Source organism: Rhinoraja longicauda, chromosome 21, assembly GCF_053455715.1.
Source record: "Rhinoraja longicauda isolate Sanriku21f chromosome 21, sRhiLon1.1, whole genome shotgun sequence".
Taxonomy (NCBI): Eukaryota; Metazoa; Chordata; class Chondrichthyes; order Rajiformes; family Arhynchobatidae; genus Rhinoraja; species Rhinoraja longicauda.
In genome coordinates, this window is record NC_135973.1 from 26,619,266 (window position 1) to 26,763,444 (window position 144,179).

Below are 144,179 nucleotides of genomic sequence, written 5' to 3' on the forward strand. Positions count from 1 at the left end.
GTTTAGGATGAATCTCAACAAATACCTCTGTATCTTTGTAGGAAAACTGCAGATGCAGGGTTTACATCGAAGATAGACACAAAATGCTGGAGCAACTCAGTGGGACAGGCATTATCTCTGGACGGAAGGAATGAGTGACGTTTCGGGTAGAGGCCCTTCTTCAGTCTGATGAATGGTCTCGACCCGAAATATCACCCATTCCTTCTATCCAGAGAAGCTGCCTGTCCTGCTGAGTTACTCCAGCGTTTTGTGTCGATCTCCCCTGGATCTTTTCCAATCTAACAAAAAATTATTGAAGACAGCGTGCGGTATCAATATTCGAACCATACATGAAAAATCAAACAGGGCCTTTCTCGCCATCAGCCAACCACAAGTCTTGCTGCTTGATAAAAGTTTTGTGATGAGGTATCTTGCCAAATGACTGACAGTCTGCAATGGGAACCATCCAACTGATTCATCATCTCTTTTTCCAGCAGAGACCAGATATTTAATGCAGACCACTGCCTAATTAGTTTGTGATCAAGTGGTCTTCTGGATGAAGTATTGTCTGATGCAACATGGCAAGACACTTTCTTTGCATTATTGGGGCAGATATGGCTGGCTTCACAAATGTTAAACACTTTCATACCTGTTAGCCAAGTGAATGAGGTGCATGAAATAGCAGCTGGATTGACTTTTGGCATCGTTTTTCCTGCGATTCACCTAGACCCATGAAGCTAGTTCGACTGTTCACAGATGCAATTAGTTTGCAGAAAAAAAGTGAATCTAAACAGAAGACAGCACTGTTAGCCATGACAGAGAGGCTTTGGTCTGAGTTACTCTGCCAGTTAGGATCAGAAAAAGGCTCTTGCCTAATGCCAGATTTGATTGAGCAGCTTTCTGTTTCTGACCCATTGATTAGGACTGCATCTCTGATGTCCATATGGATCACTTATCCAATTACAGATTTCCCTCACCAAAAAAACATTTTGAAGAGCATATATGTTATATGATATACTGTCAAAGCTGACTGGGCAAATGTCCACCTTCCTGTCTACCGCTTGTTTCAGTGATTAAATTATTTCCCTGCTAAGGAATACTCAGGCCTGAGGAATACTGCCAATGGTTGCTGCTATACAGTAGGCGGAATTGCAAAAATAATAGGACAACCTTGATCTGGGCACGGTAACCTAATGTTACAAAACATTGTGTAGTACGTTTGCCATCTTTAAAGCCATTTTTAACAATGGATAAGCTGTAAATTTATTGGTCAATGAATGAACATGAGCATTTAGAGGGAAAGAACCAAGGTTTACAGCGTGGCAATTGCCAATAGTTGCCAAATATAACTGCCAGTATCGGTGACCCTCATGTAATGGCTGTTTGAGTTGTGGAAATTAGATTTTACAGAGTTCACAAATCGCAAAAATGTGTGATATGGAATAGAATTTACTTTCACGAAATCTGTCTGAAGGAAAATGCATAAACCAACACACTTTGTTTCCACTTCTTTCTCGATGGGTAGACGATATAACTTTGTGTTATGGAAAATTAGGATGGCAGTGTAAAGAGTCAGAGATTAAATATTAGTTGTTTCGAACAAGGGAATTAGAAATGGTCAAAATATCAGAACTGCAGCGTTGGTGTTTTTGGACACATGTGGACAGGGTCAGAGAAGAAAGGATAAAAACATGGTAGGAAGAAATAAGTTTAGGGCAACAACCAGCTGAAACAATAGATCTACCTGGACAATCCTGCTTGTGGATTTTGGGTAGGCGATAGAAGGGGGCTGCATGAGACTCGGATAAGACTGGAAGCTGTGGAGGAAAGATGTACTGAGGAAATTAGGTTTCTGACTGGCTGGGTAGCAACAGCTGGTTGTTGCCAAATGGCCTGATGTCAACGATGGGGGCAATGATGGGGGCTCCCAAAGGGAGGTATCTGAGAGTTGCCAACTGGCCTTAGCAAGATAGAGGTCAGTTCTCCAGACATTAGACCCACCTTTGTCAGCCTGTTTAATATTGGGGTGGTATTTATGAAAGGGAAGTCCTTGTGTCGCTGATGATGTATTTTTGATTCGGGGAAGGTAAGTGTTTGTGGGGATCCCATCATTAGCGTAGGGTATTAATTATTTAAACATGATGAAACAAATCCTTTTATCATTTGAGGAACTGAAATTTTCAATGTTAATGGTTTAGGTCCTCACATTTAATTGAGAATTATGAAAATCTCAGTTTTTGAGAAGCATTTTTACAGTGGGAAATGATTTTGCAGCAATTGTTTGGCAATAAATCAATTTGCAATAAATGACAAAACTCCATTCAGTGATTGTCAAACTCAAATTTGTCTGAATCCAAAGCAAATTAAATTTGAGGCATTTTGATAAGCTAGTAATTTTGATTAACATCTTTTATATCTCATTATTTAAGCAATTTTCTATTTGGTTTCTTTGGCTAATAAAATACGTTGTCACCCTTTTGAACTCTGCTACTTGCCTTGTTGCTGTAGATGCTTTACCAATGTTTTATAACATGGATGAGTAAAAGGAAGCTCACTGTGATCTTTTTCTCCCATTAAAGGCATAAACTGCAGAAGAAGTCGGCGAATGGTGTGTCTCAACCTGGTGACAACATCGTGGTGGCCTACTACTTCTGTGGGGAACCGATTCCATACAGAACATCTGTTAAAGGGCGCGTGGTCACATTAGGACAGTTTAAGGAGCTGTTGACTAAGAAAGGGAATTACAGGTATGTTTTCAAAATCTGAGATTTTTGCAGCATTGCAAAATTGCCGACTAATTATCCCAATGGAAGTACCTTAACAATTTCAGTTAAAGTATGTGGGGAGAAATGAATGGTTACTGAAGAATGACAATTAGCTTTCTCAAAAAAAGGACTTTTGAAAATGATAACTGTAAGAATGTGGGTGTTTTGAATATATCCCTTCAGAAAATTATCTGCCTGGATTTGCAGATTAAGGGTCCTGGTGTAAATGATGTTAGCCGTATCTTTTGTGCACTTGATTTTAAGTAACACCATTACTGCTAATTAGAACATAGACTAGTACAGTCAATTGGTTCCCGACGTCTGTAGTGAATGTGATACCAAATTAATCTCCTTCATGTGCTCCATATCTCTCCATTCCCTGATATTCATGTGTCTAAAAGCCTCTTAAATCTTATTGTATCTGCCTCCACCACTAACCCTGGCAGCTTGGGGGAAATGACTACCCTATCTGTCTCATGCCTTCCTCATCTTCTACTTCAGAGAAAAGAATCCAAGTTTGTCCAACCTCTCCTTATACTTATTACCCTCTGATCCAGGCTGCATCTTGGTAAATTTCTTCTGCACACCTTCTACAAGAGCCTTTACATCCTCCTATCATGGGCAACAAAATCTGCAGGCAATAGTCCAAATGTGACCTAACCAAAGTTTTATAAAGCTGCAACATGACTTCCTCACTCAATGCTTTGAATGAAATGAAGGAAAGCATACCACACGCATTCTTTATCACTCTATCTATTTGTGTTGCTACTTTCAAGGAGCTATAGACTCGGACACCAAGATCCCTCTGTATATCAATGCAGTTAATAGTCTTGCCATTAACCATATACTCTCTCCTTGCATACAACCTTGGAAAGTGCAATGCCACATACTTGTCTGGATTAAGCTCCATCTGCCCTTTCTCCACCCAGATCTGTAACTGATGTATCTTGTTGTATTTGCTTGACAGCCATCTCTGCTGTCAGCAAATCCACTAATCTTTGTATTGTCTGCAAACTTACTAACCAACCCATCTACATTTTAATTTATTCCTAGGCTGCCCAATCCTTTACATGACTCAGGCCCACTGTCCATCCAGCCAAAGCATCTTAGTTGGCTGCTTTATTGTGCTCGAACTTCATGTAACTGGAAGTCTTGAAATTGTTATCGTTAAGTCTATTTCTTCAAGAGATAAATTGCAAATAAAATAACTCAATATGTACAATTGTATGCAAATTTATAAGGACCATTGATTTGTACTTAATGCTTGTCAGGGTCTCTGCCTTCATCAATTGGACTAAGAAAATCAAAAGCTTCGTTATTTTTTATCTGGTCATTAAATATACTTTTTTCAATCTGCAATCTTTCATGTGTTGTCCGTGAACCCACACATCAAAAGTACTTTAGAAGTCTGATGAAGTGTAATATTCTAAGTAGTAAGCTGATGTGAATCAATTAGGCTTGAAAGCTTTTATGATGGTGGCAGCACATGTACCCACTGACAGATTACATTGCGATCGGGAGCATAATCCAGTCTGAAAGTTAGCTGGAATCATGCTGAAACCGCTGCTATTGATTGATTTGACTCCATTTGGTCGAACCTCTTCCACCTCTGCAGAATTTTAACAAACAGATCAAGTGGGCCCTGTAATCTCCAGAGAATGTTTAATTTGTTTTAATAATGTAGTCATGGAGTTGAATAACTTGTCTTCTGTGCATACACCATGATGTGGAAAGTAGCATCGTTTAGAGGAAGAAAATTACAAATGTAAAATCAACCCTTGACATTTTTAAACTGCTGTCTCTTTTAATTCTAGTCTAAGGGTTTGCACTTCAAATTGTCTGATTATAAATTCCTAACCATGGCATTTAATTGATTTGCTTGCTCTGCAGGTATTATTTCAAGAAAGTAAGTGATGAATTTGACTGTGGGGTGGTATTTGAAGAGGTTCGTGACGAGGAAGCAATTCTGCCAATTTTTGAGGAGAAAATTATTGGAAAAGTAGAAAAAATCGACTAAATGCAAGCCAGCCATGAAGAAGAGTATGTAATGGTACAAGAGAACATTCAGCTGCTTGGAGTATTTGAAAATGCATTACTGGAGGTCACAGTGGTTAACTGTGGAAAATGCATCAACCTGATATATTAAGGCTTCCAACTCTCCACAGGGATATTTTACAACTGCTCGTTACAGCAGAAAAATATGGTGCTTTCAACACCAAGGTCTGCCAGTGCAGTCCTTTCAAGGGGAATGTTTGCAGCATTATCAGTATATTTCAAACACTAAGTGTAATGTAGCATTGTAAAATTGTATTAGAAATTGTAATATGAAACTGTTTACTAAAGCTGCATATTTTTGATATAATGTAATCTGAGGAAAATAGCATTTTTAATGTAACAGTGCTCTTATGTTATTTTAAAACATACATACAGGTACTTGAGCTCACCAAATGTGTACAGCCATGTATTAATAGCTATTTTGTCCATATTTCAACCATTGGTAGGTGTTTCTCTACTTGTAGAATTGATGATTATCACTAATTCTACTGGCTTGTCAGGATGATGCCCATCAAGAAAGTTTACATAGTCACCTTTGAAATTACTGCTGTATCGGCCTTTTTCACAGGGGTATAGGTTCTACTGTTTTGTACGACCCAATCGGAATGTGTATGCCAGGGAGCAATTGACTGGGAGCATTTCCTCACTTCCCTTTCTAATGAGTTGCTGGTACCAGGCATTAATAGCTTTGGTACTTTCTAATTTCTGCACATTTTGGCTCGCAGCTGCATTTTGAAAGCAAAAACTGAAATCTAGCTAATTTGTCCCAAATTCTCTCCACAAACAGCTTGAATGAATTAAATTTGTTTTATTTATTGGGTTTCAGCATGAATTAGAAGAACAACTGGTATTGATTTTGTTTGCTGACTCTAGCACGGGTTAAATTGGTTGCAATATTTTGATGTTTATTATTTCATATGTACCAAGATGCAGTGAAAAATGTTGTGTGCTATCCAGGCAAATCATACCATACATGAGTACATCAGGTAGTGCAGAGGGGGAAATAAAATGCAGAGTATAGTGTTACAGCTACATAGAAAACAGATAAATTGCTAGGGCCACAATGAGTTAGATTAGAACATGGGGAATTCATCCTTGGCCTATAAGAGCTCCATTCAAGAGTTTCATAACAGTGGGGAGGAAGCTGTTATTGAATCTGGTGGTACATGCTTTCAAGCTTTTGTATCTTCTGCCTGACAGGAGAGAAGAGAAGAGAGAATGACCTGTGTGTGAATGGTAATTATATTGGCTACTTTCCTGAGGCAATGTGAAATATAAATGGAGTCGGTGGGGTGGGTAGGTGGGTTTGTGTGATGAACTGGGCTGCCTACACAACTCTCTGCAATTTTTGCAGTGTTGGGCATAACAGTTGCCATAGCAACTATGATGCATCTGGAGAAGATGATTTCTATTGAGCCTCTGCAGAAATTCAGAGTCATTGGAGGCATGCCAAATTTCTTTAGCCTTCTGAGGAAGTAGAGGCATTGGTATGGTTTCACAGCCGTAGTGTCAATGTGGTTAGACCAGGTCATATTAATGGTGATATTTACAACTTGGATCTAAGCTCTCAACCATCTCCACTTCAGCACCATTGATACGCTTTAAAAACAGTTCCCAATCTTCATTTCCAGGGTGAAACTGGTAATACATCCTGACAGTCGCCATTTAGTTTTTCTTTAAACCACCTACCAGGCTGTCAGCACTGAATTCACAGATTGCAATGTGATGTGTGGCTTTACTGCCCCTGTTGCCATGCTGACACAAGTGCTTGAAGTTGGCCAAATTAGTACAGCGATCAATTCAAAGTGGTCAAGCTTAAAATATGACATTCTGTAAAAGAAGCCACTGTATTTAATTTATTCTTAGCATACACAATCTTAACAGTTTAGTAAATTGCAAGTTAGTGTCTGGAATATATTTGATTGTCTTTAAACTAGCAACAAACAGCTGTGAAATAACACACATTCTTTTCATCTGGGCTCGCTCTAGTATTGAAAGATTTAAACTGCCCTCAGCCAAAATTTAAGATACTGCTCTTGGGAACAAAATGAAAAACTAGCCAAGCTGTTAATTTTTTGATGCTCAGTAATTATTCTTCTGTAACTTTGGTACTTAAGGAATTACTTTGTTCCCCATAGTAAATATTATGCTATAGTTCATTGGTACCCAATTTCAATTGTGCATTGCCGCTGCCTTTTTTCAAATTGTTTATGAATAAAGTTTGTCCCGGGAAATGAAAAGGCCTATACAGTAAAGGTTACTGTAAATGTGATTTTTATCAGGTTATTGAGACTAGGAATTGTGAGGAAAAATTGTCTTTTCACCTGTCAAGTCTCATTCTGTGTTGGCTGATTTATGACAGAACACCCAGAGGGAGAAATCCCTGTTTCTACTCTCACAATGGTCAAAAGGGCATGAATTATGATTTTAAATGTTTATACTGCAAGTTGGGCTTTTACCACCTATGCTTATTTATAGATGTAATCAATTTGTCATGCTGTTGTCTCGCCCACATCCATTCTGATGGCATCATTCCTCCCCTCAGTACAATTTACTGCCATTTGGCTGTATAAATTTATAGAAACTGCGCTTAAAACTAATGAGGGATATTCATTCTGTTGCACAGAAATGATGATTAGTTACAAATTTTCCCAAAATCCACTAAGTCTAAGGAACAGTCTAAAACATCATACTTGTGTTTCTGCAAGGTATTGTGTAAATAAAAGTACATCACAGAGTGCCTTTTATATTCAATGCTGTTACCTGTCCGACGCTATGTGACCCCACCCCCTCCCCCCAATGACGAGGAATAGCTCTCCTCATCCAGGGATTTGCAGTATGATTTTCTCCTGCATTCGGTGTCCAGCGGGATTTTTAAGTGGCCCTGCATTCACGGGTTTTGCATTTCCCTTTTTTCTAAGGGTTTCCATTGTAAATATGTACATTTTCTAAAGATGTCTTCAAGTAGCAGCACGTCAGAAGATTTAGTTACCTGGTTTCAGTCATCTTTCAGTGTGCTGACTTGTACAATTATCTTTTAAAAGGTACTTGGACAATAAAGAAAAAAATTAAGTGAATTCTGTGTTTGTTATATCTGCATCTTCTCTGTTTGATTGGACCATATTGATCATCATTTTGATTTTTTAAACGCCGATAGATAACATTTGACAAACAATCCAGAAACCTGGATTAATGATCTGAAGCCGCAAGTTCAAATTTCATTGTGGTGGCTAGGAAATTTAAATTTGCCATGAAATGATTCTGGAATAAAAATGATGGCATTGGTAACAGTGATAGTGAAGCTGGGAGAGTAGTGTAAATAGGCATCTAGGTCAAAAGTCATCTTTACCTGGCATAGCCTATGTAACCCCTGTCTGGTCTGACAACAGTTAGCGATGGACAACAAATATTTTTGCCTTGCCTTTGAGCTGGTTAGAGGTAATAAAACATTACGCGACCTGATATGGAAGTATTCCCACAATACAGCTCATAACTTCCTTCCCTTGGGAGATAAAGGGCCTGGATCGGGCACCGCTCATTAGAACTAGAGAGACTGGACTTCGAAAATGGCACCAAATTATGGCGCCTCTTGCATGTGGGCTTAATGGACTATTTCTGTATACTTGCTAATTGAGGATGTGCTTGGGTATGGAATACTATACTGGGCAGTATGCAAGAAAATTTTGCTACGCATTTGCACATGTGAAAATAAACCCATGAATCATTGAGATATAGCCTATTGATCATAACATTATTATTATTGGAGGAATTGAGCCAGTGACTTTTTACTACTTTTAAAGAAAACAAAATGTTAATTTAATGTTGTGGTGTAAATTGCAATAAAATTGGCAAAAAGTAAAGCAGAATATATGGGTGATGTTAGTGCATTATTGCTGATATCACTCTATCGGCATTAGACAAGTTGAAAATTTAAGCACGGAATTTAGTATTTAGATTTTTTCTCCATCACTATGCATTGTCGTTATGAATATTGCTGATATTGTTGACTTTTTTTGATCTCTCATAGGCTTTTCAAATAGTGTAGTGTAACTGAGTGATTTTCACTCTAACCACCTAAGATAAGTTCAGATGCAGCAAACTGGTGTGGAACTGAAATTGCATATACCAGCCCAGGAAATACAGCAGGTTTCTTTCTGAAGCATGTTATAAGGTTGAAGCACATCACAACAAACTACTATGCTGCCTTTAACAACTATTGAATACGTCCATCACTAAGACCTTGCTTTTGACAGTTTTAATAGCAAATATTTGAAGAGTAGTTTAGTTTAGAGATACAGCCGGGAACAGGCCCTTCAGGCCCACCAATTCCATGCCGACTAGCCATCACTACCACTAACTAACACTATACTGCACACTAGGGACAATTTACAATTCTTCCTGATTAATCTACGTCTTTGGAGTGTGCAAGGAAACTGGAGCACCCGGAGAAAACCCACAGTCGTGAGGAGATCATACAAACTCCATACCCAGGATCGAACCCAGGTCTCTGGTGCTGTAAGGCAGCAACTCTACCACTGTGCCATCCTTTGCACTTTACATTAAATGAATACTGGAATCTCAGCAACAAACTAAGTGCAGATATACTATATCCAGGCAATTGTACATTATGTAATTAAATATTTCTACAAATGTCTCATCACTTCCGTTTGGACCTGGATCTAACCAACTGCTTGTCCCTACCAACCTGTTATGGACATGGAAGGCTGAACAAGCTGACATTTCATAACCGCGTTCTATGATTGTGCCACAGGCCCTTTATCCTATGATTGCATTTTGGCCTTTAATTTTTTTGGTTTTGTTCTTGAGATACAAGAAGAAAACAGGACCTTTAGCCCACCAAGTCCATGCCGGCCATCAACCACCTGTTCACATTAATTCTATCTTATCCCACTTTCTCATCCATTCGGAACACCCTAGGGGCAGTTCAGAGGTCAATTAACCCACAAACTCAATATCTTTCAGACGTCGGAGAAAAACGGAGTAAACAGAGGAAACCCATGCGGTCGCAGGGAGAAAGTACGAACTCCACACACACAACTCCATCCAGGATCGATCTCTGGTCTCTGGTGCTATGAGGCAGTGGCTCTACCAGTTGCGCCATTGTGCTGTCCCATTTCTATTTTGTATGTAAAAGTAGGAAGCAATCACTAATCTGAACGCATCAAACATTTATAAAATTAGACGAGAAAAAAAATTAAGTTATATAATTTCCTCTTAAAAACGAGGTTATTTTTTTCACTATCATGGGACCGTCAGCTTGAGACGGTTTTGTATTTCAATATGGTTGAAATTCATTATCCACAAACTTGGGCAGCGTGAATGGATATTAATAGATTGGATGACTGGACAAAGTTGGGCTAATGAATTCACCAGAGGTTATTTCTGTGCTGTAATTTGGTCTGAAAAGGGAAGAAAATCATGTGGTTTCTACATGGAAAAGTAGAGATAGTCAAAGTTCAATGAAGACAGACGTGCCACAGCCATTTCAGAGAATATTTTTTTAAAAACCTAACAATGCTGACCTTTGTAGCCAGAGAACAAGTTACATTCTGCAAATACAGTGAAAAGCTTTTGTGAGTTAACCAGTCAAAGGAAAGACAATACATGATTACAATGGATCCATTTACAGTGTATAGATAACAAAACAAACTGCTACACTGTAGCCTTCAACAAGTCATATTAAGTCATACCTTACATATAAAATTACTTCCTCAGTGTGTCCTGTTGATGTTTGTTAATCAGCATTATATTGGAAAGTGCAAGATAAAATAGAAAAGATTAACATTTAAATTACAGCAAAATGCAGTGCAATTACTGCATTGCCTTTATTCCCAAACCATAGTCATTGGAAGCAGGCAAAAGTAAAAACCACGAAAATCCTCGTGTTTTATCACCAGAACAAGTTCAAAACTAATTGCTATGGTAAGTGAGAGCTACACTATGCTTACCTTTAGGCAGCAGTTTCGGACCTACCACTTCATTGCCAACCCTAGTAGTGGAGCATAGATGTCCTGAGTTGTGGGACCAGTGCATTTTACATCCAGGCCCTCAGGCTAGTGCAAGCATCATGATCCTCTTTGTTTTAATTGGGTTGCCGATGAAGTAAAAAGGTTAAGAACAGGTAAGGTATTTACCTTTTGTTTCTAAATTAATTCCAAAAGTAGTCTGCAGGGTTGTTTTAAAACTTTGTTAATAGGAGATTCAAACAAGGGTGGCACAGTGGAGCCGCTGCCACACAGCGTCAGAGACCCTGGGTCTCCTGACCTCAGGTACTGTCTGTGTGGAGTTTTCACGTTCTCCCTGGGACCATGTGGGCTTGTAGGTTAATTGGCCTGTAAATTGCCGCTAGTGTTTGGAGTGAATGTGAAAGTGGGATAACATAGAACTAGTGTGAATGGGCGATCGATGGTCGGCCTGGACTCGGTGGGCTGAAGGGCCTGTTTCTAACGCAGTCTAAGTACCGTACAAAATGAATAAATAGACCTTTGGCCTTTGCAGTTTTTGCTGCCATTTAACAACTGTCACTGCTTAAAAATGTATTCTTTGCTTTTGCATTCTGCATGCACTATTGGTTGCTACTCTGGAGTGGCTGGATTTTATATTCAGTTACTGAAAGGGATGCCACAAATCATAGTACAATGTTCTTGTATACTTGCAATACTTAATATCTGCCACTGAGTGGCAGGGCATTTCCATCAATGATCCAGAATCTGAAATCAAAATCCTGTGCTACAGCAATTTTTCTGGGTTTGCATGTTTTGATTCCTTAATATGCCGGTGATCCTTTTTAAACGAAAAGATCACAAATCCTAGAACATTTTAAAGGGAAAAAATTACTCTGTTTGTTGGCTTATGTGTTCAGATCAATAAGTACGAGATGCAGTATATACAACAGTACAGAACAGGATAAGCCCTTCGGCCAACAATGACTGCGCCGAACATAATGCCAAGTGCAAGTCCCATTCCAAATGCGATGAACTTGCCCACACTGACCAACATGTCCCATCCATGCTAGATATGGGCCAAACGTAGGCAAGTGGGACTTATCCACATGGGACATATTGGTCGGTGTGGGCAAGTTGGGCAGAAGGGCCTGTTCCCACACTGTATGACTATGAGACAAAGCAACAGCAACGCAAGGAGAGAGAGAAGGGGGATCAACCACTACCAACCACCGGCAGTCTCCCCTGCCCACGTTGCACCAAGGTGTGTGGATCGAGGATCGGCCTCCACAGACATCTGCAGATCCACAAGTAGACGACCCTATGGAGAGGACAGTCATACTCGCTTCTAGTGACCTCCGATGATGACTCTCTGACTCTACATCCTGTCCCAAAGAATTCTCTCCAATAGTTTCCCTACCACTGAAGATGAGGCTCACTGGCCGACAATTCCCTGGATTCTCTCTACTTCCCTTCTGAAATAAAGGAACAAATGTTCTTGAATCCTCCCAATCCTCACCTGTGGTTAGAGATAGTAAATGTACAGATGACGGTCTCCCGGCAAGAGATCCAGCCATCTTAAATTAAGGAGATCAATCTTTCAGGACAAAAATGGAAAGGAATTTCACCGAGAGGATAGCAGATCTTCCTTGTCCAAAAGGTTCAGTTGTGACGGTTCAGTTGCTGGGTATGTTCACGACATCGATAATGTCTAGGTATAGGTCCACCACCAATTTTCCAGCAACTGATGGTCAGGCACCTCCTTTAATCCAGACAAAATTACGAGAACTCACTTGAAATCTCCCCCGGAAGTCCCCCTGAAAATGTTGTGCCTAGGCCGGGTGAGTTGGCCGATTTCAACTTCATTGGAACTTCTACGGCCGATCGGCAGGTCGAATTTGCCCCCTGTAACCGGGATTTTGGAACTCCGGCCCGCCCGGAGCCGGCAGATCTATTCCCATGTGTACGAAGGAACTACAGATACTGGTTTAAACTGAAGATGTAGAGACAAAAAGCTGGACTAACTCAGCGGGACAGGCAGCATCTCTGGAGAAAAGTAATGGGTCACGTTTCGTCGCCAATTCCTTCTCTCCAGTGATGCTGCCTGTCCCGCTGAGTTACTCCAGCATTTGGTGTCTATCTTAGATCTATTATAGACAATAGACAATATTGTCTATTGGAGGAGGCCATTCGGCCCTTCGAGCCAGCATGCCATTGAATGTGATCATGGCTGATCATTCTCAATCAGTACCCCGTTCCTGCCTTCTCCCCATACCCCCTGACTCCACTATCCTTAAGAGCTCTATCTAGCTCTCTCTTGAATGCATTCAGAGAATTGGCCTCCACTGCCTTCTGAGGCAGAGAATTCCACAGATTTACAACTCTCTGACTGAAAAAGTTTTTCCTCATCTCAGTTCTAAATGGCCTACCCCTTATTCTTAAACTGTGGCCCCTGGTTCTGGACTCCCCCATCATTGGGAACATGTTTCCTGCCTCTAACGTGTCCAACCCCTTAATAATCTTGTACGTTTCGATAAGATCCCCTCTCATCCTTCTAAATTCCAGTGTATACAAGCCTAGTCGCTCCAGTCTTTCAACATATGACAGTCCCGCCATTCCGGGAATTAACCTAGTAAACCTACGCTGCACGACCTCAATAGCAAGAATATCCTTCCTCAAATTTGGAGACCAAAACTGCCATAGCCGATGTCCAAGGCCGACTTTGCGGGCCAGTATCTCTGCCCCTTGGCGGCTTAAGCAGATCCTCCTGGTATTGCTGGACTCCTCTCGGAGGCCGTGACCTCTGTAGGTCCAGCAAAACTTTCTGAGGGCTATTAGGGATGGGTAATAAATTTTGGTACTGAGGCTACATTCCAAAAAAGCTATGTAAACGGAAATAAAAAGATTTTCTTTCCTCTGGGAATCTACCTAAGAATTGTTCCTCTGTCTTTAAAGGAAGAAACTAAATAGGGCAAAGATCACAGTGAATATACAGAGTGCAGAATATAGTTCTTTCTGCTCTTGCATTTAATTACAAAGGAAGAGTCACAGCTCTGCTGGGCTGTGTGGGGCAGTGGCTGGTTTCGAGCTGGTCGCTACAGCACTTTGTGTCCTTTTGTGTTGAAACGAGCATCTGCAGTTCCTTCTTGCTACCTCAAGTACAATATAGAAACGTACAAAATAGGTGCAGGAGTAGGCCATTCGGCCCTTCGAGCCAGCACCACCATTCAATATGATCATAGCTGATCATCCAAAAACAGTACCCTGTTCCTGCGTTCTCCCCATATCCCTAAGCCCCAAGAGTTATATCTAACTCTCTATAGAGCAAAGGGAAAGATACAGAGTACAGAATATGAAGTGACAACCAACAACCACTTTCTGAGGGCACTTGGGGATGGGTAATGCATGTTGGTGATGAGGCCAGATCCCCCAAAAGAGCTAAATAAACAAACAAAAAAGTTTTCTTTCCTCTGGGAATCTATAAAAGAATTGTTCATCTGTCTTTAAAGAAAGAAGCTAAATAAGGCAAAGATCACAGTGAAGACACAGAGTGACGACTTTCTGAGGGCAATTAGGGATGGGTGATAAATGTTGGTAATGAGGCCAGATTCCCCCAAAAGTTAACTAAAATAAAATGTTTTCATTCCTCTTGGAGTCTACAAACAAATTGTTCCTGCATCTTTAAAAGAAGCTAAAAAAGAGACACATCATGGCTTATATACAGAGTGCAGAATATAGTTACTTCTGCCCATATTAGTAATTAGAAAGGAAGAGCCACAGTAAAGGGGGAGATACAGAGTGCAGAGCAAAGTTCGTTCTGCCGTTGTTAATTGGGAAGGCAGAGCGAGAGCAAAGGAGAAGATACAATGAGGAATATAGTTCTTTCTGTCCTTGTTATTAATTAGAACTACATTTAATCAGAAAGGAAGTGACACAGCAAAGGGGAAGGTACAGTGCAGAATACATTGCTGTAGTTCTTTCTGCCCTGGTAGTAATTGGGAAAGAAGGGTCGAGGCTGTGCTGTGTGTGTGAGTGTGTGTATGAGTGTGTGTGTGTGAGTGAGTGAGTGGGTGTGTGTGTTTGTGTGAGTGTGTGTGGGGTGTGTGAGTGTGTGAGTGTTTGTGTGAGTGTGCTGTGTGTGTGCGAGTGTGTGTGTGCGTGCGAGTGTGCTGTGTGTGTGCGTGTGTGAGTGAGTGTGTGAGTGTGAGTGGGTGTGTGTGTTTGTGTGAGTGGGTGTGGGGTGTGTGAGTGTTTGTGTGAGTGTGCTGTGTGTGAGCGAGTGTGTGTGTGTGCGTGCGAGTGTGTGAGTGTGCTGTGTGTGTGAGCTGTGTGTGTGTGAGTGTGTGAGTGTGCTGTGTGTGTGTGAGTGTGCAGAGTGTGTGAGTGTGCTGTGTGTGTGTGTGAGTGTGTGTGAGTGTTTGTGTGAGTGTGCTGTGTGTGAGCGAGTGTGTGTGCGTGCGAGTGTGCTGTGTGTGTGTGAGTGTGCTGTGTGTGTGTGTGTGTGTGTGAGTGTGTGGAGCAGAGGTTGGTTTCGAGCTGCGCGCTGCAGCAACGCGGTGCCGGCACTTGCCGTAGAGGGGCCGGGGCGGGGAGAGAGAAGGGGGGAGGGGGGGAAGAGAGTGTTTGAGAGAGAGAGAGAAGGGGAGAGAGAGAGGGGGAGAGAGAGAAGAGGAGAGAGGAGCGAGAGATAAAGAGAGAGTGGGGAGAGAGGGGGGAGGGGAGAGAAAGGAGGGAGGGAGGAGGATAGTGAGGGGAGGTGTGGTCCGGGCCGGGGCCGGGGGGCCGGGGCCGGGCGGCCATGGACGCGGTGGGCGCGCTGCTGGAGGAGGTGTCCCTGGAGGGGTTGGACGGTATCACCGTGTCCACGCTGTGGTTCCGCCTCGACAGCCGCATCCCCGCCTTCCCGCTGCTGCTGGACGCCGCCACCCGCCGCCTGCTGTGGGCCCGCCTGGCCGCCACTACACACGTACACTTCCACCTGCTGCCCGACGCCAGGCCGCCGCTCGTCTTCTACGACAGGTGGGGGAGGGGAGGGCAGAGGTGGGGATGGGGGGGGGCAGAGGTGGGGATGGGGGGGGGCAGAGGTGGGGATGGGGGGGGGCAGAGGTGGGGATGGGGGGGGGCAGAGGTGGGGATGGGGGGGGGCAGAGGTGGGGATGGGGGGGGGCAGAGGTGGGGATGGGGGGGGGCAGAGGTGGGGATGGGGGGGGGCAGAGGTGGGGGAGGGGGGGCAGGGGAGGGGAGGGCAGAGGTGGGGATGGGGGGGGCAGAGGTGGGGGAGGGGGGGCAGAGGTGGGGGAGGGGGGGCAGGGGAGGGGGGGCAGAGGTGGGGGGGGGGCAGGGGAGGGGAGGGCAAAGGTGGGGATGGGGGGGGGCAGAGGTGGGGGAGGGGGGGCAGGGGAGGGGGGGCAGAGGTGGGGATGGGGGGGGCAGAGGTGGGGGGGGGCAGAGGTGGGGGAGGGGGGGCAGGGGAGGGGAGGGCAGAGGTGGGGATGGGGGGGGGGCAGAGGTGGGGGAGGGGGGGCAGGGGAGGGAGGGCAGAGGTGGGGATGGGGGGGCAGAGGTGGGGGAGGGGGGGCAGGGGAGGGGAGGGCAGAGGTGGGGATGGGGGGGGGCAGAGGTGGGGGAGGGGGGCAGGGGAGGGGGGGCAGAGGTGGGGGAGGGGGTGCAGGGGAGGGGAGGGCAGAGGTGGGGGAGGGGGGCAGGGGAGGGGGGGGCAGAGGTGGGGGGCAGAGGTGAGGAGGGGGGGCAGAGGTGGGGGAGGGGAGGGGGGGCAGAGGTGGGGGAGGGGAGGCAGAGGTGGGGGTGGGGGAGGGGAGCTGGGGGGGGCAGAGGTGGGGGAGGGGACAGAGGGGGGGAGGGGAGGCAGAGGTGGGGGAGGGGACAGAGGGGGGAGGGGAGGCAGAGGTGGGGGGACAGTCAGAGGTGGGGGGGAGGGGGGCAGAGGTGGGGAGGAGGGGGGCGGGGAATGGAGGGGACAGAGGGGGGGCAGAGGGAGAACAGGGGGGACGAGGTGAGTGGGGGCATGGGTGGTGGGAGGACGGGTATGGGGTGGAGAGATCAGGGGGTGTGGAGGAAAGGCAGGGGGGAATAGGGGGGACATAGAAAGTAGGTGCAGGAGGAGGCCATTTGGCCCTTTGAGCCAGCACCGCCATTCATTGTGATCATGGCTGTGAGTGGGGGGATGGGGTGGAGATCAGGGGGTGGGGAGGATGGGGGATGGAGGGATCGGGGGCATGATGATGGGAGGGTAAGGGGGTCGGGGAGGGGGTTGGGATGGGCTTGGGGGTATGTGGAGGGGAGGGAGGATTAGGGGCAGAGGGTGAGGATGGGGGGTGGTGGAGTAGGGACAGCGATGGAGTGCAAACAGAGGGTGGGGGGATTATGGAGGAGTGGGTGCAGGGGTTGGGGAAGGGGAGGGTGCAGCGGGACCACGGAGTGGCGGAGGTGGTGTTAGACAGGTGAGGGTGAGGAGTGAGCTGGATAGTGTTTTTTTTTCCACTGCAATAGTCACTAATAAGGAAAACCATTCTAAAATTAATTGTGCTCAGAGTGCTGTTAGGAGTGCCGTGAATGTTAAACTTTCAGTTGACATTTTTATCCTTTGTTTCTGGAAGATATGAAGAAATTGATCCAGAGACAGGAATTCAGGAGACCAGGAGGGATCCCACTCCCCGTGAAGATATCTATCCCATTTGCATCATTTCCGATAACAAAGATGGAATTCAGGGTTCCTGTCAACATTTTTACAAGCGAAAAAACATAACAGCACAGATCAGGAATCAGCAGTATGAACCATGCTGTACGTTGGACGAAGCCACAGAAAGGTCATTCACAAAATATCATAATATAATAACTTACTAATATAATAATGGGGCGGCACGGTGGCACAGCGGTAGAGTTGCTGCCTTACAGGGCCAAAGACCCAGGCTCGATCCCGACTACGGGTGCTGTCTGTACAGAGTTTGTACATTCTCCCCGTGACCACGTGGGTTTTCTCCGATATCTTCGGTGTCCGCCCACACTCCAAAGATGTACGGGATTGTAGGTTAGTTGGCTTGATATAAGTGTAAATTGTCCCTAGGATTGTGTTAATGTGCGCGGATCGCTGGTCGGTGCAGACTGGGTGGGCTGAAGAGCCGGTTTCCGCACTGTATCTCTGTCGAGTTCGACTTCGCGTTCGCGGTCAGTTGGATGACAATAATCAGAGACGGCACAGACTTTACCTGTTAGTTTATTAGAGATCTCGTTGACAGGTTTCTAAAAGCACACACAGAGTTGCGGACTCCGGGGCCAGTGGAAACGTGTCACACCAGCCCCTAGAATTAAGCCCCTTTTATCCCCCAAAACCGCAGAATTCACAGTTATTTACAAGTATCACAACCAATCAATATTGGAATTAAGTCAGTTTTCCCTTATACGGCCGAGTGTTGGAACAAAGTCAGTTTTCCCATATAAGGTCCTAACATGCTATTGTTCAAGGTTTAGTCGGCGTCTGTTTATTGTTTATGTTCTTTATACATTGTGTTTTTCTCCTCTGAAGACGAGCTGGAACATTCTGGGGTTTGGGCTACTGATTACTACTAGTTTTAGCAAGCTCAGCATTTTTGTGATTACGTAGCCTCAAGCAGGTGTGTGAGAAAGAGAGAGCCTCAAGCATGTGCTTTAACCTAGCACACAATGCTGCAAAGCCCATGCGGAGTCTAGTGGCTGAAGCAAAGAAAAAGGACAGATCTCCACATCTCTAAACTAAACTAAACTTGAAGGGTTCAAGATACAAATTTAATTTGATTCACCACTTCAAGATGCTTTCCTGACCATCTATATTTCTTAGGACTTAACCAAGTAAAGTAAACACCATTTTTAAAAACTTTTTTTGACAGAGGTCCTTGTATTTTTACCACTGAAGAAGGTAATAGAAGATTTGTGTCACAGAAGTGCCAGGCAGTAACTATCTCCCACAAGAGAGATACTAGTCAACTGTTGCAATTCATAAAACTACAGAAAACAGGAACAAGTCGTTGTGTCTTTCTTGCCTTTGATCATATATCTGAGGCGAGGATGACAGTGTTAAACAACGTATTCCTGTTTTCTATACTTTTATGAATTGCAAGATTCAAGATTCAAGATACAAGACACACTCCTCACATTGGTGCCTGATGCCTTTTGCGCTAGAAAATTAACTGCTTCCCTATGAAAACATTCAGAAAATTGGCCTCTAATTGGCCCTTGTGTCGGTGAATATCACTGGCTCACCATTCGCTGAGTGGAGAAACTTCCTGCCCTGTAACCTCAGACTGAATCCTCGTTAGGGGGAACACCCGCTCATATCTCTGCGTAGCTCTCGCAGAATTTTTTATGCTTCAGTTGTATTTCTTGTATGGCAGTCCTGGACTGATTGTTAACATTCTTTTTGTAACAACCTTGCACACAATACTCTATAAGTGTGGTTTTACCAATGCCCTTTGTGATGGTAGCGAGATATCCTTGCACCTGCATTCAAAGCATCTTGCTATGCAGTCTTACCATTTGCTTTATGAATTACTTGTTGCACCTACATTACTCACTGACACCACTTAGCAACCACATCACCCTTGCTGAGTGCTATCTCCGTCAATGTTTCAAGGGGTCACAGTTGCCTAGAAACACAACCAGAGAGCCACGTAAATACTAGTGACTCGGAGGCTGGACACAAGTGTGCCGGCACAAGGGACTGTGGATGCTGGAGTTTTGAGTGAAACGCAAAGTGCTGGAGGAAGTCAGTGGGTCAGCAGCATCTCTGGAGGGAATGGACAGGCGAGGTTTCAGTCTGAACTTGCAGTGGTTCAGTCTGAAGAAGGTTCTGTGTCGGTGTGAGGGGATTGCTGGTCAGTATAGACGAGTGGGCCGAAGGGCCTGCTTCTGTGTTGTATCTCTAAACTAAACTAAAGCTAAGGTGCTACAAAACAGTACTGTATGAAGAGGTATGCTAAAACAACCCTATGCTACTTAATTCTAATAATTGCTACTGCATGCTAATAAAACAATGCCCTTCATTAGATAGACGCAAAGTTCCGGAGCAACTCCGCGGTTCAGGCAGCATCTCTGGAGAAAAAGAATGGCCGATGTTTCGGGTCGAGACCCATCTTCAGACTGTCTTTCTGTAGATATAGATTGTGATGTTGTATTTTTGTTACATTAGACATGTACCTCAGACCCTTTTCTATCAACGTTCTACAGTTCTTTACTAATTTCCTGAAGGTTAATAGTTTTGATTTTCTCTGCAGGTGGGGAGAAAAACTGGTGATGGTTGCCGCTCAAATGATGCGTCATCGAGCTCTAATTGGATGGGAAAGTGATCCAGAGATAAGTCTGCCTGACTATTCCTATTGTATATTGGAGAGGTTGGGTAGAGCTCGATGGCAGGGAGAACTCCAGAGAGATCTTCACAGTGGAGCCTTCAAGTGAGGATATTTAACATTAAAAGAAATTGAATTCATTTCATGCAACTTAAATCTTTCTTCTAAGAATGCTATTTTGTGTTGTAGAATTGATGCTCGTAAAATGCATTACCACAGAAGAGTTCTTGACAGAAACTGCTTGATCACTCTGCAATCCCATGTTATTCGGCAGCCTAATGGAAATCAGCAGTATTCCATCCTGCTACTGCTCAAACGCTTTCACGTTGATAGGTAAAATAGTTCACATTGAACATTATTCTACTTTACTCAGTAACATCTGCTTCTAAGTATACAGCACTTTTGGTAAGAGTGACGTTGAGCGGAAATACTGTAAATAGAAAAACAAATGAGGAGGCACTTGGACTGATAACTAGAGGTTTGGTCAAAGTAGTAGATTTTGAGATGTGTCTTCAAAGAGGAGAGGTTTAATAAGTGAATACAAAATCTCAAGGCCGTGGTAACTAAAGGCAGAGTTGCCAGTGGTGGAGCAATTACATTTGGATTACATGGTCCCACAAGTGGAGAAAGAGATATCTCGGCGCGTTCAAGGACAGTTGAAGATCTTTGCTCGGGTCATCTTGATCCGCCTGCAGAAGCTGGCAGAACGTGTGTACCCAGAGTCACAGTGCGGTTTCCGAGCTGGAAGGTCAACAGCCGACGTGGTCTTCTCCCTTCGCCAGCTCCAGGAGAAGTGCAGAGAACAGCGGATGCCCCTGTATGTTGCTTTCATTGACCTCACCAAGGCGTTTGACTTCGTCAGCAGAGATGGCCTATTCAAGGCTCTCCCAAAGATCGGCTGCCCACCAAAACTGCGGAGCATGATAGAATCCTTCCACATCAACACGAAGGGGACAGTGCAGTTCAATGGTAGTTTCTCGGAGCCCTTCGACATCCGCAGTGGCGTCATACAAGGCTGCATCCTCGCTCCCACACTCTTTGGGATTTTCTTCGCTCTGCTCCTGAAACATGCCTTCAGCACTGCAACAGAGGGGATCTACCTGCGTACTAGATCAGACGGCAAGCTCTTCAACCTCACCCGCCTCCGAGCCAAGACAAAAGCACGTGAAGCTCTCATCAGAGACATGTTGTTCGCCGATGATGCAGCAGTTGTGTCCCACACCCAGCAGGAACTACAGTCACTGATGGACCGCTTCTATTGGGCTTGCAAGGACTTTGGGCTGACCATCAGCCTGAAGAAGACGGACGTCCTGGGACAGGATACAGAGGCACCGCCTGTCATCACCATCGACGACTACGAACTCGATGCCGTCCATCAGTTCACATACATCGGCTCCACCATCACCGACAACCTCTCCTTGGACACAGATTGACAAGAGGATCGGGAAGGCAGCTACAACTCTCGCTCGCCTCACAACTCGAGTGTGGACCAATCCAATGCTGACAGTGAAGACAAAGATAGCAGTCTACAACGCCTGTGTCAACAGCACGCTGCTGTACGGCAGTGAGACATGGACTACATATGCCAGACTGGAGAGAAGACTCAATATCTTCCACCTTAGAAGCATCCGCCATATCCTGGGTATATCCTGGCAAGGCAGAGTGTCCAACGCCGAGATTCTGTCTGGCGCTGGCCATCCCAGTATGTACACTCTACTCAGGCAGCGCAGGCTGCAGTGGCTGGGGCATGTCCACCGCATGGAGGATGGCCATATTCAAAAAGACATCCTCTATGGAGAGCTGACATCTGGGAGGAGAACCAATCGGCCGCCCCCAGCTACGTTACAAGGATGTCTGCAAGAGAGATCTGAAGTCGCTCGACATCGATGTGGAGTCCTGGGAGATGTGGAGAGCCTTGCAGCTGACCGCACGAGGAGGAGAGGTACCCTGAACCAACATCTCAAAACGGGGGAAGAGAAACTGATGAACGCAGCGGCAGACAAGCGGGCACGCAGGAAGGAGCGCAGCAACTTCAACAGACCAGAGACCACACACAAATGTGACCTTTGCGAAAGAGACTGTCATTCCCACATTGGTCCCTTCAGCCACAAGCGACGCTGCTCTAGCCGAGGTGTGGAGCAAGCAGCCAACTAGGATGCATCACCCATGGTCAGCCATGACCGAGGGGGCCTAAAGAAAAAAGGACAGTTTGAGACCCTTTCCTGTTATCAATGAAAATGAATAAAGATGAGAGAATTTTAAGACTAGGTATTGCTTATTGTCATTGTCATAAGCATGGAAACAGGCTCTTCAGTCCAACTCATCCATACCGACTTAAATAGCCACCTGCCCGAATTTCTCTTTAAACCTTTCCTATCCATGTACCTATCCGTGTCTTTTAAATGATGTTAAAATACCTGCGTCAACTGCTTCCTCTGGCAGCTCATTCCATATGCCCACCACCGTCTAAGTGAAAAACTTGTCTCCTATTAAATCTCGCCTTAAACCTATGTCCTCTGGTTCTTGATTTTCCAACACTCGGTAAAATACTCTGTGCATTCCTCCTTTCAATTCCCTTCATAATTCTATACAACTTGAAACCAATGTATATCTGTGATAGGAAGGAACTGCAGATGCTGGTTATAACCAAAGATAGACACAAAGTGCTGGAGTAACTCAGCAGGTCAGGTAGCATCTCTGGAGAAAAAGGATGGATGACGTTTTGGGTCCCAACCTGAAACGTCACCTATCTTTTTTGTCCACAGATGCTGCCTGACCTGCTGAGTTACTTTAGCACTTTGTGTCTACCAATGTAGATCTGTTTATTTGGAGGCTGCAGAGAGGTTAGAGTGGGAGAGCTAAGCCTTGTAACCCCAGCCTCTGCCAACTCATGACATCTTGTAAACCATTAGGAAAAGCAGTCAAACCTGAATAATTACTGACATTCTCAGTAACAAATTTACCAAATCAAATCATATTAAAGCTTGTGTAGGAAGGAACTGCAGGTGCAGGTTTATACCGAAGAGGAGGGACACAAAATGTTGAAGTAACTCAGTGGGTCAGGCAACCGCTGGAGAAAAGGAATAGGTGACGTTTTGGGTCAGAACCCTTTTTCAGACTGAAAGATAGAGGCGTGGGGGTGAGGGGAGGGGGGAAACTGCAGGCGAGAAAAGGCTAGAACAAACTAGTGCTGGCAAAGGATGACCTCAGGAAGGGTGGAATCCATAATGGCCCATTGTTGGCAAGGATGCAAGAATGCGAACAGTGGAACTCGTAGGACGACTTGAGGTGGAGTGGGACGGAAGGAATGCAGGAGTTACTTGAATTAGAGAAATCAACGTTCATACCACTGGGTTTTAAGCTGCGCCAGTGAAATATGAGGTATTGTTCCTCCAATGTGCGTGTGGCCTCACTCTGACAGAGTTTTGCTTGGGTTACTCCAGCATTTTGTGTCCATCATGTTAAAGCTTGCTACAGCCATGACTTGTGTCCTCTCTACTTTGTTTGGTTGCACTTCTGCATCATTTTAACCCTGCTCTAGACCATTGAGGAAGTTTTCCAGAAATCGTGCATTTTGTTGCCTTGGCTTACTGCATTTTGTTGACATGAGGGTCTTATCTAATTTACACCATCAGGCGCTAGTTATTTGTATAAGCAGTCAATGCTTCTTAAACTCCGAGGTTAACATGTAATGTGCAAGTGTTCCTCTTTTGTGCCTGCTATAATAGTATTGAGTGTGAAACAAAAACTGATGCTTTAAGTTTACACAGTTGCGATCGGGGGGGGGGGGGGGGGTTTGCTGTATTAATGGTGCGACCACCATTATAAGTGTGAGCCACGTATAAATATAAATTTAATAATATATTCTCAGATTTACATTTTAATAATAGAAAATAATAGTTGCCCACTGATAAACATTCATTGTTAAACTGGTTTGTTTTTGTATCTGACCAACAGGAGAAGTAAGTACGATATTTTAATGGAGAAAATCTCCAATATCCTTGTGAATCGACCCAATCAGCTGGAAGTCATGTTGACCCTGAGAGATGAGCTGGTGAGTGTCCCCGTCATGGAGTGAGCTTAAGGTGTGAGGTGTTGGAGTGCTCACTAACCTTTTTGCTTTCATTAAAGCAGCTTTCTGTTCTGAACTGCATGCGGAAGGCTTCCCTTGATTTGGAGAATGTGGTGCATCTTTCAATCTATTTCTGTTGCCAACACCAACGTTTGCACATCAATATTTCATCTGATGGGATGATTGTTTCCCAAGAAGTGCTGTATTGCCTGTGGAAGCTGCCTCTTTTAAAATGTGTAAGGAAGGAGCTACACAATTCCTGTGCATGCAGACCATTGGCTGTTGTTACACTCTAGGGGGTTGGGGCCAATGTTTGGTCGACTGATTCAGATCTTATTGGATAGAGAGGAGGAATTATCTCAGTCCTGAATGAATGCCCACTTAGATTGAGATTAACCCTGGTTCTAGATACCCTGTCCAATGGAAATGTTCTTGGGGCAATGTTTAAAGGAGATGTTTTTTAACACAGATGTGGTGGGTACCTGGAACAAGGGTGCTGACATGGGTGGTGGTGGCGGCAGATACGATAGGCGGCACAGTGGCGCAGCGGTAGAGTTGCTGCTTTACAGTGCCCGAGACCCGGGTACGATCCTGACTGCAGGTGCTGTCTGTATGGAGTTTGTACGTTCTTCCTGTGACCACAGGCTTTCTCCGGGTGCTGCGGTTTCCTTCCACATTTCAAAGACGTCCAGGTTTGCAGGTTAATTGGCTTTAGTAAGACAATTGTAAATTATTCCTAGTGTATAGGGTAGTGCTACTGTACAGAGCCGGTACGGACTCAGTAGGTCAAAGGGCCTGTATCCATGCTGTTTCTTTGGTCCATAAAGTCTAAAGATTGTGGTGTTTACGAGGCTTTTAGATAGTCAATAGTCAATTTATTTGTCACATACACATAAATGTGCAGTGAAATGACAAATTACCCACAGTCCAATAATAAGACCAATAAAAATAAGCAATAAAAATAAGCAATAACACACACAATCATAAACCAACACCAAACAAAAAGAAACATCCATCACAGTGAGTCTCCTCCAGTCACCTCCTCACTGTGATGGAAGGCCAGAATGTCTTTTCTCTTCCCCTGCTGTCTTCTCCCGCGGTCAGGCATGAATATGCAGAGAATGTAGGGATACGGATCATGTGCAGGCAGATGAGATTAGTGTATCTTGGCATCAGGTGCAGCACAAACATTGTGGGCTGAAGGGCCTGTTCTGGTGCTGTATTTTTCTATGTTCTATAAATATCATCCCTGCATTTACCCTGTCAAGCTCCTTTTGAATGCGATATTTCATTGTGATCTCCCCATTCTTGTAAAGCCTAACATTTATTGGCCCTGTCTGCCTAATCTTTAATCTATTTAATAAGGCATTCCCTCCATTCCAAGAGGCAATCTGGTGTACCTTTGTTACACTCAGTCTATCAAAATATCTATCCTTCTAACACTGGGAAGGACCTCAAAATTCCAGGTGCTGTTTTTCCAGATCCCAATGCAATTGCACTCATTTATTTTATTCGTGTACTCAAATCCTCTCGCATTAAAGGCCAAATGTACCATTTCTCTTCCTAATCCATTGCTATGTCTGTAAGTTAATTTCCTGTGATTTGCGTGTGATGTTGATGTTTGAATCAATAGGTCATTGTTTTTGTTCTACCTAGGGTCTTTGTGAGAGAACTTTCAAAAAACTTTATCAGTATATGGTGACAGCTGGCATTGCCAAAGTGATTTCTATTCCCCTTAAGGAGCTGCATCCTGAGGGTGGACCTTGTATGACAAAAAAAGGTAAACGACGTAGCTTATTTTTCAGAACGGCACTGTTTCGTTTTCCAACATGTGTGTCAAATATTAGTTTGAATAATTATTAGTTAATACTCCAAGTTGGAAAGTATTATGTGACCTTAGCACTGTTGGGCTGCAGTTTAATTTATTGTCGTGTGCCGTGAAATGCTTTTGTCGTGTGCTATCCAGTCAACGAAAAGACAATACATGATTACAATTGAGCCATTTACAGTGTATGGATAAGAGAAGAGAATAACATTTAGTGCAAGGTAAAGCCAGCAAAATTCAATCAAGGATAGTCCGAGGGTCACCGATGAGATATAAGTTCAGGAATGCTTTCTGGTTGTGGTAGGATGATTCAGTTGCCTGATAACAGCTGGGAAGAAACTGTCCCTGACTCTGGAGGTGTGGGTTTTCACGCTTCTATACCTTTTGCGTGATGGGAGAGGGGAGAAGAATGAGGGAGTTACATTGCAATTGGACATCTGTGCAGGTCTGAATTTATTCCGTGTTCATGTGAAATTCAGTCGGATTGGGTGTAATTAATTTGATTAATTCTAATATGATTTGCTGGAGTGATTCCCAAAATGTGTGCATTCAAACGTAGCTTTTAGTACAATAGGTTTTATAGAATAAACATGTAACCTCTTAGGATTGAAGGCAATTCCGTTTTGTAAATCTGATAATGACTAGAATCATCCCATCACTTGAGGATGGAAAACCAAGATGAAATTATTTTAATTATTGCTCTAATTTGGAATGTGATTTTCCCTTTAATAATTAAAGTCAGACTGAGGATGTCCAGGCAAAAATCAGGAAATACTTTTTCTCACTCACGGTGGGGAAAAACATGAGTATTTTCCCACAGAAAACAACAGATGCCAGTTAAATTTTGTTTGGGAGACAAAATGCAAAACAATATTGATAATTATCATGGGATACTTTGCAACTTCAGAGATAATTGAATTTTGAAAAGCCATCAAGTTCCCATTGAAATTTTATTTTGATACTTCTGAAAAGCAGCTATAAAAACGCAGGTACGATCGCAACATTTAAGAAGCATTTAGACAAGGTACAAGGATATGATAGGTTTGGAGGGATATAGGACAAATGTGGGCAGGTGGGACAAGTGTAGATGGGACGTATTGGTCAGTATGGGCAAGTTGGGCTGAAGGACCTGTTTCCACACTGTATGACTAATTCTGGTACAAATGGTGATGGGGTGCTGCCTCTCCAGAGGCTAACTGGCTATTGCTCTTTGCAGGAACTGAGATTATTGTTCGTTGCCTGAAATTAATAAAACCATATGGGAAAAAAATAGATGATGACGACGATATTGATGAAGAGGAAAATAAGGGAGTCGAAACAATGGACGTTGTGTATGAACGAGACATGCTTACTCAGGCTTATGAACTAAGTAAGTTTTCACTGCTCAAATAATAATGTGCCAAGTCTCTGTCCAGTGAAGCCAATCCGATGTTTGTGCTGCATAGAGTGCAATAAAAGTACTGAAATAGTTATTTCTTCCACCAGTTATTAGTGGTAACATGTATTTGCTGTAAGCAAAAAGAACCTCTCTTTACCCAATGAATCTTTTCTAATAGAGGCAATATGGATAATGATAAGTAATGAATCACAGTTCCAATGTAAGAAGATCCAGCTCAGAAAGAACAAAGAGTGTTATAAATATAGTGGATAGAATGGGGATAATTACGGTGTAAACGTGAAATCTCAATTATCCTCAGAATCAACTTTAAAATTAAGTGATAAAGTCGCCGCAGTCGGTGGTAATAAATGGAATTATAAAATAATTTTCAGAAAATAGATTACATTATTGATGGGTCGAGCTGCTGCCATGCAGCTCCAGAGATCCGGGTTTGATCCTGGTACAGTCTATGAGACGTTTGCATGTTCTCCCTGTGACTGGATATTCCCCAGGTGATCTGTTTTTTTCCCCCACTTTCTAAAGACATGCGGATTGGAAGGTGAGTTGACATTGTCACTACTGTGTAGGTGAGTGGTAACGTTTGCAGAGGGGTTGGGGTTGTTGGTGTTCTCGAGGGGGTGACCTATTTTTGAGAATTTATTGGTCATCTCAAAAAGGCACAGTGACGCAGCGGTAATGTTGCTGCCTTACAGCACCAGAGACCCGGCTTCGATCCTGACTACGAATGCTGTCTGTACAGAGTTTGCATGTTCTCCCTGTCACCGCATGGGTTTTCTCCGGGTGCTCCGGTTTCCTCCCACACTCCAAAGATATGCAGGTTTGTAGGTTAATTGGCATCGGTAAAATTGTAAATGGCCCCTAATGTGTAGGATAGTGCTAGTGTACGCGATGCTCGGCGTGGTCTCAGTGGGCCGATGGGGCCTCTTCCCACGTTGTATCTCTAAAGTCTAAAGAAAAATGCTGCATTTTTATCCATCACCTCTCAAACCTTTCTGTCCCAGAAGCATTTCATATCCAGGGAAGTACTTTTAAAACACAAGTATTTTTGTTGTGCCAAAAGAATCATAAAGCATAATCATCTTGAAGGAAGATGCTTTATACACCTTATTTTTGGCATTTCTAGTTGAGAGAAGAGGCACAAAAGGGATTTCACAGACCGAAATCAGACTGGCACTGAACGTTGGGAAACTTGAAGGCAGAATGCTGTGTCGCCTCTTGGAAAGATACAAAGTTATTACGGTAAAGAAATGTACCAACAATTATCCACAAATGTACCCTAATCTGAACATGATGCCACAGCAGTAAATACTGTAGTATGGAACCACAGTGCATGTATTGCACATTTACAACTGCCTTTTAGACCACCTAATTCATTTCATTGTGGATATAAGGAACCGCAGATGCCGGTTTACAAAGACAGTCACAAATTGCTGGAGTAACTCAGCGGGTCAGGCAGCATCCCTGGAACACATGGACAGATGATGTATCGGGTCGGGACACTTCTTCAAAGGGCCCTGCCCTGAAAGGTCACCTTTCCTTGTTTGCCACAGGTACTGCCTGACCCACTGAGTTACTCCAGCACTTTGTGACTTTAATTCATTTCACTGCTTTGTTTCCTTCTTTCCATTCACTGTCACAATTTCATTGAATGATGCGAATCAAAAATAACCATGTTATTACTATCTATATACTAAAACTCTCGTTTGTTTGTTTGTTCCTGAACTACAGCCAAAATAGTACACGATAGTATGACAATTTTAGGCCCACCTTACTCACCGTCATCCCTTTGCTGCTAATGGAAGAAGTTTCATTGAAATCGGTGTTATATTTTTAAAGTTATTCACATTTTAATGTTTAAATCTATCTCCCAGGGAGGGGGGGAGGAGAGAGGATAAGGGGGGGGGGGGTTGAGGGGGATGTATGGGGGAGGGAGGGGGAAGGGGAGGGGGGGAGGAGGGAGGATAAGGGGGGTTGAGGGGGAGAGGGGAGGGGGGGAGGAGAATGTGCTGCACCAATGCAGGAGAGGTTTGGGCCCAACGGGTCCACTTGGTCTAGTAATGTAATAAAAATGAATTGCAGATGCTGGTTTATACCAAAGATGGACACAAAATGCTTGAGTAGCTCAGCAGTGGGTTTGACGGAGAGGGGAGAGGGGAGAGGAGTGTTTATGTAAGCAAAATTTACTAAACACTCCCCTCCTGCCCTCCTTCCTCCACTACGTCGGTTAACCAGCTCCACAGTTTGCAATGATGCGTCCCTCTTGGGATCACACCGTCCCCAACCAACAATTTGCCTATCAGGGAACCACCATGCCTGAAGTCATCTGCAGCTGGCTCTGATTTGTCCTGGTCTTATCCTGCTTCCAGCTTTTTCGAAAGCATTGATATAAAGTAAAATTCCAGTGTAAAATTTCTTTGCAACAGGGCTTCATGGAAGATGAAGGTCGCCAGCGCACAACAAAATATGTAGCTAAGACGTTTGTGAAGCAGAGCGAGCTGAGCAAGAAATTTGAAAAAGAAAAGGCTCGAAATGAGCGGTTGGCAACAACTAACCTCCTGCCGCTTGATGCTGGTGAATCGCACTGTGTTACTCAGCAAGCACGAACTTCCCCGAAGAAATTACCTGAAGATGTGGACAAAAGTGTGGCAAGCAGCTCCTCAGGGGAGTTATCAAAGTCAAATCGTAATAAAAAGGATTCTTCAGCGTCACCAGTAACCTCTGTGCAAATTAAACCACCTTCACTCTTGGAGAACAAAGAAAAAATATGTGCTGGCTCGCAGAAAATAACTAAAGGAAAGAAATTATTTAAAAATACCTTATTAAGAAAACTAAAATTGAAAAAGGGTCTCAAATCCAAATTGGGCAAAGGTCAGTGAAAAATTTACTTATTATATTTTGCATTTTATGTGTGAATTATCTGTTTGCATATCTGTTTGCTAGGAAAAAAGACACAAAGCACTGGAGTAAAACAGCGGGTCAGGCAGCATCTCTGGAGACCATGGATAAGTGACATTTAGGGTCGGGACCCTTAGACTAACAAACCTACCGTCAGTCTATAGAAAGGTCCCAATCGGAAACGTCACCCACCCATTCCCTTCAGTGTTAGCTAACCTTTGTAACAATCTTTTGATTAGGAGGAGTGATGAATGGTCTTCAGCCTGTTCATTTGCAGATATTAAAAACAAAGAACGACCTGTCTATAATGCCATGTTTTGTGTCGGCAAAAGTGTAATTGCTTATTGTTATTTGTAGTTTGAGCTCTGCCTCGTACTTTGGGATAAGCTCAACCAATTAGACATTTTATATTCTCCGTGGCAAGATGTAAATCATTTTTATAATGATTTGTGTTTTATACAGGTAAGAAATCATCTAGTAAACGTAAAGCAGCTGTTAGAAAAGGCCATCCCGAACATACAGGCGGGAGTACAGATGTGTTAACCAGACAGTTGCAAGCAGATGTTCAATTAGATCCCTCCCAACCCCATTCAAGTCTTAACTCTTCTAACGAGTCTGAACATGATCAGAGTGAAGAGAATGTTTTAATCGAAGAGATAAAGATTGAAAAAGCAAAGGTATGAAGATTATTTTACAAACTTCAAACTCCATTAGTATTTTGCCGATTAAATGAAATTTCATGGATCAAAGTCCACCGCCGATTTTTCATCGCTTCCTTTAATCCGGACAAAATCATGAGCGTGCCCTTGAAATCCCCTCTGAAGTGTGTCCGTACCCCGTCCCCCCGAAAATGTGGCGGCCAGACCAGGTAAGGCAGCCGACCTCAACCTCATCGGGAACTGCGTGCCGATCGGCGGGTCGAATTTGCCCCAGCGGCTGGGGATGTGGAACTCCGGTCAGAATCGGCAGTTCAGTTCCCAGAGCCAACTTCCCAGGCCGACTTTGCAGGCCGGTATCTCGGTTCGTGGGCAGCCTGGGTGAACCATTCCGGTTATGTTGGTCTCCCCTCGGAGGCCGTGACCACTGGCCTGGCAAGATGGACAATCCAGAAAGGCTCTGGAACCAAGGGTGCTGGAAAATCGGTGGTGGACCTATACTAAGTGTTTTGTTTCGTAAAGTAACAGAGCAGCACCGGCTCAGAAAACAACTGTCACACACTTGCTGTTTATTTGTTCCATCAGTAGAAATTACCCCAGTTATGGAACATAATATAATTTCACAAAGTTCTCAAAATTAAAATTATTTTCTTAATAGAATATTAACTATGCTTTGGGCTTTCACAAACCTCAGAAATTGTAAGATCAAAACAGTTTACATGTCTATTCCTAGTATTTTAATTCTAAATTATTCAATTGTAACAATTAAGTTGCTCTGAGACTGGAGTCACAGTAATATATTCTCCTTTGCATTTTGTGATTAATGGACCGTTTATATTTTACAACAGTCAGATAGTCACAATTATGGGGTTTTTTGCCAGTCTTATCATTTGGTTTAATCTAATTTTCAAACTTCCTTAGTCCCTGCGCTGTCAGTAACGTAACATGGCACCTGCACTGTGGCTTATGATTTATACAGGTTGCCTTAGATCATTTCACTGTCTGTTCTGTTCTGAAGGGTTTTGTTTTTTATCCGTTTAGGCTGGGTTTGACCCAGCGTTATGTTAGTTCTCTCTGACACTTAGCCTTTGCAGGCCTAAGTTCATAAACACAGATTAATGAGGTAAATACTCTGCATTTAATCTTTTCGTTATAATAAATTTTTTACGCACTTCCCTACTAGATCCCAAGACTGGCATAAAATATGTTAATAATTTCAGAGTGATCTTTTTGCAACCATCGTGAATTTGTTGTGCCGGCTAGCAACACTGTGGCAGGGCTGGCAGAGCTGCTGCCACATAGCACCAGTGACCCAGGTTCAATCCTGACCTCCGGTGCAGTCTCTGTGGATTTTCACGTTCTCCCTGTGACTGCATGGATTTCCTCTGGGTGCTTCAGTCTCCTCCCACGCACCAAAAGCATGCGGTTTCTTTTAGGTTAATTGGCCTTTGTAAAATTGCCTCTAGTTTGTAGGAAGTGGATGAGAAAGTAGGATAACGTAGAAGTAGGGTGATCGATCGTCAGCTTGGACTCGGTGGGCCGAAGGGCTTGTTTCCATGCTGCATTTCTAAACTAAACTAAGCAAATGTAATTATTTTGATGGCATACGCGCCTCATATTAATATTAATTAAATTTTTACTTACTTTCTCAGGAGAAGGGCCAAGGAAGGAAGAGGAGACCATGCAAAAATGTTTACTTGAAGAGACCTCACGAAACATTTCGGTTGCTAAAACGACAAAACCTGATAATAGAAGCTGTGCGGAATTTGAAACTCATTGAAAGCCTATTTACGTAAGTTTTATTCCAAGATGCCAAGGCACAATTATCTTCAGAGGTCTCTACTTTCACAATCTTGCGTTTCATACTCTGACCAGAAATGTTTTCACTAAAATTGTAGGCAATGGACAAACTATTTTCGAGACTGCATGTCCACCATCGATTTTCCGCAACAGATGGTCAGGCACCTCCTTTAATCCGGACAAAATTACCAGAGCGCACTGGAAATCCCTCCCAGAAGTCCCCCCGAAAATGTGGCACCTACACCGGGTGAGGCAGCCAATCTCAAGCTCATCGGGACTTCCGCGCCAATCGGCGGGTCAAATTTGTCCCCTGCGGCCAGGCCTCTGGAACTCCGCCCCAAATAGAGCCGACAGATCCATTCCCATAGCCGACTTCCGAGGCTGACCTTTCTGGTCGGTATCCCGGCCCCACAGCGGACGGTGGACGGTTCTGGTACCAGTGGCAGAGTGCCTGTGGCAGACGGCCCCACAGCATTTTCGGCAAATCTCGGGTCAGCAGGGGTCGGCCCGGTAGTCCAAGAGAAGCAGTGCCTCGGCTCCAAGGACGGCTGCCAACCCAACCCTCATTGGGACTTCCGAGGGCAACTTGTTAACCAGTGCCCTGGTGCCAGTGCAAGAAATGCATGTTTCGCTGTAAATTTAATTTACTTTTAATATCTGTTTTATTTAAGGTTCTAGCAGTCCATGTTGTTTTACAGAGATGGGAGGGGTATAATTAGTGGGTCAGAGGTGTATTGTTGCTTGGTCTGGCAAAATAGATAATTTGGCAAGACTCTGAATCCAAGGGAGGAGGTAAATCGATGGTGGACCTGTATTACATTGTTTCCTTAGTTTCAAAAACATTACATTACTAGGATAAGTAGTTGAAATTCAGGCTTACTATCATGTCGAGCCGATTAAGGAATTCCAGAAATAAATATGTGTTACTATGAATGTCACTTCCACATGGATGATTCGCTACTACTGATTAGAGTTTAACTGCCCAACTTTGAATTGGATCTAATTACGACAAAATATAAAATTATCTGAATCTATTTCAAGTAATACAATTCTGATCCAATGCAATTTGAAGGATATAATGCACCATTTAAATCATGATTTTCATAATTAAGTGAAGTAATATACTCCCATTTGGAGAAAAACAACATTTTGAGTGAATGAAAGATTTCAATGGACCTTAAATTTGATTTTCTCTCCGTGCCTGAATATGTATTTGACATCTTATTTTATTTGAGCTATCTTAAAATTATACCAGTACTTTTCCAGATTTCCTCCTTTTACAAAACTGCATATCTGCCTTGGTTCTTAGATGACTGTGCAGTCAGATAAAGGCCAAGGATGGACGTATTGGTTAGCTGAGATGGAACTTTATATGTCGGAGGAAAAATAAACCACATCGTAGTATCATGTCGAAACAAAGAACTGTAGATGCTGGTTTACAAAAAAAAGACACAAAGTGCTGGAGTAACTCAGCGGTTTAGGCAAGTCTGAAGAATGGTCCCGACTCGAAACTTCACCTATCCAGGTTGTCCGGAGGTGCTACCAGACCCGCTGGGTTACACCAGCATTTTGTGACTTTTTTTTCATAGTATAGTTGTGGGATTACAAGTTTGCAGTTAATTTTACTTGAACGGTGTTGCTGGTTAACTGTAAAGACGTTGACTCTTGATAACAAGCTAGTGACCTGGTTAAGTTATACAAAGTACAATCAGAAGTTTCATCACCAGGCTTCAGAAGATGATCATGGAAGAGGAGAAGCAAGATGGTGTGGTCACCAGATGCTGTAAGAAATCCATAGTAAGAATGGTTCAGAAGCTGGCTCAGGAGGGACTACTTCGACTCTTCCGGACCACTGTAATACAGGATGGCATCAGCAAGAAGGTCAGTGGCAGCTTTTTTAACTTGCAGTGCAATATTAAAAGCTTGCTGAAAACCTTTAACTGGGTGCATAACCCAACTAGTAAGAATGACTATGTAATATCTTCGTGGGTGCTTTAGTGATAATTAAGACAGTACATTTGGTTACAATATTTTTTAGTTCAGTTTAGAGGTTCAGCGCGGAAACAGGCCCATCGGCCCACTGAGTCCACACCGACCAGCGATCCCCGTACACTAGCACTGCCTCACACACTAGGGACAATTTGCACTCTTTACCAAAGCCAATTAACCTACAAACCCGTACATCTTTGGAATGTGTGAGGAAACCGGAGGACCTTGGGAAACCCCACGCGGTCACAGGGAGAATGTACACATTCCACACGGACAGCATCCCCCCCCCCCCCCCCCCCGGCAGTCCGGATCAAACCCGCGTCTCTGACGCTGTAAGGCAGCAACTCTACCGCTGCTCCGCCCCTATGATATAATGACTATATTTCCATTTTTTCAGGTGGAGTTTGTTGCTCATCCTTCTGTGCTTCCCAACGATCCACTGGTAAAAAGTGCCATTGAGCAAGTTCGATTTAGGATCTCCAGTTCTTACACTGTTCATCGGTTAGTAACTTTTGTTCTTTTGTTTTGACTACAAAATCCTTCTCTGTTACGGGGTTAATTAATACTTCCAACCAGTGATCGTGATTACTGCCTTCAGCATCTTGTCAGGGACTAGAGCATATTAGGCAAATACTACCTAAACCTTCAGACCGATAAAGCAAAAAAGAATAACTGTCTCTGAGTTTAGAACGATGTGGCATGATGCTTCGGAGAGTCGTGGGGGAAATAAGACTTTGACCCAGAAGTGTGGTATTATTTATATCTTTTTAATAAAGATCCTAGGACAGTACAACACAAGAACAGGTCCTTCGTCCCACAATGTCTACGCCGAACATGATTTTAGATTTTTTTTAGATTTAGAGATACAGCGCGGAAACAGGCCCTTCGGCCCACCGAGCCCGCGCCGCCCAGCGATTCCCGCACATTAACACTATCCTACACCCACTAGGGACAATTTTTACATTTGCCCAGCCTATTAACCTACATACCTGTACGTCTTTGGAATGTGGGAGGAAACCGAAGATCTCGGAGAAAACCCACGCAGGTCACTGGGAGAACGTACAAACTCCGTACAGACGGCGCCCGTAGTCAGGATCGAACCTGAGTCTCAGGCGCTGCATTCGCTGTAAGGCAGCAACTCTACCGCTGCGCCACCGATGCCAAGACCATCTCTTTTATCTACTTGCACATGATCAATATTCCTCACTTCCCCGATATCCATATGCTCACCAAAGAGTCTCTTAAATGCCACCATTGTATCTGCCTCAAACACTTACCACCCTCTGTGTAAAAAAAAAACTTGTCCCGCACATCTCCTTTAAACTGCGCTCTTCACACCTTAAAAGCTATGCCCTCTAGTATTTGATTTTTCCATCCTGTGGAAAAGGTTCTGACTGTCTACCTTATGTACGTCTCTCATAATCTTACATGCTTCTATCAAGTCTCCCCAGATAGACATCAGGCACTGTTATGCAATCCTAACACCACGGGTGGGCTCCATTTAGAGGAAGGAAATCTGGTATTTTCATCAATGCTCTTTTCACTGCGGACAAGTACATCCTTAAAGGGTCTTTCCTTTCAGTGCGTAGAGCCAGGCAGAGAGAGGTTCGAACTCAGAGTGGCCATCGTGCCTGCTATTTATCCAGATCACCCAAAGAAGGGGACATCTGGATAACAGAAACGTTAAATCTCAGATAGTTTTGATCCTGGTAAGCATTCATCAAAGCTTTTCCATTGGTGGTAATTAGGCAATGCATTGAAAGTTCATAAATTATAGGAGCAGAATTAGGCCATCCGGCCCATCAAGTCTACTCTGCCATTCAATCGTGGCTGATCTATCTTTCCCTTTCAACCCCATTCTCCTGCCTTCTCCCCATAACCCCTGACATCCATACTAATCAAGAATCTTATCAATCATAGCTTTAAAAATATCCATTGACTTCAGCCGGGAACTTGCTTCAGATAACAACGGGGTTGGTGTGCAGACAGCAGAACATCCTGGACAATATGCTAAAGTTAACGTCTTCTGTGGTTCTTATTTTCCAGAATGAAATCAATGCAAGTCCAGGCTCAGAAAGAAAAACAAAAGCAGGCAAAGGAAAGCAGTTCAGTGACTGCATTGTGTGAAACGGAACCAAACAAAAATGCAGAAGTGGCCAACAAATCTTCTACAACCAAAACAGATGAGAAAATGGGTGTCAGTCCCCTGAGGAATTATCATCCCTTAGTAGGTAAAATATATATCAAGGGAGTAACTGGAGCAAAGCCATCCCCAAATGTGTCTCGTCAAACACCTCGCTGGTGGATGTAAAATCACTTTTCAATATTGTCTGCTGGAAATGATGAATATTGAGGCCTGTGGCAAAGGGGTATCCAGGCCTTTCTGTTAAGCAATCCAAAAGTAAACCCATTTTCCTGCTCTTTCCCATAGACCTATCTTCTATTTTGAATATCTAATCTTTTTTCTTCCTCATAGTTTATTGTTTGAATGCATTCTGTTGCAAAAATGTCACGTCATTGGACAATAAGCGATACGTTTTAACATTCTCCAACTGTATGCCTACATCTCCATCAACATCTCCCAAACAGAGGAAGAAGCTTTTCTATTATTGTTTTCACAAGGATCTCCATAGTTATCCATTAATTGCGGAGTGTTCTGATACAGAGAGATCTAGAAGTACAAGTACATAGTTCCCTAAAAGTGGTGTCACAGGTGGTGAAGATGGCTTTTAGCACATTGGTCTTCGTCAGTCAAGGATCTGAGTCTAGAACCTGGTAGATTATGTTATGGTTGTATTGGATGTTGGTGAGGCCGCCCGCACTTGGGATACTGTGTAAGTTTAGTCTCCTTGCTATAGGGAAGATACCATTCAGTTAAAAAAGGTTTAGAGAAGGTTTACGCAGATGTCACCAAGACGAGGACCTAGCTATAGGGTTAGTTGGACAGGCTAGGACGTTATTCCTTGGACGTTATTCCTTGGAGTTCACGAGGCTGTGGAATGATCATATAGAAGGCTATAAAATCATAAGAGAAATACAATACAATACAAACTTTATTGTCATTGTGCAGTGTACAAGTACAGAGACAACGAAATGCAGTTAGCATCTTAACCAGAGTGCATGCGATGGAATAGTAAAACATATAATATATACAGTAATTCAGTAGCGGTAGTGGAAATTCCGGTGAGCGAGATCAGTCACTGATGGGAGGAGTGCCCGTTGGGGGGGGGGGGAGATGGCAGCAATCACCGAAGCGCAGAGTTAAGTAAGGTAACGACCGCAGGAAAGAAGCTGTTCCTGAACCTGCAGGTCCTGGAACGGAGAGACCTGTAGCGCCTCCCAGATGGGAGGAGGGTAAACAATCTGTGGTTGGGGTGAGAGCTGTCCTTGACGATGCAGCGCGCCCTTCGCAGACATCGCCTACTCTGGATAGACTCAATGGAGGGGAGTGAGGATCCGGTGATGCGTTGGGCAGTTTTCACCACCCTCTGCAGTGCTTTCCGGTCGGAGACAGAGCAGTTGCCATACCATACTGTGATACAGTTAGTAAGGATGCTCTCGATAGTGCAGCGGTAGAAGTTCACCAGAATCTGAGGAGACAGATGGACCTTCTTTAGTCTCCTCAGGAAGAAGAGACGCTGGTGAGCCTTCTTGATCAGTGTTGAGGTATTGTGGGTCCAAGAGAGGTCATCAGAAATGTTGACACCCAAGAACCTGAAACTGGAAACACGCTCCACCTCCGTCCCGTTAATATGGATGGGAGCGTGCGTACCACCCCTAGTCCTTCTGTAGTCCACAATGAGCTCCTTGGTCTTCTTGGTGTTAAGGACCAGGTTGTTTTCAAGATTCAAGATAGCTTTATTTGTCATCCAAAAAAACGAATTTTTTGGACGAAATTCAGTCACCCACAGTCCAACAATAAAAGCATTAAATTAGGCAGATTACACAATAAAGCATTAAAATAGGCAAATTACACACCCCAAAAACACACAAAAAAAACCAAAACATCCATCACAGTGAGTCTCCTCCAGTCCTCTCCTCACTGTGATGGAAGGCCACAATGTCTTTTCCCTTCCCCTGCCGTCTTCTCCCGCGGTCAGGTTGTTGTGGTTGCAGGCCGCGCCGGACGGTGAAAGGTCCGCAGCGGGCCGACCCAAGCCCCGCGATCCGGGGCGGGCGAACACGCTGTCGCTGCCGCTGTTGCTGCACGTCGGGGCGGTCGTGGCTCCCGACATTGAAGCCCCCGCCCAGCAGAGAAAAATCCCGCGGCCTATTTTAGGCCGCACCGGAAGGTGAAATGTCCGCGACCCAAGCCCCGCGATCCGGGGCAGGCGAACACGCTGCCGCTGCCGGAGCTCCCGATGTCGGCATCCACGCGGCCCGAGCCTAAGGCGAGTCGCAGCCGCTCCCGCAGCCTCCGCAGACGGCCGGCTCCGCTGATGGTAAGTCCGATCCGCGGCCTCTGCGAACCAGAGCCCTGGAGGCCGCCAGCTCCAGTTGGGCCGATGGTAGGCCGCAGCAGGAACGGAGACACGGCCCAGAAAACAAAGGTCGGGTCTCCGTTCGGAAGGGACACATATTTACAATTTTACAGTTCCCCCCCTCCCCCCCACACCCACACCCACACACACACATAGTACACAAACACAAAAACACGACATCACATCGACAATTAAGACACAAAAAAACAACAAAACACAAAGACAAATGGACCGCAGGTAAGCCGCAGCTGCTATGGCACGTTGCAAGTAGCTGGACCTCCTCCCTATAGGCCGACTCATCGTTGTCGCTGATGAGGCCAATCTCCGTTGTATCATCTGTAAACTTAATAATGGTGTTAGAACCATGTACAGGTGTGCAGTTGTAGGTGAAAAGGGAGTAGAGGAGATGGCTCAGCACACAGCCCTGTGGAACGCCAGTGTTCAGGGTGATGGTTGAGGAGGTGTCGTTGTCTAATCTAACAGACTGGGGTCTGTTGGTTAGAAAGTCCAATATCCAATTGCAGAGGGAGGGGTTGATGCTCAGGTCGTTGAGTTTGGCAATCAATTTGGAAGGGATGATGGTGTTGAATGCTGAGCTCAATAGTCGTTTATTTGTTACATACACATAAATGTGTAGTAAAATGAAACATTACCCGCAGTTGAACAATAAGACCAATAAGATTAATCAATAAAAATGCAATAACACATACAATCACAACTAACACCAAACAAAAAGAAACATCCATCACAGTGAGTCTCCTCCAGTCCCTCCTCACTGTGATGGAAGGCCAAAATGTCTTTTTCTCTTCCCTGCCGTCTTATCCCGCGGTCAGGCTGTTGGAGTTGCCACGTCGGGGCGGTCGGGGCTCCCGATATTGAAGCCCCCGCTGGGCAGTGAAAGGTCAACGGCCTATTTCAGGCCGCGCCGGACGGTGAAAGGTCCGCGACGGGCCGACCCAAGCCCCGCGATTCGGGGCGGGCGAACACGCTGCCTCTGCCGTTGCCGGAGCTCCCGATGTCGGCCCCCACCCAGGGGTCTGCGGGCTTCCGACGTCCACGCGGCCCGCGCCGGAGCCTCCGGAGACGAGTCGCAGCCGCGCCCGCAGCATCCGCAGGCAGCCAGCGCCGCAGGTGGTGAGTCCGCGCCACGGGCTCTGCGAACCAGAGCCCCAGGTGTTCCCAGGTGAATGGCCGGTGGTAGGCCGCAACGGGAACGGAGACACGACACAGAACAAAGGTCACGTCTCCGTTCTGGAGAGAGAATGTTACAGTTCCCGTTCCCTCCCACCCCCCCCCCAAAACATAACATACAACACTACATCATATTAAACTACAATTCAGACAAAAACAACAAAAAACACAAAAGACAGACGGACTGCAGAAATCGATAAACAGCATTCTCACGTAGATGTCTCTGTTGTCAAGGTGGGAGAGGGCGGAGTGAAGTGCCATGGAGATGGTATCCTCCGTACCCCTGTTCTGGCGGTAGGCGAACTGATAGGGGTCCAGTGTGGGAGGTAGGCAGCCTTTAAGGTGTGCCAAGACCAGCCTCTCAAAGCACTTAGTGATGATGGGAGTAAGTGCAACTGGGCGGAAGTCGTTGAGGCTCGCTGCAGTGGAGTGTTTTGGCACAGGCACGATGGAGGTGGTTTTAAGACTCGTAGGGACAGCTGCTTGGGCAAGTGACAAGTTAAAGATGTCAGTCCAAACATCTGTCAGCTGCGCAGCACAGACCCTGAGGACGCGCCCGGGGATACCATCAGGGCCAGCAGCCTTCCGTGCATCAATCCTGCTCACTGCCGTACACATGTCGGTGGGGGTAAGTGTGAGGTGCTGATGATCAGGGAGCACAGCCTTGATGGCCACCTCTTGATTGTCCCTGTCAAAGCGGCCATAAAAGTGATTAAGCTCCTCAAGGAAGGAGGCGTCGCTGGATGTGGGGATCGAGTTGGTGGGTTTGTAATCCGTGATGGCCTGGATGCCTTGCCACACGCGTCGGGAGTCGGAGTTGTTCTGGAAGTGCTCCTCGATCTTTAGCTTGTAGCTGTGCTTGGCCTTCTTGATGCCCCTCTTCAGGTTAGCCCTGGAAGAACTGTAGGCCCGAGCCTCACCTGACCTGAAAGCGGTGTCATGTGCTTTCAGCAGTAGTCTGACCTCACTATTCATCCATGGCTTCTGATTCGGGAATATGGTAATCCGTTTGAGGGTGGTGACACTGTTAATGGTGGAATTGATAAAATCCAGAACGGAGGAGGTATAAGAGTCAATGTCCGTGTGGGAATCAAGGGTGGCCTGAGCTGCAAACACACTCCAGTCAGCGTTTCCAAAACGCTGCTGAAGTGAGAAGTCCGCTTCGTCTGACCAAACTTTAACTGTCCTCACTGTGGGTTTCACACGTCTGATGAGTGGGGAGTACTTAGGGAGCAGGAACAATGAGAGGTGATCAGACAGACCAAGGTGGGGGAGGGGGACAGCTTTGTAGGCCTCAGCCATGTTTGTATAAACTTTGTCCAGTATCTTATCTGCTCTAGTGGCGCAGGAGACATGTTGATGGAATTTGGGGAGTACAGTCTTCAAGTTGGAGTGATTAAAGTCACCTGCAACAATGAAGGCTGCCTCAGGATTGTGAGTCTGTTGTTTACTTATGGCAGTATGCAGGTCTTTCATTGCAAGCTTAGTATTAGCATCCGGAGGAATATAGGCTGCAGTCACAACAGTAGATGTAAACTCTCTGGGCAGATAAAACGGTCTGCATTTGACCATGAGAAACTCTAGGTTAACTGAGCAGTGACTCTCGATGATGGTAGTGTCCGTGCACCAAGTTTACATAGATGTACAGACCCCCGCCTCTGGTCTTATCGGAGTCAGTTGTTCTGTCCGCTCGGAGTATATGACGCCCCGTTAGCTCAATAGCGCTATCAGGAACGTCGTTGTTCAGCCATGTTTCCGTGAAAATCATGATGTTGCAGTCCTTAATCCAATTGTGGGAGGTAATCCGCAGCCGGAGTTCGTCCATTTTGTTCGCCAATGATCGTACGTTGGCAAGGAAAAGGCTAGGAATTGATGGCCTGTGTGGAGTGAGCTCTAGCCTAGCCTTTAAGCCACCTCGGCATCCACGGCGGTGTTTACGTTCGCTGCGCCGTCTATGGGCGCTTCCGGTCGGCCGAGTTGGCTTGGTACGCTCCGCTGACCTGGCCAGTTCAGGAGCGAAATGGAGTTCGCCTAAAAAGTTGTCATAGTTGCAGGAGCCGATGTTTAAAAGCTCCTGTCGGTTGTATGATAAGTGTGCAAGACTATTCCGTGTGAACAGACATGAGACAAATAAGCAAATTACTATAAAATCGCAGATTCTGGTGAGACACAGGGAGTCGCGATGTGCCCGCGCCGCCATAGCCATAACAATAGATAGGGCGAATGCACAAAGTACTTTTCCCAGGGTAGGGGAGTCTAGAACTAGAGGGCATATGTTTAAAGAGAGAGGGGAAAGATTTGAAAAGAACCTGAGAACAAGCTTTTCACACAAGTTGTGGTTATATGGTATGAATGTCCAGAGGATGGAGTTGAGGCAGATGCAATATCAACATTATAAAAACATTTGGTTAGGTATGGTTTGGAGGAATATGGATTGGTTTGGAGGAATATGGCCAAACACAGGTAAATGAGACTAGCTTAGATGGGGCATTTTGGTCGGCATGAATGAGTTGGTCCGTAGGGACTATTTTCATGCTGAATGACTATAACTATGATTCTAAATCTCCCCTGAGTCCTTCAATGATCCAAGGAATAGATTGCTTTCAGTTTAGGCTTCTAAAGATCCCTTTGTTGACATGACCCTACTGGATCCGTATTGTGCCGTATTTCAAAATGCAATACTGTTTCATGCCCCATGAGTGAATAATGTTGGAGCTTCTCTAAATTGGTTTCAGGTATTTATTCTCTGCTCTAATCTCCTCTTTATCTATTATCCACTCCCCATCCATTCAATCCGCCATGCACACTTTAAAAACTAAAAGGGTTAGACTTGCCATTAAGTACGGTTGCCACACAATGAATACACTGGCAGCTTTTCACCTCCAAGAGTCTTTGAATATTTCAGTATACCTGTGTCATCCCAGTGTTTGCTGCCAAATCATATTCCTTCCTCCAGTCCCATTAACCACAGTTAACAGAATGCTTAACCTAAATTAGATTTTAACTTAAACTTCCAGTGGTTGAGTGAAGCTCCCAATTATATTGATAGCCTTACCTCGAGAGCTCATTTTAGACTTTAGATGTACAATGCGGAAACAGGCCCTTCTGCCCACCGTGTGCGTGCCGTTCAACGATCACCCCATATACTTGCACTGTCCTACACACTAGGAACAATTTACAATATTACCGAAGCCAATTAATCTACAAACCTGCACATCTTTGGAATGTGGGAGGAAAACGGAGCGCCCGGAGAAAACCCATACGGTGACAGGGAGAACATACAAACTCCTTGCAGACACCACCTGTAGTCATGATCGAACCCGGGTCTCTGGTGCTGTAAGGCAGCAACTCTACCGCTGCATCGCTGTGCGCCCCATTTTGTTGGTATTGTTTCTGATCTAACACTCGAGTGCTGTGTTGTTATTTTTTTCTTGGATCTTTTGGCAGAAATGGTGGCCAGGTTTTCTACCACTGTATTGGAATTGTGGGACTTGTTTTATCATGACCGCTGCAGATTCCTTCTTCACTGTGGCCTGATTTCTTTTCTTTCATTTTATTGTTACTTTACACCATGCTTTATGTCTGGTACGCCTGTTGTTATGCAGCCATTTAATAATTTTGGCTTGAATTTAACAATCGCGTCTCTTAGTCCGTTACCCGTAATTTAAACGTTCTGCATCTCCTTACAGTTCCTGGGCTGGGTCGCTCGCTTGGGTTCCTTCCAAAGATGCCACGGCTACGCCTAGTCCACATGTTCCTGTGGTACCTCATTTATGGTCATCCACTCCAAAACACTCCAAAGGATTCGTCCACCAATGCCGATGCACCAGACGGTGATAAAAGAGAGGACTCGTCTTCAGAAGCCCCTGGAGATGCTGTTGCATCTACGTCCAGTGACACTGCAGATGCTGTCATAGAAGTGAACAATTCAACTGCCAGTGGAGAGCCAATGGTGTCTTCCAGTGCCATTGAAATTGGTGACGAACACCAGTGGGAGGAAGAACTTGACCAAATGTTTTTGAAAGAGACTGGTAATTCAAGTTTTCATTTTTCTTTTATTTTTTGGATGTGGATGCCATAAGTGTACGTCCCAAACTACTCTTTGAGTACGCTAGGTGTGCAGATGGCCTAGTTTAGTTTAGTGATAAAGCACAGAAACAGGTCCTTCGGCCCACCGAGTCCGTGTCAACCACAAGCAATATTCATCAGAATCAATCTCCCGACCCAAAACGTAACTTATCCGTGTTCTCCAAGGATGCCTGATCCGCTGAGTTACTCCAGCACTTTGTATACTTCGTAAACTAGCCTCTGCAGTTCTTTGTTTCTTGGAAATAATGGATTAAATGTCCTCCCTTGATCCATAGGTCTTCCATGTGCAAGTCAAACTGAAGAAAGTGAGCTTGAACGATCACTATTGGAAAGAAAACTTGTTTTAATGAAACTTATCATAATACATTTTTAGGATTATGACTAACTTTTGTACTCTATTTCTGCAGTTTACGTGGACGAGGCGTCATGGAAGAGATATATCCCTCCTCTCCCCATTCACAGAGAATTTGGATATGGCTGGGGTCTCATTAGTGACATACTGCTATGTATTCCTCTCTCTATTTTTGTTCAGATAGTACAAGTCAGCCATAAGGTAATGCTGTATGAATTTTGTTCTTGAGTCTATTAAACTACGAAAGATGTAGTCATGCAAATGACTGTCGTAGGTGGCTTCAGTTTTATTTTTGAATGAGTGTTTTGGATGAACCTATATAATTCCTTTGTATATTTAATCAATTAATATAGTAGAAACTCTCTTCCCGATTAGGAATCGATGATTTTCATGGGAAAATGCCCAGTATTTTGTGAATTACATTTTCCCATAATCTGCTTTATGACATTGTTTAATTTCCATTTTAGTTTAACTGAAAAAATAGGATGTGAAGCATTGCGTAAAAACAGCAACGTATAATAGTGGCTCAATGTAGCTCTTTTTGGAATGATACACCCAGTCAGGATATTTTTTACATTCCATCTATCCTCTAGTTTTAACCTGTGAAACATATATCCAAAGTGAAGACATTGATTTTAATCTGACTTCTCTGTTGGTTTCGTTTTAGCTACGTTTCCATTATAGTTTAGGATTAGTAATTGTTTCAATTTCTTAGCACAGTATTTTAGTAGAAAAAACCCAGATGTTGACTAAATACATAAGTTGTGATTAACGTTTGCATAGTCTTTCTCTGGAGTTTTTCATGTTGACTATTTTGTTTGCTACCTCATTTTATCTGTCTTTTTATATAGGTTGAAAATCTAGAAGACTTTTTAAGCGATCCTGTCTCGAAACACACTTTGATCAGGAGCCTGCCACAACCAATGAGGCAGCAGCTTCTTTATAAGCGGTGAGAGCTGTCAGTTTTATTTTCAAAATTCGTATGGATCACTAATTGCAAAGGCTTTCTCACAATCAAGAACTGATTGAATTAGCATTTTTTTAAAACTCATCTAATGTATCCATCACTGAAAGGAAAAAACGTCTTTCAGCACAAGATCTTAGTGAAAATTTTCTGTTATGGGATCCAGTATCAGAATAAACCGCACGCCAGTGGTAGGGAAGCTATTGGAGAGGATTCTTAGCAATACGATTTACCTACACTTGGACTAATTAGGCTTGTCTTTGTCCTGGGCACAACATGATTTACAAACTTGATTGAGTTTTTTGAGGATTTGAAGAAGGTGATTTATGACTGGGGCAGTGAAAGTTGTCTGTGTAGATTGTCGTGAAGTATTTGACCAGGTCTCTCATGGTAGGCTGATTCAGGATATTGCAATGCATGCGATCCACAGTGCCAATCTGGGCAAGTGTGAGGTGTTGCACATTGGCAGTTTAATTGTAAGGGAGAAATATATAGTTAATAGTAAGACCCTTAAAAGTCTATCCACGGTGACTTGGTAGTTTAGATTCAGGACTGGCCTACAAGGAACTAAAGGCAGTGGGTAGAGGTGGACGGGTGTCGTTCTGACTGGAGATCTAAGCCTCGTGGTATTCTGCAGGGTTTAGAGCTGGGGCCACTTTTTATGATATATAAAAAAGACTTTGACAAAAGTGTAGATGGGTTTGCAAGAGATTTTGCAGGAAAGATAAAAATTGTCGATTGCAGATAATGAAGAAGGCTATCAACGGATGCAGTCGGAGTATAGATCGATGACAGATGTGGGCAAAGAAATTAAATTCGAGTTTAATCGAGGCAAGTGTATGGTGTTGCACATTGGCAATTTGAATGTAAGGGGGAAATATAGTGTTAATGGCAGGACTCTTACCAGCATTGATGTACAGTGGGATTTTGGGGTCCAAGTATATCTACCTGAGAGTAACAAAGCAAGTAAAAAGAATGTTAATGTATGGAATGCTTGCCTTCATCGGAGGCTTTGGAGAGGTGCAGAAGTGGCTTACCAGGATGCAGCCTGCTTTAGATGGTATTGGCTATAAGGAGAGTTTGGACAAACGTGGTTTGTTTTCTCTGGAGCATTGGAGCATCTGATAGAAATTTATATAATTACTAGACCAAGTGGACTCGTTGGGTCCAAACCTCTCCTGCATTGGTGCAGCACCCCCTCCTCCCCTTCACCCCTCCCCCATCCCCTTCACCCCTCTTCCCCCCACCAACTCCGCCATCCCCTTCAACCCATCCCCCTCCCCTCCTTCCCTCCTTGGCCCAGCGGTGGAGCCGTTGCCGGGCAGGGAGTGCCCCGGGAAGCGTCCACTGCAGCTTGGCTGCAATCTGCGACGGGGAACGCTGGCGACGGCATGGACCCGTTGCGGGGCAGGGAGCACCTCCCGGGGCCGTGGGTGGGCGAGAGTGGACAGGGAGAAGGCACTGACCTCGGCCCCATTTCTCCTTCTGCGATCGGCGGGGAGCGGCAGGGACGGCCATCTTGTTGGACCCTCTGCCACAGCCTCTGCGGCGCGCTGCACCTTGGGAGGAAGGTCAGACGCGGGGCGCGCCGGGACGGGCGCCGGTCCTCCCGCTGGTCCTCCCGGGGGGGTGGGGGGAGCGCATTTATTAAAGTTTATTAGGTTAATTTTTTTTAAAGTAACAAAAGTGGGTTTATTCACACCACAGGGGAATGGTGAGTAGGGTGGGCCTAAAATTGTCGCGTTGTCCTGTACCGTTTTGGCTGGGTAGAGGGCATGGTACACACATAAACACATACACACAAACAAACCGAGAGTTTTAGTAATAGATAGTGTAGGTAAGGTTAGTTAGAATCTTAAATCACATAGTTTTAAGGTGAGAAGGGGAGTGTTTAAAGGAATGTGTGGGGCAAGTTTTTACAGAGTTTGGTAGGTGCCAAGAACTCGTTGCCAGGTCGATAAGTTTAAGAGGCTATTGGATGGACATATGAATGCCCAGGGAATGGCAGGATATGAATCATGTGCAGGCAGATAACATTATTTTAATTTGGCATCATGTTTGGCACAGACGTCTTGGATGAAGGTTCCTAGAAACATAGAAAATAGGTGCAGGAGTAGCCCATTCGGCCCTTCGTGCCAGCACCGCCATTCAATGTGATCATGGCTGATCATCCAATATCAGTACCCCGTTCCTGCTTTCTCCCCATATCCCTTGATTCCATTGGCCCTAAGAGCTATATCTATCTTGAAAACATCCAGTGAATTGGCCTCCACTGCATTCTGTGGCAGAGAATTCCAGAGATTCATAACTCTCTGGGTGAAAAAGCTTTTCCTCATCTCAGTCCTAAATGGTCTGCCCCTTATTTTTAAATATTCCTGTGTGCTGTACTGTTCTGTACTAAATTTGTGTTAGCTGAAAATATTTCCAGCTAAACGCGACAGGTTTGTAAACATGTTTTAGTTCATATAGAGACACGAGGGACTGCAGATGCTGTAATCTTGAGCAAAGCACCAAGTGCTGCCGGAAATCAGTGGGTCAGGCAGCATCTGTGGAGGGAATGGGTGGAGGGAATGGATGGAGCACGTTTTGTGTCGGAAAATCTGAAGAAAGGTCCCATCTCAAAATGTTGTTTGTCCGTTCCTTCCACATTCCTTCCTTGCCTCACCCACTAGAGTTCCTCCAGCATTTTATGTAGGAAAATAACTGCAGATGCTGGTACAAATCGAAGGTAACACAAAATGCTGGAGTAACTCAGGAGGTCAGGCAGCATAGAAACATATAGAAACATAGAAAATAGGTGCAGGAGTAGGCCATTCGGCCCTTCGAGCCTGCACCGCCATTCAATATGATCATGGTTGATCATCCAACTCAGTATCCCGTACCTGCCTTCTCTTCATACCCCCTGATCCCTTTAGCCACAAGGGCCACATCTAACTCCCTCTTAAATATAGCCAATTAACTGGCCTCAACTACCCTCTGTGGCAGTGAATTCCACAGATTCACCACTCTCTGTGTGAAAAAAAACTTTCTCATCTCGGTCCTAAAAGACTTCCCCCTTATCCTTAAACTGTGACCCCTTGTTCTGGACTTCCCCAACATGGGGAACAATCTTCCTGCAATTAGCCTGTCCAACCCCTTAAGAATTTTGTACGTTTCTATAAGATCCCCCCTCAATCTTCTAAATTCCAGCGAGTACAAGCCGAGTCTATCCAGTCTTTCTTCATATGAAAGTCCTGCCATCCCAGGAATCAATCTGGTGAACCTTCTCTGTACTCCCTCTATGGCAAGAATGTCCTTCCTCAGATTAGGAGACCAAAACTGTACGCAATACTCCAGGTGTGGTCTCACCAATGCCCTGTACAACTGCAGCAGAACCTCCCTGCTCCTATACTCAAATCCCCTCGCTATGAATGCCAACATACCATTCGCTTTCTTCACAGCATCTCTGGAGAGAAGGAATGGGTGACGTTTCAGGTTGAGACCCTTCTTCAGACTGATGTCAGGGGGGGCGGGACCATTTTAGTTGCTATGCACTGCATTCTACAATTGGGTTTGATCATATTCTAAATTTTACTGGAAAACCTAATCCTTTGGATGTTGAGTATCTGTTGGATCTATTAAAGTATCTCTTTCATTAAGCAAAAATATTTATCAACATGTTTTGTATAATGAAAAGAACATGGAGTATTTTCTAATTTCTGAAATCCAATAAATATCAATTATATTAGGTGTGGAAATGCTGCGAGATTCCTGAATATTGAATGCTTGTTCATTGGTAATGACCAACAGTATCTTGAATATAATTATTGCTGATTTTTTGGTGTTGACAGGCGATACATATTTTCCTTCTTTGAGAGTCTGCAACGTCTTTGTTACATGGGGTTGTTGCAGTTCGGTCCAACTGAAAAATTTCAAGAGAAAGATCAGGTAGGCTTTCAGTCAAAGGTCACAAAGTCAGACGTTGCATTGCTGACTCTGAATAAAATGTGTGCCACTTTATGCCCCTCTCTGAGAACCTAGTGACTATTCAGTTTCACATTCTCATCATTGTAAAGTCGCCTTGCTCTTTTCCCAAGGTTTTAAATTGATGTTTCTCTGGTTAATGACCATGCACATTAGCTTACACAATGCACAGCCCAAACTTTCGTAATACTGCTGGGCCATAAAAGACTACACTTCTTTCCTCTAAGGTAGAAAAATGAGTTATAAATCACACTTGGTACTTAATGTTGAATAACGTTCCTTGTGGCAGATTGCTCCAATGACTGAGTTTTATCAAAAAATCTTCAGACATTGGTTTGTTATTGCTACATGTACCCAGATACAGTGAAAACCTTTGTTCTAAGTACTGTCCCGGCAAGCCGTACCAGTAGAGGCATTGGGGACCCTAATTGATCGGACCATCAAAATAGTTGGACCATGACAAACTTATTGGTGACAGTAAAACCTAGGAACTTGAAGCTCTTGGGGTGGCACGGTGGCATAACGGTGAAGCTGCTGCTTCACAGCACCAGAGACCCGGGTTTGATCCCGACTACAGGTGCTGTCTGTACGGAGTTTGCACATCCACCCTGTGACTGTGTGGGTTTTCTCCGGGTGCTCTGGTCCCGCATTCCAAAGACGTACTGGTTTATAGGTTAATGGCCCCTGTAAATTGTCACCAGTGCATAGGATACAAAACTGGGATAGCATAGAACCGTTGTGAACGGGTGATCGATGGTCAGCGAGGACTCGGTGGGCTGAAAGGTCTGTTTCCACACTTTATCTCTAAAATAAACCATCTCCACTTCCGCACCATTGATACTGACTGGAGCCTGTACTCCACCCAGTTGGAAGACCAACCAGTTCCTTCACTTTGCTGATATTGAGGGAGAGGTGGTTGTTTTGACACCATGCTCCTAAGCTCTCCATCTCTTTAGAGAAAGATAATTTTGCATGAAATGATAAGCCTATGTCCCATTTAATAGAAAATAGGTGCAGGAGGAGGCCATTTGTCCCTTCGAGCCAGCACCGCCATTCATTGTGATCATGGCTGATCATCCACAATCAGTAACCCGTGCCTGCCTTCTCCCCATATCCCTTGATTCCGCTAGCCCCTCGAGCTCTATCTAACTCTCTTTTAAATTCATCCAGTGAATTGGCTTCTACTGCCTTCTGTGTCAGAGAATTCCACACATTCACAACTCTCTAGGTGAAAAAGTTTTTTCTCATCTCCGTTTTAAATGCCCCCCCCTTTGTTCTTAGACTGTGGCCCCATGTTCTGGACTTCCCCCAGCATTGGGAACATTTTTCCTGCGTCTAGCTTGTCCAGTCCTTTAATAATTTTATATGTTTCTATAAGATCCCCTCTCATCCTTCTAAATTCCAGTGAATACAAGCCCAATCTTTCCTCATATGATGTTCCAGCCATCCCGGGGATTAACCTCGCTGCACTGCCTCAATGGCAAGGATGTCCTTCCTCAATTTAGGAGACCAAAACTCCAGATGTGGTCTCACCAGGGCTCTACAACCGCAGAAGGACCTCTTTATTCCTATACTCAAATCCTCTCGTTATGAAGGCTAACCTGCCATTAGCTTTCTTCACACCCAGACCTCGTTGCATTTCCCCTTTACCTAATCTGACACCATTGAGATAATAATCTGCCTCCTTGTTCTTGCCCCCACAGTGGATAACTTCACATTTATCTACTTTATACTGCATCTGCCATGCATCTACCCACTCACTCAACCTATTCAAGTCACCCTGCAACCTCCTAACATCCTCTTCGCAGTTCACACTGCCATCCAGCTTTGTGTCATCTGCAAATTTGCCAGTGTTACTTTTAATTCCATCATCTAAATCGTTAATATATATTGTATATAGTTGCGGCCCCAGCACCGAGCCTTGCGGCACTCCACTAGCCACTGCCTGCCATTCTGACAGGGACCTGTTTATTCCTACTCTTTGTTTCCTGTCTGCCAACCAATTCTCTATCCATGTCAATACCCTACCCCCAATACCATTGCCCACTCATCTCCTGTGTGGGACCTTATCAAAGGCTTTCTGAAACTCCAGATATACTACATCCACTGGCTCCCCTTCATCCATTTTACTTGTCACATCCTCAAAAAATTCCAGAAGATTAGTCAAGCAGGATTTCCCCTTCGTAAATCCATGCTGACTTGGACCAATCCTTTTCCTGCTATCCAAATGGGCCGTTATTACCTCTTTAATAATTGACTCCAGCATCTTCCCCACCACTGATGTCAGGCTAACTGGTCTATAATTCCCCGTTTTCTCTCTCGCTTCTTTCTTGAAAAGTGGGATAACATTAGATAACCTCCAGTCCACAGGATCCTGAATCTATAGAACATTGGAAAATGACCACCAATGCATCCATGATTGCTAGAGCCACCTCCTTGAGGACCCTGGGATACAGATCATCAGGCCCTGGGGATTTATCAGCCTTCAATCCCATCAGTCTACCCAATACTATTTCTCGCCTAATGCATATTTCTTTCAGTTCCTCTGTCTCCCTAGATCCTCTGTCCTCTAGTACATCTGGGAGATTGATTGTGTCTTCCTTAGTGAAGACAGAACCAAAGTACCTCTTCAACTCTTCTGCCATTTCCTTGTTCCCCATAATAATTTCACCAATGTGTCTTTAAGGGACCCACATTTGTCTTTGCTACTCTTTTTCTCTTAACATACCTAAAGAAGCTTTTACTATCCTTCTTTATGGTCTTGGCCAGCTTATCCTCGTACTTCATCTTGTCACCCCGTATTGCCCGTTTTGTTACCTTCTGTTGTCCTTTGAAAGTTTGCCAATCCTCTGGCTTCCCGCTACTCTTTGCTATGTCATACACCTTTTCTTTTAGTTTTATTCCATCCCTAACTTCCCTTGTCAGCCACGGTTGCCACGTACTCCCGTTAGAATCTTTCTTCCTCTTTGGAATGAAATAATCCTGCATCTTCTGGATTATGCCCAGAAATTCCTGCCATTGCTGTTCCACCGTCATTCCTGCTAGGATCCTTTTCCAGTCGACCTTGGCCAGCTCCTCTCTCATGCCTTCATAGTCCCCTTTGTTCAACTGCAACACTGACACTTCTGATTTAACCTTCTCCTTCTCAAATTGCAGATTAAAACTTATCATATTATGGTCACTACCTCCTCGTGGTTTCTTTACCTTGAGTTCCCTTAATACAATAGAAAAAACATTTACCTGAGAAATGCCCATTACATTGCTCTGGTATTAAATTGGATGAAAGGAAGCTGAATCCCACTTAATGTTTAGTTTAGTTTAGAGATACAGTGCAGAAACAGGCCCTTCGACCCACCGAGTCAACACTGACCAGCGATCCCTGTACACTAACCCTGTCCTACACACGAAGGACAATTTTATTGGTATCGAAGGCAATCAGCCTACAAACCTGTACATCTTTGGAATGTTGGAGGAAACCAGAGAGGGGAAAACCCATGTGGGTTTAACTAAATCTAACTGAGACATCATATTCTTCTCAAGCACGGTGGCTTGTGATAATTATTCATTATTTAGATGAAACATTGAACCAAAAAAGCTATTGTTTTTGGTCCATTGGACAGGCATTTATGCTTGACCACCTCCAGGCCTCCAATGTTACACAGGTCTGCTGTGGCTCACTCCTCTGGCACTAAGGCAGCAACTCTACCACGGCGCCACTGTGCCGCCTTGATATGTGATGATGATCTGTATAAAATGAAACCTGAGTCTGAAAATTGATCACTGATCATTGATTCTTGTTTTTTAATGATTAGATTTTCGTTTATCTAAAAAAGAATGCCATGATTGTTGATACCACGAGTTGTGATCCTCACTATAATTTGGCCAGAAGCAGCAGGCCATTTGATAATCGTTGCTATGCCCTCAATAGTATGCAAGAGGTAGAAAGCTTCTGGTTCGATCTCATGTGCGTCTGTCTGAATACACCACTGGGTACGTTTTTACTGTATTATAAACTTCTTGCAGGTTAAAAATGTTGGTTGGTTTAATCAAAAGTTTGTTTGTATATGCTGAAACAATAATTTCCCTCAATGTGTTCCAAGTGAGCGGATCAGATCTTGGTTGTCCAGTCTGTCATCTGGTGCCTGGAATTAACCAAGGTCTTTCTATGATCGTGGTCCTGGAGCATCCTGGGGCCCTGCAGCACATCGCAGTGGCAGCAGAAGGTCTGGTAAAGTAAAGACACAAGAAAACGCAGGGGCCGGTTTACAAAAAAAAAGAAACAAAGTGCTGGAGTCTGAAGAAGGGTCTCGACCCAAAATGTCACCTATTCCTTCTCTCCAGAGACACTGCCTGTCCCGCTGAGTTACTCCAGTATTTTGTGTTTTATCTGCTGGAGTAAATCAACAGGTCAGGCAGGCAGTCTGAAGAAGGGTCCCGACCCGAAACGTCGCTTATCCATGTCTCCCAGTGATGCTGCCTGACCTGCCGAATTACTCCAGCACTTTGTGTCTTTTTTTTTGTGAACTGGCATCTGCAGCTCCTTGTGTCTACATATAGAAAAGTTATTTGAGCTCTCAACAAAAATTCCTGATACATGAGTGGAAGATAGGGTTGCAGTGGAAATGAATAACACAATGGACAGCATGGGGAGATCATTTGAGTAACCGGATGCATCGTGTCTTTGGTGATCTGACATGTTCCTGAACATTTACGTTTATTGTTACATCTGTTATTCTTTTTTTGACCACACAGTGTCACCATCTGTCAATATAAAGGGGATAAATGAAAAGGTTTAGAATTTATTCATTGCGATTTCTATGGCAAAGTTTCTAAAGGGGAATCTAAAAAGGGAAATATGCGCAAATTATATGAAATAAACTTTCATTGCTTTTTTTATTTAAAAAAAATCTATATTACAAATTTGAACTTTTGACTCGTAATTCTACCCTCTGTTTTCTGAAATTATTTGGACTGTTTGGTGTTTCTGATTTTTATTTCTCTAGAGAGAGTTTATGAAACAGCTACAAATGACATTGTGTATATGGTAAACTCTGCACTTTAACTGTTTCACAAACTCACAGTTAAAGCCCATCTGTGTAGTATTCCTCTAACACTGTCTAGTTTATTAGTTTAGTTTAGAGATACAGCGCGGAAAGAGGCCCTTCGGCCCACCGGGTCCACGCCGACCAGCGATCCCCACACATTAACACTCCTACACCCACTAGGGACAATTTTTACATTTACCAAGCCAATTAACCTACAAACCTGCACGTCTTTGGAGTGTGGGAGGAAACCGAAGTTCTCGGAGAAAACCCAATCAGATTACGGGGAGAATGTACAAACTCAATACAGACAGCACCCGTAGTCAGGATCGAACCCGGGTCTCCGGCGCTGCATTCGCTGTAAGGCAGCAACTCTACCGCTGCGCCACCGTGCCCTGTCCTCGTGCATTAATCTTTGAAGCAGTGATTACGGCGTGACAAGACCTTTTAAACTCTCGTTTCTGCTAATGAGGGAATCGTTTAACAGAATGAATTTGACCCTCTGGTTGATCCCCAAGGAAGTTTCCCCTTTATTTTTAATAGTGCAAAATTTTTGAGCGAGGTGACAAAAAAAACACTCCCCACCCAGATAATGTGCTACTTGTCAACCATTAAAATGTTACACTGGCACCCAGAGTTAATGTGACTTATCAGTTTTGAGAGGAATCCAGGCAAAGTCTCATTAAGCTCAGCAATCCTCGGCCTCAAAGGAAGCTGTGGAGTCGGCAAGGAACAAAAGGATATGTGGTGAGCAGACTGTACGGAGTTTGTACGTTCTCCCCGTGACCTGTGTGGGCCTTCTCCGGGCCCTCCAGTATTCTCTCACACTCCAAAGACGTACAGGTTTGTAGTTTAATTGGCTATGGTAACATTGTAATTTGGCCCGAGTGTGTGTAGGATAATGCGAGTATACAGGGATCGCTGGTCGACGGGCACTTGGTGGGCCGAAGGGCCTGTTTCCACACTGTGTCTCCAAACTAAACTAAAAAAAACTAAACAGGGAGATGAGTTTGGAAAGTGGAGCAACACCACCTTTCAAAGAAAATGTTTGTAACGTTGTATGTTTATTTTCAGGAGTTATACGGGTTCCTCGCTTAAATAAAAGTGGCCATTCAGCACCTGACGGAACACCTGAAGTGTCTGTGCTTCACTCTGAGATGGAACAGGATGCAACTGCTAAGAACACCGTGGAGAACAAGTGTTCCCTGCTGGAATATGCGACGTAATTATGATTCTAATACGTGCAGTCAAGTCGAAAATATGAAATAGTTTTAATTATTTAAATAAGAGCAAGTAACTCTTGTCCTTATTCGAGTCATTGTTATTCGATAATTCACAAACTAAGTAATTGTATTATTCAATTTGCTTGTTGTTCCTTATCCTTAACTGGATAAGGAGTTCCATGTTTCTACCACTACTCCTACTCTTTCCATCTGTATCCCTGGGAAAACTAGGTCACTAAACCAGGCGGTTTAAGCTAGGGGCGACACTGTGGCACAGCGGCAGAGTTGGTGCCTTCCAGTGCCAAACACCCTGGTTCAATCCTGAGTACAGGTGCTATCTGTACGGAGTTTATACAATCTCTCATGGGTTTTCCCCGTGCGCTCCGGTTTCCTGCAACATTCCAAAGTCATACCAGATTGTAGGTCAATTGGCTCCGGTAAAAAAAAATTGTAAATTGTCCCAAGTACGTGTAGGATAGGGCCAGTGTTCAGGGCTCGCCGATCGGCACGGACTCGGTGGGCCGAATGTCCTGTTTCACCACTATATCCCTAAATTAAACTAAATCTCTTAACTATTTAGCTTGTTATGTTCTCCTTGCCCTGCACTTAACTCCATCTCTTGTATGTTCAAGTTTCCTGCTCTCTGAATTTCCTGCTCTGTTACTCAAACAAGTTTATAAGTGATTGGACCAGAATTAGGCCATTCAGCCCATTGACTCTACTCCGCCATTTAATCGTGGCTGATCTATCTTTCCCTTTCAGCCCCATTCTCCTGCCTTCTCCCCATAACACTTGACACCCGCACTAATCAAGTATCTGTCAATGTCCACCTTGAAACTACTTGCACTCCCCTTGCCCACCTTCCCCTCCCCAGCTCTCTATCTTCTCACTTCCTACATTCTCTCTTTTTGCACTCCCGCCAAACCTACTCCGCACTCTCCATTCATTTTCTTGAAGGTAATGTTTCTCAGAATGATTGACCAGTGCCTCCTTTAGTGATTTCTGCCCTCAACTCCTCCAGGGGTAGTCGGAAGTTGATGGAAGATGGGAAACTTCCGGGTGATGGTCTTGGAGCAGCAGGGCTTGATTCAAGTTTCTTTGGCCATCTGAAAAGAAACTGGATCTGGACCAGTTATATTTTGAGCAATGCTAAAAAGGTAAGCTTGGTAAATGTAAACAGAAGTAAATAGTCTATAACTGATAATAGACAATAGGTGCAGGAGGAGGCCATTCGGCCCTTCGAGCCAGCACCGCCATTCAATGTGATCATGGCTGATCATTCTCAATCAGTACCCCGTTCCTGCCTTCTCCCCATACCCCCTGACTCCGCTATCCTTAAGAGCTCTATCTAGCTCTCTCTTGAATGCATTCAGAGAATTGGCTTCCACTGCCTTCTGATGCAGAGAATTCCACAGATTCACAACTCTCTGACTGAAAAAGTTTTTCCTCATCTCTGTTCTAAATGGCCTACCCCTTATTCTTAAACTGTGGCCCCTGGTTCTGGACTCCCCCAACATTGGGAATATGTTTCCTGCCTCTAACGTGTCCAACCCCTTAATAATCTTACATGTTTCGATAAGATCCCCTCTCATCCTTCTAAATTCCAGTGTATACAAGCCTAGTCGCTCCAGTCTTTCAACATACGACAGTCCCGCCATTCTGGGAATTAACCTAATAAACCTATGCTGCATGCCCTCAATAGCAAGAATATCCTTCCTCAAATTTGGAGACTAAAACTGCACACAGTACTCCAGGTGCGGTCTCACTAGGGCCCTGTACAACTGCAGAAGGACCTTGCTGATCTTAACCATTGGCGCAGTGGTAGAGTTGCTGCCTCACAGCGGCTGAGACACTGGTTCGATCCTGACTACGGGTGCTGGCTGTACGGAGTTTAGACATTCTCCTGTGACCACGTGGATTTTTTCTGGGTGCTCCGGTTTCCTCCCACACTCACCAGTTTGTACCAGTTTGTAGATTAATTGGTTTCTGTAAATTGTAAATTATCCCTAGTGTGTAGGATAGTGCTAATGTGTGGATGATCGATGGTCGGCGTGGGCTGAAGGGCCTGTTTCCATGCTGTGTCTAAACTGTACACGGCTTGTATAGTCTTTTCGCTGACAGGACAGCACGCCACAAAAAAGTTTTTCACTGTACCTCACAGCACATAATTATAAACTAAACTAAACCTCCTTGACTGATCTCTTGAACAATTGATATACTATCACTTTTTACTGTATTATTTATCCTTGTCTTTACTTTTATTTATAATGAATGATCTCTTGCTATCCACTTTGCTGCTGTAACACTGTAAATTGCCCTGGTGTGGGACGAATAAAGAAATATATTATTATATTAAATGTGTTCCATAAATGGCATTTGTTGCACTTTGAGTACAAATAAAAATGGAAGATGTGATTGAAAAGGGGGAATAGAATGCTGAGGAGATTAGGATTGAGATGTCCTAGATCATAGTCGGTTTGGGTAAAGTCACAGAGAGAAATATAAAACGTTTCAAGAACCAGGGACTCAGATTCAAAGTGGCATCAAGGTACAAGATGGACGTGAAAGGAAAAACGCTTTATACATTATGCTGATCTGAATTTGTGCAATGTGAAAAAGTATGTAAAATTTACCTCAGTCAAGAAACTATTCATGACTACAGTAAACCACTATGGGGACGTGCATAAAAGTACAACCGATTAATTAAGTTTTTTTTTAAAAATTAGAACTGCAGATACTGAAAATCTGAAATTTAAACAAAAATACTGGAAACACATGACAGGCAGCTTCTGATTTTGTTTTTAATTCCAAGATCCTTTGTCAGACATTCTGTCGAAGGATCTTTCACCTGAAACATGAACTCACTTGTTTTTCCCACAGATACAACTGCCTTGTCTGAGTCTCTCAGCATTTCTGTCTTTATTTCAGATTTATTAAGTAAAATTATATCCAGTACAGAGAATGACGGGCATAAAACCCCTTAAAGCCTCAGGGGTCCACTCTGCAGATTCTCTACCTTCAGGTTGTTCTGTCTCTCAGTACCTCTCTAACTCATCGTACAGCTTTCCACTTTAATCTTGCCCGCCCACAGGTAATTCCCGAAACTATTTCACTCCTACTTCTATCAAAAGTCTATTTTATGTTTCATTTATTACTTGCCAGCTCTTCTACATTTTGAGCATTTTTTATTAGCCTTATTTGATTTTTTTGCATGCGAGCAATTTCCTGAACTGGAATTTTATATTCATTTGATTGATTGATTGAAAGATACAGCATGGAAACAGGCCGTTCAGCCCAACCGAGTCCACGCTGACCATTGATCACCCATTCATGTTTGTTCCATATCATCCCACTTTCACATCCTCTCCCTGCACACTGGGGGCAATTTACAGAAACCAATTAACCTGCAAACTTTGGGACGGAATTATTTGTCACAGAAGTGTTGAGAATTCCTTAGAATTAAGACTTTAACTGTTTCTCTTTCTGCAAATGCTATTTGACTTACTGAGATTTTCAGTATTTTCTGTTTTTACTTCCTTTCTTCTATCTATAAATGAGTCTACTGACTGATTGTGTGTGATAAATTTAATGTCCCAGCCTATCTGTCTGACTCCATAACCCTGGTTTTCATATCTGCAAATTGTAAACATAATCATGTATCAGCACATTCTTTGCAGTCACAATTGTTTTTTACTTAACTGTTAATTATGCTTTCATATCATATCATATATATACAGCCGGAAACAGGCCTTTTCGGCCCTCCAAGTCCGTGCCGCCCAGCGATCCCCGTACATTAACACTATCCTACACCCACTAGGGACAATTTTTACATTTACCCAGCCAATTAACCTACATACCTGTACGCTTTGCTTCTTGAGCTTACACTATTTTTAAACGGTTAATTCCTGTTCGATTTGGATTAACTACCTTCCATTGAAGCAACAATATTAAAAAACTGAGAAATACCAGGAGCACTTTAAAGTGTGCATTTATTTTTTAATTATTTTATTTTTGATTATTATATATTGTTTATTCAACCATGTTTGGTTATATATTATCTATATTTTGCATTTTACGGGCTGTTAAGCTGTAATAAGTAAGAATTTCTATGTTCTATTGTCGGTACATATGACAATTATACACTCTTATACTCTTAAATATTTCATTATTCCTGTAAGCTACACTGGCAGTGTAAGAGGGGCAAGTGGCAGGTGACGATTTGATCAGGGCACCTAAAAGACATTCAGATAGACACCGAACAAAATTTGTTTGTTGAGCTACAGGAAAATATTGGGGAATGGACTGACTGGATAGGTTCACACAAAATGCTGGAGTAACTCAGCAGGTCAGGCAGCATCTCTGGAGAAAGATAATAGGTGACATTTTGGGTTAGAACCCTTCTTCAGACTGAAAGTAGGGTGTAGTGGGGGGAGAATAAACTGGAAGCGAAGAAAGGCCAGAGCAAATCAGGGCTGGCAACAGATGACCTGAGGAAGCCCATAATGGCCCATTAGCTGGGGAAGAGGTGATATCGAGCGATACAAGGATACCAACAGTGGAACTGGTAGGACAACCAAAGGGGGGAAGAGGGAAGGGGAGGGAATTCAGGAGATACTTGAAATTAGAGAAATCAATGTTCATACTGCTGGGTTGTAAGCTGCCCAAGCGAAATATGAGGTGCCCTTCCTGCAATTTGCATGTGGTTGCACTCTGCTAGTGGAGGAGGCCCAGGGCAGAAAGGTCAGCATGGGAATGGAACTGAGAGTTAAAATGTTTGGCAACCGGGAGATCGCGTAGACCAAGGCAGACTGAGCATAAGTGTTCAGCGAAACGATCGCAAAGTCTACGGTTGGTTTCGCCGATATATAGGAGCCAACACTAGGAACACTGGACGCATTAGATGAGGTTGGAGAAGGTGCAAGTAAACATCTGCCTCACCTGAAAGGGCTCCAGAGATGCCGCCTGAGCCGCTGAGATACTCCAGCATTCTGTGTCTATCGGGCATAAACCAGCATTTGCAGTTCCTTCCGACACATTTTGATTGGATAGGTTAACGGACTTGATGGGTAAATGGCTGCTTGCTTGTCTTTATTGGTTACATGAAGTCATTTTAAAAATAATTTCAACCAGTTCAAACTAAACTATAATTCACTTTTGCCTTTGTAGAGTCTCAACATGTCTGAGAGCAGCACAATGCGGTTGCAAAGTTTCCTTAGCAAGCATTCTCTTCCTCGTGGAGTTGCAGGTAAATGTTTAACTTCCAAATGAATCTATATGGTCATGTATTTAATGCTTTGTGTGTCTCTATGGAATGGTCTCCATGTTAACCTCGATTAATATCCTTCATTGGAAGGATGGGTCTCCTGATACGATCAACATTAAATATTGAAGTGAACTTGCAAAATTTCATGTATGTCACAACGTTTTGAACTGTGTTTACCGTTTTATAAATTTATGATAATGAAGTTTAGACATAGATCCATTCAAACCAAACCAAAGTTAACCCAACATCACTCTTGGCAAATATCAAACTAATGCTGACACTGTTCCATTAGAAGCTTGTTTGTTGTTTATTTCTTAATCAGACTCAATTAAGGCAAATTTTACTTGATCTCTTTGCAACAGAATTCCATTTAGCCGATCAAAGGCTCACAGAACAATCTTGTTCTCACTCATTTTTACCTCTAACCTATTCTCCACACATTCTCACCAAACACTCCCCTGCACCCCAGAGTCCACCATTCAACTGCATGTTAAGGGGCAATTTACAGAGGCCATTTCACATACCACCCACATGTCTTTAGCATGTCGAACCCAGGGCCGGGAAAGCCATACCGACAAAGGGACAACATGCAAACTCAGGATACGGGGAACCTGAGATCAAGATTGAACCCAGATCACTGGATCTACTCCTTACATCTTTAGCCTGCAAAGCTGTTGTGTGACTCTGTGTAATGGTCTCCATGTTTTAATATCATTCATGGAAGGATAGGTCTCCTGATACAAGCTGTTCATATACAGTACTTGATTTTCACATGATTTCGATCAAACTAGCCTTCACTGGATTCAAATACAAGATAACCATCTTGAAATGCTGTAACTGCAATGCATTTAAGAAATATGAATTACTGCATTATATATGATTACTGGTCATAATATTGTGAGGGACCATCTGTGACAACTGTCCCTATTAGATAATTTTGTTTTAACCTATGGGTGAGGATAAATGTTGCTTTATACCTACATAAAACAGAGAATACAGCACAGCAGGCCCGACAACCCAAAATATCTCAGCTGAACGTAATAATAATAAAAATAATAATGCATTACATTTATATAGCGCTTTTCATATACTCAAAGACGCTTTACAGAGATTTAGAGAACATAGGGAAATGAATAAATAGATAAATAAGTAAACGAACAGAGAAAGGAGACAGAAGGTGAGGTGACCTTCAGTGGTTGAAGGCAGTACTGAACAGGTAATGCCAAAATAAACCCATCTCACCTGCCTGCACATGATCTATACCCCCCTCACCTTTCCCTCTATTCCCAGTATATCCATATGTCTATCTAAAAGCCTCTTAAATGCACTATCATATCTGCCTTCACCACCCCTGGCAATTCATTCCCTCTCCCCATCAGAACTGCTCCCTCCATCCACTCCTTCAAGTCCAGGCTCAAAACCTTTTTCTACTCCCTAGCGTTTGAGGCCCTCTGAGTGGGCGCTGTGAACTGTTTATGTATGTGCTGTTATGATTGTGTGCCATTGTATGTTCGTTTCTTAGTACCTGAACTGATGTACAGCACTTTGGTCAACGTGGGTTGTTTTTAAATGTGCTATACAAATAAAATTGACTTGACTTGACTTGACTTGACCCTCTATATTTAAAAACAAATTCCCTGCACATCTCCATTAAACTTTGCCGCTCTCACTTTAAACCTACGCCCTCTAATCTTTGACATTTCCACCCTGGGGGGGAAAAGGTTCTGACTGTTTACCCCATCTGCATCTCATAATTGTATATACCGCTATCAAGTTTCTCCCCCCACCAACTTTCAGCATTCTAGGAGAAACCAATCCAAGTGTGTCCATCTCCTTTTAGCTAATCGAGGCAGCATTTTGATAAACCTCCCCTGCACACTCTCCAAAACCTCCACATCCTCCCTGCAATGGGACAATCGGAACTGCACCTAAATGCAGTCTAACCAAAGTTTTACAGAGCTGCATCATGAAAAGACATTTTCATAATTTATTACTGTTTTCCTTGGTTACTTTACACTATTATGGAAGTTAAAAGCATTAGTTTAGTTTACTTTAGAGATACAGCGCGGAAACAGGCCCTTCGGCCCACCGAGTCCGCACGAACCAGCGATCCCCGCACACGAGGGACAATTTACAATTTTACCAAACCAATTAACCTACAAACATGTGTGTCTTTGGAGGCATTAGAGGCAAGGTATTTTGTGGTTTGTAATTTTTTTTCCCAATTTCCGTTTGGGTTTTTTTTTTGATGCAGGAAATAAATTCAAGATGTTAGGGATGCTCAGGTCTATGCACGGATCCCTTGCCAAGGATGAAGAGGACATCCGAATTGAAAAAGAAAGCACCGTTGGCAGAAACATGCGGGTCATTGGTGGAAAAGGACAGAAAAGGAAACGACTGGAAAAGGAGAGTGGGAAAAAAACAAGAAAAAAGAAAAAGATAGGTAAGAGTTTTACCACTGTTTTCTTTTCCCTATTAAGCTTCTCCCTTTAAAGATGGTGGAACAATTCTTTTGTAGACTCCCAGAGGAGAGAAAGCATTTTTGTTTAGTTTATTATTGGTTTATTATTGGTGGCGCAATGGGCAGCACAATGGCGCAGCGGTAGAGTTGCTGTCTTACAGCACCCAGGGTTTTCCAGAGACCCGGGCTCGATCCTGACTATGGTTGCTGTCTGTACGGAGTTTATACGTTCTCCCTGTGACCTGCGTGGGTTTTCTCCGAGATCTTTGGTTTCCTCCCACACTCCAAAGATGTACAGGTTTGTAGTTTAATTAGCTTTGTATAAATGTAAATTGTCCCTAGTGGGTGTAGGGCAGGGTTAATATGCAGGGATGCTGGTCGGTGCAGACTCAATGGGCCTGTTTCCGCGCTGTATCTCTAAACTAAACTATTTTGTTTTTAAGGATCTAGCCTCACTGCTAGACTTTCTTGCCCATCCCTAACTGCCTTCAGAATGTGGTGGTGGGTTGACAAACCATATTCTGCGCTGTGTATCTTCTCCTTAGCTCTATCTATTGTTCTTGAGTTAAACGATTTGTGTGGTATTATCTGATCTGATTGGATAGCATGCAAAACAAAGCTTTTCACTGCATCTCAGTACACGTGACAGTAATAAACCTAAACCTATTTTTGTTTAGTTTAGTTTATTATTGTCACGTGTACCAAGCAAGGTACAATAGACAATAGACAATAGGTGCAGGAGTAGGCCATTCGGCCCTTCGAGCCAGCACCGCCATTCAATGTGATCATGGCTGATCATTCTCAATCAGTACCCCGTTCCTGCTTTCTCCCCATACCCCTGACTCCGCTATCCTTAAGAGCTCTATCTAGCTCTCTCTTGAATGTATTCAGAGAATTGGCCTCCACTGCCCTCTGAGGCAGAGAATTCCACAGATTCACAACTCTCTGACTAAAAAAGTTTTTTCTCATCTCTGTTCTAAATGGCCTACCCCTTATTCTTAAACTGTGGCCCCTGGTTCTGGACTCCCCCAACATTGGGAACATGTTTCCTGCCTCTAACATGTCCAACCCCTTAATAATCTTATACGTTTCGATAAGATCCCCTCTCATCCTTCTAAATTCCAGCGTATACAAGCCTAGTCGCTCCAGTCTTTCAACATATGACAGTCCCGCCATTCCGGGAATTAACCTAGTAAACCTACGCTGCACGCCCTCAATAGCAAGAATATCCTTCCTCAAATTTGGAGACCAAAACTGCACACAGTACTCCAGGTGCGGTCTCACTAGGGCCCTGAACAACTGCAGAAGGACCTCTTTGCTCCTATACTCAACTCCTCTTGTTATGAAGGCCAACATTCCATTGGCTTTCTTCACTGCCTGCTGTACCTGCATGCTTCCTTTCAGTGACTGATGCACTAAGACACCCAGATCAACTTGACACCATTCAAATAATAATCTGCCTTCCTATTCTTACCACCAAAGTGGATAACCTCACACTTATCCACATTAAACTGCATCTGCCATGCATCCGCCCACTCACACAACCTGTCCCAAGTCACCCTGCAACCTCACAGCTCACACTGCCACCTAGCTTTGTATCATCGGCAAATTTGCTAATGGTACTTTTAATAATAATAATAATAATAATAAGCATTTATTTTATATAGCGCCTTACCAGAAGCTCAAAGCGCTTTACAAAAACAATCATAACATAAAAACAAACAGACAAACTATCCTAACGGAGAAGCGGCGAATAAACAGCGCCAGCGTCCTCTCACGTCAGGGTCCGGCAGTATACAACACAAAGCACAGGACACACAGATACAATTTATAACACAAACAGCCATCACAGTGATTGCTCCAGGCACACCCTCACTGTGATGGAAGGCAAAGAAAAATCTTATCTCCTCCTCATTCTTCTCCCGTGGTGCCACGAGGTGATCGAGGCTCCCAACTTTTTGAAGCCCCCACCGGGCGATGGAAAGTCCCAGGGCCGAGCCGAGCAGGCCGATGAAGGTCCTGAGCCCCCACCGGGCGATGGAAAGTGCCGCGGCCAGGCCACGCAGGGCGATGAAGGGCCTACCCCACTACTCACTGCCTGCCATTCTGAAAGGGACCCATTTATCCCCACTCTTTGTTTTCTGTCTGTCAACCAACTTTCTATCCATGTCAGTACCCTACCTCCAATACCATGTGCTCCAATTTTGCCCACCAATTTCCTATGTGGGACCTTGTCGAAGGCTTTCTGAAAGTCGAGGTACACCACAGCCACTGACTCTCCCATGTCAATTTTCCTAGTTACATCCTCAAAAAATTCCAGTAGATTAGTCAAGCACGATTTCCCCTTCGTAAATCCATGCTGACTCGGAACGATCCTGTTACTGCGATCCAAATGCTCCGCAATTTCGTCTTTTATAATTGACCCCAGCATCTTCCCCACCACTGATGTCAGACTAACTGGTCTATAATTTCCCGTTTTCTCTCTCCCTCCTTTCTTGAAAAGTGGGATAACATTAGCTACCCTCCAATCCACAGGAACTGACCCGGAATCTATAGAACATTGGAAAATAAGCACTAATGCGTCCACAATTTCTAGAGCCACCTCCTTAAGCACCCTGGGATGCAGACCATCAGGCCCTGGGGATTTATCAGCCTTGAGTCCCATTAGTCTACCCAAAACTTTTTCCTGCCTAATGTGGATTTCCTCCAATTCCTCTGTCACCCTAGGATCTCTGGCCACTAGAACATCTGGGAGATTGTTTGTATCCTCCTCAGTGAAGACAGATCCAAAGTACCGGTTCAACTCGTCTGCCATTTCCTTGTTCCCCATAATAAATTCCCCTGCTTCTGTCTTCAAGGGACCCACATTTGCCTTGACTATTTTTTTCCTCTTCACATACCTAAAAAAGCTTTTACTATCCTCCTTTATATTATTGGCTAGTTTACCCTCGTACCTCATCTTTTCTCCCCGTATTGCCTTTTTAGTTATCTTCTGTTGCTCTTTAAAAGAGTCCCAATCCTCTGGCTTCCCACTCTTCTTTGCTATGTTATACTTCTTCCATTTTATTTTTATGTTGTCCTTGACATCCCTTGTCAGCCACGGGTGCCTCTTACTCCCCTTAGAATCTTTCCTCCTCTTTGGGATAAATTGATAAACAGTAGCCTTGACATAGGGTGCAAGTTGAATCAGGAGATAAAATTGGCGTGTCAAAAATGTAATGCTACGGTGGTTATGGGAGATTTCAACATGCAGGTATACTGGGAAAATCAGGTTGGAAATGGACCCCAGGAAAGAGAGTTTGTAGAGTGCCTTCGAGATGGATTCTTAGAACAGCTTGTACTGGAGCCTACCAGGGAGAAGGCAATTCTGGATTTAGTGTTGTGTAATGATCCTGATCTGATAAGGGGACTAGAGGTAAAAGAGCCATTAGGAGGCAGTGATCACAACATGATAAGTTTTACTCTGCAAATGGAAAGGCAGAAGGGAAAATCGGAAGTGTCGGTATTACAGTATAGCAAAGGGGATTACAGAGGCATGAGGCAGGAGCTGGCCAAAATTGATTGGAAGGAGGCCCTAGCAGGGAAGACGGTAGAACAGCAATGGCAGGTATTCCTGGGAATAATGCAGAGGTTGCAGGATCAATTTATTCCAAAGAGGTGGAAAGATTCTAAGGGGAGTAAGAGACACCTGTGGCTGACGAGGGAAGTCAGGGACAGCATAAAAATTAAGGAGAGGAAGTATAACATAGCAAAGAAGAGTGGGAAGACAGAGGATTGGGACTCTTTTAAAGAGCAACAAAAGTTAACTAAAAAGGCAATACGGGGAGAAAAGATGAGGTACGAGGGTAAGCTAGCCAATAATATAAAGGAGGATAGCAAAAGTTTTTTTAGGTACGTGAAGAGGAAAAAAATAGTCAAGGCAAATGTGGGGCCCTTGAAGACAGAAGCAGGGGAATTTATTATGGGGAACAAAGAAATGGCAGACGAGTTAAACCGTTACTTTGGATCTGTCTTCACTGAGGAAGATACACACAATCTCCCAAATGTTCTAGGGGCCGGAGAACCTAGGGTGATGGAGGAACTGAAGGAAATCCACATTAGGCAGGAAGTGGTTTTGGGTACACTGATGGGACTGAAGGCTGATAAATCCCCAGGGCCTGATGGTCTGCATCCCAGAGTACTTAAGGAGGTGGCTCTAGAAATAGTGGAAGCATTGGAGATCATTTTTCAATGTTCTATAGATTCAGGATCAGTTCCTGTGGATTGGAGGATAGCAAATGTTATCCCACTTTTTAAGAAAGGAGGGAGAGAGAAAACGGGTAATTATAGACCAGTTAGTCTGACATCAGTGGTGGGGAAGATGCTAGAGTCAATTATAAAAGACGAAATTGCTGAGCATTTGGATAGCAGTAACGGGATCATTCCGAGTCAGCATGGATTTACGAAGGGGAAATCATGCTTGACAAATCTACTGGAATTTTTTGAGGATGTAACTAGGAAAATTGACAAGGGAGAGTCAGTGGATGTGGTGTACCTCGACTTTCAGAAAGCCTTCGACAAGGTCCCACATAGGAGATTAGTGGGCAAAATTAGGGCACATGGTATTGGGGGTAGGGTACTGACATGGATAGAAAATTGGTTGACAGACAGAAAGCAAAGAGTGGGGATAAATGGGTCCCTTTCGGAATGGCAGGCAGTGACCAGTGGGGTACCGCAAGGTTCGGTGCTGGGACCCCAGCTATTTACGATATACATTAATGACTTAGACGAAGGGATTAAAAGTACCATTAGCAAATTTGCAGATGATACTAAGTTGGGGGGTAGTGTGAATTGTGAGGAAGATGCAATAAGGCTGCAGGGTGACTTGGACAGGTTGTGTGAGTGGGCGGATACATGGCAGATGCAGTTTAATGTAGATAAGTGTGAGGTTATTCACTTTGGAAGTAAGAATAGAAAGGCAGATTATTATCTGAATGGTGTCAAGTTAAGAGGAGGGGGAGTTCAACGAGATCTGGGTGTCCTAGTGCATCAGTCAATGAAAGGAAGCATGCAGGTACAGCAGGCAGTGAAGAAAGCCAATGGAATGTTGGCCTTCGTAACAAGAGGAGTTGAGTATAGGAGCAAAGAGGTCCTTCTACAGTTGTACCGGGCCCTGGTGAGACCGCACCTCGAGTACTGTGTGCAGTTTTGGTCTCCAAATTTGAGGAAGGATATTCTTGCTATGGAGGGCGTGCAGCGTAGGTTCACTAGGTTAATTCCCGGAATGGCGGGACTGTCGTATGTTGAAAGGCTGGAGCGATTGGGCTTGTATACACTGGAATTTAGAAGGATGAGGGGGGATCTTATTGAAACATATAAGATAATTAGGGGATTGGACACATTAGAGGCAGATAACATGTTCCCAATGATGGGGGAGTCCAGAACAAGGGGCCACAGTTTAAGAATAAGGGGTAGGCCATTTAGAACGGAGATGAGGAAGAACTTTTTCAGTCAGAGGGTGGTGAAGTTGTGGAATTCTCTGCCTCAGAAGGCAGTGGAGGCCAGTTCGTTAGATGCTTTCAAGAGAGAGCTGGATAGAGCTCTTAAGGATAGCGGAGTGAGGGGATATGGGGAGAAGGCAGGAACGGGGTACTGATTGAGAGTGATCAGCCATGATCGCATTGAATGGCGGTGCTGGCTCGAAGGGCTGAATGGCCTACTCCTGCACCTATTGTCTATTGTCTATTGATCCTGCAACTTCTGCATTATTCCCAGGAATACCTGCCATTGCTGTTCCACAGTCTTCCCTGCTAGGGCCTCCTTCCAGTCAATTTTGGCCAACTCCTGCCTCATGCCTCTGTAATCCCCTTTGCTATACTGTAATACTGACACCTCTGATTTTCCCTTCTCCCTCTCAATTTGTAGAGTAAAACATATCATATTGTGGTCACTGCCTCCTAATGGCTCATTTACCTCGAGTCCCCTTATCAGGTCAGGTTCATTATATAACACTAAATCCAGAATTGCCTTCTCCCTGGTAGGCTCCAGTACAAGCTGTTCTAAGAATCCATCTCGGAGGCACTCCACAAACTCTCTTTCCTGGGGTCCATTACCAACCTGATTTTCCCAGTCTACCTGCATGTTGAAATCTCCCATGACCACCGTGGCATTACATTTGTGACATGCCAATTTTAGCTCCTGATTCAACTTGCACCCTATGTCGAGGCTACTGTTTGGGGGCCTGTAGATGACTCCCATTAGGGTCTTTTTACCCTTACAATTCCTCATCTCTATCCATACTGATTCTACATCTCCTGATTCTATGTCACTCCTTGCAAGGGAGTGAATATCATTCCTTACCAACAGAGCTACCCCGCCCCCTCTCCCCACCTGCCTGTTTTTTCTGTACGTTGTGTACCCCTGAATATTCAGCTCCCAGCCCTGGTCCTCTTGTAGCCATGTCTCAGTGATTCCCACAACATCATACTTGCCAATGTCTAACTGAGCCTCAAGCTCATCCACTTTATTTCTTATACTTCGCGCATTTAAATACAACACTTTAACTTCGGTATTTACCTCCCCTCTCACACCGGTCACAATTGGCCCTGACCTTACTCTCATATCCCTTCTAGAACTTCTCTTCCCATTCATACGAGAGTCCTTTACAGTTTCTCCTGTATTCGCTTCCCCTTTAACTCTATCTCCATATTCCCAATTTGTCAACCCCTCCCCCCCCACTACTTAGTTTAAAGCCACGCTTGTAGCACTAGCAAACCTGCCTGCCAGAATGTTGGTCCCCCTGGTACATTGAAGAGCTTTTGTTTGTGTGCTATCCAGTCAATTAAAAGTATACGTGATTACAATCAAGCCGTCCACAGTGCATAGATAAATTTAGTGCAAGATAAAGTCCAATGAAGGATCGTTTAAAGGTGTCCAATGAGGTAGATGGGAGGTCAGGTCTGCACCTTGGTTGATGAGCAGACCGTTCATTTGCCTGATTACAACTGGGAAGAAACTGTCTCTGAATCTGGATGTATGTGTTTTCAAACTTCTGTATCGCTTGCCTGATGGGAGAGAGGAGAAGATGGAGTGACTGGGTGAGACTAGTCCATCATTATACTGGTGGCCTTGCCAAGGCAGCATGAAGTGTCGACGGGGTCATTGGAAGAGAGTTTGGCTTGTGTGATGATCTGGCTTGTGTCCACAACTCTCTGCCCCTACCATGATACCCCTACCACGCATTCAGGGGAGAGCGTACAAACTCTGTGTGTACATCACCCGTAGTCAGAATCGTACCGGGGGCTCTGGCGCTGTAAGGCAGCAACTCTGCCGCTGCGCCACCGTGCCGCCCCCTTAATAAAGTCTTTCCCGATTGTAATAATATTTCTTCACTGCTATCTGCAGAGGAAGCACCAGCACAGGGGAAGGTTAAGAGACGTTTCACAGACGACGCTGATAGGAGTGCACTGCGTCGTATGACCAAACTTCGTGTAACCTGGACTGCTCAAGAGGACAGTCTTCTTATGCTGTGCCGAGTAGCCAGCCACGTCCTTAACAAAAAGGTATGGGATTGTGTGTATATTTGCATTCCAAAGTTGTAGCGCCGAGAAATGTTTATGATTCAGGAATTTACAGTCCAAATTAGCAGTATAAAGGTTTCCACGGAAATCCTATTAGGTGCCTTTTTGCATGACTTTGAAAATACAATCTGTTTTTACTTTTAGTTGAAAGGACCTTTTGTCCCTTGGCAAACGGTCAGAGATGTCTTGCACGATTATTTTGAAGAGGCTTTGGATAAAACCTCTCTTGCTGTGGGCCGTCGATCTCGTTACATCCTCAAGAACCCCCAGACAATGCTGAATTACAGGTGAGGCCACTGCATACTGGCAAATAACGGGCACCAGAAGTGCTGGAGCACAATGCGGAGCTTAATGAGTACTCCAGCACTTTGTGTCTATCTTTGATCACGTTACAGTGTTGATAAATCGGGTCCGGTGGTGTGAGCAAAATATTTTGAATTGTTGAGGCAAAATGTTTGCTTTGCACCCAGCTTGACCATTTGCACATTATGCAGCAATATCTTTAATTGCAATAAATGCTAACACTTTGAAATTTTGATTGTGCTGTCGAGTTTTGCGGGTGTTTCACATCAGAGGGGAAGGGTAATTACTCACCTGATGGTGGAATACGCATTTCCATCTGTGCAACTTGGGACTTTCTCAGCCTCTCACTTGAGATGTCTCGCATTGCACTTCAGATGTCCCGGGCGGCCTTCCACCCTTGCTAGTCCCTTTTCACCCATCCTTTTGCTCCGGAGATGCTGCCTGGCCCGCTGTTACTCCAGCACTTTGTGTCGATCTTAGGTATAAACCGGCATCTGCAGTTCCTTTCTACGCACCATAAACGTTTTTTGTTGCGGTGAATTCCAGTGGCGAAATCATGCTGCCACCCAGTGCTGCCTTTGTGGGCAGGAGCTACCTAGCTAGCTTGCTGGTGCAAATCCAAGAAAGAAAACTGGAGAAATACTATGTGTTGAAGAGCCACCTTCTTTCCAATTTATCAGAAGATCTTAAGTGATAGAAATAGAATTAGGCCATACAGCCTATCAAGTCTACTCCGCCATTCAATCATGGCTGATCTATCTCTCCCTCCTAACCCCATTCTCCTGCCTTCTCCCCATAACCTCTGACACTCGTACTAATCAAGAATCTATCTCTGCCTTAAATATATCCACATCAATTGATGATTCCCTGATGTAATTGATGTAATCAATTATCTTCTAAAGGATTTGTTAAATGTTAAATCTGATGAATATACCTGTAAGGGAATATAAAAGGCTGTGTTGATATGCAAAGACCAATGGGAACAGGCTTGCAGGCTACATAAACGACAGCACCAAATGGACTGATTTGTTGCTCCACAGTGGTCTTAAACATTCTCACAGCTGCTGAGCCTGGGTCAACAGAATGTGATTTCTTTGCTTCGCCAATGAATCTAATACCTACTGGTGATTCTGCCTCTTAAAAAAATATATATATATATTTCCTATTTTTAAATTTTGGCAGAATTTGTCTGGCTGAAGTCTATGAAGACCATGCCCTAATAGACGAAATCATGAATAAAAAGGACAACTACCAGGACAACCAGGTAATAAAACACTAATATTTGTTTGCAAAGCAAAGCGTTGGGTACTATCTTTCTGTTTTGAGACTCAGTGCACTGAATCACAGGACCATTAGTTTTTTCAAATACTATGGCACGGTGGCTCTGCAGCAGAGTTGCTGCCTTCCAGCGCCACAGACCCGGGTTCAATCCTGACCACGGGTGCTCTGTGTACGGAGTTTGTACATTCTCCCCGTGACCGCCTGGGTTTTCCCCGGGTTTTCTCCCACGCTCCAAAAACGTATAGGTTTGTAGGTTAATTTGGCTTCGGTAAAAATTTGTAAATTGGCCCGAGTGTGCAGGATAGTGCTAGTGTACGGGATTGCTGGTCGGCGCGGACTCAAGGGGCCAAAGGGCCTGTTTCCACGTTGTATCTCTACACTAAAGTAAAATAAACAATGTCTTAAATCTTGCAGAAATGCCACTAAAATCTCTCCAATCATTAAATAAATGATATCAGGTGCATCTGCAAATATTCCCAATGCACGGTTCACTATTCAGTGATACTGCTCAGCATTTCCAGTATTTTCCAGTTTATTTCATATTTCCAACGGGAATATTTTGTCACTGTTTAATGCCCGATGTTTGACCTAACCAAAGCAGTGATAGACTTGATTATTCTGATATTATTTGCTACAAAGTTGACCAAAATAGATTTTGGGGCAATAAATCTGCATATTTGTTTCTGGTAGCAGATCCCAGATCTGGAATGACCAACGCAAGGATTTCACGCTGATTGGGGAAGCTGATGTTGAACTTAGAAATGTTCCTGTTACAGTCTGAAATAAAATACAGAAACATGCTGGACACATTCATCAGGTTAGGCAGCATCTGTGTAAAGAGAAAGAGAATGCCCCATGTCATTTTCCCTAAGAAATGGGGCCTCTCCAACTGTCTGCAACTGAATAATTAGTTGTTTTCTCTCTTGAGCAAAACAACAAACTACTGGAAGAACTCAGCAGGTCAGGCAGCATCCATGAAGGGAGGTCGACAGGAAACATTTCAGGTCGGGACCCTTTTTCTGAATGATGGAGTAGAGGGGAGATAGCCCTCTACTGAATGAAAAGGGTGAGGGAAAGGTGTGGGGCAAGGGTTGGCAAGTGACAGATGGATTGAGGCTATGGAGCAGTTGATCGGCAGATGAGGTAGGAAAATCACGGAGAATGTCTTCTCTCTTTCCCCGTTCTGACAGAGTCTTTGACCTTCAACCTTAACTCTGTTTCTTTTTGCACAGATACTGCCTGCCTGCTGAATGTTGTAAACATTTTCTACTTTATATGCCGTTTGCCATGAGATGTCATGCCTGAAAAGATTGTTTTATGTTGTGCAGGTTTGTACAGAAGAGTTCAAGGAATTTGTCAGAAAACTGAGAGAAAAATTCAGCTCCACGATAGGATCTGGAAACATTGTTATTCCCGATACACTGCAGGAATTGTTTGTCAGGTGCGATGCCCTTCAAAGGCTGATTTTCTGAAATCATGATGTACTAGTATTTTATTTTAATAATCCAGCACTGTCTATGTTATGTTCCTTGCACAACTGCAAGCACCACATTTATAAAGTTTTGAGAGATTGTGAGTGAATGCCTTAGGTTTTAATTGTATATAGAATCATTAATTCTAAACTTAAGAATAGTTTTCTGATCACTTACTAAGTTTAACTTCCATCTACATATAAATAGTTCTCTTAGGGACGGCACAGTGGTGCAGCGGTAGAGTTGGCACCTTGTAGTGCCAGAAACCAGGGTTTGATCCTGATTACAGGTTCTGTCTGTATGGAGTTTGTACGTTCTCCCTGTGATGATGTGGCTTTTTCTCCAGGTACTCCAATAGACAATAGACAATAGGTGCAGGAGGAGGCCATTCGGCCCTTCGAGCCAGCATCGCCATTCAATGTGATCATGGCTGATCATTCTCAATCAGTACCCCTCCAGGTTCCTCCCACACTCCAAAGCCGTACAGGTTTGTAGATTAATGGCTTCAGTAAGATTGCACATTATCCCTAGTGTGTAGGGCAGTGCTAGTGTACGGGTGATTGCTTGTCAGCACGGACTCGGTGGGCCAATGGGCTTGTTTCCGCACTGTAGCTCTAAAGTCTAAAGAAAAGTCTAATATGCAGGGAGTGGAGGTATAAGTGGGATAACTTAGTACTAGCATGAATGGATGTGTAGGAAGGAACTGCAGGTGCTGGTTTAAACCGAAGATAGACACAAAAAGCTGGAGTAATTCAGCGGGACAGGCAGCATCTCTGGAGAGAAAGGAATGGAGAGAGCTGAAATGTCACCCATTCCTTCTCTCCAAAGATGCTGCCTGTCCCGCTGAATTACTCCAGCTTTTTGTGTCTAGCATGAATGGATGGTCCGCTAAAACTTGGTGCGTTGTATATTTTAGTCAATCCATCAATTGACATTTCACATTGGGAACAGATGTCATATTGTACATTTTTGTAACAGTTTAACTTCTTCTTGTTCTAACATTTCAAAATAACGTAACACATTTGGAACATTGCCATTACGTTCATAAATTCACATAAGCAAGTAAATTGCAAAGCACACTCATTGGCAAATATATTAGAAACTGTAATTGGACAGAGTTGACCACATTCCTTCTACACTGAGTTCTTGGCATCAATTAATTCAATCTATGAGACTTGCTCACATGGCATGTGATGGTTTCCATGTTGATCCGAGCAGGGAGACTTACGAACAAGAATTCTACTCTCGGATGAGGACACACCTAAAAATAGTAAGGGAAAGGAATGTGTAAGCCTGGGTGGGGGGGGTGTAAGAGAACAATAAGGACTTTTGTATTCATCTGTCAAATATATACCATGCTTCATTGAAGTTTTATTATTTTGAACAGATTTAAAATACTGGTCGTTGGGGAAGAAGGGAATGAAGACCAAAAGCATGATGTCATAAAAAAGTAACTTATCTATGATTTTTATCTCCGTTTTCACAGATTGGGTTTAGACTTTAAAGTATTGGCAATCAGTCATTGACTGAAAATTATCATGGATAATTGATGAAGGTTAATTTCCCTAATTTCAAGTAATCCCTGCATTCCCTCTCCCTCTTCCCCACCCTAGTCGTCCTACTAGTTCCCCTGTTTGCATCCTTGTATCCCTTTGTTATCACCTCTTCCCCAACCAATTATGGGCTCCACCCTTCCATCGTCATCTGTTGCCGGCCCTGCTTTTTTCTTGCCTCCAGTTCCCTCCCCTCTACTTTCACTCTGAAGAAGGGTCCTGACCCAAAACATCACCAATCTTTTTCCCCCAGAGATACTGCCTGACCAGCTGTGTTATTCGAGCAATTTCCGTCTATTTTATGGATGTGACAAGCTTAGGTGGGTATCTTGGTCAGCAAGGACGAATTGGGCCAAAGGGCCTGTTTCATGTTGTATGACCGTTTGATTCTAAAAGATTCCTGCAATCAATTCACGGGTTTTATTTCCTGGCCCACACAGACAATCAACTTATAAAGCGCAGGGAAAGGTACGGTCAGGGAAGGTGCTTTTGATCTGAAATCCCTCCTCTCTTACAGCTCAAAAACATTGGAATAGATTTATATGTCTGGAGAGAGTCGTAGAACCATAAAGCACCAAAGCAGACCTTTACCCTAACCCGTCCATGCCAACCAAGATGCCCATCTAAACTAATATAATTTGTCGGCATTTGAAGCATATCCCTCTTTTTTCAATCCATGTACCTGTCCAAATGTCTTTTAAATATTGTTATTATACTTGCCTCAACCACTTCCTCTGTCAGCTCGTTCCATAAACATTCCACCTTCCATGTGCAAAACATTGTCCCTCAGGTTCCTATGAAATAATACCCCTCTCACCTTAAACATGCTTTTGAGCTTTTATTTCCCCAACCCTGGGGGGAAAAAAAAGACGTGTCATAAATAGCAAACTTTCTCAGTCCTTCCTACCTACCTTTCATTCTGTAACTTTGTAGCTTGTGATTCAAGTGTTTGCAGAATTTCCTATTAAAATGATGCTTGTTTCTGCTTCCACCACGCTTTTAGGCAGCAGCTTCCAAAGCTGCTTCCCTTTGCGTGGATCTTTCAGAATCATGGTCATACAACATGAAACAAGCCCTTTGGCCCAATTCGTTGATGCTGACCAAGACTAAGCCTGAAATATCCAAAATAGACACAAAATGTTGGAGTGACTCAACTCTTCTGTGGTTTAATATCTTCAAAACAATGCCCCTTGATTGTCCAGCAAAGGAAGTATGTCAACCTCTTCCATCTTGTTTAAGTCTTTTTACTTTATGTTGTTAGCCCCCTCTGAAACAACGTCAGCCTATTCAGTCTGAAGAAGGGTCTCAACTCGAAACGTCACCCATCTATGTTCTCCAGAGATGTTGCCTGACCCGCTGAGTTACTCCAGCACTTTGTGTCCTTCAGCTTAATCAGTCTATACAGAGCTATAATCCACCATCCCTGAGGCAATCACTTTGTAAACATCCTCGGCACCTCTCTAACCAGCTCGACAGTCTTCTCCAACAATCGTAGATCTCCCCCATTTCCCTCTCCCCCATTGACTTCAGCACAAATAAAATCTGTGATCTATGTTTAACAAATTAATAATTCACTCTTGCTCATTTTATTGTCATATAATATTGAGCTATTGCGGTGCAGTGGCAGAACTGCTGCCTCACAGTGACAAACAAACGGGTTGAACTCGGGTGCTGTCTGTACAGAGTTTGCACGTTCTCCCTGCGACTGCATGGATTTTCTCCGGGTGCTCCGGTTTCCTCCCACACTCCAAAGCCACACAGGTTTGTCGGTTAATTGGCTTTAGTAAATAAACAATGTAATTTGTCCCTAGTGTGTATGACAGTGTTAGTGTACGGGGTGATCGCTGGTAGGCGCGGACTCGGTGGGCCGTAGGGCCCGTTTCCGCGCCGTATCTCTAAAGTCTATCATGGTCATGCAGCCCATCAAGCCCGCCCAGTCTTCCAGCAAGGTCATGGTGAATCTTAACCTCATCTATACTTTTTCTGTACCATCCCATTCCCAGCAATTTCTCTGAAAGACCAAAAATCTCATCTCAGCTTTAAATATGTTCAGTGATTCGTTCTCCACAAGAATTTGGTGCAATATTCCATGGATTCACGACTCTGAAAGAAGGAATTCCAACGAATTTCTGTGTTCAACAGGTAGTTCCTGTTCCATTCCCCCAGGCAGGAAACATTTATTTTCCTTTTAGTTGGTCTGAAGTCTCGGAGAAAGCATTTTGCCTTATCTGCATCTTTTAGAGCTGGCGTAATAAGACTAATTGAATTTTAAGAGATGCAGTAGCAGGAAAATTTGGAGAGTTTAGCGGATAGCAATTGATAGGCAAAACCAGCAATCCTTTTCCAGGTCCAACTGATAAATACTTAGTCTGAAGAAGGGTCTCGATCCTAAACGTCACCCATTCCTTCTCTCCTGAGATGCTGCCTGACCCGCTGAGTTACTCCAGCATTTTGTGATACCTTCGATTTGTACCAGCATCTGCAGTTATGTTCCTATAATACTTAGTGTGGATATCATGTCTATCAAAAATCTGAAGTTTTCTTTTTTTTCCTTTTGTAGCATTGACGATATTCATTATATGGTTCTGCAAAATTTTATTCAGAGCACCCTGGCTCTATCCGATACACAGATGAAATCATGCCAGTCCTTTCAGGTATTTATGTATCTCGAGTTACGAAATCCATTGCAATCCATTAGATTAGTGCTTTTTTAATAAACCTTTCAATTAAAAATCTGCCCTTTTGTTTGGCCAGGCCATGATTTTAAGTAAGATGATTTTAAATTAGATTTTAAGTAAGATGTATAAAATCATGAGAGGAATGGATTGGGTAGATGCACAGAATCTCTTGCCCAGAGTAGGGGAATCGAGGACCAGAGGACATAGGTTCAAGGTGAAGGGGAAAAGATTTAAAATAGGAATCTGAGGGGTAACTTTTTCACACAAAGGAACAAAGGTGTGTATGGAACAAGCTGCCAGAGGAGGTAGTTGAGGCTGGGACTATCCCAACATTTAAGAAGCAGTTAGACAGGTACATGGATAGGACAAATATGGAGGGATATGGATCAAGCGCAGGCAGGTGGGACTAGTGTAGCTGGGACATGTTGGCCGGTGTGGGCAATCTGGGCCGAAGGGCCTGTTTCCACACTATCACTTTATGACACTATGAAAAGGAAACCACTCCACCTGCCCTTGTATTGAAATGTGGCCTGATTCTGCAGCAGTAACACAGCAATGTTTCCCGTCCTTGATTCCAAGTTTCTCTACCAGTTTCATTGTCCAAGAAATCTTTTGAACTGTTGTCAATTTCAGCTACTTGAGTCTGCATAAAATATGCTAAATATCTATATTTTCTGGTTTAGTTGATTTTTCTAAGGGTTTATTAATTGCCATTCAGCAAACGCGCTGAACATTTAAAAATAATGATAGGTCTTATAGTAGGGTTGGCACAGTGGCACAGCTGGTAGAGCCACTGCCTCATAGCACCAGAGACACTGAATCGATCCTGACCTCGGGTGCTATCTGTGTGGAGTTTGCACGTTCTCCTGCGACTGTGTGGGTTTTCTCACACATCATGTGCAGAATTGCAGGTTAATTGCCCTCTGAAAATTGCCCCTAATCTGTAGGGAGTGGATGAGAAAGTGGGATAACATAGAACTAGCGTGAATGGCGATCGATGGTCGATGTGGACGGTGGGCTGAAGGGCCTGTTTCCAAGCTGTATCTTTCAATCAGTCAATTTCTTCACAGAAATATTTCGAAGAATGGCTCATTTTAAATGCTTAGTATTTCTACTTTAATTATACATGCATTTGGTTTGATTTTTAAACAGTTACCTAAAACATTTACTGTGCATTTGCCAGCTGGCTCATTGCGCAAATACTTTGATGTGATTACCTGCAAGCAGGAGCAAATAAAGGATGATAAGGCAGAATAAATCTGTCAAAAATCACCCTTCACTAATGCATTCAAGGCAATGATTCTGTTGTAAGTAACTTTAAAATCTGTTTTAGTCAGGAGGGAGTGTGAGTTTTTTTGTAAAATATGCTTTATTTCCCCAGACATTCCATCTTTATAAGCAATACAAGGATGACATCCTCGTGAGGGTGTTCCTCGAGTTCCAACAGCGGAGCTTGGTAAACCGACGCAGAGTCAGTAAAGCATTGGGGCCAAAGAAGAGCAGGGCCTTGCCCTTTGCATCAATGTCCTATCAGTTGTCACAGACATACTACAGGTACGTGGTGGGACTTTTTCAGTTGTGAACATTGTAGCTGCAAAAATCAGTCCGTTTTCAGAGTTTAGTTTAGTGATTTACAGCGTGGAAACGAGCCCTCCGGCCCACCGAGTCCATGCCGACCAGTGATTCATGCACACTAACACTATCCTGCACACACTAAGCACAATTTACAATTTTACCAAGCCAATTAACCTACAAACCTGTATGTCTCTGGAATGTGGAGGAAACCAGAGATCCTGGAGAAAACCCGCGCAGGTCACAGGGAGTACATACAAACATCCAACCTCCGTACAGACAGTAGCCATAGTCAGGATCGAACCTGGGTTTCTGGCGCTGTAAGGCAACAACTACCGCCGTGCCACCCAAGATAGTGTAGACATGCACGGTGCTGATTGTGCGTTTGGCACCTATTCACTAAGCAGCCAGTGGCAATTAGATTTGTCACAACGGCCTAAAGATCTTGTCATGAAGGCACACAACACAGAAACAACTGTTCTCACCAAATCCATGCCGCCTATCAAGTGCCCATTTGCACTATTTTCAGATTAGGAAGAGGGGGAGGTGCAACGAGACCTGGGTGTCCTTGTACATCAGTCACTGCAAGTAAGCATGCAGGTACAGCAGGCAGTGAAGAAAGCAAATAGCATGATGGCCTTCATAGTGAGAGGATGGACACAAAAAGCTGGAGTAACTCAGCGGGACAGGCAGCATTTCTGGAGAGAAGGAATGGGTGACGTTTCGGGTGGAGACACTTCTTCAGACTGGTTAGGGATAAGGGAAACGAGAGATATAGACGGTGATGTGGAGAGATAAAGAATAATGAATGAATGATATGCAAAAAAGTAACGATGATAAAGGAAACAGGCCATTGTTAGCTGTTTGTAGGGTGAAAATGAGAAGCTAGTGCGACTTGGGTGGGGGAGGGATAGAGAGAGAGAGAGGGAATGCTGGGGCTACCTGAAGTGAGAGAAATCAATATTCATACCACTGGGCTGTAAGCTGTTCCTCCAATTTGCATTTAGCCTCACTCGCCTGACAATGGAGGAGACCGAGGACTGAAAGGTCTGTGTAGGAATGGGAAGGAGAATTAAAGTGTCCAGCAACCGGGAGATCAGTTGGTTCAGGCGGGCTGAGTGAAGGTGTTCCGCCAAACGATCACCCAGTCTGCTTTTGGTCTCGTCGGTGTATAAGAGTCCACATCTTGAACAACGGATACAGTAGATGAGGTTGGAGGAGGTTCAAGTGAACCTCTGCCTAACCTGAAAGAACTGTTGCGGTCCCTGGACAGAGTCGAGGGAGGAGGTATAGCGATAGGTGTTGCATCTTCCGCGGTTCCAGGGGAAGGTACCTGGGGAGGGGGTGGTTTGGGTGGGAAGGGATGAGTTAACCAGGGAGTTGCAGAGGGAATGGTCTCTGCGGATGGCGGAAAGGGGTGGAGATGGGAAAATGTGGCTAGTGGTGGGATCCCGTTGGAGATGGTGGAAATTTCGAGAGGATTTGAGTATAGGAGCAAGGAGGTCCCACTGCAGTTGTACAGGGCCCTGGCGAGACCACATCTAGAGTATTGTGTGCAATTTTGGTCTCCTAATTTGAGGAAGGACATTCTTTCTATTGAGGGAGTGCAGTGTAGGTTCACCAGGTTAATTTCCGGGATGGCGGGACTGACATATGATGAAAGAATGGATCGACTGGGCTTATATTCACTGGAATTTAGAAGAATGAGAGGGGATCCTATAGAAACATATTAAATTCTTAGGGATTGGACAGGCTAGATGCAGGAAAAATGTTCCCGATGTTGGGGGAGTCCAGAACCAGGCTTCACAGTTTAAGAATATGGGGTAGGCCATTTAGTACCTAGATGAGGAAAAACCTTTTTCACCCAGAGAGTTGTGACTCTGTGGAATTCTCTGCAACAGAAGGCAGTGGAGGCCCTTCACTGGATCTTTTTAAGAGAGAATTAGATATAGCTCTTAGGGCTAATGGAATCGAGGGATATGGGGAGAAAGCAGGAACGGGGTACTGATTTTGGATGATCAGCCATGATCATATTGAATGGCAGCGCTGGCTCAAAGTTCGAATGTCCTACTCCTGCACCCATTTTCTATGTTTCTATGCACTAACATTATTTAGAAACAAGGAACTGCAGATGCTGGTTTACAGAAAAAGGACACAAAGTGTGGGAGTAACTCTGCGAGTCAGGCACTATCTCTGGTGAACATTGGTAGGTGACATGTGTAGGAAGGAACTGCAGATGCTGGTTTAAACCGAAGATAGACATAAAAAGTTGGAGTAACTCAGCGAGTCAGACAGCATCTCTGAATAGGAGACGTTTCGGGTCAAGACCCCTCTTCAGACTGAGTCGGTGGAAAGGGAAATGAGAAATATAGATGGTGATATAGAGAGATATAGGTGTGTTTTGAAACTGCATTGACCTTTCCTCAGAAGGCTTAGGAGGTTCAGCATGCCACCAACAACTTTCACCAACTTCTACAGATGCGCCATAAAAAGCATTTTATCAGGATGCGTCACAACATGGTTTGGGAACAGCTCCATTCACGACGGCAAGAAATTGCAGGAAATTGTGGATGCATCCCAGACCGTCACACAAACCAGCCTCCCTTCCAGAGTCTCCACGTCTACATAATTTCCATGACGAGTGGGAGAATCTAGGACCTGAGGGCATAGCCTCAGAATAAAAGGACACACCTTTGGAAAGGGGATGAGGAGGAATTTCTTTAGCCAGAGTTTGGTGAATCTGTGGAATTCATTGCCACATACAGTAGAGGCCATCATTACAGGCAGAGATTGACATGTTCTTAATTAGTAAGGGGGTCAAGGGATATGGGGAGAAGGCAGGTGAATGGGGTTGAGAGGGAAAGATTGATCAGCCATGATTGAATGGCGGAGTAGGCGCGATGGGCCGAAGGGCCTACTTTGCTTCTATGACATGAACTTATGAAAGACAGTTTCAGTGTTTTCGTGTGTCAATGATGTGCAGTACTGTTTTTATTCTGCATTCTCAGAACTCTTAAACATGATGTAATATTTCCTGTGGATGATTTATTCCAGGAACTTCGTCTGGCGTTTTCCAAGTAATATATGTTCTGAATCGTATAAGTTTTTACAAAAGCTGAAGACTGCAGGAATGGAGGACCTCCCCAACATCTTCTCCTTCCAGGATAAGGATGCACCAGTTGAGACTGACATGCTCACATACCCTCTGGATGGAAATGGTGGCTGCTGTGTGGCCACAGTGTCTTTGTTTATCCTCGGACTGTTGTCTTTCCACGTCTCAATCCCCGAGCAGATTGTGGTTGTGGACAGTACGCTGGTAGACAATGAAGTTATTAAAAGGTACGGGCGTACGGTTTTCATAAGGTGTAGGAGTAGAATTAGGCCGTTCGGCCCATCAAGTCTACTCCGCCATTCAATCATGGCTGATCTATCAACCCCATTCTCCTGCCTTCTCCCCATAATTCTTGACACCTGTACTAATCAAGAAGCTATCTATATTTGCCTTAAAAATACCCACTGACAGCCTCCACAGCCTTCTGTGGCAAAGAATTCTACAGATTCACCACACTCTGACTAAATTCACCCACTTCATGGATACTTCCCCAAGTTTGTATATCTTTATAAATCCCACTCTCATTTATAGAGCCAGACAGCATTCCATTATATCCACCACCTTGTGTGAAAACGTTTCCTATTAAATCTTTCCCCTCTCACCTTCAAACTGGTAAAAGATTACAATGGAAATATCTTAATCTTTTGCTTTCTATTATTAGTATTGTGCACACTCTTGTTTTCTACCGTGTTGAAAATTTCAGATGAAGGAGGAATGAACTGGTACATCATGCCGTGTACATTGAGTATGTCCAGACCCCACAGCTTATCATCAGTAGAACACTTCTCGTGCTTTAGCTCAGCTGGAATACTTTGAGCTTTCAAATAATTAACCTTGCTTTAATATGTTTTAGGCACAAAGTGCCAGAGTAACTCAGGCAGCATCTCTGGAGAACATGGATAGGTAACGATTCGGGTCGGAACTTTTATTCAAACTGGAATTAGTCTTAACACTGACCAGACTGAAGAAAGGTCCCCACACGAAACGTCAGCTATCCATGTTCATCCAGGGATGCTGCCTGATCCACTTAGTTACTACAGCGCTTTGTGTTTTTACTTTTGTAAACCAACATCTGCAGTTCCTTGCCTCTACATTCTTCATATGTTTTAGGTTGGGGAAGGAAGGTTTAGATGACGATGAGGAAGATGACTTGGAAGATGTTGGAAGTAAGCCCAAATTTGAAGTGAAGGCACCTCAGGCCTCGCATACTAACTACTTACTGATGAGAGGGTACTACGCACCGGGCATTGTGAGCACACGCAACCTTAATCCAAATGACAACATCGTGGTGAACTCCTGTCGGGTGAGGCTAAAAGTCCGTTCAACGCCAGCGCAAGGAAGCTTGAGCACCCGTGGTGGTGAGTCAGTAAGCTTCACAATGCTATTTCTTGTACTACCATAACAATTGAACCTCTCAGTTTGAATTATTTTGCATCCAAGTTTACACATTTTTTTGTAATTGATTATTTGTTGCTTCTGTTACTCTCCGGTCAAACTAGTTCAACTTTTCATCATGTGACACACACACACACAGTCACTGTCCAAACTCACTCTGAAGGAATAGCTGTTGATTGGATTGATTGAAAGACAGCATGAAAACAGGTCCCACGGCCCATCGAGAACACGCCGACCATTTCACCTGTTCTATGTTATCCCTCTTTCGCATCCACTTCCTACACACTAGGAACAATTTGCAATTAACTTACAAACCCATACGTCTTTGGTATGTGGGAGGAAAGCAGAGCAGCCAGAAGAAACCCAGACATGAGACCAATTTTTGTTCATCCTTGTATAAATTGCCAGGGAAGGGCACCAGTGTCTATGGAACCAGATCACAGGGACCTACGGTCGTGGCTTTAATCTTCCTAGTGTTTGGAGGGAGGAAACTTCTCCTTCAGGATGTTGAACGATTAGGGCCGGCACGGTGGAACAGCGGGAGAGTTGCTGCCTGACAGTGCCAGAGACCTGGGTTCGATACTGACTACAGGTGTTGTCTGTGTGGAGTTTATACGTTCTCCCTGTGACCGTGTGGGTTTTCTCCGGGTGCTTCGGTTTCCTCCCACACTCCAAAGATGTGCAGGTTTGTAGGTTAATTAGATTTTGTTGATTTTAAATTGACCCTAGTGTAGCTCCTAGTGTATGAGGTTATCGCTGGTTGGCACGGACCTGTTTGTACGCTGTATCTCTAAAGTCTATAAGATTTGGAAGGTGATTAGCTAGTTTATATAAATTATTGCCACTGATATCGGTAAATCAATCGCATTATACCACAATTTATTAACAAAGATATTTACAGGAAAGATCGTGGTGCTTTTTATTTTGTTGCCGCAGTTTGCAGTGATATTTCTAATTATAATTTAGTCGTTGTTGTCAATACTTCTCTTTCTTTGACTGTTTTGACACATGCAATTATATCTGAAATGTCCAACCTCCTCCTTTCTCCTGATGCAGATCCAGCTGCTTTCTTTGAGGCAGCCTCAGGACCAGATGCTCTTCCTCCGACATTCACAAAGGTGCTGAAGCCCAGCTCTTACGAGTACGGAGGGGAGAACGTTCAAAAGCGCTTTGTGGACGAGCTCGGGTACAGTCCCGAGGATCTGACTGCCGTGCAGGAAATCTCCAGTGCGATCGAAGCCTGTTCCACCTTTGGGATGGAGATAACAAAACTAGTGCAACAATTTGTTCAGTACGAAGAGGTGGTGAATGCAAGGACCAAGACATTGAAGCAATACCTGCAGGTTTGTCAGAGTCAGAGAGTCTTTTTCATTTAGTTTAGAGACACAGCTCGGAAACAGGCACTTCGGCCCATCGAGTCCACGTCGACTAGCGGTCCCTGCACACTATGCTACACGCACTAGGGATAATTTACAATTAAACCAAGCGATTTAGCCTACAAACCTGTACGTTTGGTTTAGTTTAGAGATACAGCACAGAAATAAGCCCTTCTGCCCTCCAAGTCTGCGCCGACCAGTGATCCCTGCACACTAACGTTATCCTACACACACTAGAGACAATTTACAATTGTACCAAGCCATTTGGAGTGTGGGAGAAAACCGAAGATCCTGGAGAAAACTCACGCAGGTCACGGGGAGAACGTACAAACTCCATACAGACAAGCACCTGTAGTCAGGATCCGATCCAGGTTTCTGGTGCTGCAAGGCAACAACTCAACTGCTGCACCACCATGCCACCTTTTTAGAGTCTTACAGTGTGGAAACAGGCCCTTTCACCCAACGTGCCCACACCAGCCAGCACGTCCCATCTTACCTGTCTGCATTTGGCCCATGTGTTTGTCTTTACCACAAAATATTTATAAACAATTCCTGGGTAATCAAATGTAATTTAATTTAAATCGTAATGATCTGTAAATGAGTCCACTAAATGGTTTAGTTAAGATAACCTCTACATTTATTTTAATTTAGTAATATTTGCTATTTGTTAAAAATATATAATACTATTATTTGCTTTCAAGCCATTTGAGTTCGTGGCCACTGTATGCTGATTGTAAGCTATCTTTTCCTGAAAATGAACTGATTTTTGGGACTGAAACTAAACTTGTGGTCCAGTATAAATAAGGACCAGTCTCGCTACCGGCTGACAAACCTTTTGTTGACTCAATTTTAGCACTGTGTTGTGTGCAGATCTGGTAATCCTACCTAAGGAAGGATGAACAAAGGAAGAGAGAGATTGGGTGAAGGGAACCGAAGATAGACACAAAATGCTGAACTAACTCAGCAGGTCAGGCAGCATCTCTCGATAGATGGAATAGGTGACGTTTTGGGTCGGAACCCTTCTTCAGTCTAATGAAGGGTTCCATCCCAAAACGTCACCTATTCCTTTTCTCCAGAGATGCTGCCTGACCTGCTGAGTTACTGCAGTATTTTGCATCTATCTTTGGTCTAACCTGCATCTGCAGTTCCTTCCTACGCATTAGGTGAGCGGAATCCCGAATTCCTAAATGGTAGGGCACTAATGGAGCATTGAAGAACAGATCAAATAATTGCAGAAATTCTTTGCTATTTACAATGTGTTGGAGTTGCTTTTCATTTGTAGTTTGTTAAATGTGAACGGCGATTTTGCAGTTGGCTTGAAGAGGTTTGCTTCTGATTTGCAGGATTTGACGGCGTTGGACCAGATCGTAGTGGTCGGCAGCTCAGCAGCACGGGTGGTGGCGATAACACATGCTCATCCCTGGCTGCTTCATCCATTCCGTGTCTGGAAAAAAAGTGGAGAGAAGTCTGTGTCTCACAGTTCACCTGAGGTGGGGTCCAAAAGCAGCTGTGAAATAAGCCCTTCAGAATCTGACACAAGAGACATTCAGGCCAGTGAGCACACTGACACGCATCAGAAGAGTATAAAGTCTGATTTTAGTTTGATCGTTGCAAAGGACGGTGTTGAAGAGCACAGTTCGGAGTCCACAACTGCAGAGGATGTCTGTGTAAGTCGTGTATGTACAGTGGCTGCAAATAGGAAAAGAACCATTGAGGAAATTGAAGCTGGAAACATTGACCGTGAGCGTCCTTGTAAAAGGTCTTCTCAGGACAGTGACTCTTCTGAACTAAGGAGGGATTCCTCGAATCGGGACAGTCCAGACAGCATATCAGGTGAAACAAGAATGAAACTCTCCCAGCACCAGTTCCCTTCTACCTCGTCACTAGGAGCTAATCTTGTCAAATACCCAGATTTGCAGAGTGAGCCTGGAAGTCCAGGTTCTGAACAAGATGGGAACAGAGATGAAAGTTGTGAGGGGTCTAACTCTTCGCTTGATGTTAACGGTCTGAGGGATAGGGGCCAACAAGGTCCCCAGTTGGTGCAAGAAGATGCACAAGTGGAGAGCACAGTGAGTGAGGGAAACACTGAAGCAACACATCCTGTGCCTGGGCACGTTCTCAAAGGCGATATATCTGTGGTGAATTCAGGGGAGGATTCACAGCATGGTGAAAATCCTCACATGAGCCCGAGGCGGGACAAATCAGAACTTCAGGAGGAAGGTAATTGGAGTCTATAGAATGTGCATCAGGGTAACTATACAGTACATGATCACTTTGCAGCATTAGGTGGTGTTATTTTAAACTCGTCTGATTTTTTAAATTTTAATTAGTTATCCTTTGTACCTCTATTTAGTAGTAAACTGTCCTGTGCAAAGTTTGGCTTGGGAACGCTCTTTAAATATTTACATACACACCACCCTTTGTGTGAAAAAGGAACCTCTCAGGTTCCTATTAAATCTTTCCCCCCTCAGCTTAAACCTATGTCCTCTGGTTCTTGAATCCCCTACTCTGGGCAAGAGACTCTACCCGATCTATTCCTCTCATGATTTTGTACACTTCAAGGATTCAATGATTCTGTAAGATCAGCCCTCATCCCCCTGCGCTCCAAGGAATAGAGTCCTGGTCAGCTCAACCTCTCCCTATAGTTCAGGCCATCGAGTCCTGGCAACATCCTCGTAAATCTTCTCTGCACCCCTTCCAGCTTGAAACCAGAGGTTTGAGATAATGATCTAGAGATGAGTTCAAACCATGCCACAGTGGCTGGTAAATTTAAATGCAATCAGTGCAATAAATCTGCAATTAAAAATAATAAAATATCGGAAACATTTTAAAAGAATAACACATCTGAGAGACAGAGAATCTGAAATGTGAAAAAATTAAACATCTGAAATAAATGCAAAAGAAAAAATAAGCTGGCATTTGTTCAAAATGGCAAAACATTTTCATATCCCTCACCCTTCCTAGCTTTATCACTATTTCCACGCATGGAGTCTTAAGTTGTTTTCTCTCCTCCAGTCTTTTCCAGAGTAATAGGTATGCTTAATACCTGGCTTAATTAATAAAGGTTGTGGAGTTGGGGAAAATCAAAGATGTGATCTTCATGTTGAAAACATTTGATTCTGCTCTGTACAAGTTAAAGTTGCCTTTAACCTTTCACTGCAGGGGATTCAGTCAAGGAGAATGTGAAGATAGAAGGTATCCTGCAAAGCGAATCAGACAAGTAAGTGTTTAACATTATAACACTTCAACACATTAATCGAAGTAGGGAATTTTCAATCTGCAATTTGAGATTATGCAATAATGAAGTCTGTTTTTATGGATTCGTTTAGAGATACAGCGCGGAAATAGGCCCTTCGTCCCACCGAGTCCGCACCAACCAGCCAGTGATCACCATACACTAGCACTATCCTACATACTAGGGACAATTTATAATTTTTACCAAATTCAGTTAACTTACAAACCTGCAAGTCTTTGGAATGTGGGAGGAAACCGGAGCACCCGGGGAAAACCCACGCAGTAATGGGAATAGCGTACCAACACCGTACAGACAGCACCCATAGTCAGGATGAAACCTGGGTCTCTGGTGCTGTAAGGCAGCAACTCTACCGCTGCGCCACTGTGCCGTCTCATTATACACAAGATCACGCAGCATTTTGATTAAATTGCAAAAAACACAAAGAGCTGGAGTAACTCAGCGGGTCTGGTAACATCTCTGGAGAACAGGGATAGGAGACGTTTCGGGTCCAGATATATACAAACTGGTGCTGCAATTTTCATACTGAAGAAGGGATCCGACCCGAAACGTTGCCTTTCCCAGCTCTCCAGAGATGCTGACTGACCTTTGGAGTACTCCAGCACTTTGTTGTTTTTTGCTCATTGTGTTGGCAGTTTGTGTTCCCAGCATCTTCAGTTCCTTGTGTCTACTTGGTTAAATTGCATTTGGTTAGCTGGGACATATACAAGCAGGTCCTGTCATTTGTCAAATGAGGATACTTGCGTGACTGGAATGTGACCTGTTTCAGGAAACTAACATGTTGAAAAGAGTGTTCGCAGTTCCAAACCTGGAAACTGGGCCAATCTTGTCAGTCACACCGTTGATCCCTGGAAGAGGTGGAATCATTGGACATTGGCATTGGCCAGCAAGTTCCAGGTTACAGTACAACTCGATAACAACAACCAAAAGACCAATAGACCATCCACTGAATAGACGTTCAGTCACTCTACATTTCCATCCCCGACTAGGAAAGCCTTGAAGCCCACCATTTCTTCCTCGACCACAGAACCATCGTTCTGTACTTTTTCATACTTCTAGTTTCCCTCTCTCATGACTCTCAGTCTGAAGAAGGGTCTTGACCTAAAACGCCACCCATTCCATTCCTCCAGAGATGCTGCCTGTCCCGCTGAGTTACTCCAGCATTCTGTGTCTACAGCGTAAACAAGCATCTGCAGATCTTTCCTACACAACAGACCATCCAGGTTGGATGGGGATGCTGTGTTTGAAATGCCCTTGTTGAGGATTTAAAGTTCATAAAGCAAAGTGAAGTGGCAAAAGAGATTCCTGATTTTTTTTTTTAATGCCATTTTCATGAAGTAACCTCTTTCCTGGTTGAATCTTGCAGAGAATACGAGCAGATTAGTTTCTTCTGCCATCCCTGGAGAATTGTTGATGGGAGCCTGAATAAACCTGTGTGTAAAGGAATGATAGAAGCTGTGCTGTACCACATCATGGCAAAACCTGGCATCACAGAACAGAAACTAATAAGCTACTACAGTGCTGTTCTGCAGCCTGTGATTGTGATGGAGTTATTACAGGTGAGTTTTCTGTAGTGGTTTTCTGTTAGAGATCCAGCATGGAAACAGGCCCTTCAGCCAATCGAGTCCACGCCAACCATTGATCACCCGTACACTAGTTCTATGTTATCCCAATTTCGCATCCTACAGTCTAGGGACCATTTACAGAAGCCAATTAGCTTACAAACCTGTGGGGGGGGGGGTCAGGACCACACTCTAGCTGGTGAGAGGACGGTTCACTTGCCTGATAACTGCTGGGAAGAAACAGTCCCTGAATCTGAGGTATGGGTTTTCACACTTCTGTACCTCTTGCCTGATGAGAGAGGGGAGAAGAGGGAGTGACCGAGGTGAGACTGGTCCTTGGTAATGCTGGCAACCTTGCCATGGTAGTGCAAAGTGTAAATGTAGTTTCATTGCAAATATGAATATATTTTCTGGAGTTGGCATTCACTGTGTTGTGAGGTGGGAGATCCTCTATTCACTAGAAGATGGTTTGGTGGTTTAACCTGTTAAGCTCAGTGTAATATTGTCACCTCCTCAGTTATTTGATTAATGACAGCTCTGCTCTAGAAATAACACCACCTCTCGATGTTTTCAAGAGAGCGTTAGATATAGCTCTTGGGGCTAACGGCATCAGGTGATATGGGGAGAAGGCAGGAACGGGGTACTGATTATGGATGATCAGCCATGATCATATTGAATGGTGATGCTGGCTTGAAGGGCCAAATGGCCTACTCCGGCACCAATCTTCTATGTTTCTCTCATTACAAATGTTGAGAACATCGCTGTTGAGAGTGTTTTATTGCCATGTGTCCCAGACAGAACAATGAAATATAAATACACACACACACGCACCAATAATTGTACAAAAAGTCAAGACCAATGCCCCCAAGTCAATGTAGTTCAGAGGTTATTTGGAGGTTGTAAGGTGTAATAGCCTTATGGCTGTAGGGAAGAAGCTGTTCCCGAACCTGGACGTTACAGTTTTCAGGCTCCTGTATCTTCCTCCAAATGGCAGGAGTGAAATGAGTGTGTGGCCAGGGAGGTGTGGATCTCTGACGATGCTGCCTGCCTTTTTGAGGCAGCGACTCCTGTAGATTCCTTCGATGGTGGGGAAGTCAGTACCCGTGAGGGACTGGGCACTGTTCACCACTTTTTGCGGTTGTCTTCGCTTCTTGACGTTCAAGTTGCCGAACCAGGCCATGATGCAACCAGTCCCTATCTTCAGTTTACGGCATAGTGTTTACGGTCATATTGCAATAAAGATTTCTGCCTTACGTTACTGATGAGACACTGAACTTAGAATTTAAAAGATGGTGTTTCCCGACCTGAAATGTCTGCTCTCATTCCCAGGGTCTGGAAGCTGTTGGGTGCATCCAAAAACGCTACTTAACCAAAAGCAAGCCGGTGTCCTTGTTTTCCACTCCAACAGTTGTTTCCGAGATACAGGAGCACAAGTTGTCTGAGGCCAACACTATATTTTATGACCCAACCATCGACTGTGTGATAAAACTCAGCAGAGTCTTTCCACACGAATCAAACTGGAACAAGTGGATACAGTAACGTCACTGTTTGCCTTTGGTCTGCACGTGAAGAACGTCTCGGTAAATGCTGTGACTACTCCTGCACACAAGGTTTGCAAACTTGCATAACTATATTTATAGATCAGTTGATGATCCATTTAAGAGGACATTACCCTGGATTACTTCGAGAATGCAGAAATAAATCTTTTTACCAAAACTCTCAGACTGCGTTTTAGTTTGCAATCCACCTCTCAGCTTCCCCCCACCCCACCGAACTATCAATGTGAAGAAGGGTCCCAACCCAAATTGTTGCCTGTCCATGCCCTCCTGAGATGCTGCCTGACCCACGGTTACTCCAGAACTTTGTGTTTCCAGCACAAGATTACAGCATCTGCAGTTCCTTGTGTCTATCATTTTAATCCTATTGTATTCATTACAGAATGTTTGATTTAATGGAGTAAACCCTTGCTATAACAGACCACACGGTGGGGGGGAGATGGTCGATTGTCCACTGTAACCGCGTAAGGGGGTTGATATGTACAATACTATTGGAAAATGGCCAATAAACAGTGAAGGATGCAAAATACACAATAGCTTCGGGCGGCACGGTGGAGCCGCGGTAAAGTCGCTACCTTACACTGCCCGAGACCCGTGTTCGATCCGGACTATGGGTACTCCGTGTGGCCACGTTGGTTTCCCCCGGGTGCTCCGGTGGACTGGTTCTATTCTACACACTGAGTTGTCCCTGGTGTGTGGGGTGGAGGAGGGGGGGAGATCGTGTGTGGGTCTCTGGCGCTGTGGGGTAGCGGTTCTTCCAGCAGTTGAGCAGCAGGTCAGCACGTCTTTGCTGGTGGGGGGGGTGAGGGTAAACCCACACTGTAATAATGTCTTTGCAATGTGAGAAGATAGAACCTGTGCAGTAGATCTAACCTACACACTGAATTGCCCCTCGTGTGTAGGGTAGAACTAGTGTATGGGTGACCGCTGGTTGGCATGGACTCAAAATGGTTCAAAAACACCATTTGCTCCATCCACCTAGTGGTCATTCCGTGAAACAACGAACCCAAGTCTATGATAGATTTGTGTAAGAAAATAACACCAGATGCTGGTACAAATCAACGGTATTTATTCACAAAATGCTGGAGTAACTCAGCAGGTCAGGCAGCATCTCAGGAGAGAAGGAATGGGCGACGTTTCGGGTCGAGACCCTTCTTCGGACTCATGTCAAAATGTGGTCGTAGAGCAGGAGGGCAGGAGAAATCACCGAGGGGGAGCAGCGAGAGAGCATGTTGCTAAACTCTCGTCGAAGAGAGGAGGAGAACTTCTTCAAAGTGGACATACCTTGAGGAGAAATCGCAGTGGAGCAACAGGTAGTGTAAGAAAATAACTGCAGATGCTGGTGCAAATCGAAGGTATTTATTCACAAAATGCTGGAGTAACTCAGCAGGTCGGGCAGCATCTCAGGAGAGAAGGAATGGGTGACGTTTCGGGTCGAGACCCTTCAGACTCGTGTCAGATTTGGTCTGCTATAACCTAAATCCTTTATAAAGAATGTCGGAAGGAACTGTAGATGCTGCTTTACACCGAAGATGGTCAGAAAATGCAGGAGTAACTCAGTGGGACATCTCTGGAGAAAAGGAATGGGTGACGTTTTGGGTCGAGAAAGTCACTCATTCCTTCTCTCATGAGATGCCTCTCCCACTGCGTTCTTCCAGAATTTTGTGTCTATCCATTCTAAAGAAGTCCGTTAAATCAAGAGTTTACTGTAATTATTCATCAAATAAACCATCTTAAGACATGAATGTTTTTTCTAAAGGCCGGTCAGCAATTGGTTCCTTGGGTTTGATCACAGAAGGTACATAATTTCTATTTTAGACAAAATACTTTTGTAAATTGATATTATGACCTCAAGCACAGCCATCTCCAGACAAAAATAGACCCGGAGGCAATAGGTTGTTGACCAAGACAGTTGACCAAGATAAGAGGCTTCAAGAAGCTTCGATAAATGGAGCAGTTTCAGGGGAAAGAAATAAAGATTAGAGCCCACACACCATGTGATGAAGTAAAGGATTGCACAAGAATGCAGAGACTTCACAAGCTGGAGACTCAGGGATAGGTTACACAGAGCAGAAGAGTCACGGGATGGTTTTAAATTCCAAGGTAGGAATTTAAAACCGAAGCCACCGAAGCCTGGTCAGCAAGCACTGGGGGGTGAACGAGACTTCCATATGTGGAGATTAGTAACTGAAGAGAAGTCCGTCTGACATGATGTGCCTCACCATTTGTAAACAGGTAGACTTTGTGGAATAAAGCCCAGTGCCCTTTTCCTAGTATATTATGTATAATTCATGCACAAATTGTGCATGACATTTTATATTGGGGGGGATCTTGCAATTGAACCAAATACCGAACAGGATAAAAATATGTCAAGCCCGTGACACAATTTCTTTCTTGTATGTCATGAGAAAGCACTTAAGTCTCCAGCTATTGCAGTGTTTGGTGCTTGGTCTTGCAGACTGACTCTGGAGTGGGTTCAGTTCTTGTGGTTGCCTTGAATGGAATTAGACAAATAGAGTTTAATGGAGGAAGGATAATAGGGACAAAATGTGTAGGAGGTAACGGCAGATGCTGGTTTACACTGAAGAAAGACACAGATTGCTGGAGTAACAGCGGGTCAGGCAGCATCTCCGGAGAAAAGGAATAGGCAGGAAAGCATTACCTATTCTTTCCAGAGATGCTGCCTGACCCACTGGGTTACTCCAGCATTTGTGTCTATCTTCAGCATACAAGGGTATTGGAATAGAAATGTAGAGTTAATAATTGCTCTTTCCTAGAGCCAGCACACATCATTGCTGGACCTAATGTCCAGCTCATCTAGAAATCTTCTGCTTTCATGGGTCTCGACCCGAAACGTCACCCATTCCTTCTCTCCAGAGATGCTGCCTGACCCGCTGAGTTACTCCAGCACTTTTTGATACCTGAAAATTCCTAAACTCATTTTCAATTGAGAACCAACGAATTGACGAAATACAGGCTAATCAAATATAACTTAGATTTTGCAATGTTGCCTTATCATGTAGCTGCAATGTTGTTGATAGTTCTCTCCTCTGAGACTGTAGGCTGTGGATTTACATCTTGATCTGGAGATTTGTTCAAAGCCATTCCAGTTCAGCATCCTCGCGGCACCCCTCACTGGGATTCCCATCAACTGACCCCATGTGCTGTCTCAGCTGGATGTGAAACATCCCCTGGCTCTGTGTCAGAAGAGTTGATTACTTGTTCTTGGGAGCTGGTGTCCCTCCAGTGAATTCCTCTCAATGCTGACGTGCTCATGAACACTGTCCGCGGAAACTTGCTAAGTGCTAACAACTGCCTCCAAGCTCAGCGGGAGAAAAAATATCATATCTGAAACGGGAAAGACTCAAGAACCTGTTCAAGGTCTCATGAGGAAATGCAACAACCCTACTGATTCATAGTGTGAAACAGCACGGAAACAGGCCCTTCAGCCCAACTCATCCATGCCAACCAAGATGCCCCACCTAAGCTAGTCCCAATTGCTCTTGTTTGGCCTATATCCCACTAAACTTTTCCTATCTGTACCTGTTCAAATGTCTTTTAAATGTTGTTAGACACAAAATGCTGGAGTAACTCAGCGGGTCAAGCAGCATCTCTGGAGAAAAGGCGTTTCGAGTCGAGACCCTTCTTCAGACTGAGAGTCAGGGGAGAGAGAAACTAGAGGTATGAAAAGGTGCAGAACAAATCCGAGCCGGCAGCAATGACTCAGGAGCGTCTGGGTTAAAACATGGAGCCGGAGAGCAGGGGGATTCACAGAGGGGGAGCAGTGAGAGAGAGTGTTGCAGAACTCCCATCAGAGAGAGGAGGAAAACTTCTTCAGAGTAGGCATACCTTGAGAATTGTTTCTGCCTCTGGCAACTCATTCCATATACCCATCACCCTCTGTGTGAAAGTTTCCCCTTAGGTTCCTATTAAATCTTTTCCCTCTTACCTTAAACCAGGGACCTCCAAACTATGGCCTGCGGGCCACATATCGCCTGCCAGGAGATTTTATCTGGCCCGCAGCAAGCTCTTAGGTGGCGGGGACTGGAGGCAGAAGCTGCCGGCAAAGGTTGAGCGGATCGCCGCCGGGACAAGGCGAGAGACGGCAGCGCCCCCTCGCAAACAACAAGCCCAAGGAAACTTCCCTCCTCACCGCCGCCGCTCACCCCAGGGGGAGAGAGAGAGAGAGAGAGAGATTTTAGATATAGAGATACTGCGCAGAAGATACAGGGAGGGGCAGAGGGAGCAGCGGGTGAGAGCGGGGGAGGGGGAGGGTATCAGAGTGAAGGAGCGCCGCCACTTGCGGGTGCTGCTCCCTCCCTCCCTCCCTCCCTCTCTCTCTCTCCCCTCTCTCCCCTCTCCCAGTGCCAGCGTGATCTGCGCCGCTCCTCCACTCCCTTGCTGGGGATGCGGGGCTTCTGAACAACAACTACACTTGTGCTTGTTCTTATTTCGCTGCGTTAGAGGGAGACGGGGCCGGGGAAGGGTGTGGAAGATCGCGCTGGGAGGGGGGAGAGAGATGGGGGGGGGGGAGGGAGAGGGGGGGAGAGAGAGGGGGGGAGAGAGAGGGGGGGGGGGGAGGGAGCAGCACCCACAAGTGGCGGCGCTCCTTCACCAGACCCTCTGAGGGGGTGTCCGGTCTGTGGCAATGAATTCCACAGATTCATGACCCTCAACCTAAAGAAATTCCTCCTCATCTCCATTCTAAAGGTACATCCTTTTATTCTGAGGAGAAATGGCCAAGGACAGACAAATGGGATTACAAATGGGATTACAAATGAGATTCGTAGATGGGGCATCTCGGTCGGCATGGACAAGTTGGGCCGAAGAGCCTGTTTCCACGCTGTATGACTCTCTGACTAAGACTCTAATCAAGCGTTTAGTTTAGTATATTGTCACATGTACCAAGGTGCAGTGAAAAGCTTTTGTTGCGTACTAACCAGTCAGGGGACAAATAACATGTAGGAAGGAACTGCAGACGCTGGTTTAAACCGAAGATAGACACAAAAAGCTCGAGTAACTCAGCGGGACAGGCACCATCTCTGGAGAGAAGGAATGGGTGACGTTTTGGGTCGAGACCCTTCTTCAAATGATACCTGATTATAATCGAGCCATTTACAGTGTTCAGGTACATGATAAAGGGAATAATGTGAATAACATTTAGTGCAAGATAAAGTTGAATCAAAGACAGTCCTAGGTATTTATTCACAAAATGCTGGAGTCTGAAGAAGGGTCTGGACCCGAAACATCACCCATTCCTTCTCTCCTGAGATGCTGCCTGACCTGCTGAGTTACTCCAGCATTTTGTGAATAAATACCATCGATTTGTACCAGCATCTGCAGTTATTTTCTTACAAAGGCAGTCATAGGGTCTCCAATGAGGTAGATAGTAGTCCAGGACTGCTCTTTAGTTGTTGTTAGGATGGTTCAGTGTGGGGATGAAGGAATGACAACCCCAGTGAGTGGAGACCCACCGAGTCCACGACGACTAGCCGACTAGCACTATCCTATACACTAGGGACAATTTACAATTTTACTGAAGCTAATTTACCTACAAACTTGTAAATCTTTGGAGTGTGGGAGAAAACTGGAGCACCTGGAGAAAATCCACGCAGTCACAGGGAGAACGTACAAACTCCGTACTGACAGCACCCATAGTCATGATGGAACCCTGGTCTCTGGCGCTGTAAAGGGTCTGTCCCACTTAGGCAATTTTTTAGGCGACTGCCGCCGACTGTCATTGTTGTAGCAGGTCGCCAAAAAAACGGCGACTGGACCCCCCTACGACAATGTCTACAACAAGCTACAACAACCTACCACCTAGTCGACGTCAAGCTATGGCAAGCTACCGACAACCGGCGACCCAATCGTCACGAGTAGGGCGTTCACCTACGACCGCACCTACGACAACCAAAGTTAACCTACGTCCACCCGCGATAAGCTACGACCCTGTCGGCGACAACTGACGACAATTCACGTCGTTTTGGCCTCCGGTTTTGACGCCGGTACCTGTCGCTGGTTGACATAGGTAGTCGCCAATGGAATTCACCGAAGTCGGCACCGGGGACAACCTACGTCACCTGGCGACCGACCACCTGGCGACGACCTATGACAGGAGACCTGAAGAGTAGGAGGGAGCTTGGGAATGGGTCTGGACAGGGAACAGATGAGCTGATGCTTGGGAATGGGTCTGGCAATAGACAATAGGTGCAGGAGGAGGCCATTCGGCCCTTCGAGCCAGCTCCGCCATTCAATGTGATCATGGCTGATCATTCTCAATCAGTACCCCGTTCCTGCCTTCTCCCCATACCCCCTGACTCTGCTATCCTTAAGAGCTCTATCTAGCTCTCTCTTGAATGCATTCAGAGAATTGGCCTCCACTTCCTTCTGAGGCAGAGAATTCCACAGATTTACAACTCTCTGAGTTTTTCCTCATCTCAGTTCTAAATGGCCTACCCCTTATTCTTAAACTGTCTGGACAGGGAACAGATGAGCTGATGCTTGGATTTCTGAAGATCGGATGGCGGATTATAGTTGTACCAGATTGCGTCAAGAACAGACGGGGCAGAGCACCTCAAACAGCCCCCCTCATCCCCTGGAAACCTCACTGGTTTTTCAGTCTGAAGAAGGGTCTCTGACCCGAAGCGTCGCCCTTTCCTTCTCTCCTCTCCAGAGATGCTGCCTGCGTCACTCCAGCATTTTGTGTCTATCTTCGGTCTGCAGTTCCTTCCTGCGCATCCCCAAGACATTTAATTCTTGTGAGACCAGGTTTGAATGTGAAAGTTTAATGAACTTATGTGGCAATGGGTGGCTGGTTGGTGTTGCAGTTGGGGTTGAGTGCCATCGGGGGCGTTGCACAGAGAATCAGCAGCCACTGCCACAAAGCGAGACGCGTCTTGGACACAAGTTGCATGTCAGGGCTGGGATGGTTCGGCGTCTGACCCTGGGGGCTGGCAGTTACTACACGCGTGTCCCTCTCCCACCCTCAGTCCAAAAGGAAACCTCAGCTGCGTGGGCCTCTGGTTATTTTTGGAAGCAATCTCCATCCCATCTGCATTTGCCATTCCACTCTTCAGAAGGCGAGGAGGTGGACGAAGAGTGTGAGTCTTAACATTTTCTTGCAATTGCATTTGCACCAAAGTGTTTTCACTAATTTCTCTTAAAACTGGAAATAATAATGAACATTAAAATGTTTTTTAAATGCTTGGCTTTATTCCCTACGCAGTTCAAATATCTTTTTCTTTAAAAGCTAAGGGGAAGTAAAACTGAAATAGCCAAGCAGAATAAATGATTTAACACAGTGTTATTTGTAAAGCTATTAATTGAGCTATTATATCCAGCATTTGATGTCTATAATTTCAGATTTCACATTGTTGTCTTTAGCGTGGCGACTCTTGTGTTCTGCCTCAGTATAATCTGCTATTTTTACACTCGTACTTATGTTTGTTCTCGTGAATAGTAAGATTTTACTGAGTTTTATGCAAAAACATAAACAAATTTGCCTGTATCTAAAGTACCTATGACAATAAAGTGCCATTGAACCATTGAAACTGAATCATTGAATCCAGCAATTCAGTTTAGGGTTAAGAAATCTGTCTGAAATTAAATATTGTCACCCTTAAAGATACAGCGTGGAAACTGGACCTTCGGCCCACCGAGTCCGCGTCGCCCACTGAATGATCCTCGCACACTAGAACTATCCGACCAACCAGGGACAATTTACAATTGTTACCAGTGTTAGGAATATGGGTTTTAATCTTTGCAGAACAGAGAGCTGTTGAGGGGTTTCGCATTAAAACACAAATAAATATAAGTGTATATAAGTATAATTTAAGTATAATTTAAATAAATTTATATAAATACTTGTATAAATATAAGTATAATTTAAGTGTGTGGGGAGGATCTACAGATGCTGGCCTAGACAGGAGAGAGAGACAGAGTGCTGCCTGACTGGCAGAGAGTCAAGAATCTGAGGGGGTAGAATCGGGGAGACGGGCAAAAGGAACAAACGAGACCTGAGGGGAGATAATCTTTGCTCCAGGGAGAGTGGCCAGGGTGTGAAATACATTGGCAGAAGGGGAGTAGTGGAAGCTGGCCTGCTGAGTTACTCCAGCATTTTGTGAATCAATCAATTTATAAGGGGAGTAGTGGAGGCGGATTCAATTGCAGCCTGGTCTCGGTGTGAATTGTCCCTGGTGTGTGTGTGTGGTCAGTACGGATTCGATGGGCCGAAGGGCCTGTTTCAGCGCTCTATCTCTACACTAAACTAAATGAAGTCCAAAGAAGTCCTTCTGCGCTGTAGGTATCCTGTCAGACGGAGAGATTGTGCATGGGGAGCGCCAGTGGTGGGTGAGAGGATAGATGATCTAGAGTGCAATTCTGTCACTGACATAACACAGGCAGAGCGCTGATCCCTTCAACAGACTGTTGACAGTCGTTATTGAAAAGCAACAAAAAGTCTCATGGAGTTTGTAGGAAGCAACTGCGGATGCCGGTCTATAACCCGAAGGTAGACACAAGATGCTGGAGTAACTCAGCGGGTCAGGCAGCATCTCTGGAGAGAAGGAATAGGTGACGTTTCAGGTCGAGACCCTTCTTCAGACTGAGGAGAGGGAAACGAGAAATATGAAAAGGAACACAGAACAAATGAATGAAAGGTATGCACGAGGACAAATCAAAAGGCAGCAACGATCAAGGAAATGTGGAGCCCACAATGATCCGTTGTTGGCTGTGGAGAAGTGGATACAAACAGTGAAACTAAGCAGGGTGACAGTGAAACTAGTCTCAAAATGTGTTCCTCTCTATGATCAATGGTCAGGGACATTGTATCTCCACTTGTACATCGGCAATGCCCACCTGTCCAAAACATATCTCGGCAGATCTAGTTTAGTTTAGAGATACAGTATGGAAACAGGCCCTTCAGCCCATTGAGTCCACACCGACCAGCGATCACCCGTTCACACTGGTTCTATCCGACACGCTGGGGACAAATTATAATTTCCAGTAGCCAATTAATCTACAAACCTCCACCTACAAACCTGCTTGGGAACCAGTTAGCAGCAGGTACCTCTAGGATCAGTGCTGGGACCCCTTAGCGTTTGTTATGTAGAATATAGAACATAGAACAGTACAGAACGAGAACAGGCCCTCCAGCCCACAATGTCTGTGCCGAACATGATACCAAGACCATCTATTATCCACCTGCACATGATCCATATCCCTCCATTCCTTGCATATCCATATGCTTATCTAAAAGCCTCTTAAATACCACTAATATATCTGCCTCACTGCCACCCCTAGTAATATGTTCCAGGCACTCACCACCCTCCATGTCATAAACGTTGCCCCACACATCTCCTTTAAACTTTGATTTTTCCATTCTAGGAACAAGGTTCTGACGGTCTACCCTATCTACGCCTCTCATAACTTTATATATATAAACAAAGTGGTTGCGAATGGAAGGGGCGTGGTTAGTAAGATGCAGAACATTGGTGGCCGAGATGGGAGGTATCTGGACAAGCACTTGAATTGTCATCACTTTGAAGGCGATTGACCAAGTAATGGTGAATGAAGTTGATACGGATAGCACTTGAGGTTTTCCATGGGCAATGAGGGCCGCAGGAACTCTTCCTGTCCTCGTGACACGAACACTCTACAGAAACAGAACCCTCCCACAACTCCCAACAGGGAGGCCATCCAAGCGTGACTGTTCCCTGGAGCAAGTGTTGCCACCACCACGCCAATTGCCCCGCTCCATGGTCACTCTCTTATTTCACTCCTGCCATCAGGAAGAAGGTACAGGAACCTGAAAACTAACGTCCAGGTTCAGGAGCAGTTTCTTCCCCACAGCCATCAGGTAGGGCCGAACGGGCCTGTTTCCGTGCTGTAGTTGTTATATGGTTAATAAACACTACCACCTCCAAATAGCCTCTAAACTATGTAGACGTGCAGGCATAGATTTTGACTTTGCACTATTATTGTTTGTTTATTTGTCTGTTAAACAACAAAAAAAGGTTCCTGAGATATATATATATATATATATTACACATAATATATACAAATATACACTGATCAGCCAAAACATTATGACCACTGACAGGCGAAGTGAATAACATTGATTATCTTGCTACAATGGCACCTGTCAAGGGGTGGGATATATTTGGCAGCAAGTGAACAGTCAGTTCTTGAAGTTGATGTGTTGGATGCAGAAGAAATGGGCAGGAGTAAAGACCTGAGCGACTTTGACAAGGGCCAAATTGTTATGGCCAGACGACTGGGTCAGAGTATCTCTGAAACGGCAAGGCTTGTGGGATGCTCCCGGTCAGCAGTGGTGAATACCTACCGACAGTGGTCCGAGGAGGGACAAACCACAAACCGGCGACAGGGTGTTGGGCGCCCAAGGTTCATCGATGCGCGAGGGCAATGAAGGCTATCACATCTGGTCGGAACGGACAGAAGGTCTACTGTGGCACAAGTCACAGAAAATTTTAATGGTGGTCACGGGAGGAATGTGTCACAATACACAGTGCATTGCACCCTGCTGCGTATGGGGCTGCACACGGAGGACCAACAGCATATTAGGCAGGTGGTCATAATGTTTTGGCTGATCGGTGTACACACACACACATAAACACACACACATTGTGTGTTGCTGTAAGAATTCCATTGTTCCGTTCGGGACATATGACAATAAAATACTCTTGACCCTCACCCCCCCCCCCCCCCCCGATTAAATCTCCTCCTCTCCCCGGACTGTCCCACACCCCCATGAGTGAGTCTCACCCCCACTACGATTGTTTCACCGCCCCCTCCCCAAGTGAGTCCCACCCCCTCCCCTCCCTTCCCCTGAGTGTCTCACCCCCCCCCCCCCCCACCCGAAACCCAAGTGGGTCCCCCCTCCCTCCAAGTGTGTCTCTCTGCCCCTCCCTCTAGTAGCTGCCTGTAACCTTCAGTGTGTGTGTGTGTGCATTGAAACCCCTCGTCTGTTGTTACGACTTCTGGCAGTAAATACACACGTTGAGTGGGCGTCAAATAAAGAACACAGTGCATTCAAATTTATATCCCTTTCTTTTGAAATAGAGGTGGGTTAAGCCGTCCACTCAATCCTCCAGCTATGTGAATGAACATCATGCAGAGAGCAATATTATGTTCAGTGCAGGGAGATATGAAGCAAACGGCAGAACAGCGGGAGACTGTGCTCAGACAGATCGGTTCACATTAGCTTTGAAATTTCTCCAGGACTCTGCATCAGAATGCATTTTCAGATATGTAGAACTTGTGCCAAATATTAATGCGTTGGGAAAGTATTTGCCAGCATCAAATACAATCCATTATCTGGAATCTAGGTTTAGTTCAGGGATAGAGTGTGGAAGCAGGCCCTTCAGCCCACCTACAAACCTGCACGGATTTGGAGTGTGGAAGGAAACCCAGAGAAAACCCACGCGGTCACGGGGAGAACGTGCAAACTCCGTACAGACAGCACCTGTTGTCATGATTGAACCCGAGTCTTCAGCACTGTAAGGCAGCAACTCTGCTGTAGTGCCGCCCATTGCTGGGACTGTAGGAGCAGCAAGCTGACAGAAAACATATTCCATGAGTTCAGGTCGCGATGGTCGTATCCAGCCTGACTGAATATGGCATCCCTTTATCACTTTCACAGTGGATAACACTCATGCCCCTGAAACACTCTGTTTGAATTCCCATTCCAGTGCTATGCGGGGGGAGGGGAAAAGGAGATAGAGTTGGCATCCAGATAGGGCACTGGGAGAAGAGGGGGATGGTGGGGGGTGTTATAGGAATTCTAATGTGGGAATGCCAGATTTCCTCCATCTCTTAAGGAAGCAGAGGCATTTGTGTGTCTTGCATCAATGTCGTTGGTCCACAAAAGATTGTTGGTAATATTAATGCCACGTGGAGAGCTGGTGTTCTGAGGGTGTGGGCGATTGGTCGGCTCCTAGGGAATGCCCAGGAGTGAGCCGGGGTGAACATGTCGGGATCTCTCGTCCTTGTTTACCGAGACTACACCGTCAGCTGTTCCAATAAACTGGGGCAAAGCCTCTGGGTGGCCTCCTGACCAAAGGTGGGCTGGCTGTGTTTGTGCAGCTGCCCCCCTGTAAAGTATTTATAGACCCGATTAAACCAGCAATGTTGTGGTAGGATCCCAGTCACTTCTGTGTGTCATCCCCTCAGGACTCCAGCTATGTGATTGACTCGAAGAGATGGGGTATCCGTTACAAAGGACGTTGAGGTGCCAAAGCAGGCAGGAGTTACAATGTAGAGTCGCTGCCTTACAGCGCCAGACACCCAGGTTCGATCCTGACTATGGGTGCTGTCTGTACAGAGTCCTCACTGTGACCCCGTGGGTTTTCTCCGGGTGCTCCGGTTTCCTCCCACACTCCGACGACGTACAGGTTTGTAGGTTAATTGGCTTCTGTAAATTGTAAATTGGCCCCAGTGTGCAGGATAACGCCAGTGTATGAGGTGATCGCTGGTCGGTGCAGACTCGGTGGGCCAAAGGGTCTGTTTCTGTGCTGCATCTCTAAAGCCTTAAAGTAAAGTCTAAAGAGGAGTTCTTGCTCACAATTGAACTATCTGTCTCCATCGCCTGTCAATGAAGTGACATTATTCCCTTGCCCCTCACAGCCTTGGCACTGCATCTCCAAAGCGGAGGTGCTCAGATAGTTGGGATTGTTTGAAGTCAATCCTTCCAACTGCAGGCTCCCAGTGTGGGAGTATAGTTTAGTTGAGTTTACAGATGCAGCATGGAAACAGATACCGAGTCAATAGACAATAGGTGCAGGAGGAGGCCATTTGGCCCTTCGAGCTAGCACCGCCATTCAATGTGATCATGGCTGATCCGTGTTGACCCGTACACTAGTTCTATGTTATCCCACTTTCGCATCCACTCCCTGCACACTAGGGGCAATTTACAGAAGCTAATCAGCCGACACACCCACGTGTCTTTGGAATGTGGGAGGAAACCGGAGCACCCGGAGGAAACCCATGTGGTCACGGGGAGAACGTACAAACTCGGTACAGACAGCGCCCATAGTCAGGATCCAACCCGGGTCTGTGGCGCTGTGAGGCAGCAACTCTACCACCCACTGCTCAGGATTTGTCCTGGTCCCAACCTTCTTCAGCTGCTTCTTCAGCGACCTTCCTTCCTTCCTTCCTTCCTTCCTTCATCACACGCAATAAAATGCTGCACAATTATCAGTGAAAGTCTCCTTTTTAAACCTTGTAATGGATAGATCATTGATGCAGCAACGGAGGAATCTGGCCACGTTGGCCCGAGCGAGGAGCACCTTCGGGGATGTCCTGGGACTGGGATGGTCCGCCTTTGGTGGCCGAGGGGCAGCGATACCGGCCCTAAAGTCGACCTCGTAAAGTCGGCGACAGGAAAGGAACTGAGTCCCGGCCACAGGCGGCAAATGAGACCCGCCGGTCGGCCGTTCAAGTCCCAATGCGGTTGAGATCGGCCGCCTCACCCGGCTTAGGTGCCACTGTAGCGCGTCGATAAAGGCAAGGAGCCAGGTATTTCGGGAAGGTATATTTTATTGTATCACAGGTATCAGACGGGTCTAGTCTGCCGGAATGGCTTGGCGCCCACACCTTGTCCTTATATACCTGAGTCCAGGACCGCCTCCCGGGACTGGTCCATTCCCATGCCGAGGGGTCGGTAGAAGTATGGCCCGACCCTTCGGAGCCGCCACAGTACCCCCCCCCCAGAACCGGAGGCACGAAACGCACTGGTGGTCGCACAACCCGACCGGACCGCGTACGGTAATCGATCGACAGAGGGGCCGGCGGAGGCACAGTTGGAGGGACAGGCGGTGGGACCCGCAAAGGGGGGCAACCTCGTGGCCGAGGCTGGGCAACCCGCACCGGTTGGTCGATGTCTAAGTGGGCCGGCTTCAGGCGGTCAATTGACACGGCCTCCGGCCGGCCCCCCATGTCCGTCGAGTAACGCGACCATCTCCTTCAGGAGGCTAGATGGGCGCCGGTCACCGAGGCCTGGCATGTGGAGGAGCCTTTCGGCCCGCTCCATTCGGGTTAGCCCGTAGGTTTGGAGCAGCAGCTCCTTAAGGGCTTCGTATTTACCGTTGGCCGGGGGGTCCTGGAGGAACTCCGTTACCTCTTCGGCCGTGTCCTGGTCAAGGGCTCCCACCAGGTGGAAAAACTGGGTGTTATCCACTGTGATGCCCTGCAGCTGGAACTGGGCCTCCGCTTGGTAAAACCAAACGCGAGCCCGGGTGGTCCAGAAGGTCGGGAGCTTGATTCCTACCGCGTCGACAGCTGGGGCCTGGTCGGCCTGCGAGCCGGACGGGCGGTCGGATTCTGCTTTTCTGTCCATCCTAATGACTGGATCGTCGAGGTCACCAATGTAGCGCGTCGATAAAGGCAAGGAGCCAGGTATTTCGGGAAGGTATATTTTATTGTATCACAGGTATCAGACGGGTCTAGTCTGCCGGAATGGCTTGGCGCCCACACCTTGTCCTTATATACCTGAGTCCAGGACCGCCTCCCGGGACTGGTCCATTCCCGTGCCGAGGCGTCGGTAGAAGTATGGCCCGACCCTTCGGAGCCGCCACACCACATTCTTGGGGCTCCTCCGGGGTGGGGAGGGGTGGATTTCAAGTGCGCTCTCGTAAATGTGTCCGGATTAAAGATTAAAGGATTATAGAAAAGATTAAAGGATTATAGACTGGAAAATCGGTGTTGGGCCTGTATTTAATTTTCATAACATAATCATCCATTTGAACAGTGCCCTTTGGCAAATTGAAATCTTCTCAAGATGACTTACAGCAGCACTGAAGGGAGGTAAATTGTTGGACAGACAGCTGAAAACTTGTCCAGAGAAATACCTTAAACCTTAGGGGCGGCACAGTGGCTCAGCAGTGCCTTACAGCGCCATAGACCCAGGTTCGGTCCTGACTAAGGGGGCTGTCTATACGGAGTTTGTGCATTCTCCCTGTGACCGTGAGGGTTTTCTCCTCCCACTTTGCAAAGACGTACAGGTTTGTATGTTTCTAGGAAGGAACTGCAGATGTCAATAGTCAATTTATTTGTCACATACACATAAATGTGCAGTGAAATGAAAAATTACCCGCAGTTGAACAATAAGACCAATAAGAATAATCAATAAAAATGCAATAACACATACAATCATAAACCAACACCAAACAAAAGAAACATCCATCACAGTGAGTCTCCTCCAGTCATCTCCTCACTGTGATGGAAGGCCAGAATGTCTTTTCTCTTCCCTGCCGTCTTCTCCCGCGGTCAGGCATGACCGAAGATAGACACAAAAAGCTGGAGTAACTCAGCGGGTCAGACAGCATCTCAGTCTGAAGAAGGGTCTCGCCTATTCCTTTTCTCCAGATATGCTATCTGACCCACCAAGCTGCTCCAGCTTTTTGTGTCCATCTCAGGTTTGTAGGTTAATTGGTTCAGTAACAAAAATGGTCAAATTGTCCCTGGTGTGTAGGTTGGTATTAGTGTGCGAGGTGATCGCTGGTCAGCATGGACTCAGTGGGCCGAAGGGCCTGTCTCCGCGCTGTATCTCTAAAACAAAATCTCTAAAACTAAAACGTTGTTTTTTACAGGGTTCATGGAGGAAGCAGAAGTCATGTCTCACCAAGTCCTTGAGAAAGCGGGCGACTCCAGCACTGGGGGAGTCTACACGGATACACTCGGTTTTGTTGCCATGGATTCCAATGTTCCGGGACTCTCCAAGGTCATCCTTCAGAAATTAAATATGCAAGACTACAGTGACTACAGGTAACGAGTCCCTCACAAGGATCTCACACCTTGCGGATTCATTTTGGGGCAATGCTGCTGATAAGGTCACCTTTCCTTAACCTGTTGACGTTTAGACTTTAGAGATACAGCGTGGAAATGGCCCGCCGAGTCCGCGCCGCCCAGCGATCACCCCACACACTTGCACTATCCTACACATGGTGGACAATTTACATTTTACAGGAGCCAATTGACCGACAAACTTGCACGTCTTTGGAATGTTGGAGGAAACCAGAGCACCCGGAGAAAACCCACGCAGTGACAGGGAGAACGTACCAACTCTGTACAGACAGCACCCGTAGTCAGGATTGAACCCGGTTTTCTGGCACTGTAAGGCAGCAACTCTACTGCTGCACAACTGTGCTACCCAACTTTGTTGATTCACTGGATGTGGATATCACCAACAAATTTCAGTTTTAGTTCAGTTTCAGTTTAGTTTATTGTCACATGTGCCAAGGTACAGTGAAAACCTTTTGTTGCGTGCTAACCAGAAAGTGGAAATACACAAATACAATAATATTGTCTGCCCCTTTGGTTTGTAAAGCTGTGTCAGAGGGCAGTTGTGAGCGACACAGCTAAGAAATCGGCCCTTTCACCTACAAGTCCACGCCAACTATCTACCGCCTGTTCACACGAGATCTATTCTATCCCATTTTCTCATCCACTCCCTACACACAAGGGGCGATTTACAGAGGCCAATTAGTTTAGCTTAGTTTATTGCCACGTGCACCACGGTACAGTGAGAAGCTTTTGTGTTCCATGACGTCCAAGACCGTGCATGATTGCAATCCAGCCGTCCACAGTGTACAGACGCAGGATACAGACGGGACGGCACGGTGGCGCAGCGGTAGAGTTGCTGCCTTACAGCGAATGCAGCGCCGGAGACTCAGGTTCGATCCTGACTACGGGCGCCGTCTGTACGGAGTTTGTACGTTCACCCCATGACCTGCGTGGGTTTTCTCCGAGATCTTCGGTTTCCTCCCACACTCCAAAGACGTACAGGTATGTAGGTTAATTGACTGGGTAAATGTAAAAATGGTCCCTAGTGTGTGTAGGATAGTGTTAATGTGCGGGGATCGCTGGGCGGCGCGGACTCGGTGGGCCGAAGGGGATAAAATGAGGATAAAAGCCTACAAACGCACACATCCGGAGGAAATCCATGTTGGTCACAGGGAGAACGTGCAAACTCCGTACAGACAGCACCCGCAGTCAGGATCGAACCTGGGTCTCTGGCGCTGTGAGGCAGCAACTCTACCGCTGCGCCACCGTGCCAACAGCTGTGTATGGCTGACTGCTGCTTCTCTAGGGGTGCTGCCTGCCCCGCTGAGTTCCCCCAGCACTCGCTGTCTGTCTTTGCCGCTGTCTTTGCTGTGCATTGGCCCTCTGTCGCAATGGGGCTGGGGAGAAGCTTCTCCTCACTGGTATCTGTGATTGTGTGGCTGCAGGGAGGCGCTGGAGGGGAAAAAATCGGCCACAGACTTTGGAATCCGTACTTACCAGGAGATGTTTCAGAGGATGGAGGATACCTACAAGTTCTGTGCAGAGTGCAAGAAGCTTCCGGAAGCTCTACTGGGCCAAAGAGGTCTTCAACGTTGTAAAAGGTAAGGAACAATGGTTGAAGTGGCATCTGTTGAGCAGCTGTGCCATGGATTCTGTCTTGGGCATTATCCTCATTGGTTTGGTCTTGGTTTCATTCAGGACTATCAAGGAACCCTTCTTCAGACTGATTATAGTGGGGGGGGGGGGGGGAGAAAGCTGGAAAAGTCTCCCTGACCCGAAAAGCCTTTATTTAACCTAACGTATGATGAGTGTTTGACGACACTAGACCTATGCTTTAGAGCTTTAGACTTTAGAGATGCAGTGCGGAAACATGCCCTTCGTCCCACCATGTTCACACCAGCCAGCGATCATCCCTCCGTACACTAACACTATCCTGCTCACTAGGGACAGTTTACAATTTTACCAAGGACAATTAACCTGCAAACATGTACATCTTTGGAGTGTGGGAGGAAACCAGAGCACCCGGAGAAAAATAAAACCCACGCAGTCACAGGGAGAACGTACAAACTCCGTACAGACGGCACCCGTGGTCAGGATCAAACCCGGGTCATTGACACTGTAAGGCAGCGACTACCACTGTGCCACTGTGCCACTGTGCCACTGTATGTACTCGCTGGGGTTTAGAAGGATGAGAGGAGATTGAAACATCGAATAGTGAAAGGCCTGGATAGAGTGGATGTTTCCACCAGTGGGAGAGTCTAGGACCAGAGGGCTCAGCATCAGAATGAAAGGACGTATCTTTAGAAAGATGAGGAGAAATTCCTTTAGTCAGAGGGTGGTGAATCTATGGAATTCATTGCCACAGACAGCTGTGGAGGCCAAGTCACAGGGTATTTTTAAAGCGGAGATCGACAGATTCTTGATTAATAAGGATGTCGGGGGTTATGGGGAGAAGACAGAAAAATGGGGTTGAGAGGGAAAGATAGATCAGTCACGAATGAATTGTGGAGCAGACTCGATGGGCCAAATGGCCTAATTCTGCCGCGATGACATGTAAACGCTGCCTGTCCAGGTCCTGCAGAAATGCTGTCCGACCCGTTCAGTTCCTCCAGCACTTTGTGTTCTAGCAAGATTGCAGCACCTGCAGTTTATTGTATCTCTAAAGTATTGGAAGAGTTTGAAAGTACCATGAGAATGTGGTAAAACTGGGTCGCTGGGTCAGTCCTTGTCTCTTGTTCTCGGCGGTCACTTTGGCTGCCGGTCTAGTCCGTGCCCACCGGTCTTGTTCGGCTCTACGAGGGCGGCCGGTTCTGCTCCAGCGCCGCTGCATAGCGCTCACCGGGAGCTACCTTCAGCGCTGGCAAAATTGTGATTCAGCGTTGAGGGGTGCAAGCTTCCAGCTGCATGTGTTGCTTGCCAGATCGTGACTATTACCTGCACCTTGGGAACACGGGTCGGCCTGTACAACGCTCAGTGTTAAGTGGCTGCTTGGTAATCCTTGGTAATCCTTCAGTGATCATGGGGAATTGCAACTGATGTTGGTGGCCGTTTGCATTGACAGGTGCCAGAATGTCTACTACTGTGGGAAGGAGTGCCAACTGTTGAGCTGGCCCCTGCACAAGAAGTTCTGCAAGAAACTGAAATGGGCATCGGTGGACAGGCTGCTGGAGTGGCTGGTGTTTACAGGTACCGACCGACTGCTCAGTCCACATCCGATAGAGTTTTAGCAAACCGACCGGTGACTTTCACCCAACTTATTTATTGTCGGTTTAGTTAAGAGATACGGCGCAGGAACAGGCCCTTCGGCCCACCAAGTCCGCCCTGACCAGCGGGCACCCCGCACACGAGCACCATCCCACACACGAGGGACAATTTACAATTTTTTATTGAAGCCAATTTAAAAACCTGTAGGAGTCGAGGCACTCCAAAGAGTGTGGGTGGAAACCAAAGCACCTGGAGAAAACCCACACAGCCACAAGGAGGACGCACATACTCTGTACAGACAGCACCTGTTGTCAGGATCGAACCCGGGTCTCTGGTGCAGGTTTGTGGGATCATAAGTGATAGGAGCAGAATTAGACCATTTGGCCCATTATTTCTACTCCGCCATTAAATCATAGCTGATCTATCTTTCTCTCTTAACCCCTTGGTCCTGCCATTTCCCCATAAACCGTGACACCCATATTAATGAAGAATCAATCTATCTCTGCCTTAAAAATATCCATTGACTTGGCCTCCACGGGTTAATTGGCTTCTGTAAATAGTAAATTGCCCCTAGTGTGTGGGCGAGTGGTAGTGTACCGGGCGATCACTGGTCGGCGTGGACTCAGTGGGCCGAAGGGCCTGTTTCTGTGCTCTATCTCCAAAACTAAAACAGACCATTCCATGTCATCAATGTTATTGGCGTTTCACACGTTCGCAATGTCACAACATAGCCAGGCTTTGAGCCAAGTGTTCCCTGCCTCGTTTGCCTAGCAACAGCTGTCCTGACCATCCCACTTGGGGACTCTGTTCTGTCCGATTCTATGACCTTATTGAACTTTGTTTAGTTTAGAGATACAGCGCGATCCCCACACATTCTACACACACTAGGGCCAATTTTAACATCTATACCAAGCCAATTAACCTCCAAACCCGTTCTTCATCGTCTGCCTCCCAGGTGACATCCCCTTCCCCACCAAAGACTGGACGAAGGCCGTGGCTGAGGTGAAAGGCTGGGATGACTGGTTCTTGATGCAGGAGGACCTCGATGCCAAGTTGACGACTGTTTTGAGCTGCAAGCACATGGACATCCTGTGGGCGAATGCTGGGAAACTGAGGCCTGGACACGACGAGCTCTTGGAATCCATCAAACGGGTGACCTCTGACTTCCAAGCCAGGCCGGTGACCATTGGGTTTGCTCTTCACAGCTTTGGCATTGACCCGTTAGAAAAGCCCCTCACCATTCACGTCATTGGCGCCTCGCATACGGAGACCCTCAACGCCCGGTCTCAAGACTATGACGAGCTTGCTCGCATGTTCCCAAACAACGAGGGCATGGAGGTGGTCATGATTGGGCCCGAGGTGGTGCAAGGCCCCAATATCAGGCCTCCCTTGCAGACGTTCGCGGGCAGGAGACGGGTGTACCTGAGTGGATGGAAGGGTCTGTACCACGTGTACTGGGAGACCATGGTGGAGGCAGAGCGAACTGCCCGGCCACACTTGGTGATAGGATTTCACCCAGGTAAGCTCAACCTTCATCCAACGTCAGTAAGACACCAAAACAAAGTGCTGAGGATGGATCTCGACCTGCTCTCCTGAACCTTCTTCCCGATTGTAATGGTGAGATGGGAGCATGGCCAGGGTGCTGTGGGCCTTTGATGATATTAGCTGCCTTCACCTCAGCAGGTCACAATACTCAGAAGGTGATTGCGTTCAGTTTTGGGCACCATATCATATCATATCATATATCTACAGCCGGAAACAGGCCTTTTCGGCCCTCCAAGTCCGTGCCGCCCAGTGATCCCCGTACATTAACACTATCCTACACCCACTAGGGACAATTTTTTTACATTTACCCAGCCAATTAACCTACATACCTGTACGTCTTTGGAGTGTGGGAGGAAACCGAAGATCTCGGAGAAATCCCACGCAGGTCACGGGGAGAACGTACAAACTCCTTACAGTGCAGCACCCGTCGTCAGGATCGAACCTGAGTCTCCGGCGCTGCATTCGCTGTAAAGCAGCAACTCTACCGCTGCGCTACCGTGCCACCATGTTACGGGAAAGATGTTGTCAAGCTGGATAGGTTGCAGAGAAGATTTTCGAGGATGTTGCCAGGACTCGAGGGCCTGAACTATAGGAAAGATTGAGCAGGCTACCTTGTTCCTTGGAGCGCAGGAAGGTGAGGGGCGATCTTATAGATGTGTACAAAATCGTGAGAGGAATAGATCGGGTAAATGCACCGAGTCTCTTGCCCAGAGTAGGGGAATCGAGAACCAGAGGACATAGGTTTAAGGTGAGGGGGGAAAGATTTAATAGGAACTGGAAGGGTTACTTTTTTACACAAAGGGTGGTGGGTGTATGGAACGAGCTGCCAGAGCATGTATTATCGCAACATTTAAGAAACATTTAGACAGGTTCTTGGGTAGGACAGGTTTAGAGGGATATGGGCCAAACGCAGGCAGGTGGTACTAGTGTAGATGGGGCATGTTGGTCGATGTGGGCAAGTTGGGCCAAAGGACCTGTTTCCATGCTGTATGACACTAAGTCATGGATAAAGATATATAACAAGGAAACTGGCCCTTCGGCCCATCAGGTCCAGGCCCACTATCAAGCACCGACTTACATTTATCCCATTTTATTCTCCCCACATTCCCATTAACAACACAGCAGATTCTAACTCTCACCTGCACTCCGGGGATGACTTGGGGCTAGTAGAATCAACGGATATGGGGAGAAGTTGGGCACAGGTTACTGATTGTGGATGATCAGCCATGATCACAATGAATGGCGGTGCTGGCTCGAAGGGCCAAATGTTATGTCCCAAATTCTATGTTTCTATGACTTACAGTGGCCAGTGAGTTTACCAAACTGAATGTCTTTGGGACGAGGGAGGAAACTGGAGGACATGGTAGATACCCTCTGGGTCACATGAAGAACGTGCAAACTCCACACAGACAACGGCCGACGTCAGGGTTGAAGCAGGGTGGCTGGAGTTGTGAGGCAGCAACGCTACCATCTGCGTTACGATGTGCCAAACCAAGATGTGCCGCAAGGTGTTGAATTTGTAGTTGAGTCCAGGCACTGTGGAATTAACAACGTGAGGAAGTTATTCATCAAAGAATCGCCCTGTTCTTCATCAGCTGCCTGCCTTACTCCAACAGTAGGAACTGTAGGACTAGCGAAGCTGCTGCCTTGTGCCAGAAAACTATTTCTATCTCAGAGGAAACATGATCCAGTCTTTTGAGTCGAAGATATCAGCTGTTACAGGGAATAGACACAAAAAGGTCAAGTAACTCAGCGGGTCAGGCAGCATCTCTGGACGAAAGGAATGGGGGACGTTTCGGGTCGAGGCCCTTCATCAGACAGGGATCGAGACCAGCTTACAGACACTCATTTCACAATTATGTATGTTTTTTTACGTATCAAAAGTGACAGAAAATGCCTTCCAATAGAGTCAATAGACAATAGGTGCAGGAGTAGGCCATTCGGCCCTTCGAGCCAGCCCCACCATTCAATGTGATCATGGCTGATCATTCTCAATCAGTACCCCGTTCCTGCCTTCTCCCCATACCCCCTGACTCTGCTATCCTTAAGAGCTCTATCTAGCTCTCTCTTGAATGCATTCAGAGAATTGGCCTCCACTGCCTTCTGAGGCAGAGAATTCCACAGATTTACAACTCTCTGACTGAAAAGGTTTTCCTCATCTCCGTTCTAAATGGCCTACCCCTTATTCTTAAACTGTGGCCCCTGGTTCTGGACTCCCCCAACATTGGGAACATGTTTCCTGCCTCTAACGTGTCCAACCCCTTAATAATCTTATATGTTTCGATAAGATCCCCTCTCATCCTTCTAAATTCCAGTGTATACAAGCCTAGTCGCTCCAGTCTTTCAACATACGACAGTCCCGCCATTCCGAGAGTCATAGGTGTCACACAGCACGGAAACAAGCCCTCGGGACCAGCTTTCCACGCCAACCAAACTGTCCCATCTACACTAGTCCCACCTGCCCGCGTTTGGCCCATATTCCTCAAAACCTTTCCTATCCATGTACTTGTCCAAATGTCTTTTAAATGTTGTTACAGTTTCTGCCTCAACTACCTCCTCCGGCAGCTCATTCCATATACCCAGCACCCTCTGTGTGAAAAAGTTACCCCTTAGATTTAATCTAGTAAATCTGTAGATTCAATCTGGTCCCCCTAGTAAACCTTTTCCTTCTTACCATAAATGTATGTTCTCTGGTTTTTGATTCCCCTACTCTGGGTAAAAGACTCATTTACCCAGTCTATTCTGACCTTCCTCTCCTGGACCTCCTCCACTGTCAGAGTGAGGCCCAGTACAAAGTGGAGGAACAGCACCTCATATTTCGCTTGGGCAGCTTACACCCCAATGATATGAATATTGACTTCTCTAACTTCGAGTAACCCTTGCTTTCCCTCTCTCTCCATCCCTCCCCCTTCCTAGTTCTCTGACCAGTCTGATGGTCCCCCGATTAGATTTTATCTCCATCTGCTTCGTTGTCACCTTCTCCGAGCTAAAAATGGTCTATTTTACATTTTCCTTGAACCTCATCCCCTTTGGTGTCTCACAAGATTTCACACCTTACCCTTCGTTATCTCTGTGCCTCCCTCTCCCCTGACTCTCAGTCTGAAGAAGAGTCTCGACCTGAAATGTCACTCATTCCTTCTATCCAGAGATGCGGCCTGTCCTGCTGAGTTACTCCAGCATTTTGTGCCTATCTTGATTGCTGTGAGAGCGGATGATTGAGTTGGCTGGGTCTCTATTCCTTGGAGCGCAGGAGGATGAGGGGTGATCTGATAGAGGTGTGTAAAATCATGAGAGGAATAGATCGGGTAGATGCACAGTCTCATGCCCAGAGTAGGGGAGTCGAGGACCAGAGGACATAGGTTCAAGGTGAAGGGGAAAAGATTTCATAGGAATCTGAGGGGTAACCTTTTCACACAAAGGGTGGTGGGTGTATGGATCAAGCTGCCAGAGGAGGTAGTTGAGGCTGGGACTATCCCAACGTTTAAGAAACAGTTAGACAGGTACATGGATAGGGCAGGTTTGGAGGGATATGGACCAAGCGCAGGCAGGTGGGTCCAGTTTAGCTGGGACATGTTGGCTGGCGTGGGCAAGTTGGGCCGAAGGGCCTGTTTCCACACTATGATTCTCTGATCAAAAGGCCAGGTTTGAGGCAGGGAGTTGGTCAGCGAGACGGAGAAGCTTAGCTGCGGCCACTCTCCACTGACGGCAATAAATGGGGTGGACACAAAATGCTGGAATAACTCAGTGGGTCAGGCAGCATCTCAGGAGAGAAGGAATGGGCGACGTTTCGGGTCTGAAGAAGGGTCTCAACCCGAAACGTCACCCATTCCTTCTCTCCTGAGATGCTGCCTGACCCGCTGAGTTACTCCAGCATTTTGTGTCTACCTTCAATTTGAACCAGCATCTGCAGTTATTTTCCTATGCAATACATGGGGTGCTCAGAGGGCTCTGGCTTATCTCCTGTGTGCTTCTCCACAATAATCCCAATGAGTTGTTTATGTTCAACCAGGAAAGAAGAAGGACCTTTGCCTTTTCAACGTCACCTTTGAATGGTAGCACCTGTGTCTATTAGTCTAGTTTATTATGGTCAAGTGAACCGAGCTTTACATAGAAACATAGAAAATAGGTGCAGGAGTAGGCCATTCGGCCCTTCGAGCCTGCACCGCCATTCAATATGATCATGGCTGATCATCCAGCTCAGTAACCTGTACCTGCCTTCTCTCCATACCCCCTGATCCCTTTAGCCACAAGGGCCACATCTAACTCCCTCTTAAATATAGCCAATGAACTGGCCTCAACTATCTTCTGTGGCAGAGAATTCCACAGACTCACCACTCTCTGTGTGAAGAAATGTTTTCTCATATCGGTCCTAAAAGACTTCCCCCTTATCCTTAAGCTGTGACCCCTGGTTCTGGACTTCCCCAACATCGGGAACAATCTTCCCGCATCTAGCCTGTCCAACCCCTTAAGAATTTTATATGTTTCAATCAAGCCGTCCACAGTGTATAGATACAGGGTAAAGGGAATAACGTTTAGTGCAAGATAAAGTCCAGAAAAGTCCGATTAAAGATAGTCTGATGAGGTGGATAGTAGGTCTGGACCGTGGGGATAGTTGGGGATAGGAGGGTTCAGTTGCCTGATAACAGCTGGGAAGAAACTGTCCCTGAATCTGGAGGTGTGCGTTTTCACACTTCTGTACCTCATGCCTGATGGGAGAGGGGAGACGAGGGAGTGACCGGGCTGAGACCTCGGTGTCACTGTGATGTCGGCACTCTCTCCCCCTCCTGTCTGCAGTGAGTCTCGTACCTGCAACCTCCAGCCTCGGGCCGATAATCCCGGGCAACCCCTTCTCCCCAGATCCCCTGAGGACATTTATCTTGAGGGAGATTCTTTTCGCAAGTAATTGAGCTCGTGTTCATGCCCCAGGCTTATCAAAGGCTGGAACAGATGGCGACTCTTCTAGTTTTACATGTGATGACATGCACATCCACAGCACAGAGCAATTAATGCCACCAAAGTGACAGGCCTTGAATTACTGATGCTGCCAATTATCCAGCATGTTCCCACGGCCTTACCAACTCGCACAGACTGATCTATCAACATTAATGATGAGGCCGTTTCAAAATAGTTGGCATACTTCCAACCCGCTGTGACTAAATGGTTAGTGCTTGTTCCATTAATAACATTGCCAAATGTCAAAAGGGATTGTAATTTGCAAACTAAATCTGAGCAAGCCTTTTGTAACATGTAGGTTTGAAAACTGCAGATGCTGGTGGAAACCAAAGACAGATACAAAAAGCTGGAGTAAATCGGCAGCTCAAGCAGCATCTCTGGAGAAAAGGAATAGGTGACGTTTCGGGTCGAGAAAGTCTGAAGAAGGGTCTTGACCCGAAACGTCACCTGTACCTTTCCTCCAGAGATGCTGCCTGACCCGCTGTGTTACTCCAGCATTTTTGCGTCTGTCTTCAAGCCTTTGTAACTGCAGGACCCACCGTCGATTTTCCAGCAACTGCTAGCCTGGCACCTCCTTTAATCCGGACAAAATTATAAGAGCGCACTTGAAATCCTCCTCCCGGAAATGTGGTGCCTCGACCGGGTGAGGCGGCCAATCTCAACCTGTGGCTGAATTTGTCCCCTGTGGCTGGGGGTCTGGAACTCTGGCCTGGCCAGAGCCTGCAGATCCGTTCCCATAGCCAACCTCCAAGGCCGACTTTGCGGCCCGGAATCAACCCCCCCACAACAACGCCCCCCAGCGGCCCGTGACCTCTGTCGGTCTGGCAAAACAGGTTATACGGCAAGGCTCTGGGACCACAGGGTGCTGGCAATTCGATGGTGAACCTGTATTACAATGAGGCCCAACCATATACTTGAGAAACAATGCCTCGCCTTCCTTCTGAGCAAACTGCAACTCTCCAGGTGGAATAATGATTTCTCCAATTATAGCTCCCTCTCTTTCTATCTGTGTAACAGCTGGATACTTCATAGATCATGAGACACAGGAGCAGAATTAGGCCATTAGACCCATCGAGTCTGCTCCACCATTCGATCATGGCTGATCAGTTTTTCCCTCTCAACCCCATTCTCCTGCCTTCTCCCCGTAACCTCTGACACCCTTACTCATCAAAAAAATTATCAATCTCCGCTTTAAAAATATCCTTTGAATTGGCCTCCACAGCCATGGACACCTCAGATTCACCACCCTCCTCCGGCTGAAGAAATCTCCCCTCATCTCCATTCGCAAGGGACGTCCTTTTATTCCGAGGCCGTGCCCTCTGGTCCTAGACTCTCCCGCTAGTGGAAACATCCTCTCCACATCCACTCTATCCAGGCCTTTCATTATTTAGTAGGTCTCAATCAGGTCTGCCCTTGTCTTTCTAAACTCCAGCGAGTACAGGCCCAGAGCCATCAAACGCTCCTCATACATTAACCCAATCATCCCCGTTGTCCACAACCTATCATGGTGTTCGCTCTAGTTTTGTTTTGCACATTGTACTACAGACTCACTAATTACAACACATTACACAGACAAGCTTAACGTGCTGGTAAACACCCCACATGAAGCCATTTTGGACACACCCTATTAAAGATATTGCCTTTTCCGACCCATTCCTCCTACCCCCCCCCCCCCCCACCTTCTCTCCGACTGAAAACTATATTTTTTCTCCTTGACTCTGATGCTGCTTAAACCTGGCTCTTTGACTGAACTTTCATCACCTGCCCTCATATCAACCCCTCCGTGATAATCTTCCAATAGTCCTGTCCTCGTTTTTCTAGATGGTAGAGGCCAGAAAGTTGGGAGATTATATCAGAGGTGTTGGCGAAGACTAACTAACAGCACAGTTATTTAGGTTTCGGTTTATATATATGGTCACATGTGCCGGGGTACAGTGACAACCTTTGTTTTGCCTGCTATGCGAGCAGACCTGATAACACTATACATGAATGCAATCAAGTCAGACGATTTGGCATATTGTTTCTGAACTTCAGCTGGGGGAAGTGTTTTATCTCCACAGTGGAAGCTAGGCTTGGCTTCCTCTGCCTTAGTTTATAGTCCCACCAACGTTAGCTGTTGGAGAATGTGCTGAAAAGCTCAAAAGGGGTCAAAACCCAGCCAGGATTAGCCTGTCATCAGGCCAGGGGTGTGGGAGACATGTCCTGCAGAGGAATGCTGGGATCCGGCAGTGACAGTAAGTCTTTGTGAGCTGATAAGTCCTGGCACCAATAACCAGGCTCATACGGGTAAGTTCAAGTTCTTGGGTATAAATATCACCAGCAATTTATCCCAGACCAGCCACATCGAAGCAGTGGTCAAGAAAGCACACCAACGTCTCTACTACCTTGGAAGGCTTTGGAAATCCGGCATGAACCCAACAATGTGCGGGTGATGTTTGCTCACGCGCGGCAAAAAGATGTAGGTTCATTTGGCTTCTGTAAACTGTAATTTGCTGCCTGCCCTCAGTCCGGTAGAGGTCAGCGCGCCAGACCACCACGGCGCCAGACCACCACGGCACCTCCCTTGTCGGCGGGTTTGATTGTCAAGTCGGGGTTGCTGCAGAGCGAGCGGATCGCCCCAGCCCTCACCCTTGTCGTGTGTTCACCATCCCCTCTGACCATCCCCCTTTCTGATAGGAACGGTCTGTCCTCAGCAGAGGCCTCACCTTTGTTCGCCTCCGCCCCCAACTCAACGAGTTCCGGGTCCGCCACGATGTAGGGCTCTTCTTCCGTCGCCTCCGCCTCCGAGCCTTTTTCTATGGGAAGGTCCTCACCCCCCAGTGATGACCCCCTTCTCCTTTCTCCAGCGGACCCCCTCCTCTTGGACTTCCGCCAGATGGCCCTCTACCTGCTTTAGACCTTTTCTTTCCAACTGCCTCAACTTTTCCACTCCCCTTATTCATTCTAACCTCTCCCCCACTGAACGTACAGCCCTCCGCTCACTCTGCAGCAACCCCGACAAGTGAGGTGTTGTAGTAGTCTGGCACGCTGACCACTATTGGGCTGAGGCCAGGCGACAACTCTCAGACACCTCCTCCTACTTATCCTTGGACCATGACCCCATAGACGAGCACCAGACCTTAATATCACACACCATTTCTGATTTCATTACTTCCGGCACTCTGCCCTCTAAAGCCTCCAACCATATCGTTCCCCAGCCCTGCACGGCCTGATTTTATCTTCTCCCCAAAATCCACAAACAGAACTGTCCTGGTAGACCCATTGTTTCTGCTTGTTCATGTCCCACCAAATTAATTTCCACATACCTCTGCAGTTGTACAGGGCCCCAGTGAGACCACACCTGGAGTACTGTGTGCAGTTTTGGTCTCCAAATTTGAGGAAGGATATTCTTGCTATTCAAGAGATAGATATCTTTATTTGTCATCCAAAAAACAAGTTTTTTGGACGAAATTTCGTCACCCACAGTCCAACAATAAGAGCAATAAAATAAGCAAATTACACAACCCCAACCAACACAAAACCCCCCAAAAAGAAACATCCATCACAGTGAGTCTCCTCCAGTCCCCTCCTCACTGTGATGGAAGGCCAGAATGTCTTTTTTCTCTTCCCCTGCCGTCTTCTCCTGCGGTCAGGCTGTTGTCGTTGCCATGTTCCAGGCTGCGCCGGACGGTGAAATGTCCGCAACGGGCCGACCCAAGCCCCGCTGTAAGTCGGGGCGGTCGGGGCTCCCGACATTGAAGCCCCCGCCGAGCAGAGAAAATTCCGTGGCCTATTTCAGGCCGCGCCGGACGGTGAAATGTCCGCGGTGGGCCGACCCAAGCCCCGCGATCCGCTGCCGCTGCCGGAGCTCCCGATGTCGGCATCCACGCGGCCCGAGCCTAAGGCGAGTCGCAGCCGCTCCCGCAGCCTCCGAGAACGGCCGGCTCCGCTGATGGTGAGTCTGGTCCGCGGGCTCTGCGAACCAGAGCCCTGGAGGCCGCCAGCTCCAGGAGTTGGGCCGATGGTAGGCCGCAACAGGAACGGAGACACGGCCCAGAACACAAAGGTCGGGTCTCCGTTCGGAAGGGACACATATTACAATTTTACAGTTCCCCCCCTCCCCCCCACATACACACATAGTACACAAACACAAAAACACCACATCACAACTACAATTAAGACAACAAAAACAACAAAAACACAAAGACAAATGGACTGCAGGTAAGCCGCAGCTGCTAGGGCAGCGCCGCCATCTTCCAAGGGCGTGCAGCGTAGGTTTACTAGGTTAATTCCCGGAATGGCGGGACTGTAATATGTTGAAAGACTGGAGCAACTAGGCTTGCAAACACTGGAATTTAGAAGGATGAGAGGGGATCTTATCGAAACATATACAATTATTAAGGGGTTGGACACGTTAGAGGCAGGAAACATGTTCCCAATGTTGGGGGAGTCCAGAACCAGGGGCCACAGTTTAAGAATAAGGGGTAGGCCATTTAGAACGGAGATGAGGAAAAACTTTTTCAGTCAGAGAGTTGTAAATCTGTAGAATTCACTGCCTCAGAAGGCAGTGGAGGCCAATTCTCTGAATGCATTCAAGAGAGAGCTAGATAGAGCTCTTCAGGATAGCGGAGTCAGGAGGTATGGGGAGAAGGCAGGAACGGGGTACTGATTGAGAATGATCAGCCATGATCACATTGAATGGCGGTACTGGCTCGAAGGGCCGAATGGCCTCCTCCTGCACCTATTGTCTATTGTCTACCTCGACTCCATCCTGACCCCCTGGTCCAATTCCTCCCTACCTATGTCCAAGACACCTCACACGCTCTTCGTCTCTTCAACGACTTCCGTTTTCCAGATCCCCACTCCCTCATCTTTACCATGGACGTCCAGTCACTCTACACCTCCATCCCCCACCAGGAAGGTATTAAAGCCCATCCGTTTCTTCACCAACCACAGAACCAGCCAATTTCCGTCTACCAATACTCTACTCCGCCTAGCAGAGCTGATCCTTACCCTCAACAACTTCTTCGAATCCTCCCACTTCCTCCAAATCCAAGGTGTAGCTATGAGGACTCGCATGGGCCCCAGCTATGCCTGCCTCTTTGTAGGGTACGTTGAACAATCACTGTTCCAGGCGTACACTGGCCCTATCCCCGAACTCTACCTCTGCTACATTGATGACTGCAGCGCTGCCACCTCCTGCACCCATGCAGAACTCACTGACTATCAACTTCACGACTAATTTCCATCCTGCACTCAAATTCACTTGGACCATCTCCGACATCTCCCTACCGTTTCTAGATCTCACTGACTTTATCTCAGGAGACAGACCATTGACCGACATCTACCACAAACCCACTGACTCCCATAGCTATCTAGACTACATTTCTTCCCAACCTGCTTCCTGTAAAGACTCAATCCCCTACTCCCAATTCCTCCGTCTACACCTCATCTGTGCCCAGGATGAGGGTTTCTATACCAGGTCATCGGAGATGTCCTCATTCTTTAGGGAACGGTGGTTCCCCTCTTCCATTATAGATGAAGCTCTCACTAGAGTCTCCTCGATATCCCACAGCTCCGCTCTTGCTCCCCCTCCCCCCATTTGTAACAATGACACAGTCCCCCTTGTCCTCACCTTCCACCCCATCAGCCGTCGCATACAACATATAATCCACCAACATTTTTGCGACCTCCAACGGGATCCCACTACTGGCCACATCTTCCCATCTCCACCCCTTTCTGCTTTCCGCAGAGACCGTTCCCTCCACAACTCCCTGGTCAACTCGTCCCTTCCCACCCAAACCACCCCCGCCCCAGCTACTTTCCCCAGCAACCGCAGGAGATGCAACACCTGTCCCTTTACCTCCCCCCTCGACTCCATCCAAGGACCCCAACAGCTTTTCCAGGTGAGGCAGTGGTTCACTTGCACTTCCTCCAACCTCATCTACTGTATCCCCTGTTCCAGGTGTCAACTCCTGTACATCGGCCAGACCAAGCGCAGGCTCGACGATCGTTTCGCTGAGCACCTCCGCTCAGTCCGCCTACCTGATCTCCCGGTTGCTCAGCACTTTAACTCCCTCTACCTTTCCCAATCTGCTCTTTCTGCCCTGGGCCTCCTCCATTGTCACAGTGAGGCTCAACGCAAATTGGAGGAACAGCACCTCATATTTCGCTTGGGTAGCTTACACCCCAGCGGTATGAACATTGACTTCTCTAACTTCAAATAGCCCTTGCTTTCCCTCTCTCTCTCTCTCCATCTCCTCCCCCTTCCCAGTTCTCCCATCAGTCTGAAGAAGGATTTCGAACCGAAACGTCACCCATTCCTTCTCTCCAGCATTTTGTGTCTACCTTTGATGTAAACTTGATCTTTTGCGTTCTATTATTAGTATTGTGCACACTCTTGTTTTCTACCGTGTTGAAAATTTCAGATAAAGGAGGAATGAACTGGTACATCATGCCGTGTACGTTGAGTATGTCCAGACCCCACAGCTTATCATCAGTAGACCACTTCTCGTGCTTTAGCTCAGCTGGAATACTTTGAGCTTTCAAATAATTAGACTTGCTTTGATATGTTTTCGGCACAAAGTGCTGGAGTAACTCAGCGGGTCAGGCAGCATCTCTGGAGAACATGGATAGGTGACGATTCGGATCGGGGTCCTTCTTCAGACTGATTGTTGGTGTGGGGGGGAGAATAACACTGGGAGAGAGGAGGGGCAGGACAAAGCCTGGGGGGAGGCAATGGTCAGACACAGGCAAAGGGGGGTTTCTGATAGGCAGATGGCTGGAACAAAGGCTAGAGATTAACGCCGCAGAACTGAGACAAAGGGATTGCAGAGTTGTGAAGCTAGAGGAAGGAATGGAACACCAGACTTGCGCTCCTTTTTGAGTAACTCTGTACAATCTTCATAGAATATGGAAAAACGTAGAGCAGTACAGCATGGGGACAGGCCCTTCGGCCCACAATGTCTGTGCCGAACATGATGCCAGTTAAACTAACCTCATCTGCCTGCATTTGATCCATATCACTCCATTCCCTGCATATCCATGTGCTTACCTAAAAACTCTTAAATGCCACTCTGCCTCTACCACCATCCCTGTCACTAACTACAGAGCGGTTCTGACCCATCTATTTCATTGAAGACTTTTGAACTATCTTTAATCAGACATTACTGGACTTTATCTTGCACTAAATGTCTTTCCTTTTATTTGTATCTGTACCCTGTGGACGGCTTGATTGTTAGTTTAATTTATTGTCAGCGACAGTGAAAAGCTTTTGTTGCATGCTAACCAGTCAACGGAAAGACAACACATGATTATAATCGAGCCATCCACAGATACACGATAAAGACAATACTGTGATTTAACGTTTAGTGCAAGATAAAGCCAGTAAAGTCCGATCAAAGATAGTCCGAGGGTCTCCAATGAGGTGGATGGTAGTTCAGGACTGCTCTCAAGTTGATGATAGGGATGGTTCGGTTGCCTGATAACAGCAGGGAAGAAACTGTCCCTAAATCTGGAGGTGTGCGTTTTTTACACTTCTCTACCTCCTGCCTGATGGGAGAGGGGAGAAACCTATCCTACACTGACACTGTCGTACACACTAGGGACAATTTACAATTGTTTTACCAAAGCCAATTAACTTACAAAACCTGTATTTGTTTGGAGTGTGGGAATTTAGTATACACTGGAATTTAGAAGGATGAGAGGGGATCTTATCGAAACGTATAAGATTATTAAGGGGTTGGACATGTTAGAGGCAGGAAACATGTTCCCAATGTTGGGGGAGTCCAGAACCAGGGGCCACAGTTTAAGAATAAGGGGTAGGCCATTTAGAACGGAGATGAGGAAAAACTTTTTTAGTCAGAGAGTTGTGAATCTGTGGAATTCTCTGCCTCAGAGGGCAGTGGAGGCCAATTCTCTGAATACATTCAAGAGAGAGCTAGATAGAGCTCTTAAGGATAGCGGAGTCAGGGGGTATGGGGAGAAGGCAGGAACGGGGTACTGATTGAGAATGATCAGCCATGATCACATTGAATGGCGGTGCTGGCTCGAAGGGCCGAATGTCCTACTCCTGCACCTATTGTCTATTGTCTATTGTCTATTGGGAAGAAACCGAAGAACTCCATACAGACAGCACCCGTGGTCAGGATCGAACTCGGGTCTCTGGCGCTGTGAGGCAGCAACTCTACCGCTGCACCACTGTGCTGCCCAAAAGAAGATGTAATACTGATGTTTAAATCTTTACGAGGATGTTGCCAGGACACGTGGGTCTGAGCTGCAGGGAGAGTTTGAACAGGCTGGGACTCTATTCCTTGGAGCGTAGGAAGATGAGGGGCGATCTTAGAGGTGTGTATAAAATCATGAGAGGAATAGATCGGGTAGATGCACCGAGTCTCTTGCCCAGAGTAGTGGAATCGAGAACCAGGGGACATAGGTTTAAGATGGGAAGAAAGATTTAATAGGAATCTGAGGGGCAACGTTTCAGACAAAGGGTGGTGGGTGTATGGAATGAGCTGCCAGAGGAGGTAGTTGAGGCAGGGACTATCGCAACATTTAAGAAATAATTAGACAGGTACTTGGATAGGACAGGTTTAGAGGGATATGGGTCAAACCCAGGCAGGCAGAGTAGATGAGACATGTTGGTCGGTGTGGGCAGGTTGAGCTGAAGAGCCTGTTTCCACGCTGTATGACACTTTGGCTCTAATGATAGTAAACCTCTTTAGATAAGCTTGGAGAGATTATCCATCATGTGGAATTCCTGGAGGGTTTTGTGTGGTCTAAAATTAACGCTGGTCATGTTTTTCTGTCACCTGACCCGACGCGGGCTGACTGTTGCTTGGGCTTTATGGCTTTCCATGCAATGCCTGCAGTTGTTTCAATCAGACATTAGACAAGTTGTGACATTATTCACAAGGTGGCCCATCCACGAGGGTTTTCAAAAAGAGAAAGACCACTCTTTCCCTGCCAAACCTGGCCGTTCCCGCTAAGCTCAACGTCAGCCGCAGTTGCTGGTACGTGGAGAGGCAAGTGTGTTGTGTGACGTTGCAGATTCATAGCGTTCCATTCAGGAATCCTGAGATCCCTGCCCTGTAAATTCTGGTCTGAAACCATCTTTAAGTTTAAGAGATACAGCTCGAAAATAGGCCCTGTGGCCCACCGAGTCCTCGCCAACCAAACATTCCCGCACACTAACACCATCCTACTCACACTGGAGACAATTTACAAATTTATCAAACCAATTAGCCTACAAACCTGTACGTCTTTGGAATGTGGTAGGAAACATAAATAGGTGCAGGATTAGGCCATTCAACCTTTCGAGCCAGCACCACCATTCAATATGATCATGGCTGATCAGCTAAAATCAGTACCCCGTTCCTGTTTTTTCCCCATATCCCTTGATTCCTTTAGCTCTAAGAGCTAAATCAAACTCTCTCTTGAAAACATCCAGGAATTGGCTCCCACTGCCTTCTGTGGCAGAGAATTCCACAGGTTCACAACTCTCTGGGTGAAGACGTTTTTCCTCATCTCAGTCCTAAATGTCTACCCCTTATTCTTAAACTGTGACCCCTGGTTCTGGACTCCCCCAACATCGGGACCATTTTTCCTGCATCCAGCCTAAAATGTAAGAATCTTATATGTTTCTATAAGATCCCCTCTCATCCTTCTAAATTCCTGTGAATACAAGCCCAGTCGACCCATTCTTTCTTCATATGTCAATGCCACCATCCCGGGAATTAACCTGCTGAACCTACGCTGCACTCCCTCATTAGCAAGAATGTCCTTCCTCAAATTAGGAGACCAAAACCGCACACAATACTCCAGGTGCGGTCTCACCAGGGCCCTGTACAACTTCAGTAAACTCCTTGCCCCTCTAAACTCAAATCCTCTCGCAATGAAGGCCAACGCGCCATTAGCTTTCTTCACAGGCTGCTGCACCTGCATGCTTACTTTCAGTGACTGATGTATAAGCACAACCCAGGTCTCGTTGCACCTCCCCTTTTCCCAATCTGACACCATTGAGATAATAATCTGCCTTTCTGTTTTTGCCACCAAAGTGGATAATAAAGTGGTTAACGCACCTGGAGAAAACTCTTTCTGGTCACTGGGAGAGCATACAAACTCCGCACAGACAGCACCCATAGTCAGGATCGATCTCGGACCTCTGGCGATGTAAGGCAGCAACTCTACCACTGTGCCACCCCTAATGGGGTCCATTAACATGAGGGTTTATTTAATTTATGTACGCTATGATTTACCTGGATGACATGTTAAACTATTTTTTTGTACTGTATCTGGCAACACCAGAGTGCTGAACTAGTGTGCTGCTTGTCCAGGACAGTGTGGAGTTTGTTGAGAGTTGTTGGAGAAGGATTCATCTGGCTCCCCTCCAGGTGCTCCGGTTTCCTCCCACACTCCAAACACATGCAGATTTGTAGGCTAATTGGAAAGCTTTGCTCTGCAGCTATCCAATCAGATCAGATAATATGGGTAGGAAGGGACTGCAGATGCTGGTTTAAACCGAAGGTAGACACAAAAATCTGGAGTAACTCTGCGGGTCAGGCAGCATCTCTGGAAAGAAGGAATGGGTTGCATTTCGGGTCAAGACCCTTCTTCTGAAGAATGGTCTCGACCCGAATCGTCACCCATTCCTTCTCACCAGAAATGTTGCCTGTCCCGCTGAGTTACTCCAGCTGTTTTGTGTCTATCTTCAGATCAGACAATATTACACATAAATACAATCAAGTCAAACTCAAGCACAATGGGTAGAGTAACAGGGAAGACATCGAGTGTAGTATATGAATCGCAGCATTGTAGCCCATCAGTTCCAGAGATAAAGACTCGATCGGAAAGACATTGTGAGGAAACTGGAGGGTTGTACAAGAGGGGGAAGGTTGTTTTTGAATCTGGGTCCATCCAACCAACTTGAGCATGCATTCCCTCCACCACCAGTTCAGTGTGCACCATCTACAAAATACCCACTGCAGCCTCTCACCCTAGTTACTCTAACAGCACCTGCCAAATCCACATTCAAACACCGAGAACAAGGGCAGCAAGACTACTACCACTAGAGGGCGCAGCGACCACACTCTTCTTCCTCCAAACCACACACCCGACTGACTGGGAGATGTCTGTTCAGGGCAGCACAGTGGCACAGGTTGCCTCACAGCACCAGAGACGCGAGTTCGATCCTGACAACGGCTGCTGTCTGCTTGGAGCTTGCACGTTCTCCCAGGGGTTTTCTCCGGGTGCTCCGTTTTTTTTCCCACATTCCAAAGATGTGGGGTTTTGTGGGTTAATTGGCCTCTGTAAATTGCCCCTAGTGTGTAGGATGCGAAACTGGGATAACATGGAACTAGTGTACGGGTGATCGATGGTCAGCACATACTCGGTGGGCCGAAGGGCCTGTTTCCACTCTGTATCTCTCAACTAAAATAAAATCTCTGGCCTTTGTCCAACCATCTGGCAATGAAAACCCCACTCCTGCATATCCACTAATCATTAACCAGGCTTTGTCGTGCCCCATTCAGCTTTCTTCTCCCCCCACCCTCCCCCCCCCCACCCCCCACACACACACACCACAATCAGTCTGAAAAAGGGTCTCAACCTGAAAAGTCTTCTATCTATGCTCTCCAGAGATGCTGCCGGAGCCCTTCAATATTGGCTCTCCGAAGAAGGGTTCTGACCCGAAATGTCACCTATCCATGTCCTCCATCTACATTGACTCCATTTACACTACACACTGCCTTAACAAAGCCATCAGCCAAATCAAGGACCATTCTCATCCCGGTCATGTGCTCTCTTCTCCCCTCTCCCATCAGGCAAGAGGTACAAAAGTGTGGAAATGCGTCCCTCCATATTCAGGGACAGTTTCTTCCCAGCTGTTATCAGGCAACTGAACCATCCTATCACCAACTAGAAGTTACCATCTACCTCATTGGAGACCACCGGACTATCTTTTATCAGACTCTACGGTAGCGCAGTGGTAGAGTTGCTGCTTTACAGCGAATGCAGCGCCGGAGACTCAGGTTCGATCCTGACTACAGGTGCTGCACTGTAAGGAGTTTGTACGTTCTCCCCGTGACCTGCGTGGGTTTACTCCGAGATCTTCGGTTTCCTCCCACACTCCAAAGACGTACAGGTATGTAGGTTAATTGGCTGGGTAAATGTAAAAATTGTCCCTAGTGGGTGTAGGATAGTGTTAATGTACGGGGATCACTGGGCGGCACGGACTTGGAGGGCCGAAAAGGCCTGTTTCCGGCTGTATGTATATGATATGATATGATAAACATCATTCCCTTATCTGTACGCTGTGGACAGCTTGGTGAATCTGTGGAATTCATTGCCACAGATGGCTGTGGAGATCAAGTCATTGGGTATTTTTAAAGCAGAGATTGACAGGTTCTTGAATAGTAAGGGTGTCAAAGGTTATGGGGAGAAGACAGGAGAATGGGATTGAGAGGGAAAGACCGAGCAGCCATGAATGAAAGGCAGAGTAGATAAAGGAATAGGTGATGTTATGGGTTGAGACCCTTCTTCAGACAGAGTCAGGGGGGAGGGAAACTAGAGGTATGAAAAGGTACAGAACAAATCAGAGCCGGCACCGATGGCCAAGGGAAGGTAGAGCCCACAATGGTCTATTGTTGGCTGAAGAAGAAGTGATAACGATATGGATGCGAACAGCGAAACTGGCAGGATGACTAGAGTGGAGCAGGTGCAGAGAGAGAGAGAGAGAGAGAGAGAAAGAAAGAAAGAATGCAGGGGTTACTTGAAATTGGAGAAATCAATATATCATACTGCTGGGTTTTAAGCTGCCCAAGCGAAATATGAGGTGCTGTTCCTCCAATTTGCGTGTGGCCTTACACTGCCAGTGGAGGAGGCCCAGGGCAGAAAGGTCGGTGTGGGAATGGGAAGGGGAGTCAAAAGTGTTTAGCAACCGGGATATCTGCCAAGAACTTTGACCAGTTTAACAGACAGCAGTGCCTGGGAGGCGCCATCTGCTGCGGTGGGGAATAAGCACGGTGGAACAGATGTAGGCGGTGGACTGGACAAGTTGCTGGCGGCTGACCTCAGTGTGTAATTGTAGCCCGTTCCCTCCATGCCCAGGGTTCCACGCGTCCCAAGGCTTGACGGAAGGCTGGTTGCCAACCCTCCTGCTGCTCAGAGACTACAAGATTCCAGCTGCCTTCACCATGTACAGGTAAGCACGCCATCCATCCAGCAACCTGTGGCGGCACGGTGGCACAGCGGTAGAGTTGCTGCCACACAGCGAATGCAGTGCCGGAGACCCGGGTTCAATCCTAACTACGGGTGCTGTCTGTACGGAGTTTGTACGTTCTCCCCGTGACCTGCGTTGGTTTCCTCCGAGATCTTCGGATTCCTCCCACACTCCAAAGTGGGAAGGTTTATAGGTTAATTGGCTTGGTAAATGTAAACATTGTCCCTGGTGGGGAGAGTGTTAATGTGTGGGAATCGCTGGTCGGCGCGAACCTGGTGGGCCGAAAGGGCCTGTTTCCGCGCTGTATCTCTAAACTAAACGAAACTAAACACCATCGTCTCTACTTTGCAGCATTGGCTGTACTATGGAACCAAAGTGTGACAAACTTAATGTCCACTTTCACCAGTTCATTCACGATGGGCTGTGCTGTCACCTGCTGAGCTGCTTATTTCTGTAGTTCCAATTCCATGGAATGGAAGGGCTGGGAGTAAGAGCCTGTCACACTGGATTTTTACTCCTTTGCAGTCTGGTGAAGGTAAATATTGTTGGTACACGGTTCAGATATGTTCAGGATGTGCAGGAAGGAACTGCAGATGTTGGTTTACACCAAAGATAGACACAATGGCTTGAAGGGTCGAATGGCGTACTGCACGAAATAGGAGCAAAGAGGTCCTTCTGCAGTTGTACAGGGCCCTAGTGAGACCGCACCCGGAGTACTGTGTGCAGTTTTGGTCTCCAAATTTGAGGAAGGATATTCTTGCTATTGAGGGCTTGCAGCGTAGGTTTACTAGGTTAATTCCCGGAATGGCGGGACTGTCATATGTTGAAAGACTGGAGCGACTAGGCTTGTAAACACTGGAATTTAGAAGGGTGAGAGGGGATCTTATCGAAACGTATAAGATTATTAAGGGGTTGGACACGTTAGAGGCAGGAAACATGTTCCCAATGTTGGGGGCGTCCAGAACAAGAAGCCACAGTTTAAGAATAAGGGGTAGGCCATTTAGAACGGAGATGAGGAAAAACTTTTTTCAGTCAGAGTTGTGAATCTGTGGAATTCTCTGCCTCAGAAGGCAGTGGAGGCCAATTCTCTGAATGCATTCAAGAGAAAGCTAGATAGAGCTCTTAAGGATAGCGGAGTCAGGGGGTATGGGGAGAAGGCAGGAACGGGGTACTGATTGAGAATGATCAGCCATGATCACATTGTATGGCGGTGCAGGCTCGAAGGGCCGAATGGCCTACTCCTGCACCTATTGTCTATTGCACCTATTGTCTATTGTCTATAAAGTGCTGGAGTAACTCAGCTGGACAGGCAGCATCTGTGGAGAGAAGGGATTAGTGTCGTTTCTGATCGAGACCCTTCTCCATATGTTCAGGCACTCTTACCAGTTGACCTCATGTTTTGTCGGTGCTGAGGTGCTGTGCCTCCTCAATTAATTCCTCCTTCCGCTCTTGGACAAATTATGCTGGTGGTGTGCTGGAGCGCGGTGGCCTACAGGGAGAAGCCGCCGAGCCGGTCCCCCGCGGCAGCACGTAGGACCCAGGGGGCCGCGTCCCACAGAGGGGGGGGCCCAGCGAGCCGGCCCGTGCTCTCCACCGGGAGGATGGAGCCAGTGACGACGGCGGATGTGACCGGCGAGGAGCGAGGCCGGTGGGAGAGGGGAGGGAACCGGGGTCTGGCCTACCCCACCCTCGAGGTCGGCTGCGGGAGGCTCCCACCCCCCCGGGGAACAAAGGTGGATGGGAGGAGAGGGACGTGGGTTGACGGGTCGACCCGCACGTCCAAGGGAAGGCGAGGGCTGGAGGCCCCGCAGCAGCCTGGGGCTCGCCTGGAACGGGCACCGCTCATAATACCTACAGCACGGACTGGACTTTGAAAATGGCGCCTAAACATGGCGGCTCTTGCGTGCGGGATCTGTGGAACTATTTCTTGACACTTGCTCATCAGGCATGTGCTTAGATATGGCAATATTCTACTGGACTGTTTGTGAGGAAATAATTTAACTGTGCATTTACCTGTTTTTTCATTGTGTTTCCTTTCTATAAACTGCACCATTACAATTACACAACTAATTAACAGAGGCTTTACACTCGAGCCTTGGGTTCAGCCATTTTAATTCAGGACCCCCTTGGCCACTGCCTCATGGGTATTGTATCCTCGGTACTGTGCCACAGACGGAACTCTATTCCCATAACAATACCCGTAACAGTAAAAGCACCATTGAACCATTTATTAAAGGTTGGTATTTTTTCCCCAAAATTGCTGCATTTTATCTTTCAACCGTATATGTTCAGGGGGAATCTCTGTCACCAGATGACATCTGAGATGATGCTGCTTCCTGGTTTTGCTTTCCCTTCCTTTCCAAGGTTTTTTCTAACCTGTATTCTTCACCTCGGGGGCTGTATCTTTAAACTAAACTAAACTAAACTAAACTGAAAAAAAGAGAGATGTGCTTGTCTTGAATCTGCCGCTGCACACTTTCATGCTTTTGTTTCTTAAACCCGATGGGAGAGAGGAGGGGAGAGAATACTAGGTGAGTGGTCCCTAGTATTGTGGAATGTTCTCCACAACAGCACTGTTAGAGCACCTTCACTGGGATATTACAAGGCATCACCTCAGCACCTTCTCAAGGGCGATTAAGGATGGGCAGTAAATGCTGGTCTTGCAGCAATGCCTTTATTCTCTGAAATAATAAAAATGTTATTATCAAAAATATTTCCTTGAGTTAATAATGGACATGATTGCTAAACTAGAGAGCTGACTCTTGAGATGAAAATTAGACGACTTTAGTCTTTAGCCATAAAGCGTGTAAACTGGCCCTTTGACCCACAGAGTCCACACCGACCAGCGATCACCCTGTACACTAGCACTGTCCTCCACACTAGGGACGGGACAATTTACAATTTTACCAAAGACAATTAACCTACAAACCTGCAGGTCGTTGGAGTGTGGGAGGAAACCAGAGCACCCGGAGAAAACCCGCGTGGTCATGAGGAGAACGTACAAACTCTGTACAGACAGCCCCCGTAGTCGGGATGGAACCCGGGTCTCTGGCGCAGTAAGGCAGCAACTCTACCCCTGTGCCACTGTGCGAAACATTAATGTGAAGACAATCTCCTCCACAGATCTGAACGCCGACTTCTTTGATTTTCCTCCTTTCTCCCCATCTGCAGTGACCAGGAGTTGAAATATTCCCTGCAGATCCTTCACGAACTGGAAACCAGGATCACCGGCTACGGAACAAATCCTTTTGCCTCGTTGAAGCTGGAGCAGGTGCAGTCCAATCCCAACAAGCAGCTGGTCAGTAGCAACGCCACTTACCTGATGTTCCATGGGTCCACAGAGTCTGCGGAGGGGATGACTACCGAGGACCATGGACAAGAGGATGGTCTTTGAGCTCAGTCTGGGTCACCAGCAACGCTGACGGCAACGGAGCTTTCTGTAGCTGTGAGAAACCAACCTGTTGTGTTTGATGAACCCCATTAACCACCAATAAAGCCATGCAGCACAGCAAGGGGCCACTTGCTGCCCTCTTCTCTCCCCACTCCTGCAATGTTTCCCCATCGAGTATTTAGTCTTTTTTTAAGTTTAGTTTATTGTCATGTGATGTGAGTTACAGTGAAAAGCTTTCGATGCATGCTAACCAGTCAGCGGAAAGACTATATGTGATTACAGTTGAGCCATCCACAGCATAGAGTAAGACATGCTGCTGTTGGAGTAGAGGTTTAATAGAGTGGAGCTATGTAAAGCATGATTGCAGATCCACTTCAGTGACCAGCACACACGCAGCCACCTGGCTGGGGGGCCATCCATTCAGTTTGCTTCTGATCAATATTCAACCAGCTTCCACCCAGAACCCACTCTGGGACACTGTGCCCAGAACACTCTTCTTGATTACCAATTATGCTGCCATTGGAAAGATGTTCTCAGCATCTCCTTTGTCAAAGCCCCTCATGACTTTGAATACCTCCAAGGTGGTCCCTGCAGACAATAGACAATAGACAATAGACAATAGGTGCAGGAGGAGGCCATTCGGCCCTTCGAGCCAGCACCACCATTCAATGTGATCATGGCTGATCATTCTCAATCAGTACCCCGTTCCTGCCTTCTCCCCGTACCCCCTGACTCCGTTATCCTTGTTTGGGCTCACTGTTGGTCTGGAGGATGGCTGCTGGAATGTGCCGTTTGTTACACTGCAGCCGTTGTGCGTAAAACTCACAGCTGAACGGGTGCTCACCCTTCTATAATTAAGGAATCATTACTTCAAGGGTTGCAGCTCGGGAAGTATGAAAGCTTTGTGTAGACACAAGGAGTTGGGGGAGCCACAGTGGTGCAATGGTAGAGTTGCTGCCTTACAGCCGCTTGATCCTGACTGCGGGCGCTGTCTGTATGGAGTTTGTACCTTCTCCCTGCGACTGCGTGGGTTTACTCCGGGCGCTCGGGTTTCCTCCCACTCTCCGAAGACGTGCGGGTTTGTAGGTTAAGTGGCCGCTGTAAATTGTCCTCTAGTGTGTCGGGAGTGGATGGGAAAGTGGGATAACATAGAACTGGTGGGAGGTTTGTAGGTTAATTGGCTCTGGTAAGTTGTAAAATTGTTCCTCATGTGTGTAGGTTGGTGTACAGGGAGATCGCTGGTCAGTGTGGGCTCGGTGGGCTGAAGGGCCTGTTTCTGCACTTTATTTCTAAAGTCTAAAGTAAAGAACTGCAGATGCTGGTTTACTAAAAAAGGCACAAAGTGCTTAGCCTACAGCTTGCTGGTCTAAGAATCTTTGTTCTACTTCTGTTACACGAACAGGAGGTGGTTGGTTTGGGTAAAAGAAGATCCTATATTTCACCACTGCAGTGGGAGATTTTCCTTATATTAAGGAGGATGGCTAGCATTATTAATGGCGTCACTCAAGCAAACTCCATTTGGTTCACTGACATTCTGTACAATCTGTAGGGAAGGTGATCAGTTGTTCTGCAGCACGTATGACTGTCACACACTTACGCACAGAGCCTGCTTGCTTTCATTTAGTTTAGTACGGTGGCGCAGCGGTAGAGTTGCTGCCTTACAGCGCTTGCAGTGCCAGAGACCCGGGTTCAATCCCGACTACGGGTGCCGTCTGTACGGAGTATGTACATTCTCCCCGTGACCTGCGTGGGTTTTCTTCGACGTCTTTGGTGTGTGTAGGATGGTGTTAATGTGCGGAGATCGCTGGTCGGCGCGGTCTAGGTGGACCGTAGGGCCTGTTTCCTCACTGTATCTCTAAACTAAACTAAACTAAACTTTAGAGATACAGCATGAAAACAGGCCCTTCCGCCCACTGGGTCCACGTCGACCATCGATCACCTGTACACTAGTTCGTATTCCACTTACTTGGGGCAATTTACAGAGGCCAATTAATCTACAAACCTGCAGGTCTTTGGAATGTGGGAGGAAACCAGAGCACCAGGAGAAAACCCACGCGGTCACGGGGAGAATATGCCATCAGACAGCACCTGAGGCCAAGGTTGAACCCGGGTCTCTGGCACCGTGAGGCAGCAGCTCTACCGCTGTGCCACCGTGATGCCAACAGTGGCCCAACAAGCCATGACAATTGCAGCTCGGCGTGAATGCTGAGCTATTTTGAGCAACTGCCACGTTTTGTGAATGAGTGGCACAGATTTTAGGCAATGTCCTTTCGTGTCCAATAGCCAATCCCTGATCAGAACAGCATCACATGGCCAGTAGTGAGATGGAGATGAACATCTCAGGAAATCCTCAATGCTGGAGTAACTCAGCGGGATCAGGCAGCATCTCTATGGAGAGAAGGAATGGGCGCCTTTTCGGGCCGAGACCCTTCTTCAGACTGAGACGGATTCACAGCAGGAATCTTGTGGAAAATGTCACTTGCATCTCTGTTCTAATGGTAGCATCTTCAACAGGCCCTTCGGCTTACAATGTCTGCACCGAACGTGATGCCAACTTAAACTGTCTGTACATGATCCATAATCCCTCTATTCCAATGTGTCAATCTAAAAACCTCTTAAACACCACTATCATATCTTTCTTCACCACCACCCCTGGCAATGCTCTCCATACCCCCACCACCCTTTATGTAAAAAGAACTTGCCCCACACATCTCCAATAAACTCTCCCTCTCTCACCTTAAAGCTACGCCCTCTAGTGTTGAACATCTCCACCCTGGGGAAAATGCCCTCATAATATTAGTGTGAGAAAATAACTGCAGATGCTGGTACAAATCAATGGTATTTATTCACAAAATGCTGGAGTAACTCAGCGGGTCAGGCAGCATCTCAGGAGAGAAGGAACGGGTGACGTTTCGGGTCGAGAGCCTTCTTCAGTCTGAGTTACTCTAGCACTTTGTGAATAAATACCCTCATAATATTATATACTTCTATCAGTTTTCCCCTCAACCTCCGACGTTCCTGAGAAAACAATCCAAGTTTATCCAATCTCTCCTCTATAAACCCCCTAATCCAGGCAGCATTCGGGACCTCTGCACTGTCTCCAAAGCCTTGTTGATTAAAACTGTTGGATAACACGCCAATTTTCAGGAAATAAACAAATTTGATAAAATCTGCAGTGATATTACTTGTGCATTAGCTCATTTCAATTTGACTTTGCAGTGTTTATGACATTTGGGAAAATAAATACAAATATAAGAGTTTCAGATGGAAACACGGATGGTTAAAAATATTATTTTTTCGATTTTGAAGAACATCAAGAAAGATATGCAAAAAAGTAACAATGATAAAGGAAACAGGCCATTGTTAGCTGTTTGTTGGGTGAAAACAAGAAGCTAGTGTGACTTCGGTGGGGGAGGGATAGAGAGAGAGGGAATGCTGGGGCTACCTGAAGTGAGAGAAATCAATATTCATACCACTGGGCTGTAAGCTGCCCAAGTGAATTATGAGATGCTGTTCCTCCAATTTGCATTTAGCCTCACTCTGACAATGGAGGAGACCGAGGACAGAAAGGTCTGTGTAGGAATGGGAAGGAGAATTAGTGTTTAGCCACCAGGAGGTTCAGGCAGAGTGAGCGAAGTTGTTCTCCATGGTCCAGGGAAAGCTTTAGTTCAGGAAGAAGGAAGACTGTTTTATGGGTACCTGTATACAATGCTCATCATACGTATAATACACTATGACACCCAAAAACACATAGCATAATACACTATAAAACACTATGACACCCTATAATACATTATAATACAATGTAATACACTATAACACCCCATCACTCACTACAATACACCACAACACCCCATAATACACTATAACACCTATAACGCACTGTAATACAATTTAATACACTATAACACCCTGCATACATTGTAACACCCTGATGATACAATATAATGCACTGTAACATCCTTTAATACACTATAACACAGTAAAACATCACATATCTTCCTATAACACACATCACCCTATAATACAATGTAATACACTGCACCACCCTATAACACACTGTAATATACTGTAACAAACTATCATACAATATAAAACCCTATAACACCATATAACACACTGCGATAAACTATAACACCCTATAACAATCTATTACACACCATAATACAATTTAATACATTATAACACCCTGCATACATTGTAACACTATGTAACAATATGATGTAATAAAATACACTATAACATCCTATAATACACAACACCCTATAATACAATGTAATGCACTACACTGTAATATACCATTACACACTATCATACAACATAAAACGCAATAACACCATATGACACACTATAATACACCATAACACCTAAAAATACAATATAATGCCTATAACACACCATGATATAATACAGTAATTGACTGTAACAGCCCACAATACACTACAATAAATGTAATACATTATAACACCATATAATATACTACAACACCACATAATACCCTATAATACAATGTAATACACAAGACCCTGTAACACACTATAACACTATGTAATACACTATGATACACTGTAACACACCATAACATCCTATAATACACAACACTATAATACAATGCAATACACTACTATAGTATAACGCCCTATAACACACTGCAATACACTATAGCACATTACCATACGATATAATACACTATACCACTATATAACAAACTATAATGCACTATAACACCGGAAATACAATTTGATACAATATAATATCTGATAACAAACTATCATACATTGTAATACACGACATTATAACATCTTACAATACACTATAACACCTGATAACACCCTATCACACACTACAATAGCCTGTGATACAATGTAATACACTACAACACCCTATACACACAATAATGCTATGTAATACACAATAACACCCTATATTACATAATATAATAGCCTATAACACCCTATAACACAATATACTATAAATACACCATAACACCCCATAATACACTATAACACACTATAATACAATTTGATACACTAAAACACCCTGCATACATTGTAACACCCTGTAACACTATGATACAATATAATACACTATAATATCCTTTAATACACTATAACACACTAAAACATACCATAACTACCTATAATACACAACACCCTATAATACAATGTAATACACTGCACCACCCTATAACACACTGTCTTCTTCTTCTTGTGTTTGAGGCAGCAGAAGTTATGAAGCTGCTTCTGCTTCTGCTGTCTCTGTTTATTGTCGTTCGCCTGACTGAGGTCAGTTGACAGGGTTCACCACGGGGAGGCTGACAGCATGAGCCCCGATAACACACTGTAATATACTGTAACAAACTATCATACAATATAAACCCTGTAACACCATATAACACACATTTAAACACTATAACACCCATCGACAGGACCTATTGTGAGGCTGTCACGCCAAGGGTCCAGGTCGAGCGAAGGTGGGAGACTGTTTCAGGGGGGAGTGGACGTGGACGTGGACTACAGGAGACCCCAGTGGCTGTGCCTATTGCAAATAGGTATACCCTCTTGGGAACTGTCGGGGCAGAAGACGTTTCCAGTCCGAGTGGCGGAAGTCCGAGTGGCGGACCTGTTGGCAACGATACTCGACAGGGGAGACCGAAGTCTGGAAGAGCCGTAGTGGTCGGTGACTCCATAGTCCGAGGGACGGACAGAAGATTCTGTGGCAGCAGGAGGGACTTGAGGATGGTCTGTTGCCTCCCTGGTGCCAGGGTTCAACACATCACAGACCGGCTTCAGAAAATCCTAGTGAGGGTAGGCGATCAACCTGAAGTCGTTGTGCACGTGGGCACGAATGACGTCGGGCGGAAGAGGAAGGAGGTGCTACAGCGGGAGTTTAGAGAGTTGGGAAAAACACTGAGAAGTAGGACGTCGAAGGTGGTTATCTCTGGACTGCTATCGGTACCTCGTGCTGGTGAGGCCAGGAACAGAGAGATAGAGGGTATGAATTTATGGCTGAGGGACTGGTGCAGAGAGCAGGGATTTAGATTTCTGGACCACTGGGATCTCTTCTGGGCTAGGGGTGACTTGTACAAAAGGGACGGGTTGCATCTTAACAGCAGGGGGACAAACATTCTGGCAGGCAGGTTTGCTAGTGTGACACCTGTGGCTTTAAACTAAGTAGTGGGGGGGGGGACGGGTTAACAAATTGTGAATATGAAGATGAGGTAAAAGGGAATACAGGAGATATTGCAAAAGACTCTCGGAAGAATGGGAACAGAAGTTCTAGAGGGGAAAAGAAATTAAGGGCAGGGCCAATTGTGAACGATGTGAGAGGGGAGGTAAATACAGAAGTTAAAGTGTTGTACTTAAATGCGCGTAGTATAAAAAATAAAGTGGATGAGCTTGAGGCTCAGTTAGTCATGGGCAAGTATGATGTTGTAGGGATCACTGAGACATGGCTACAAGAGGACCAGGGCTGGGAACTGAATATTCAGGGGTACACAACGTATAGAAAAGACAGACAGGTGGGCAGAGGGGGTGGGGTTGCTCTGATGGTAAGGAATGATATTCATTCCCTTGCAAGGGGTGACATAGAATCAGGGGATGTTGAATCAGTATGGATAGAAATGAGAAATTGTAAGGGTAAAAAGACCCTAATGGGAGTTATCTATAGGCCCCCAAACAGTAGCCTCGACATAGGGTGCAAGTTGAATCAGGAGATAAAATTGGCGTGTCAAAAATGTAATGCTACGGTGGTTATGGGAGATTTCAACATGCAGGTAGACTGGGAAAATCAGGTTGGAAATGGACCCCAGGAAAGAGAGTTTGTAGAGTGCCTTCGAGATGGATTCTTAGAACAACTTGTACTGGAGCCTACAAGGGAGAAGGCAATTCTGGATTTAGTGTTGTGTAATGATCCTGATCTGATAAGGGGACTAGAGGTAAAAGAGCCATTAGGAGGCAGTGATCACAACATGATAAGTTTTACTCTGCAAATGGAAAGGCAGAAGGGAAAATCGGAAGTGTCAGTATTACAGTATAGCAAAGGGGATTACAGAGGCATGAGGCAGGAGCTGGCCAAAATTGACTGGAAGGAGGCCCTAGCAGGGAAGACGGTAGAACAGCAATGGCAGGTATTCCTGGGAATAATGCAGAGGTTGCAGGATCATTTTATTCCAAAGAGGTGGAAAGACTCTAAGGGGAGTAAGAGACACCTGTGGCTGACAAGGGAAGTCAGGGGCAGCATAAAAATTAAGGAGAGGAAGTATAACATAGCAAAGAAGAGTGGGAAGACAGAGGATTGGGACTCTTTTAAAGAGCAACAAAAGTTAACTAAAAAGGCAATACGGGGAGAAAAGATGAGGTACGAGGGTAAACTAGCCAATAATATAAAGGAGGATAGCAAAAGTTTTTTTAGGTACGTGAAGAGGAAAAAAATAGTCAAGGCAAATGTGGGTCCCTTGAAGACAGAAGCAGGGGAATTTATTATGGGGAACAAAGAAATGGCAGACGAGTTAAACCGTTACTTTGGATCTGTCTTCACTGAGGAAGATACACACAATCTCCCAAATGTTCTAGCGGCCAGAGAACCTAGGGTGATGGAGGAACTGAAGGAAATCCACATTAGGCAGGAAATGGTTTTGGGTAGACTGATGGGACTGAAGGCTGATAAATCCCCAGGGCCTGATGGTCTGCATCCCAGAGTACTTAAGGAGGTGGCTCTAGAAATAGTGGAAGCATTGGAGATCATTTTTCAATGTTCTATAGATTCAGGATCAGTTCCTGTGGATTGGAGGATAGCAAATGTTATCCCACTTTTTAAGAAAGGAGGGAGAGAGAAAACGGGTAATTATAGACCAGTTAGTCTGATATCAGTGGTGGGGAAGATGCTGGAGTCAATTATAAAAGACGAAATTGCTGAGCATTTGGATAGCAGTAACGGGATCATTCCGAGTCAGCATGGATTTACGAAGGGGAAATCATGCTTGACAAATCTACTGGAATTTTTTGAGGATGTAACTAGGAAAATTGACAAGGGAGAGTCAGTGGATGTGGTGTACCTCGACTTTCAGAAAGCCTTCGACAAGGTCCCACATAGGAGATTAGTGGGCAAAATTAGGGCACATGGTATTGGGGGTAGGGTACTGACATGGATAGAAAATTGGTTGACAGACAGAAAGCAAAGAGTGGGGATAAATGGATCCCTTTCGGAATGGCAGGCAGTGACCAGTGGGGTACCGCAAGGTTCGGTGCTGGGACCCCAGCTATTTACGATATACATTAATGACTTAGACGAAGGGATTAAAAGTACCATTAGCAAATTTGCAGATGATACTAAGTTGGGGGGTAGTGTGAATTGTGAGGAAGATGCAATAAGGCTGCAGGGTGACTTGGACAGGTTATGTGAGTGGGCGGATACATGGCAGATGCAGTTTAATGTAGATAAGTGTGAGGTTATTCACTTTGGAAGTAAGAATAGAAAGGCAGAATATTATCTGAATGGTGTCAAGTTAGGAGGAGGGGGAGTTCAACGAGATCTGGGTGTCCTAGTGCATCAGTCAATGAAAGGAAGCATGCAGGTACAGCAGGCAGTGAAGAAAGCCAATGGAATGTTGGCCTTCGTAACAAGAGGAGTTGAGTATAGGAGCAAAGAGGTCCTTCTACAGTTGTACCGGGCCCTGGTGAGACCGCACCTGGAGTACTGTGTGCAGTTTTGGTCTCCAAATTTGAGGAAGGATATTCTTGCTATGGAGGGCGTGCAGCGTAGGTTCACTAGGTTAATTCCAGGAATGGCGGGACCGTCGTATGTTGAAAGGCTGGAGCGATTGGGCTTGTATAAACTGGAATTTAGAAGGATGAGGGGGGATCTTATTGAAACATATAAGATAATTAGGGGATTGGACACATTAGAGGCAGATAACATGTTCCCAATGTTGGGGGAGTCCAGAACAAGGGGCCACAGTTTAAGAATAAGGGGTAGGCCATTTAGAACAGAGATGAGGAAGAACTTTTTCAGTCAGAGGGTGGTGAAGGTGTGGAATTCTCTGCCTCAGAAGGCAGTGGAGGCCAGTTCGTTGGATGCTTTCAAGAGAGAGCTGGATAGAGCTCTTAAGGATAGCGGAGTGAGGGGGTATGGGGAGAAGGCAGGAACGGGGTACTGATTGAGAGTGATCAGCCATGATCGCATTGAATGGCGGTGCTGGCTCGAAGGGCTGAATGGCCTACTCCTGCACCTATTGTCTATTGTCTATAACAGTTTATAATACAATGTAATACACACAAACAACCTATAAAACACTATAATAAAATGTAATGCACTATAACACCCTATAATATAATACAGTATAACACCCTATTTCGCACTATAATACCCTATATTACAACATAACACATTATAACGCACTATAACATCCTATAATACAATATAACACCCTATAATGCACTATAGTGTGATAACACTCTATTACACACCATAATACAATTTAATACATTATAACACCCTGCATACATTGTAACACTGTAACAATATAGGGCGGCACGGTAGCGCAGCGGTAGAGTTGCTGCTTTACAGCGAATGCAGCGCCGGAGACTCAGGTTCGATCCTGACTACGGGTGCTGCACTGTAAGGAGTTTGTACGTTCTCCCCGTGACCTGCGTGGG

At 45.5% G+C, this 144,179-nt stretch overlaps 3 protein-coding genes across 8 annotated transcripts in view; all 3 read left to right on the forward strand.

Moving 5' to 3' along the window:
* axin1 (axin 1) overlaps positions 1-8,490 on the forward strand; it is a 399,614-nt gene extending 391,124 nt beyond the window's left edge. For 4 of the 5 annotated variants that reach the window (XM_078418159.1, XM_078418161.1, XM_078418160.1 and 1 more), the window contains 2 exons: positions 2,559-2,726; positions 4,635-8,490. In XM_078418159.1, the coding sequence (XP_078274285.1) occupies positions 2,559-2,726; positions 4,635-4,761 (295 nt within the window). In that variant the 3' untranslated portion in view covers positions 4,762-8,490. The remainder of the gene's footprint in view (positions 1-2,558; positions 2,727-4,634) is intronic. The other variant, XM_078418162.1, reaches the window with a different exon arrangement.
* Positions 8,491-15,543: 7,053 nt separating this feature from the next.
* On the forward strand, positions 15,544-92,924 carry gtf3c1 (general transcription factor IIIC subunit 1). The gene is made up of 37 exons (XM_078418163.1): positions 15,544-15,781; positions 17,380-17,589; positions 20,029-20,205; positions 20,290-20,433; positions 24,058-24,154; positions 25,829-25,952; positions 27,214-27,366; positions 28,520-28,635; positions 29,820-30,264; positions 30,754-30,968; positions 32,600-32,739; positions 34,475-34,628; positions 35,134-35,237; positions 36,783-36,967; positions 44,098-44,439; positions 44,905-45,050; positions 45,701-45,798; positions 49,644-49,740; positions 53,589-53,766; positions 55,893-56,040; positions 57,063-57,198; positions 61,208-61,286; positions 63,559-63,747; positions 71,149-71,306; positions 71,469-71,611; positions 72,810-72,891; positions 74,237-74,349; positions 75,768-75,830; positions 78,494-78,587; positions 79,993-80,165; positions 83,238-83,522; positions 84,406-84,653; positions 85,747-86,033; positions 87,410-88,286; positions 89,229-89,286; positions 90,686-90,878; positions 92,211-92,924. The coding sequence occupies exons 1-37, from the start codon at positions 15,561-15,563 to the stop codon at positions 92,418-92,420; spliced, it is 6,882 nt and encodes a 2,293-aa protein (XP_078274289.1). The 5' UTR covers positions 15,544-15,560; the 3' UTR covers positions 92,421-92,924.
* A 4,881-nt stretch (positions 92,925-97,805) lies between these two features.
* Positions 97,806-134,613, forward strand: mss51 (MSS51 mitochondrial translational activator). 2 transcript variants are annotated; one of them, XM_078417480.1, is made up of 7 exons: positions 97,806-99,537; positions 108,043-108,217; positions 109,681-109,836; positions 111,297-111,421; positions 112,395-112,958; positions 131,021-131,114; positions 134,304-134,613. In XM_078417480.1, the coding sequence occupies exons 1-7, from the start codon at positions 98,958-98,960 to the stop codon at positions 134,524-134,526; spliced, it is 1,917 nt and encodes a 638-aa protein (XP_078273606.1). In that variant the 5' UTR covers positions 97,806-98,957; the 3' UTR covers positions 134,527-134,613. The 2 variants fall into 2 exon arrangements, with proteins under 2 accessions (XP_078273606.1, XP_078273607.1); XM_078417481.1 differs by lacking the exon at positions 97,806-99,537 and adding an exon at positions 100,977-101,094.
* Positions 134,614-144,179: the final 9,566 nt, after the last annotated feature.

Bases quoted from the DNA above. Each gene is read 5' to 3' on its own strand.
- gtf3c1 (XM_078418163.1), top strand. From the start codon at position 15,561: ATGGACGCGGTGGGCGCGCTGCTGGAGGAGGTGTCCCTGGAGGGGTTG. The intron at 36,968-44,097 runs GTAAAATATATA...ATCTCCTTACAG, and splicing joins GAATTATCATCCCTTAGTAG to TTCCTGGGCTGGGTCGCTCG. The intron at 75,831-78,493 runs GTAACTTATCTA...TTCCTTTTGTAG, and splicing joins AAGCATGATGTCATAAAAAA to CATTGACGATATTCATTATA.
- mss51 (XM_078417480.1), top strand. From the start codon at position 98,958: ATGGCGGATTATAGTTGTACCAGATTGCGTCAAGAACAGACGGGGCAG. The intron at 99,538-108,042 runs GTGAGTCTTAAC...TGTTTTTTACAG, and splicing joins CGAGGAGGTGGACGAAGAGT to GGTTCATGGAGGAAGCAGAA. The intron at 108,218-109,680 runs GTAACGAGTCCC...GTGTGGCTGCAG, and splicing joins CAAGACTACAGTGACTACAG to GGAGGCGCTGGAGGGGAAAA.